The sequence below is a fragment of the Rhinichthys klamathensis genome, unplaced genomic scaffold (assembly GCF_029890125.1).
Source record: "Rhinichthys klamathensis goyatoka isolate OS25496 unplaced genomic scaffold, OSU_Roscu_1.1 h1tg000036l_1, whole genome shotgun sequence".
Taxonomy (NCBI): Eukaryota; Metazoa; Chordata; class Actinopteri; order Cypriniformes; family Leuciscidae; genus Rhinichthys; species Rhinichthys klamathensis.
Genome location: NW_026606584.1, coordinates 5,641,831 through 5,762,991, shown reverse-complemented (window position 1 = coordinate 5,762,991; position 121,161 = coordinate 5,641,831). Strand labels below are relative to the sequence as shown.

General features: G+C 40.5%; 1 protein-coding gene and 1 long non-coding RNA gene across 2 annotated transcripts; both read left to right on the top strand.

Annotated features, from left to right (window-relative positions):
• The first annotated feature begins 44,990 nt into the window (after positions 1-44,990).
• Positions 44,991-111,390, top strand: tnrc6c2 (trinucleotide repeat containing adaptor 6C2). Its single transcript, XM_056246172.1, has 22 exons — positions 44,991-45,665; positions 62,835-62,935; positions 66,785-66,806; positions 79,502-79,822; positions 88,260-90,506; positions 91,679-91,891; positions 93,048-93,205; positions 94,564-94,641; positions 94,752-94,809; positions 94,910-95,055; positions 95,195-95,341; positions 95,668-95,814; positions 103,058-103,177; positions 103,377-103,460; positions 103,631-103,874; positions 104,308-104,472; positions 105,096-105,284; positions 105,460-105,609; positions 107,946-108,182; positions 108,386-108,459; positions 110,099-110,238; positions 110,486-111,390. Exons 2-22 carry the CDS (start codon positions 62,873-62,875, stop codon positions 110,865-110,867), a joined length of 5,385 nt encoding a protein of 1,794 aa, XP_056102147.1. The 5' UTR covers positions 44,991-45,665; positions 62,835-62,872; the 3' UTR covers positions 110,868-111,390.
• Positions 111,391-115,787: 4,397 nt separating this feature from the next.
• Positions 115,788-117,185, top strand: LOC130081212 (uncharacterized). Its single transcript, XR_008806705.1, has 2 exons — positions 115,788-116,859; positions 116,945-117,185. It is a non-coding gene; the product is annotated as an uncharacterized LOC130081212 (long non-coding RNA).
• The last annotated feature ends 3,976 nt before the right edge of the window (positions 117,186-121,161 follow it).

Sequence of the window (121,161 nt, the reverse complement as noted above, 5' to 3'; positions counted from 1 at the left end):
TTTAATTAGAGGTTTAATAATAGCCAGCTTAAAAGTTTTCGGTACATAGCCTAGTGACAAAAATGAATTAATGATATTAAGAAGAGGATCTATGACCTCTGGAAGCATCTCTTTCAATATCTTAGTCGGTATAGGGTCTAATATACGTTGTTGATTTAGATGATTTAACAAGTTCTTCCTCTCCTATAGCAATAAATGAATGAAATTTTTCCTCAGGGAGACAACAATGCACTTTCTGATGCGATACTGTAGTATACGGTTGCATAGTTTTAATTTTCTCTCTAATATTATCAATCTTGTAAGTAAAGAAGTTCATGAAGTCATTTCTGCTGTGCTGTTAGGAAACGTCTGGTGTTAGAGCTTAATTTTTCGTTAATTAGCCACTGTTTCGAATAAATACCTAGGGTTGTGTTTGTTTTCTTCTAAAAGTGTTGAAAAATAAGGTATTTCTGTATGCAATCGTTCTCTCTCTCCACGAAATGCGAAAAACTTCTAATTTTGTTTTCTTCCAGCTACGCTCCATTTTTCTGGATGCTCTCTTAGGGCCTGAGTGTGCTCATTGTACCACGGTGTTGGACTATTTCCTTTAATCTTCTTTAAGCGCAATGGAGCAACTGTGTCTAAAGTGCTGGAAAAGAGAGAGTCAATCATTTCTATTGCAACATCGAGTTCTTCTAAGCTATCTGGGATGCTGACGAGATGAAACTGATCAGGAAGATTATTTATAAAGCAATCTTTAGTGGCATATTAAGTGATAGTTCTACCATATTTATAACATAGAGTCGGCTTTGCAACCTTGGCTAAATTCAGTATACATGAGCTTTAGTGGCATATTAAAGGCCATGGTGCAGGTTAAACACCACTGTCGATTAATGGGTACATAAAGCAGTTAAGATATGTATATAAAGTTAGAAATGTCTCCAAAATGGTGTTAAAGTCCAGTTTTTTAAGTTTTTGGTTAGTAACGGTTATTTTTTTACACGACTCGGCGATGACGTCACATGAGGTAGACGCAGGCCAGGCAGCGGCGCGCTTCAGAATCGGTTCACAGTTCTGATGGTTCACAGCCGAGGAGATCGATGTTCTCGTCAGGGCCGTAAAAGAAAGAGAAGTGACATGGGGATGGGACAAACCCACCCAAATTAGCTTCGGTTAAACATGCATATAATAATTTGGGTAAATGTGTACGCTTTATGCCTATTTTTCCTATCGTCATGAACACAACAATGATTTCACTCGTGTTTAAATAGTTTTCCTTATAATAATGTATCATTTGCAAAAAGTAAAATGCATCTGTGTAGATGAGAGAATCATCTACAGTGTATGCGCGTTGTTTACACTCTGTATTATGGCCAAGCATGCGCGCTTAAAATAGCATCTGAATGTACGCGCAACGCGTCACTGACTTTAGACTAGGTTAGGGTGACCAACAGTCCTGTTTTCACGTCCTGTCCTGGCTGGGGTTTTTTTTAATTATGAAAATGTCCTGGTTTTCAAAACTTCTGGGAAAGATCAGCTCTAAAGCAAAACATAGATGGGCAAACAAGGAGGATGAGGAAGAAAAACAGGATAAAGAGGAAGACTAAAGATACATTTTGTTAGTTTGTTTTTGTAAGTTTGTGAGAGCTATTTTTGTTAAATTTGGAGGTATTTCTTTTAGTTATTTCTTATTTATATATTTATTTTTCTAATACAGAAGAGACATTATTTCATTAATTCAAACCTGTAATAATTATATATTTATTTTTCTAATACAGACGAGACATTTCATTCATTCAAACATGTAATAAAACAGGCTCTGAGAAGGCTATCTGAATTTGTGTCTTGTAATATAACCATTTTCTATCCTTACAGAGGAGGCATAGGCTACTTTAAATATACTGAAATTAATAAGGCATCATTGAGTAAATTGAGTATAATTTGAGTATCTGTTTGCCGGGCCGAGTGTCCTGCTTTTACCTCTTTCTCCGGTGAAAATGTTGTTTGCAAACGTAGCTGACGACGAGTAGGCTGGTCATGTCTTCAGTGTGATTATTGTTGATAGTGCTAACTAGTTTTCCTCGTGACTGTCATAGACACCGTCAGGCTTACCAGGAGAGGGAGTGAGTAGTAAGCGTCTGTGTCGCTGTGTTTGACAGGTGTCTGTGTGGGCGGTGTCGTCCCATGGAAACTGTGGTGGAGAGCTTGTGTTGTAGGGAGGTGAGCGCGTTTTGGTCGCTGGTCGAGGACCTCACCCCGCGGCCAGCAGATGTAACGTGCCTAACGCAGCATCCTGGATATGAGGCATAATGCCTGAATCCGTTTATGGTACACATAGCATACTCACACTTCATGCAGGATAATGGTCCCCTTCAAGCCAGCACGCACGAGTATGTTCATGGTTTATGTTTACTTTACCTTTTTATTTTTTACACGGAGTCCTTTGAACAACAGCTATAGGTGACAGAAGATGTGTTGCATACACAATAAACATGCATCAGAGACGTTTCCAACCTACTTACAGAGTTTAAAACTTAAGAATCTTTCCTACTTATCCCTAGGCAATACCGGTACACTGCGTACAGGCAGGCTATACGCTGGGCTTATGGAGTTTTAGGCAGGAGTATAAGAAGCCTCTCGTGTGGTTTCAACCATCAGACAACAATTCCAAAGTCGTGACCAGACCTATCAGGGCTTTCAATCGCCTCGTTTGGATGAAAATGAATAAAAATAATAATTGCTTACGGTATTCTGTTCTGAATTTGCCCTCAAAATGTTATAAAGTACACAGAACACATACATTTCTATAAGAAAAAAACAGTTTATTGGCATTGCTTGTAATACTAAACATTTACTGAACAAGGACAAAGATTACTGAACAAAGACACAGGTTGCAAGTAAACAAATCTATATAAAAAAAGCCCACTGATGAAGGGCTAGACCTGAAACGTTTGCACATTGTTTCTTTTGCCTGCAATAGTGTGGTCCAGAGCCATAGAGAGAGAGAGTTACGACACTCCCATAGACCGCCATAGGAACTTAAAAATGCGGAAGTAACGCGTGACGTGGAGCAGCCGATAGTTCCAAACACTGATAGTTCCAGCATTGAACCCCATTCATTTTCAGTGCTTCCGAAGTACGCTCGCTGGTAAATTAATGAAATTACTGTATTTTTTTACTTTTACACACATTAGCCGACCTCTCGTGAATCTAGTCAGTATATTTTATGTAGCCAGTTTTAGTTAATGCTTATTGGAAGATAATGGGTTAATTGCAGCTAGCTATAGCTTACATGACCAACTCTTCATTAAAGTTAGCTAACTTATGGTAACCTGAAGTATATATTATTTATAATATATATATATATATATATATATATATATATATATATGCATGCATGTATGCATGTACGCCTATGCATATATACACATAACCCTAACCCATTTAAATAAATGAATTGTGTGTGTGTGTGTGTGTGTGTGTATATATATATATATATATACACACACACACACACAATTAATATATTATGTGTATGGGTTAAGGTTAGTTATGTGTGATTCAAATATACAGGTGTACTGTACATCGTATACATCTATTTGTGTGTGTTTTCTGATATGGTTTAGTCTATGATTAGGGTAGGATGAAGGGGTACATTAGCCATACTGAAATGAATCCCGTTAACAGTTATGGATCATGTTTAGGAACATAGTTAATTCACTCATTAACTATCTATCCGGTTTCATTTCATGTTAATAAAGTTTATATTTACCGAACATTACTGCAAATTTGTACATGCACACTTATATTTTATGTTGGTTGGAATTCTGAACGGACTGCAGACCTCTTTGCGTGATCACGAAGGTAGGCTAATGGCTGAATCGGAATTTATAAGCAAGATCACGGGAATCAATAGCCTAAGAAAAAAAGTAATGATTTTGTGCAAAGTAAAACCAAAGCAACAGCACACAAAGAAAAAAACAAAACATGCAGAATGCAGGAAACCACCACTAAATGAGATGACAGGGACAGAAGGAAAGAAGATATCTTACAACTAAAATAAATAATTACTTACAACTAAATCATTGGACTTGTCTGTGGAAAAAAATAATGTGAAATTAGGTTCTTGTAGCGTGACTGCCGGGCTAGGTAGAGGCTGACGGCCTCCTCAGGAACCTGTTTGAAGGATTTGGCGATGGGGGCGGGTGCATCAGGACAAACTGGCGCTAACCTCTCGAAGAGCTGCAGGTGAATTGGTGTAGCTTTCCAGAACGGCCTTCATTAATGATGTTGCATAACCTGCAGACATAATAATAATACTGTATAAAGATCATTGCCACTAATGGAAACACATGAAATTGTCCTGCATATGAATTATAGCAAACATAAACAGTAAACGTCTCAGGTTACGACTGTAACCTTTGTTTCCTGAGAACAGGGAACGAGACAATACGTCATTCGACGCTATGGGGAACGCCTCAGGCGTGACAGGTGTCTGAAATCACTATCAAATCACGTCAATCACATTGACCGGCGACAGCCCCTGAATCATTAACGTGAATGATTAACGTGCGACCTGGAAGTATATAAGGGCGCCTTGCAAACATGACAAATCACCTTATCGTCTGAAGGGACTGTACGGCAGGCAAGCCCCGAGGCATGGCAGGGAGACGTATTGTCTCGTTCCCTGTTCTCAGGGAACAAAGGTTACAGTCGTAACCTGAGACGTTCCCTTTCGAAGGGAACTCAACAATACGTCATTCGACGCTATGGGGAACGAAATACCCACTCCGCCATGCTGAGGGGAGTGCATGCCCCAAGGCAGTGACAACTGTCAGAACCAGCAATTTCAAATGAAACGCTAGAACCACTCACCGTCAGGTCACACTAGGCTGTCAGTGACAGCATTCCCTACGGTCATAGCCTAAGCTATAAGCCTCACAGGAAAACCTCCATAAACATAGTTAAATGAAAGGCCTACTTGGGCCTGCTCAAAGGCCTAGGACCACAACTTCAATTAGAAGGGGTCCCTTCTAGGGAATGTTGCTAGGGAACCCGAAGGAACACCAGCCAGTCACTATTCAGGGGAACGTACTCACACCGAAGTGCCACCAGGACGGCCTGACCTGGCGTCAGAGCATAGACACTTAGTCTGGCCACTTCCTGTCTGTCCGAAGACAGAGCCTCTGGACACTTGCCTTAAGTAAGGCATCCAACCCGAGGGACTGCGAAGCTGGCAGTGAACCACTCGGCCCGGATCTCAGAGACGGGATATCCCGGAGAGTATGACTCAGCAAGTGCTTTCCAACCCTTACCAGCGAGGGGAGTTTCTCTACTCGATCCATGGATCTACCCAGTGCTTGTGTTTCAAACACTGAGGAGGCCTGTGAAGGCCTAAGGGCTGATCTAACTGGGAGGCCTCACGAGAGGCCTACGACCGTCTGACCAGACTCAGGAGTCCGCGTGCTCATAGTGACCCTCTGTGAGGGGAGCACATGGTCCGCCTGGTAGGCAAACCAGGCTGTAGGCAGGAAAGAGGTTCCGGGAGGGAACGAGTAGCAGGGAATAAACACTTTAGTCGAGCCAGGGCGCAAGCTCGCCTTCAGCAGCTGCCTGATAAGGCCAGCTGAAATGATAGCAAGAGGCCACTAGCCTCCTGAACCCAGCACCGCTAGGAAACCACTCACAGGGAGGCCTGGAGAGGCCTACAACCAGATAACCACAGTATGTGGGGACCCTCAGGGAGGCCTGGAGAGGCCTACAACCTGATAACCACAGTATGTGGGGACCCTCAGAGAGGCCTGGTGAGGCCTACTACCTGACCGTACTCACTCAGGGAGGCCTGGGGGAGCCTACTACCTGATAACCACAACCTGTGGAAACTCACCGTCAGAGAGGCCTGGTGAGGCCTACTACCTGACCGTTCTCATTCAAGGAGGCCTGGAGGAGCCTACTACCTGATAATCACAGCATGTGGGAACTCACCTTCAGGGAGGCCTGGTGAGGCCTACTACCTGACAGCCAAAAACTATTTGGGAGCTCACAATCAGGGAGGCCCAGAGAGACCTACTACCTGATAGCAACAGTATGTGGTCACCTACAGGGAGGCCTAGAGAGGCCTACTACCCGCTAACTATAGTACGTGGGGAACTCACCCTCAGGGAGGCCTGGTGAGGCCTACTACCTGACAGCCATAATATCTGGGAGCATTTTCTGCTACCCGATAGAAAGTCAGGCTAGCTGTTCAGTTGTCTGTCCTTGGGCTTGTCTCCAGGGAGGCCTGGTGAGGCCTACTACCTGATAGCCAATGTAGGTGGGGATTCGCCTTCAGGGAGGCCGGGTGAGGACTACTACCTGATAACCATCTTAAATGGGAAATCACCTTCAGGGAGGCCTGAGTGGCCTACTACCTGATAGCAACTGGTAGCTGAGTTCGGGTGACAGTTCCAAGGCGGCCTGTTAAGGCCAACCAGCTGGGGACTCGCCTATCAGGGAGGCCCGGTTGGGCCTACCAGCTAATAGCAAGTCAATTCCTACAAAGGAACACTGTTGGGAACCATACTACACCAACATAACTATTGGGCCCACCCACAGGAGGCCTAGTACGGCTAGCTACCTGCAGCAGCTATAAAGTATGTCCCACAACGTTGGGACTCACCACCGAGGAGGCCTGTTTAAGGCCTACTACCCACCGGTGAGTCAACTGCCCGAACCACCAAGGCCAAACAATTCTCTCGAGAAGTAGCCTATAGCGCCCTCTTGGGGGCTGCTCATACAAGGAGGCCTGCTGAGGCCTACTACCTAATGGCGCAGCCTTCGTTGGCAGATAAGCTGTTTACACAGCGCCTACAGCATCCTGGTGCCTAATCACATTGCCCATGGCAGTGTACTCAGCAAGAGAGCTTAGCACCCTAAAAAACAAGGGGAGTACAACATACGCCACTCTGCCTCAACGGAGGCCCCAGTTAGTTAGGGGCCTACCATCTATGCATGGGCGTCAGCTCAGGGCAATGCTCTGGCTACAGGGGAGAGTACTTCGACCAAAGAAGAAGTGAAGGCTTACCTCATACTCGACCCGAGCCATAGTGGAGCGAGGTAGGATAAACAGAACTGGGAGTGAAGTACTCAGACCTACCCTGAATCACAGGGGAATACTCACACCTCACCCTGAGGTTACCAGGGGGCGGGCCTGCCAGCGGCTCTAGGGGTGACAGAAATGTATCTGTGCCCAACCTAGGGGAGTGGGGCTTGAATGAAAGCCACCCACCTACAACCCGGCGCTCGAGCAGTAGCTCAGCGAGGTAAGTGAAGCCCATACTGGCGGCCTAAATCCGTAGCCCAGTTCTGCACGGCAGGGTCGGGCAGGAGACTCAGTCTTCTTCGTGAAGCGAAAGACGGCCTAACCCTGCTCAAAAGGACTTATATACCACGGAGGCCTAACTGAGGCCTAACTGAGGCCTACCGTGTCCTTATAAACCATCCTCTGCACCACGCTGCATTACTCTAGTCACCCCGGAATGCAGAGAAGGGGGCGGGCCTTGGCCTAACGACTCCCATGGGAGGAGGCTGATTATACAGGGATGCCAAAAACCTACATTCACAAAGTGAAGGGTCAGAGGAAGAAATGCTAATTTTAGCAGAACGTCTCTAATAACCCTGGCACAGCCTAAGCCAGCTACAGAGGCGGCCCTGGTGAGGGCCAACCTGTAAGCATAGATCTATCTGAGGGCTCAGAGGAGCCACAGCCTAATAAGGAATAAAATCTGTATTATTCGATACAAAAGGCTGCAGAATCGCTCAGCCTAATGAAACCCAAACAGAGCTCAAAGGGCGAAATACTCAGGAAAGTCAAACGGTCCCGTGGGCCGGACTTAAGATCTATCTGAAGCTCTAGCATCAGTGAACACTCTAAATAAAAATTTTAAGAGAGAGACCAACTACTCTACCCTGAGGTGGCTAACAGCCCGAAGGCTAACATAGTTATGGTTCTGGCCACCTACCGGGGAACTTCAGGGCCCTGATAATCCAATAAAGTTCTCTTACCTTATTACCTTGACATGGCCCCATAACTCTATACAGGGAACGAGGTCTGTAAAGAGAAATATGTTATTTTTTAATCACAAAAAATACTCTTTGAGAAGACCAGCAGCTCACCTGCGGCATGCAAGGCGAAGATTCGCCAGACAGTTCTTTACGAACCTGGGAACCGCCACTTTACATGCCTGAAAGGAGCGTTTCCACCAACCAGGCCCAGGTGGGCCATCAGAACATAGTTCTCATCATAGGCCCATCCCCAGGCCTGATGTAATGAACGCCTGGGGGTCAGAAGAGAGAGGGCAGATTTCGTGACCCTCCGGGGAGGTTATCCACTACCGACGCTGTAAGCGTTTGTTCTGGATAACCTCCCTCAAATCTCTTCTGTTGCAGGAGTCACGCCTCCTCTGCGACCTGCTCCTCGAGGGAGGGGGCGCACGAGAGGCGACACTGGCTCGCTGGCCCTGCCTACGGTCCTCAGACCGTGAAGGGCCAGGCTCTCCCGCCTGCCTGGGTGCGGACGCGGATCTCAGCGGTATACATGTCCTAAATGCTGCTGAGCGCGCCTTCGCCTCCCTGAACTTCCCCACCACCTCTTCTACAGAGGTGCCAAAGAGTTCGGAAGGCGAAACTGGCGAATCGAGGAGAAAGGTCTTTTCTTTCTCCCCGATGTCAGCCAGGTTTAACCACAGATGCCTCTCCGTGGCCACCATCGCCGCCATCGACCGACCGATCGCAGCAGCGGTTTGCTTGGTAGCCCAGAGAGCCAGATCTGTGGTGCGGCGCAGCGCAGCCACCGCCTCAGGGGACATCCCTGCCCCCTGGTCGAGATCCCCCAGCAGGTCGGCCTGGTACGCCTGCAACACTGCCATAGTATGAAGTGCAGCACCGGCCTGACCTGCTGCCGTGTATGCTCTGCCATTCAAACGAGCCGATGTTTTCAGCGGCTTGGATGGCAGGGTTGGAGCTTTCAGTGTCGCTGCCCGCCCAGACACGAGATAGTTCGCAAACGTCTCGTCAATGGGCGGCATTGACACGTACCCATGCTCTCTGATCCCCTCAACCCGCTGATGTTGGTGAATACGGGCAGAGTATGGGTTCTTCCATGCCTTCTCGATCTCCATGTGCAGATCAGGAAGGAATGGAAGGCTCACCCGAGCTGGTGGTGTACGGCCGGGGAGAAACCGATCATCGAGCCTTCCGCGAGCGGTCCCTCCTCTAGCCCGCTGCCAAGGCAACCGCAGCCTGCCAGCAGCGCGCTCCATAACCTCCACCAGCTCAGCATACACGGGGCAGGATGGCTGAAGAGGTTCAGGATCTTCCTGATCATAAACCTCCTCAACCATCTCCTGCGCGTCCTGAAGAGCCTCAGCCACAGGCACAGTCGGTGAAAAATCTTCCTCATCAACCTGCAGCTCGCCCTCGTCAGCCGTTGAATCATCTGAGAGGTTTACAGCCCTCTCAAGGCGATCAACGAGCTCCATCTGAGAACCCCATGATGTAAGTCGCCGCTCGGCCTCAGCACGAGCGGGACCTGCACCATGAGGAACAGATGCTGAGCCCCCTTCACTCGAGAAGAGGGCCAGACGAGAGCGGAGCGTTTTAAGAGAAAAACGCTCGCAATTCGCACAGAGGGTTCCCTCGAGAACCTCCCGTGCGTGCTCTTCTCCCAGACAAAAAACGCACAGCTCGTGTGTGTCAGCCGGTGTCAGAAATCTCGGACACGGGTCGGCACACTTACGAAAACAATCTGCTTTTGCTGTGCGCTTCATCTTACCTTTTGCTCGTAACTTGAGTAGCGTTTCATACAAAACAGTCCCTGAAGACGATGAGATGATTTGTCATGTTTGCAAGGCGCCCTTATATACTTCCAGGTCGCACGTTAATCATTCACGTTAATGATTCACGGGCTGTCGCCGGTCAATGTGATTGACGTGATTTGATAGTGATTTCAGACACCTGTCCCCATAGCGTCGAATGACGTATTGTTGAGTTCCCTTCGAAAGGGAACAGAATGTTACGAGATTGCCAGGGAGATTACAGTACAGTGGACCCTGATATGCGCTACTAAATGTTTTAAAAAATACATTAAAGAAATTCAGAACATATTTGATGATTTGAATGTTACTATTAAATGTTTACACCAATACTAGTGGTAATACATGTGGTAAAGTTACATAAACTCTATGAGGTAGTGAATTTACTGAGAGGTAGCTAAACTCTGAATTGAGAAGTGGATAAACTGTTTCTGACATAATTTCAGCGGTGGGTAAACTGCGTTTAGCCTCCACTACAGCCCTGACGACACGGTCACGGTCAAATGTGAAAGAGAACCGTAGCAGTCTACGCAAACACACGATTGCGAAAGCCGCTTGATGATCATCACCACTGATCCAAACACTAGCCATGAAGCTTTCATGACGATATGGACATTTACTTCAGGGCAATTTTGCTTTGGCTCAAATTCGTGAATCACGAAAAATGCTCTTCTAATGTCAGAGTGATCGTGCTTGTAGTGGAGGCTGTGTCAAAGGGAACACGGTAGCTATACAAAATACACACAGAGCTAGCTAACACGCAGCTTGTAAACATTAACGTTAGCATGAACTTACCGTGGCAAATTCTCGCTTGCGGCAGACGGTGTCTCTCGACCTCGGGACAGGGCAAGCAGAGAGGTTTGCATTCACAGACGGCACGGCGGTAGGAAGTAACTTAGCCATCCTCTCACTCTTAAAACTAAGTGAGGCCATCTTGGCATCCCCTGAGTGGTAATCCTCCTCTTTGAAATGCGCGCTGCATATTCTCGAGTAGGCGGCGACAGAGCTAATTTAGCTGAAAAATCTGCTCGCCTAATCTTGACAAATTGCACCCAGCTTCGGAAGATCCCTTTGTCCTTGGGGTAACAATGGACCCTATGTCCAGTTTTGATAAAGTTTTTGCACCCGCCACAAACACAGTAATAAACCATTTTGTCTACTTATTATCTAACTTACTCTTCTCTATCTCTAAGCTGTTATGCTATGCTATCTCTCACTATCTATCTATGTTAGGCTTATGATATCTATCTATCTATCTCGATATATTTACTTATACGTTATATCTGACACTGTCACTCTTTCACTAGCTACCGTTAGCTAACGTTACTACTCGCGGGCTTTCGTCTGTTTTTTTTTTTATTATTATTTTTTTTATTCAACAATTGCACAGTTTACATGAACGTTCATCTCCATTGTAAAAGTAAAACATTGTGCAGTTTCCAACATTGCGGGTGTTTTAACATAAACAAAACATAAAAGACTCATATCATCACATTTTGCCAGGGGAAGTACAGATTTACAAAAATATATCAAATTGTTTACACACATTCACAGTTTTTGTTGCCTTTTGATTAAGAGAAAACTTAATCGTGTTGACATATTGCTTGACCTCATTGTTAAAAGCAATAAAAGATGTTTTGGAATGCATAAACTTACATTTATGTATGTAAAATTTTGCCAAGAGAATAATGAGATTAATAATGAAAGTTTCATTAGGCCTAGTCCTGTTGAGGTCATAAAGGCCAAAAAGAACATCTTTCCAAAACAACTTGAAATCTTTCTCAATTTTTTCTGCAATAAAATTACAAATATCTGACCAGAAACTTTGGACAAAAGGGCATTGCCAAAACAGATGGGTAACTGTTTCAATACTCATAGAGCAGAAAGTGCACATTACATCAATGTCTTTTTTAAATTTTTTAACAATATGATCATTAGACGGGTAAAACTTATGAATTATTTTAAATGATATTTCTCTAATTTTGTTGGTCAGCAAATATCGGTTGGGTAAGAGCCAGACCTTCTTCCAGTCAATGTTTTGCACAAATTTATTCCAATATGGAACCACATATGGGACTGTGATAATATCTGTTTTTAACAGGGATCTAATTAGTTTATTGTTCATTGTTACAAGAAAAACAAATCTTACCAACTGAGGTGTCAGTCAGCGATAACAAAGTTAGTTGTTGTTTGTCCACTCTTAGTTGAGATCTATATAACATGCAAACACCAGAAGAAATTGTTCCAAAGACTTTGGCATAATCTCCAGGAGACACAGGAATTTTGTATTCTTCTAGAAACTCATTATAAGAGTAAAGACAACCATCCCTGTTAAATAATTGGTCAACAAAAATAATGTTATTATTAAACCAGTCATCAATAAATAAAGATTTGTGTTTAAACAATATGTCTTTGTTGTTCCATATGTAATATTTGTTGGGTGAAAAGTTGTGTTTGAAAATAAGAGACCATGAAAGGAAGGCCTGGCGGTGAAAGGCTGACTGACATTTTTATCGGAACTTTATCAATATTATAGTTACAGGTTAAGAAATAGCTCAACCCACCCAGTTTTGACAGCAAATGACCTGGTATGACATTCCAAATAGAATTAGGGTTTTTAAAGAAATGTTTCAACCAATTTACTTTAAAAGTATTATTACAAAAATCGATAAAGTTTAATCCACCCTTTTCATAGTCATTTGTTAGAACAGACTTCTTGATATGATGAGTTCTGTTTTTCCATAGGAAGTTAAAAAGAAGCTTGTCAATCTCAGTAATATGTTTTTTGTCCACATACAGAGATAGAGCTGGATATGTTAACCGTGATAATCCTTCTGCCTTAGACAGTAGGGCTCTGCCTCTAAGGGAGAGATCCCGTGACAGCCACTGGTTCCGCTTTTTTCTGGTTCTTTGAATAATAGGGTTGAAGTTCAATAAAGTCCTTTTTTGTTGGTCCTTGGTAATTGTGATACCTAAGTGAACAAGTTCACTTTTGACTGGGATACTACAAATAGAAGGATTCATGCAGTCCTTAATAGACATGATTTCACACTTATTGATTCAGCCAGAGGCCATGGAAAATTGTTCTATGGTATTTATCGCAACAGAGACTTGATATTCATCTCTAAGAAAGAGAGTGGCATCGTCCGCCAGTTGAGATATAATAAGCTCTCTACCTAATATATTGATGCCGTTTATCTCACTTGATTTAATATGATCAGACAAAAGCTGGGCTACCAATAGGAAAAGGTAAGGCGAAGCCGGGCACCCTTGTCGGATACCTCTAGAGACATTGAACCTGGGAGACATACCACCTGTTAGTCTAATTGAGCTATTACTATTGTTATATAGACTTATAATAGCTGAGGAAAAAAACTCACCAAAACCGAATTTTTTAAGGGACTGTAAAATGAATGGATGTTCAACGGTGTCAAATGCTTTGTAAAAATCTACAAACAGCATGAGCCCACCCTCCTCTACCATTTCTGGGTAATCTAAAATATCTAAAATGAGCCTAATGTTATTTCCTATATGCCTTTTGTTCATGAAGCCTGATTGTGTTTCGTCTATGATGGAGTCCAGAACAGACCGTAATCTTCTAGCCAATAAGAGAGCTAAGATTTTATAATCGTTGTTAAGTAAACAAATTGGGCGCCAATTATCTAAAAATAATTTGTCCTTGTTTGGTTTAGGAATTAGGACTGTTATTCCCTGGGTCAGAGAAGTGGGGAGGCATTCATTTTCAATGGATTCTATAAAAACTTTGAATAAAAAAGGGGACAGTTCAGCGATAAAAGATTTATAAAATTCTGAGGGTAGCCCATCACACCCCGGCGATTTGTTATTTTTTAGTTGGTTTATAGCTTGCTGTACTTCTTCAAGTGATATAGGCATGTCACAGTGCTCTCTATCCGTTTCGCTTATCATCTTCACTGAAAGGGAGTTTAAAAAATTATCAGACGCAGTTGGGCTAAATTGAGAGCTATACAAGTCTTTATAAAATTTTGAACAAAACTCTGATATTTTACGATGATCTTCAGTGATAGCTCCATTAATATTCAACTTACTGATGTTGTTGGTGGAACGATATTTCTCTAGATTAAAGAAATAACGAGAGTTTTGTTCACCTTCTTCTAACCACTTAGAGCGAGACCTGATAAAGGCACCCTTTGCTTTTTGCCGATACATTTCATCAAGTTTGATTTGTGAGTAAGATAACCCTTCTTTTTCCTCCTTTGTTAGGGAGTCAAATTCTCTGCAGGATAATTTTGTTATATTAGAGACAATCTTTAACTCCTCCGCTTTCCTGGCTTTGACTGTTTCAGCACCAAACTTTCTTAAATATTTTCCTATCTCATATTTGAGCAGGTCCCAGTTGAGCCCAAAACAGTTTTCTTTGTTTGCTTTAGACCAATAAAGTGAAATCATATCCTTAATCTTATATTGTACTACCTCATTTTGTAGTGCAGAACTGTTAAGCTTCCAGTAGCTTGAGCGTGTGGCAAGTGTAGAGCCAGCTGAGATATTAAGAGATATGCATATGGCTTTATGATCAGTTAAGGGAGTAGGGCAGATGCTAACATCAACATAATCATTGTTTAAACTGTCAGATATAAGCCAATAGTCCAGTCGTGATTGCCTAGAGCCTGATTTATTGCTCCAGGTATACAATCTGCTATTAGGATTCTTCTCTCTCCATATATCTATCAGTTTAAATCTTCTTATAAAGTCAGTCAAGTATGAGTCTGAACTGTTATGCTGAGAAGGTGGACTTTTATCTATAGACCCGTCTAGAATAATATTAAAATCACCTCCTAACAATATGAACGCATTTGGGAATCTAACCAACCAACCTGTAAAAATGTTTTCAATTGACAACAAAAGGTTCACATTTTCTTTCTTGGTATTGTACCCGTAAATATTAGAAACTAAGTAGGTTGAGTCATTGTGTTCAATAACTTGGCAAATAAAGTGACCGTCTGGGTCACAATGTGTGGTCAAGACATTTCCATTAAACCTGTTATTTAAAGAGGCTACCCCAGCTGACCGCTCTGTTCCATGGGAGAGCCATACAGTATTTCCCCATTGAGACCTCCAAAAGTTAGAATCGTCCTCATTCGAGTGAGATTCTTGAAAATAAGTAAAGTCTGACTTGAATTGTTTTGCGAACAAAAACAAAGCTTTTCTCTTAACACTATTACGAAGACCCCTGGCATTTAGTGAGACAATTGACAACATTAATAAGGACAAAAAATAAGAACTATGAAAGATAAAGAACTTAACCTTAGAAAAACATTGGTTAAATACTACTAGTGTTGATAAGTAACAGTGGGCTGTCGAGATCGGCACCATATTTAGCATTATAACTCAGCACCATAATATAACCTTGACATCACTCACGTAAAAGAAGAATAATGTTCTATATCATATAACCGTAGAAGTAAGAAACGTATCAATATTATACCCTTTTTTTTTTCTTCTTTGAACCAGCAGGAACTTCACCTGCTATCTAAGTAACACAAAACTTTACCCTGAGATAAAACAATTCAGAGTAATCAACCTGGAATGACCTGAACACGAGGCACTTCTTAGGCAAATCTTCTGATCTAAGCTTGACAGATCACAGATTAATTTCCGAACCGTTCACGAATCCTTTTCCTCCCACGAAATAGGCCGTTTTTCGGAGCTTTCTTTATGTGCGGCCACTGTTTTTGTCTGTTCTCTCTGTCCTCTTGGGTTAAGTCCTCTGAGAAGCGAAGACCGTTGTTTTGGAGATAAGAATTGTTTTTTGCTGCTTTCCAGCAGGGAGCCTTTCCTTTTCCTCCGGTAGAATCGCCTGACAAACACTGGTTACTCGAGCCTGCACATCCTCCTCCCTGTCCTCTGTCAGCCCTTGGAGCCGCAGATTCCACCGGCGGCTGTATCGTTCCAGCTCACTAACCCGGTTCATGGTTTTCAAAGCAGAATCCTCGTTCCTTTGCACCCTCTTCTCAATGTAAACCACCTTTGCATTTAAGACTTTAATGTCGCCGCGAACAGATTCCACCATTTTTTCGATGGTGTCGCTCCTGTTGTTAATAAGATCAGCCAAGGAGCGCACTGCATCGTCTGAGCCGAGCCCGGCTTCTCTAGGAAAAGTTGGTTTCTTATGGAGTGGAGGCTTACTTGGCGTTATGGGCAAGGGCGGGAATTCTTCTACGAGGCTTGTTTGCTGGTTGCACTCCATTCCGTCGTTGGTATAGTCGTGGTCGCTAACGTTAGCTGAGCAGCTAGCCCCCTCCTCGTTGGACAAGGAATCGTTAGGACGCTTCTGTCCGGACTTTCTAGGCATTATAGTCGTGTTCGTTTAGTCTTTCGCTGAGAGTTTGTGTTAATCTTTTCTTGTAAATTATTTCAGCTGCATTTGCAGAGGCTGGCGGCCAATATGTGCTTTAAACCCGGTTAGATGCCGAGAGCTCGTAACGTTGCGGCTATTCACTCCGCCATCTTGCGCCCGGGCTTTCGTCTGTTGTCCAACAGCGAGTACCTCATGTGACGTCATGCAATGCATTGTGGGAGAAATTAGAATCCTCGCTAAGCTATTGCTAAATGCTAACATATCACCTACTTTTCCGTATTATATTTCTTTTTTGTAATCCCCTACAACATTAATACAATGGATAACTGTTTAAATGTTCATTACCAACTAGAAAACTGGCAAAAAAAAAAAAAAAACCTGCACCATGGCCTTTAAGTGATAATTCTACCATATTTATAAGTCAAGTCAAGTCATCTTCATATATATAGTGCTTTTAACAATGTAGATTGTTACAAAGCGCCTTCACAGTGATAATAGGAAATTAAAGTAACAGATTGTTTTGGCTTTATGGCAGCTCTAGAATAAAGTTATTTTCCAATTAAAGTTAGTTTTGATTGATTCACTTCCGTCACAACGATCATTAGTTATTAACTTAGGGGACGCTAACACGACACCGTTTTAACAGCAAATTCTTTGATAAAATCTTTATGGTGGCCTGTATACAGTAGCCAGCACAAATATCAAACAGGATTTATCACTCACGCTAGATAACGTTACAGAAAGCACCATCACTTCAAAATAATTGTATTTAAAACTTATGGGGTGGATTTTATATAAAGTAATGTTATTGTCTGGTTTTACCCAAGTTTCTGTCAAACACATCACATCTAGGTTATGGTCTGTAATCATATCATTAACAATAAGTGCTTTTGAAGAAAGCTATAGAATATTCAGCAACCCAAGCTTTATAATTTGTTCATCTGCATTATATTTGTTTTTTTATTTGTTTAACATCAATCAAATTTTTACTCTTAAATGGGTTTGGGAGTTTTTTGTATTTCCTAGTTTGTGGAACAGACACAGTCTCCATGTGATGATATCTAGGTGAAAGAGTCTCTGTGTGATGGGATTTATCTGACCTCAGTGACGTGACCTGAGCCCCAGATTTTCATGTTTGAGCTCTAAGACTATTAGGCCGCTGTACGTGAGCTGTATCGTTCAGTTTCGTTCCGTCGAACGGGGCACTACATTTTCTTTTGCTCAATATGTTCAACGTTAATAAAAGGTATCCAAGGAAAAAGTTCTCCACGCATTATCCTGCAGTTAATGAGAAAAGTGTAATTTATTGGCGCACTATATTGACTGCGTATTGAGACATATAAAACTGTTTAGCTAGATTTTCAACCAATCAGCATCGAAAATGTAGGTAGGTCACAGCCAAAATCAAGTTAATATCACTACGCACATGTAAACATGGAGGAGGACGTGAGGACGTAAGCAGCGCATCTTCATCTGACAACGGGGATTAAGCTCAATTAACACCCGTAAAGTGTATTCTTCATGTCGGAAAAGATGCTGGGAAAAGTCCGCAGCCCTTTACTGAAGTTCGATGGGAACAAATCAAGCAATGTGCGAAGGAATGGCTCAAAACGTCGGACACTACGGAGCTAGCTATTGATCCCATACTGCAGGTAAGTTACTTTCATAACATATCAATATTTGTTCATTATTTTTGGGTGATGCTAATTTACAAACTTCCCGATCAGAATCCCGATAAAAACATCGACATGATGAGAGACGTTGTCCTCCGTTGTTTGATCTGTTATCTGGGTGAAAAAGAGGATGACCTCATCCAAGAGTTTGGTGTTTTGAGAAATGTATTTGTACATTGTTTTTATTTATAAAAATAGAAATGCAACTTAAACAATAATCTTTTTTTCTAATTAAATTATATAAAGCTAATGTGAATTTAACACAAAATAGATTTTTGGCAGCCACTATATGAAAAAAGGTAACACTTTATTTTGATGGTCCACTTTAGACATTCTACTGACTATAAGTAACTTAACTGCAACTACATGTTAACTTACTCTATTAACCCTAACCTAGCAGTCTACTAATACTCTGAGTTAGTTGACATGTAGTTACTATACAGTTAGTAGAATGTCAATAGTGTCACCAAATGTAATTTTAAATTTATTGTATTTTTTCTTCCTTAATACACCCTCTGTCATTGGTGAAACTGTACTTATGTTATTGTGACAGTCTTTGTCTTTGTGGTCCACTGAAACATAATATTTTTATGTTTCAGTGATTACAAAGAAAATAAACTATAATGGTTTACTTGTAGTTGTCTTAGCATTTTAAGCTGTTATAAGAAATTTTTACAACCGTACACAAATCAAGTTTATAATTATGGACAGACTTATAATGAGACAGAAGAGATAAAAATACTTTTTTAATGTTTGTTTTACAGTGTGACAATGGAGATATCCTGCAGCACATAATGAAAATTGCCATCTCCAAGAGGGATTCTCAGGAGTATTTCAGCATCATCTTGGAGGGGATGCAAGTCATGGCTGGCTTGGAAAATCTGGCAAGAGCCTGTGCTGTTCTTCTTGGACTCACGTATGCACTAAACCTCACCTACCCGAAAGATCTGAGGCACACTTTTGAGGCCTTTCAGAAGCTCTTCTTGGAACTGGATGTTTGCAAGTTTTCCCCGAAATTACTAACACTTAAAAACAAACACATGACTTAGATTGAGACAATGCATTATGACCAAGTTCTGGTGAAAAAAAAACTGCATTGATTGATGAACGTTTAATATTGTTCTACATACAAGCTTTCAGCACGTACAAATTATTTGATATGTTTTGCTACAAGTTATTCACAAGTTTTAGTCAAGAATGTGACTTTTCCAACAGAAATTTGTATGCACATGTTTTTGTGTAACAAAATGATCTTTCTCAATGACATGGAAAATGTTAGCATTTTTTTGCTTTTATTTTTCATATCTTAAAACTGCTGTCTTACATTTTATATAGAGGGTATGCGCATGACGTCACCGTCGGCCGGAGTTAATGCGGTCACGCCCACAAGTGGCAAAAAGACTGAGCGGCAGCATTTGTTTTCAGCGTGAATGCCGTGAAAATCACACAAAACACATCTAAAACGGGAAAGAGCTTTGCGATTGACTGTACAACTAGATTTGACCAGAAATCTGAGGTACTGTATATTTTTACAGACTGCAAAAAGCTACAGAACAGACTATATTCTGCATAATTGGATGTTTTTAAATAAACACTGACAAAAAACTATACAAGTTTTAGGGCTGGACGATATGATGATATACAGTATAACATTAATGTAAGTGATCACTCGGATTTAGACCTATCTATATTGTATTTATATAAAACGTTTACAGGCAAATTGTCTTCATTTATTTCCCCGGCGTCGAAATCAGGCACATATAAATGTCAGGAAACACGATTCCTGGCTGCATGTCAATATCCATGGATCACTGGATCTTTGATAAGTTGTAAGGAACACTATATCGAGTCCAACTTTTAGTTTAAACTGATAATAGTTTGTTTTACTCGCGTTAACGCAGTTTCCCCTATTAACTCCAGTCACGCAGCAGCTCTTCTGCCACTCAGTCCCGCTGAGGGGGGCGTGTTCCGGTGGGGAAGTGACGTTAATGCATTCCCTCTATAGATTTGTTTTATTTGTGCAAAAAATACAGAATAAAAGCATGTTTGATAACAAAAAGTGCATTATGTATTCATTATTATCTTAACCTGAAAAAGGCAGTAAATGTTATAATTAAGTAAATTTCATTAATACAAACAAGTAAATTCTGCTTGATTTATTTGTGAGACAACTTAAATTAAAAAAGCACATTCCACTAATAATATTAAATTAATCATGTGCCATAGACTAATTTAGGAAATTTTACTTAATTTATTTGGGTAGATTTCACACACACAAAAAAAAACTTAATCTACTCAAATATAATACGTGTAATATTGTTACCATATTTTTTTTTAAGTAGATAGCATGTAATATTTTTTACAGTGTACATGCAGTGCAGTTACTGCTCGTGTATGTGAATTGACAATTCACCATTAAATGTGTTCTTTTGAAAAGTGTTTTTTTTTATATATTATATTTTGGCTGAATTCTATTTGTTATTCAGATTTTACCTCAAATATTACCTTTGAATTGGAACAACATAATGAGAAGTAATTGGGATGTTAATGCTCAAGTTTTCTTGATAATCTTATCATGTTTACTGTGCCTAGATAGCAACTTCAGGTATATCACACATTTCAAACTGGTTTATTTTGTACCTCAAGTGGTAATTCAGCATTTTTGGGTTTATATGATAAACAGGTTTGAAAGTGCAAAATTCCCTATGTTTTCCCTTTTTTTCAAAATGGGAACCTTTAGCATCATTTTTCTCAAAAACTGCAAGGTTGTGTGCGGAGAACTTTTTCCTAAGGAATCTCTATATATTTCTGATGTTAAATATAAAAAAATTGGGTAGTGCCCCACATGGTGGAACGAAACCCTATTTCTAGGCCTCTTTTAGGCTACCGACAGCGGCCTATATGTGTCATATTACTAGAGAGAAGAGCAGCACCATCCCAGGAGGGATGAATTCAACAGGTCAGGTCTGCCCCAAAAACTTTTCCAATTGTCTATGAACCCTATATTATTCTGCAGACACCACTTAGACAGCCAGCCATTGAGTGAGGACAGTCTACTAAGTATCTCATCACTCCTTCGAACTGGAAGGGGGCCAGAGCAAATTACAGTGCCTGGCATCGTACTTGCAAGTTCACACACCTCTTTAATGTGAGTGATCTCCGACTGGCGAAGTCGAACATCATTAGTGCCAACGTGAATAATAATCTTAGAGAATTTACTATTAACATTAGCCAGCACTTTTGAATTTGCTTTGATGTCAGGCACTCTGGCTCCTGGCAAACATGTGACTATGGTGGCTGGTGTCTCTATTTTCACGTTCCGTGTAATAGAATCGCCAATAACTAGGGCACTTTTAACAGGATTCTCAGTGGGTACTTCATTGAGTGGAGAGAACCTGTTTAACGTTGTTATCACAATGGAAGAGCGTTGTTTTGTCCCGCGACTACAGCATCTCACGGTTACCCATTTGCCCTGCTGCACGGGCTCTACAGCCGGAACCGAACAATGTACAGAGTTCACTAAGCTAGTCGCATCCAAAGCAGTATCTAAATCCCTTGTATTCTTACGATTAAAGTTTGGATGCGTGTGTCTAGTTCTGAAATCTTCTCCGTCAGCCTGACTATCACCCTGCATTTATCACATGTAAAGCCCTCGGCGCTGAAAGAGAAAGCTATACTATACATGTGACATGAAGTGCAAGTGACAATAATAGGAGAAGACATGACTCACTGTGTTTGTTGACTGATCCTACTCACCACAGTTGTTTGATGGACTCAAAAAGGCGCGAGCACGCAAGAGAAAAAAAAAGACGGAAAACACGGATGGCAGATTAACAGGCTAGCGCGTTTTGCAAGCTATAGTGATTTAGATTAATGCTATCAATGTGACAGACAAAATTAGATAATATCAGATATCTGGTTGATGAGTACGATATATTTAGTGATATAAACAACAAGGAATGATAGTAAATAGCGATTCAAAACGGAAAGCTATACGGAGCTTACAGAGGCAAACCACACGGCAGCACGACAGCTAGGCAGACCGGAGCAATCGATCCACAATCGAAAGCCTCGGCGCTGCCCACAAAACCGTGCCAAACTACATCTGATTTAGTGGGCAGAGCATATATGGCAGCGGGTCGGGCTGATGTCGGTCCCCAAAGTGTCGCCATACTATGCAGCATGGCCATCATGCAGGCGTACCAGGCAGACCTTTTAAGAGACCTCGATGATGTCATGGGGGTCGGGCCCGACAATGTTTCAGAGCTTCGTCGGGCCGCGGACCTGTCTCTCCGTGTTACTAAGGAGATGCCCCGTGCCATCGGCGACTCAATGACAGCATTAGTAGTGACAGAGAGACACCTGTGGCTAAACTTATCGGGCATCCGGGAGAAGGATAAAACGTTCCTCTTGAATGCCCCGCTCTCGCCTTCTGGGCTTTTTTAATTCAGTCGTTGAGAGGTTCCAGGAGACGAAGAAGTCAGCCGCTTTCAAACAATATCTGCCTTGCCACTCGCGGTCTAAAGGGGCTGCAGGCACCAGCTGGCCGTAAGGTTCCTCAGTGGAGCATGGAGGATGAGGCCTGAGACTCATGCCAGAGTTCCAACCTGGGATCTGGCGTTGTTTCTCGAAGGGATGTGTCTGGCCCCCTTCGAGCCACTGGAGTCAGCTTCTGAGAAATTTCTCACCTTCAAGGTAGCTTTCCCTTTAGCTATTACATCTCTTAAGAGAGTTGGGGACCTTCTAGCTCTGTCTATTTCTCCTCCCTGCTTAGAATTTGCTCCTGTGAGTGTGAAAGCTATCTTCCGTGCCTAAACTGCCTTCTAATGTGGCGCGGTCTATTATTTTACAGGCCTTCTATCCGCATGTGTTGGCTGAACAAGGAAGACTTCATTTACTCTGAGTAAAGACTGGTTTAAAACTGTTCAAAAGTCGTCTCGTTGGAGGAAGTCAGACCCACTGTTAGTGTGCTTTGGGTCACCCAGGAAGGGCCTCCAAGCAAACAATTAGTAAATGGATTGTTCAGGCAATCTCTCTGGCCTACCAGGTTCTTGATTTGCCTTCACCTCTGGCCATAGGGGCTCATTCCACTTGAAGCATAGCGTCTTCTAAAGCCTTTCTTTCTGGGGTTTCCCTGCAGGAGATATGTGATGCTGCTGGCTGGACTACCCCACATACATTTATGAGATTCTACAGTCTGCATCTTCCTTCTTCTCTGGGTACGCAGGTGCTCTCGTCCTAGTTGTGTCTAGACAGTTCACACTGGGACAGGCATTAGTTGTTGTGGCCTAGTGGGTTTTCGTTCTCCAAAGTGTCGTCATACATTCGAGGGAACGTCTCAGGTTACTTCTGTAACCCTTGTTCCTTGAGAAGGGGATGGAAACACTGGGGCTCCTTGCCACGCCTCCTTCGATCTTTTAGAAACTACTCTATTTGTGTGTTGGCGTCCTTTTACAACTTCCGCATTCCGCCGGCGTGTGCTACGTCACATGCTACGTTATGATGCATGACTACTGTTACACGTTCTTCCAACATGACATCATGACTTTGCGTAAACATACACGCCACTTTCAAGTCAAGTGGCGTGTTATCTATACGCATTTTCAGCTATCCGCGTGTATGTCCACGCCGAAATGAACCGTCATCTTTTGCGTGTATGTCTATGCCATTAAATGTCCGAGTGATTCCGCGTGTATGTGTATGCCGTTAAATGTACGAGCGAAACGAAGAAAAATGTATATTTACATCTGTGGAGCAATATTTTTTTTCCCTAGGATGGTAGGGGAAGACTCATAAATGGTATTAACCCCAGTGACGGGTAGGTTTAGGGACGGGGTTGGGGTAGGTCATATATACAGTAATGTAACGTTAAGTCAAGGCGTTGATAAACACGCTGAAAAGCGATTATGCGTGTTGATAGCACGCCAAAAATGGAAATACGAATTGGCGTGTCATACATACGCCATTTCATGAGATCAGTCTGGTTCTTCATATGCTTACACGCTGAGGGCGTTCCCCAAAGTGTCATCATACGATGCAGCATCTCGTTCCCTTCATTATCCAAACATTATCCAATACCCCACGCATGATGCTAGGGAAAGTCATTTTGGAGCAAAGTTGTACAGTTTGAAAACAATGACAAAATTGTTTTGAAAAGACATTAACTTTATTTTAGTCCTGTTCTACATGTATGTACTATGGACTTACTATACTATCTAGCCTACAGTAGGAACTAACCCTGAACCAAAATATTATTAACCAAAATATAACCAATATATTACTCAGTACTTTCTGGAGTAAGCAAACTGTAAGTACACATTAAGTGTCACAATATGGCTGTATAAATACATCGCACGATGAAGGAGAATAAACAGAATATTCTTTATTCAATCCACTGACAGAAACACAGGAGTTCACTGTATGTTAAATGTATGTACATTTAAGTATTTATACACAAGGAACATGAGGGGACTAAATGGGAACAGCTGGACGAGAATTAACTGATTAGTAACCATAGATACTAACGAGAACTAATACAGAAACGACAGGAATGAATCTACAGTAAAAAAAAGTGCATATACAGTAAAATAAAGTGCAACCAGAAGTTCATTCAGTTAAAGGGTTAGTTCACCCAAAAATGAAAATTCTGTCAGTAATTACTCACCCTCATGTTGTTCCAACCCCGTAAGACTTTCGTTCATCTTCGGAACACAAATTAAGATATTTTTGATTAAATCTGAGAGCTGGATCACTCCTCCTTAGGCTTCTTAAGGGATCGAAACTGACCTGCCCAAAAGTTATGAAAGACATTGTTAAAATAGTCTGAGTGACTACAGTGGCTCAATCTTAAGTTTATCAAGCGACGAGAATACTTTTTGTGTGCAAAAAAACAAACAAAAATAACGACTTTATTCAACTATTCATTTCCTTCTCTGTACGGCCGTGATATTTCACGTAGTGAAACTACGCAAAGCTTCTAGCTTGTACGTCACGCATCACACACATGACCAGCGTCGGCCAATAGTGAGCCTACGTGTGACGTGCAACCTAGGAGCTTTGCGCAATATCACTACGTGAAATATCACGGCCCACAGAGAAGGAAATGAATAGTTGAATAAAGTCGCTATTTTTGTTTGTTTTTTTGCGCACAAAAAGTATTCTCGTCGCTTGATAAACTTAAGATTGAGCCACTGTAGTCACTCGGACTATTTTAACGATGTCTTTCATAACTTTTGGGCCGGCCAGTTTCGATCCCTTAAGAAGCCTGTGGAGGAGTGATTCAGCTCTCAGATTTAATCAAAAATATCGGTAACACTTTATTTTAAGGTGCTTGTAATAAGCAGTAATTAACAGTTAATAAGACACTTATAAGACCTTATAAGATGCATATAAGATGCATATAAGCATCAACTAATTATAATAAATAAATTAAATTAAATAATACATTTCTCAAGTATCAATACATTGCACTTTTAGAACAGCCGAACAAACATAAATGGTAACACAAACTCCCAGTCCCTTAAAAATTTACCTTCCCAAGAGGGAGTAGTTTCCCTGATCTCTTCAGGGCCTGGACCTTTAATTAACCCTTATATGAAGTAGTTAATGCTTATATGCATCTTATATGCATCTTATAAGGTCTTATAAGTGTCTTATTAACTGTTAATTACTGATTATTACAAGCACCTTAAAATAAAGTGTTACCAAAATATCTTAATTTGTGTTCCGAAGATGAACGAAAGTCTTACGGGGTTGGAACAACATGAGGGTGAGTAATTACTGACAGAATTTTCATTTTTGGATGAACTAACCCTTTAATTAAATCACTTTGAGGTTGAAGAGGATAAGATTCTATGGGGTGAGGGAAATAATCATGCATGACATCAGTCGACTTGTAGGCCTGTAAATCAAATTTGTATACTAAATAATTATTCAAAGAGCAGAATAATGATACTATTATCACTTGTGAAATAACTTCCATTTCAGCCTCCAGAACAAAATTAAAACTGCCACAAGAAGTCTGTCCAAGGCTAAGATGCTATTCTTATGACAATTACCTCTACATCAGTCTCCTTTGCATGTGTTTGATTACGCACAGGTGAGCATCCAGTTTAAGTTGATGCGGACCAGGAGGAAGATTTGAGCTCAGGCAGATAGGCGTCGATTGAGCTTGGTTAAGATAATTTTCTACGTTTTGTTCATATTATAATCAGAATTGTATTTTTGAATTGTTCAGGCAAAAAAGCTTGTGTTTAGTGGCCTTTGCTGTCATTGCACAAAAAAACTAACTTTGACGCACAGTCTCTGTTCATCTGTTCTCTTCCTAAATAAACAAATGCATAAATAAATGCACGACTGGGACCCTTGTGCAAGGCACTTAACCAACAATCGTTCCCCAGGCGTGCTCCGGGTGTGTGTCCACGGTTTGCTGTTTGTGTGTGTTCACTACTCACTACTCCTAATGTGTGTGCATTAGCTTGGATGGGTTAAATGCAGAGGACAAATTCCGAGTATGGGTTACCATGCTTGGCCTTCACATGTCACTTTCACTTTCATAATATTTCACTAATCATAATTAAAAATGAAAATGTGAACGAAAACAAACGGCATTAAAAGTCTTATTATCATTAAAATATGAAAATTAAAATGATGGGTAAGAACAGATTATGATATAATATTAATATGAATAACATATTAATGAAGGACAATGAGAAAGTCTAACACGACCTGAATAGGGGTTATCAGTGTAGTTTAAGAGCTGGAGTGTAGGATGGCAGAAGTCCTTCATTTCAACTACAGAGAATAACCAGATCTTCACCCCAGCCATGAATGCCCACCTGGATTTCTTTGTCTCGTCTATTGAGGACCAATCACCCTTCTTTTCTTGACCAAAAAGGTTGTTCCTGAATTCTTCTCCTCAGTAACATAAATTTTGTTATTTTATTAAACTTAATTATTTTGCCATTCTCCCTGACACAGTTCAATCTTGTCCAACTCCTTCTCCATCGGGTATCTTTAGATATCTCCTTCCATCAGCTCTTCCCGAGTATCTCCTTCCACTGGTCCTATCCAGGTCTCGCTTACCAACAACTCCCTCTGGGTTCCTCCGTTCTCTAGCTTCAACTAGTTACCTCCATCCACTAGTTCTGCCCAAAAACAAATTGCAGTATAAGCAAACAGATCAAACAGAAAAGAAAATGGCAAGAGCAGACAAGCGAACCTAAATGGATCCTTCAAACCAAACAGAAGAAGCAGCCAACAGAGGCGAACAAGGCAAGATGTACAAGATCATCAAGATAGCCTGTAGTAGGTATAGTGGAGCTACTGATGTAAGGCAAATAGGGACAACTCTTTTCATCAGAAGCAGAACAGGAAGCTCGATGGGCAGAACATTTTAGTGAAATCTTGAATAGGCCACCACCAACAGCAGAGGCTGACATGCAAGAAGCAGAAATTGACTTAGATGTCAATATTGCACCACCAGAGAAAGAAGAAATCATCTCAGCTATCAGATCCCTCAAGAACAGAAACGCACCCGGACAAGACAACTTCAACGCAGAGTTGTTACAAGTGGACCCTGAACTTACAGCAAAAAGCAGATACTTTTTGGGAGGAGAAGATACCAGATGACTGGACAGATGGGATATTGTGAAGATTCCTAAAAAGGGTACCCTGAGTAATTGCAACAACTGGCATGGCCTCACCCTTTTGTCAATTCCAAGTAATATTTTTGCGAAGATCATCGCTCAGCGAATCTCAGATGCAGTAGAAAAACAACTCAGGAAAGAACAGGCAAGATTTAGGAAAGGAAGAGGATATGCAGACCAGATATTCACCCTGCACAACCATCATTGAACAGTGCACAGAGTGGCAGAGACAACTTTACTTCAACTTTGTGGACTTCGAGAAAGCTTTTGACAGCATCCACAGGGACAGTCTATGATGTATACTCCACGCATACGGGATTCCTCAACAGATCATCCTTCTTATCAAGAGTTTTCACACTAACTTAACATGTAAAGTAGGAAACAGCAATCACAGTTTCGAAGTGAAGACAAGACACAGACAAGGATGCGTAATGTCAGCAATGCTCTTCAACATGACCATCGACTGGGTGATTAGACAGACAAACAAAGACCAACCAAGATGCATCATATGGACTTTCTTCTCAACACTGGAAAATCTTGACTTTGCTGATGACCTGGCGCTGCTTTCACATACCCACCAGCACATGCAGGAGAAAACATCTCGTCTTAGCACAGCATGTAGGCTTGAAGATCAGTAAGAAGAAAACAGAGGTGATTACACTGAACACCTCCAACCCCTGACCAGTCCAAGTAGAAGGAACATATCTACCCACAACTGAGGAGTTTATTTACCTGGGCAGCACCGTTCTACATGATGGAGGAGCAGGCAGCGACATTAAGAACAATGTGTGGAGATCCTCACAATATAGCACCCACACAAAACTGAGACTGTACCAGAGCTGTGTCCTGTCCACCCTGCTTTACGGCTTTGAATGTTGGAGAATGACAGAGAACGACCTTACCAAATTGTCAACCTTCCACACGAAGAACTTCCGGAGAATTCTCCAAATATTTTGGCCCAAAACCATCTCTAACCAACAACTTCTTGCCCGGTGCAAGCAAGAAGGTATTGACACCATCATTATGAGATGGCAATGGAGATGGATTGGACACGTCATCCGGACACATCATCCGGAGGGAACAAGATGACATCGCCTGGATTGCCCTCTTCTGGACACCAGAGGCTAAACGAAAGAGAGGAAGACCCAATAACACATGGCGTCAAACAGTGGAAGCAGAACTGAAGGCCCTGAGCCACACCTGGGGTACCATTCAGAAGCTGGCACAAAACAGACAGGAGTGGTAAACCTTTGTTGCTGCCATACATGCCACTGGGCATAAACGGCCCTGAAGTGAAGACTGGTTCTGCCCTGACTCCTTTTCCCTCATCTGTTGGACTCCCATAATTCCTCTGTTTCTCCTGATTCCCCAGGAAGTCCTTTTTCTCATGAGCTGCCAGAGCTGTCAACTCTTTATGTCACAGTCACAGAGATTGTGCCAGAGTCTGGTCCTCTTCTGCTTTGGTGGTCACCCATTCCCCCAGCTCCCCTGTGGTGGTCTCATGCTCGGCTATGATGGTCCCCTGCTTTGACAGCTTTGCTGTTGTGCTCTTCTGCTCAGTGTAGCGAATGGCCTTAATCAAATGCCCTAGTCCCCAGAAACATTCCATCTCCCCTGTTGTCAGCGGCCCTAAAACCAGTTCACTTCAAAGGCCGTTATCACCTCTGCTCCCCTGAACGATCTCAGCAAGAGATGTGTGTCTGCAACCCTCAAAGACCGCACAGGAGACCAGACGGCACCAGCCTTTTGGTCAGACTATAGAGATTAACTTCCAATACACAAGGACACTTGTCCAATACACTTCATTCAAACACACAAACTTTCCCAAATGTTTATAGTATTTCTCCTGCGTGTTATACATGCACCTATGTTTTATTAGTTATGACTAGTTATGATTCTTTGGTTATGTTAGAGTAATTTCCAATGTTCATATCCAAAGATGATGTATGTATCACTGCTTTAATGTCTTTGAATCCCCTCTTTCTTGGTATCAAAAGAATCCTCTTTTGATTTTATAATCAATATTGTACAATATGTTATGATAAATTGCATCAGGATATTTGTTACCATAATTTTGTGTAAAGACTGCACAAATTCATGCCACCATGAACATGCAAATGGAGATAAGATGAACAAAGACCTTCTCCAGGTCATCTTAGATTGGTCACCTTACCAGATGGGTGTGAACGGATAGGATCCTTAAAAGTATCTGATTAGGTCAGAACTGGGCTCAACCTCTTTGAGACACCATCCTTCTTCTTCCGGCAACTTCCTCTTCAAGTTAACTTCTTTGGATTCAATTTGGACCACCCCAAGAACCAATTTGGACCACCCCAAGAACCCAAACGAACGCTTCAGCGCACTCCTGGAAAAATCATCAAGAATCCACTGCATCTGGCGCAGCGCCTGCGCCTGAAAATAGGCCACCTTCCGTCAACACAACGGAACTATTTTCAGGCGCTGCGTCATATCATTACGCCTGCTGCTCTCATGGTACGGCAGTGACGTTTCTTGATTATTACGCAGGAATGAGAGTATAGTTCCTAGCCATATCAGCCTAGAAAATCGCAACTTTACATTTTCCGTCGGTCTTAGTGCACGATGTAACTACAGAAGAGTCAAATTTTAAATAGGAAAAATATCGAAACTCTTTGGTCATTTTTTTTTTAGAAATGCTAATAGTCTTGTCCACTCCAATGATGTATGCTAAGCTATGCTAAAAGTGGTACCGCCAGAACCGGAGATCGGCTGAATGGATTCAAAAACGGTAAAACTCAACAGTTTAACTCTGGGGGAGTTGTAAAATGAGCCTATTTCCAAAAAAAGTGGAGTATCCCTTTAAGGTGATCCTGATTCTCTGATGTTTTTTACAGGTTGTGGTTAACTGATTGTAATCTTGCCATTCTCTTTTCTTCTCTCTCTTTCTTCACTTTTCTTTTCTTTCTTGATTCTGTATACAATCTTTGCTTAGTTTAGTTGTGTGTGTAGACTACCGTAGATTCGTTTATTAAACCATTATATTCACACATCACTGTCTCTGTGTTTGCCACTCACAAAAATATCAAAGTCACTTAAACATATTGATCTAGCTACCTATGCTATTACCCTGCTAGTACTTGATTTACTTTAGCTGGAAAAGGTTATTCTTTCTTGGCCAGGAAGATACTATATTTCCTAGAATTAATAATTGATTATGCTTTCTGTTCATTGGATGAACTGATTAAATAATTGTACTATTGATTCTGCTACAATCAATTCTAAAACATTAAAATATTTATAATTAATTATAATTCGTTAAAATTAATTATATATATAAACATATATTTTAAACTGTAATTCCTTACATCAGCCTAACTCTTCAAGGTATCCTGCTCCATTGGTTATCCGCAAAGTGTTCCATTCCACCAGGACTGCACATCCTATAAACATGCAAATATACTCACCACATACACACTGTGGTGTGACTCTTGATCAGGTGTGTTTGTATGCATAAATGTGTGGATCTGTGAGTCAGTTTGTACGTTTATATTCATGCATACTGTCTACCATCATCACCCCCATTCACCAATTCTTGGCTTGTCTAAGGCAGTTGTATTGAAGCAAATTTGATTACATTTCAGATTAGAGCAGCAGAGAGGCGTTTACTGCAGGAGTGAATTATGCACTGCTTTACCCCCTCAGTGTCACCCCTCACTCCCTCTGTTCCTCTGACCTTGGGGGTTATACAAAAGAAAGCTGCATTAATCTCAACGACAACTTGTCAAAAGAGAGAGAGATAGATAGATAGATAGATAGATAGATAGATAGATAGATAGATAGATAGATAGATAGATAGATAGATAGATAGATAGATAGATAGATAGAAAGAGAGAGAGAGAGATGAGGGGTTGTATACCACAGACAGTTACACCTCCAATATCTTTATTTTTCTCCTGCACTCTCCCTTTTTTATCTCTTTTTTCTCCATTCTGTGTCAGCCTGTGGCAAAAGACCTCTGTTTCTCTGCTTCCCAAAAACTAAATTAACCCATTTCCAACCCCTATTACAGCTGTGTACTCCTGAATATCACCCCGCGCCTGAGGGGATAAATGCCTCTAACATTCACAACAGCCGTGGAATTTATCTGTGCTCTTTTGGCAAATAGAGTTCATAGTGTGAGCCTATGGCTTTAGCTCCTCGCATATTAAAGGGGTCCTATTATGCCCTTTTATGAAGTCTTGATTTTGTTTTTGGGGTGTACTAGAATATGTTTTCATGCTTGATTGTTCAAAAAATCCATTATTTTTCACATATTTTAAATTATTACAGCTCCCCTCTATCCAGTCTGGTTGAACGTGTTGTTTTCGATGAAGCCCCTCCTTCCAAAATACAAAAGGTGCTGTGATTGGTTAGCTGGCCCAGTGTGTTGGGATTGGCAGCGCTTAGCGCGTCTTCGGGAAATGTCAAAGTGGATTCTGTTAAATAAAATATCTCCCTTTGGAGTGGACTTTGACCTTTGTAACCTTGCAGACCTTTTTTATGCTCAAACAGCAACATTACAGACTAACTAAAGTCAAAAAGTAAAACAAAATAAAAAATAGGACCCTTTTAAAGGACGAGATTCATACTGTTAACGCAAATCAAAACTGATCAAAACTCAAAGGCTGTTAGCCTCAACACTCATTTTGGACTTTGGGGACTGTAATGAACCAGGTGTCTCCCTATGACTAAAATTGTTACGGCTGATCAGGAACGAACCCAAGCGCAGACAGTATGCGATTACACAAAGTTTATTTACAGACAAAACAGGAAAACAAAACCCACGAGGGGGCAAAACAGGACTGGAACAGGGTTGACAAAACTTGGTAATGACTCGACGGTAAAACAAATCAGCAAACGAAGAGACAGAACTTCTCTGAAGACAATACACTTGACAGGGTACTCACGAGGATGACAAAGATTAGCAAAGCACTCAGACATGAATCACAAGGTAACACAAAGTATAACACACACGATGTATAACAAGATACAACAATGAACCGACACAGGACAGCAAACACAAGGGGATTATAAAGGGAACACTAATGACAAAGACAGGTGAAGCTGACAAGACAAGGACAGGTGAAACTGACTAGACAATAATGACGAGACGAGGATAACAAGGGGGCGGGGTAACGTAACGAGACAACACAAGCACATGGCTCAAAACACAAGACCATGTGCTTGCACACAAAACATGATTCTGTCATGATCCTGCCTCAAGACTAGAGAAAACCAAGGACACGAGGGCAGAATCATGACAGAAATGAAGTCTAGCCAAGCTTTTACATGTTACAGTTTTTCTCCATTGGTTTGGCTCATTTCTTGAAACAGAAATTACATTCTCAAAACAACATGGACAAACCTCCAAACCACTTGGCAATTGTTCACAACAGAATTGAATTTCTCATTCATTTCATCAAATTGCAAATGTCTAAGTACATGTCTCAATGTCTCAGTACATCTTTGCAAATGATTAAGTACAGGTAGCCTACATTTAGCACAATTTCCAAGTGAATAGATCTTGTTGATCTAAACTGATTGTTGATTCTCAGTCTAATGGTTGTTCACTCCAAAACGTGTCAGCGTCATTTCATTGTATAAGTCATCACATGCACAATAGTCTGTTCAATTGTCAAAATTAGTCAAGAATAATGCCATGAATACCATATATGAATCCCTTGGAACATTTGATAAATTTATTGCAGCAATTGACAGTCAGGTGAAACTAACTTGACTAACTGTCACGGTTGGGGAATTCATTGACGCCTCCTTGCGCTGTGTGTGTGTGTATTTGTGTATGTATGGATGTGTGTGTGTGGGCGTGGTCGCTGATTATTCGCCGGGGTTATCAGCAACAGGTGTTGTGCATTACCGCTGTCTACTTATACTCACCTCGTGCGTCTTGTGTTTGTCAGATTGTTGTTTTGTGGATGTTTCTGTTGTGTTCCTGTCTCTTCGGCTCCCTGTGTTTCTTGCCTTGGTCCTCGTCTGGAAGTTCGCCGTTGCAGTTCTGTGTCTTCACTCTTCACCAACACTGGGTTCGTCACTTCACGTCTTGACCATCGGATCGAGTTGTCCACGCAAGCCTGCGCTGCCATTGTCATCATTGCTTTCATCGGACACCACCACCGCACGGAGAAGGATCTTGTGATCTACCTACCTCACTTATGAACTGCATCTGATTTCTCCTATTCCTCTGAGAACGTGGTCTGCTTCACTTCACTCTGAGACTGTTGCTATTCTTTCCAATAAAGAGCTGTTTTACTTGCTATTGTCCCCGTTATCCTTACGTTACACTAACAAAGGAGTTTCACACATCTCAGATGACCAATCAAACAGTATGTTTAGTTACCTGACAGGTGCTGTCCATGACTGTGAATGCTGCCAAACATGTATGTAAAGAGCTTGACCACGCAGGACCAGTACAGTTTATGAACATGGAGGCACCTGGCCAAGTAAATGAACAAGGGCAACTGTCTGCTCGAGGAAGAGGAGGAGGAGGAGTAAGGGTGCGTGGTGGTGGAATAGGGGGAAGAGGCCGAGGAGCACGAAGACACCATGGACGATAGAGTACGGTGGCCAGGAGAGGGAGGGTGAGGACAGCGACCAGTGAAGAACTGTTAGTTGTGAAACCCCAGCTTTATTTACAGCACTGTAGGCTACATATCATTTTCATTGTTTTTTGTTTGTGTGTCTATATTACAGTATATTATGCTGTATACATTTTCTTTTTACTCTGATGTATGGAAGTTACTTTATGTGTGTGAATGATAATGGTTACAATTTCCTTGGCAGTATGAGTGTGTGATGTCAAACCTTGGATGTCAAACTCTTACCCTAAAATCCTATTTTTTTTTTTTTTTCAGTTTTATACACAATTGTATTCTGTTAGCTAGACTAAAAACAGTATAGTAACCATTGTCAATAAAGGACTAGGCTAAGGCTGAAAGGTGGACATGGGGGATATTTCAATGGTCCTCTGCATAGTGACAAAACATCTAAACATTTTGACTTGCAGGGCTTACACAATGCCAAAGGGACGAAGCATTTTGGGGGCACTGACTGTTTAAATGAGAAAGAAATTTAGTTTTGACACATGAGTGAACTGTTTTGGGAGAGGTATGAGCTTTTGCAGGTGAACCATGGTGTTGTGCTGAACTGTAAGACTGTTTTGCCAAATGATCTTAGAGTTTTGAGAATGTAATTTCTGTTTCAAGAAATGAGCCAAACCAATGGAGAAAAACTGTAAGAGGTATCAACGGTTCTTGTATAAGGCCATTTTATAGATTAGTACTGCATGGAAATTGCTTGGTGCAAACTTGCAGAATGGTTTGAGAATGGGCAACAATAGTCAAGTCACCTTTATTTATATAGCGCTTTTTACAATACAGATTGTATCAAAGCAGCTTCACAGTGATAACATGAAAATAATACAACAAAGTTTGTTTCTAGAAGAAAATTGCATCAACGTCCACCTCAGTAAGGCAGATCAATAATATTGTTGAATATTAAATGTCCCCAACTAAGCAAGCCAAAAGCCAAGGCAACAGTGGCAAGGAAACAAAACTCCATCAGGTGACAGAATGGAGAAAAAAACCTTGGGAGAACCCAGACTCAGTCGGGGGCCAGTTCTCCTCTGGCCAACAGAGACAGTAAACAGAGAGACAAATATTAGCGAAGACGCCATCCTTCTTATGATGTACCAAGTACATCAGGATTTACGGGAAGTGTTCCCGATTCCGGCTGATCTAAACTATGTAGCCTAATTTTGAATTAAGGAAGTCTATAGTGTGTTATGTGTATGCTAGGCCAAAGAGATGTGTTTTTAGTCTAGATTTGAACTGACAGAGTGTGTCTGCTTCCCGGACAATGTTAGGAAGATTTTTCCAGAGTTTTGGTGCTAAATAGGAAAAGGATCTACCGCCAGCAGTCGATTTTGATATTCTAGGTATTATCAACTGGCCGGAATTTCGAGAACGCAATAGGCGTGAAGGACTATAATGCGCTAAGAACTCGCTCAAGTACTGCAGAGCTAAACCATTTAGTGCTTTGTAAGTAATCATCAATATTTTTAAATTTATACGATGTTTAATAGGCAGCCAATGCAGTGTTGACAGAACCGGGCTAATATGGTCATATTTCCTGGTTCTGGTAAGAACTCGAACCTAGGAACCAGAACCAGACTGAGATGGTGCTCATGCTCATGCAGCCTGTGCCCAAATGTTGAATCATTAAAGTGTCATGAAGTGAATAGACTGAGAATCAACAATCAGTAGATCAAGTTCTATTCACTTGGAAATTGTGCTAAATGTAGGCTACCTGTACTTAATCATTTGCAAAGATGTACTGAGACATTGAGACATGTACTTAGACATTTGCAATTTGATGAAATGAATGAGAAATTCAATTCTGTTGTGAACAATTGCCAAGGGGTTTGGAGGTTTGTCCATGTTGTTTTGAGAATGTAATTTCTGTTTCAAGAATTGAGCCAAAGCAATTGAGAAAAAACTGTAATATGTTCATACATTTACAAGCACTACAGTCTCTGAAAAAAAAAACACGTCAGTTTAACACGGAAAGAATAAAGGCATAGTAACTTTTTTTTATTCTTCTTTGAATTCTCTGTATAAATAATTGTCTTCTGAGTATCAGAATAATTCATCATATTATCCCGTTCTTGATCAGATGTACGGCTGTATCATTGTCAAATATATATACTTGTACAATATATATTTCATTTGAAGAAGATGTGTGAAGAAATATGTCCGTAAAAAATTTAAACAGGCTCGCTGCAGTCAGTAGATCTATGATCCGCATTGCGAGTGTTGTTATCCTCATCATGGCATTCTGTGCAGAAACCGCTCTCATGCATGCTCCACATGTTGTTGTTAGTCATATTTCCCATGTATTTGCAGTCAAACTTCAGCTCTAAACGCATTGCGGGAAAAATGCAAACAACACTCTTGTGTTACTAAGGAAATATACACTTACGACACATGTGGCTGAAGGACAACAACACAGCAGAACAGACAGAGAGTAAAATGAGCAGCGGTCTTTTGTGACATTTGAATTCTCAGTTCAATGCAATCTCATTCTCATGCATACTACGGCACATGGATTGGATTGAACAAGCTCTTTCTCAGGAATAAATGCAGAAAGCACACAGAACCGGCTGATGTCAGCTCGTTCGTCCAGCCCCTACTGGAGCCCCGGCAGCCAATCACCACTCCAGATCTTGCCGGTATTACGGTATTATTGCTCCGACTTTGCTTTTCAAACCCGAAGACAGAAATTGCTCTAAAAAAAGAAAAAATAACTAATTTCCACTTATGAATAAACTTAATGAGTACCTTTGGTGTTTTCAATGATGTGTAGTCTGTACATATCTGTTCACATCTCAAAAGATGTGTTTTGGGGCTTTTATGACCCTTTAAAATATTTTTAAACACCTTCTGGTTCCCTTTCGAGAGGTTCCTCTTATTGCGTAAGAAGCTTACGCTATGGGAAAACTCCTTTTCTCGAGAAATATTGAAGTCTTTATGTAAAACGCATTGCAGCTGCACAGCATACAGCAATGAGCGAGGGAGCTCGGTCATTGGCTGTGCTGCGGCAACTGCACGAACCAATGACGGGGCGACTCTGAACCCGCTTCCAATGAGCGTGCTTCGCGCCCGCGCGCGTCAGAGCCCGCCAAGATGGGCGTGGCCAAGGGCTATATATTGAGCGCCCCGTCGTCTGAGTTCTTTAGATTTAATCTCCTTCAGCAAAGAACCTTCTCTTCGCTGGATCTTCCGGATTTCTTGGAGTCTTTTCGCCGCCGCCGTCGACAAGCCTACAGCAGGACTGCTTCGAGGACGCCGGCGCCTTCAGCTGCCTTCGATCGCCTTCTGCTAAGCCATCCGGCGCGCATCATCCTATATCCTTTTCAAAGCTTTCAGTGTTCGCCCCCGCGACAATTTTCTAAAAGAGCAAATTGTCAAGGCGTTGTTTCAAATGCCCTCCTGCGCCTTGTGTCGAGGCCCTCTTCAGGACGGGGATCGTCACATCATTTGTGCCCGCTGCCTGGGACCGGACCACGCAGAGGCTGCCCTTACTCGAGGCGGATGTCCCGAGTGTGACGCCCTGGGCCTCACCGAGCTGCGCGCTCGCTTCGCCGTTTTCACCGCGAAAGAGCCCACCTCTTCCGTGCTGCCATCTCCTCTGGTCGAGCCGCGAAAGAAAAAGCGCCGCTCACAGAGGCCGCCAGAGCACGCGGTTTGCAGTGATGTCACGCCGGGCCAATCCCCGCGTGCTTCACCACCACCCGAAGACTCCCCGCCGCCAGTCCAGTTCACACAGGCGGACCAGCACCCCTCCAGCGGAGCGATGGGGCTCGTCTCGTTTGGCGCGTCAGGGGATGACGATGACAAGGATGACAGCTTTTCCTGTGATGCTGCATCAGACGACTGGCCGGGTTCGTCCTTCGACCCCGCGCCATCGACATTAGCGGGCACGAGCGCGGGCTCCAGCATGGACTCGGAGATCGTCCGCATCCTTTCTAAGGCCGTGGAAGACCTCGGGCTCGATTGGTCTTCCCCGGAAGAACCCGCCCGCAGCCGACTGGACGAGTGGTTCCTGCAGGGGCGCCGGCAGGCCCCTCGACAAAGGGGCCTCCTTCTTCCCGGAAGTTCACGACGAACTCACGAAGTCGTGGAAAGCCCCGCACTCCGCTCGCCTAAAGCCTTCTTTTTCTTTGTCGCTCTCCTCTGTGGACGGCGCGAAAGAAAGAGGCTATGAGGGGCCTCTGCCCCTCGAGGAGGCTGTGGCCAATCATCTGTGTCCACCCTCCAACGCTGGATGGAAAGCTAAAGCTTCTCATCCCTTGAAGCCTTGCCGGTCTACTTCAGCTCTCGCCGGTCGCGCATACGCCGCCGCCGGCCAAGCTGCATCATCGCTTCACTCTATGGCTGTCCTCCAGGTGTTCCAAGCTAAACTTCTCCGCAGTATGGACGAGTCTGGACCCGATCCTAAAGCATTCAAGGACCTGCGCAGCGCCACTGACATAGCACTGCGAGCTACAAAAGCCACCGCCCAATCCATCGGCCGTGCTATGGCTAACCTGACTGTCCTTGAGCGCCATCTGTGGCTAACGCTAACAGAGATGAAGGATGCAGATAAGGCGTCATTTCTCGACGCGCCTATCTCCCAAAGCGGCCTGTTTGGACCAGCGGTGAAGGAGTTCGCCGAGCGCTTCACCGAAGCCCGTAAGGATTCACAGGCTATGCGTCACTTCCTGCCCAAGCGGTCTAGCTCATCGCAGAGCCGCCAAAGACCGCCTCAGCAGCAGCGAGCTAAGACGGCGCCTCCCGTCTCTCAGCCCAGACCTGAAACGGATTTTCGACGCCGCTCGCGCTCTGCCAACAGGAAGCAACCGCCCGAGCGACGGGGACCTCGGCCCAAGATTGTGCTGAACCCAGAGCCTTGTAAGTCCTCCTAGCTACAGGGAGAAAAAGGGAGAGCGCGTGTCTCGCAAGAGCCGGACCGTTCTCTCCAAAACGTTTAAAACATTACCCAGTCCCCTTACAGGCGGCTGGAAATGTCTATACAGCAGCCAATGTGCCAGCCACACAGCTCGCCCACCTGCAAACAAACGCCGTTTTTACGGCGACACACAGAAATCACATAAAGAGCCATTTTCTGCCTGTGTCATTAAAGGGTCACGTGTCCACACCAAAGTGCGCATTCCCACATATCAAAACTGTCAACGCAGTGCCAAATGTTTTCCCAGCTCAAGCTGGACGCCCCATAAATGTAGATTGTGTGCCAACTGTCACGTATGCACCACTACACACAAGCACTGTTCCCACAGTTATAAACACTTCCCCAGTAAAAGCGGGAAGCTGTATAAGAGTAGCGCGTGTGCCCGCTGTTATGCACGCACCCCAACTCACAAACACTGTTTATATGACCAAAAACCTCCCACCATGAGCGGGAAGTTTTATGAAAGTGGCACGCGTGCCTACCACAGTCTATGCACCCCCACCCATAAGCACTGCCCATACAGTGTTAAACATTTCCCCATCTCACTCTGTGAGCATTACGGCGAGCGTGCCTGTAATCTCACACGCACCCCTGCACTCGGCATTCAACAAAGCTGCTCAGCGCGCGCCCGCGCCGCTGAGAGCTGTAAGCTCGGTATTAGCACAGAGAGATTCGCTGGCGGGAGCCATACGTCACTGCGACACGCCCCCAGCCAGCATTCAGCCCATATCTGTGCGAGCGAAAGCTTGGGAAAATATCCCCGACATGCCGAAATGGGTTTTGAACATAATAAAACACGGTTACTCGCTTCAATTCGCTCGCAGACCGCCCCGCTTCACAGCAGTGGTCGAGACGAAAGTGAGATTCGCTTTCGAGGGACAGTCATACCAGTACACAGTACTACCATTCGGCCTGTCACTGGCACCCCGTACATTTACGAAATGTATGGATGCAGCACTTTCCCCCCTGAGGCAGCGGGGAGTGCGAATACTGAATTATCTCGACGATTGGCTAATCCTAGCACAATCAGAGAGCCAGTTAGTGACAAACAGATCTTGGATTATCAGTCATCTAGATTGCCTGGGTCTAAGAATCAATTTTGCAAAGAGCATGGTATCTCCCAGCCAGAATATTTCTTTTCTGGGAATAGTGCTAGACTCAGTGCAGATGACGGCGCGCCTCTCGTCAGAGCGCGCGCTCACTATCCGGCGCCTTGCAACATCGTTCAGAGCGGGTGCGCGCGCCCCCGTCAAACGATTTCAAAGGATGCTCGGTCTCATGGCCTCAGCATCAGCTGTACTCCAGCTAGGATTGTTGCACATGCGTCCTCTCCAACGCTGGCTCAAAAGCCGTGTCCCCACTCACGCGTGGCGCTCGGGCCACTTTTTAATCAGAGCGAATTACGGCTGCATAAAAGCCCTGACGCCCTGGAAGGCTGTCGACTGGTATCAGTCCGGCGTGAGTTTGGGCGTGAACACAAGGAGAAAAATGATCACGACAGATGCCTCCAAAATAGGCTGGGGGGCCCTTTACGAGGGCAGGCCTGTCTCCGGCTTGTGGTCAAACCCGGAGAAGTGCCTACATATAAACTGTCTGGAATTGAAAGCGGTCGCTTTGGCTCTCAGAGCCCTGCTCCCGTACCTGAAGGACGAGCACGTCCTAGTCCGAACGGACAACATGACGGTAGTCTCGCATATAAATCGTCAGGGTGGACTCAGATCGAGCTCCCTGCACTCGATGGCCAGGGAGCTCCTCCTATGGTCCCAGCGCAACCTGCGCTCGCTGAGAGCAGCGCATGTGCCAGGTGTTCTGAACCAGGGAGCGGACATGCTGTCCAGAGACAAAGTTCTCCCAGGAGAATGGTCTCTCCACCCCCTGACGATTCAGTGGTTATGGCAACCCTTTGGCAGAGCAGAGGTCGACCTCTTTGCCTCCAAGGAAAATGCGCACTGCCCTCTCTTCTTTTCAAAGAGCACAGACGCGCTCGCCCAAGTCTGGCCGAGCCGCCCGCTGTATGCCTTCCCTCCGGTCGCGATGCTACCTCAGGTCATCAGTCGGATCAGGGAGGAGAAATGTGCAGTGCTCCTGGTAGCCCCACTCTGGAAGAACCAGACGTGGTTTCCAGAACTGATGCAGATGATGCAATCTGCCCCATGGCCGATTCCACTGAGGCTAGATCTCCTCAGGCAGGCCAACGGGATGATCCTCCATCCCCGCCCCGATCTGTGGGCCCTCCATGCGTGGCCCCTCAACGGATTCCCGGGCACCTCCCCAGTGGAGTGTTGAGAACCATCACTGAGGCGCGAGCGCCCTCTACGAGGCGCTTATATGCCCAGAAATGGAAGGTGTTCAGTGACTGGTGTAAATCCAGGAACCTGAATCCTGAGATATGCGAAGTACCGAGTGTGCTCGTTTTCTTACAAGAGCTGTTGGAGGCAGGCCGCACCCCCTCCACGCTCAAAGTATATGTGGCTGCCATAGCGGCATCACATGACCCTGTGGAAGGCCGCACACTAGGGAAAAACTACCTAGTTGTTCGTTTCCTGAGGGGCGCCAGGAGGATAAATCCCCCACGCCCCCCCTCGGTGCCGATTTGGGACCTGGCCACGGTCCTGGACGCACTTAAACGTGCCCCGTTCGAACCCCTCCGAACTGTGCACCTTAAACAGCTCTCGCTCAAAACTGCTCTCTTGCTGGCTCTCGCCTCGGTCAAGAGAGTGGGCGACCTGCACGCGCTGTCATCAAGCGCTACCTGCCTGGAGTTTGGACCTAACGACAGCAGGGTTGTCCTCAGGCCAAAACACGGGTATATTCCTAAGGTGCTCTCTACTCCTTTCAGAGCACAGGTGATATCTTTGGCCGCGCTATCGTCTCCAGCAGACGAAAGCGACGCTAATTTACTCTGCCCGGTCAGGGCACTCAAAGTATATTTGGAACGATCTGCCCTGTTCAGACAGACAGAGCAGTTGTTCGTATGCTTTGGCGGCCGCACTAAAGGTCTGGCTGTCTCAAAGCAAAGAATATCGCGCTGGATAGTTGATGCTATAGCGCTGGCTTATGAAGCCAAGGGCCTTCAGTGCCCCTTGGGCATCAGAGCTCACTCTACGAGAGGCATGGCCTCCTCGTGGGCGTGGTCGAGTGGGATACCCATTCAAGATATTTGTGCAGCGGCAGGCTGGGCCTCGCCGTCAACATTTATCAGGTTTTATAACCTACAGGTCCCCTCATTGCACTCCAACATACTGTCGGTCTAGCTGCGCATAGGCTGGAGTGTGTACATGCTGAACATTATCTCCTCCCTTATAGGGTCCGTCTCTGACTGACTTAGAGGATTTTTCATGCATATCAGTACATGAGAATGTGCTTATGTGTGTTTCTCTGGGCGCCCATTGGGCCGTTCCACATTGTCCCTTATAAAACCCGCCTTCGGCCGGCTCGTGGATAATTACTTTGCTTAAAGGCTCAGGCATCTGCCTCCGGCTTAATAGAGCGAAGTCAGCACGCACAGCGTTTTACATGGCGTTCCCATAGCGTAAGCTTCTTACGCAATAAGAGGAACCTCTCGAAAGGGAACGACTCGGTTACTAACGTAACCTCGGTTCCCTGAGAAGAGGGAACGAGTATTGCGTAAGCTGCCGTGCTTGTGCTTGGTCAGTTCGCTTCAGTCGATTGAACCTAAAGAACTCAGACGACGGGGCGCTCAATATATAGCCCTTGGCCACGCCCATCTTGGCGGGCTCTGACGCGCGCGGGCGCGAAGCACGCTCATTGGAAGCGGGTTCAGAGTCGCCCCGTCATTGGTTCGTGCAGTTGCCGCAGCACAGCCAATGACCGAGCTCCCTCGCTCATTGCTGTATGCTGTGCAGCTGCAATGCGTTTTACATAAAGACTTCAATATTTCTCGAGAAAAGGAGTTTTCCCATAGCGTAAGCTTCTTACGCAATACTCGTTCCCTCTTCTCAGGGAAACGAGGTTACGTTAGTAACCGAGTCGTTTTTAACAATATCCAATGGCAAACTGATCTTAGAGCCAGAACCAGTGATCTCTAGAATATTGCTCTGACTAATTTTTGTAAAATCCAGTCAAGATGAGTATATCCCCTGTATAGGCCTATGTTGGTTAGCTGCTTGACAGTAGGCTGAACCCGAGGAAACCAACCAAATATAATTATTGATCTGACGAGGATAGGTGCTAAGTTATATACTGTAATGACCGATATATTTACAGTGATTTATAAGCAGGGTTTTTGTTGTTAAAATTATTCTTTGTGTCTTGTATCAGAAATGTAACGTGTTTATATATAAGGAAGAACTATAGTATGTAAAATTCCACAATGAAATGTTGATGAATTGTTGTGTTTCTTTGATTTCTTCTTTACATTTCTGGTTACACTTTATTTTAAGGTGACGTAGTTACATTGTACTTACTCAAATAAGTACTGAGTAATATTAATTAACCGGTACTAGGCTAGAGTTACGGTTAGGGTTTGGTTTACTTGTAATTATGCATAATTTACTATTATTATAAAGTGGACATGTAGTAACGTGTAACTACGTCACCTTAAAATACAGTGTTACCAAATTTCTTATATTTGGTATATCCACTTGTGCTCAAGCTGACTGTTGACACTGCATGTTTTTTTGTGCTAAACCTGATGATCCAAAGAGCATCCTGTAAGGAAGGAAATCTGACATGGCCAATAACACAATTTTGCATACATTTGATTAGTGACCTAGAAATAGTGCAGATACAGAATAGTCTAATATATACATCCTTTAAACTTTATTTATAGATTTTCATTGTGATCTCAGAATTTAGGATTCAATTGCATATAATTTTTTTTATTTAAACTGAATTATGACCATTAAAAAAAAAAAACCTTACATGCGTCTGGTGATAGATTAAACACAGGTAACACAAACAGGTATAATGACACCTTCATAAGTGATAGACCAACCCCCCCCCCCCTCTCTCCCTCTCCCTCTCCTCTCTCTCCCTCTCTCCCTCTCTCTCTCTCTCTCTCTCTCTCTCTCTCTCACTCTCTCTGTCCAATGGTCATTATCCTCTTTTCCCTGTTCACTTCCAGGTTCTTGAAACAAAGACAGTCCTTATTAGCTCCTCATTATTCATTTAAATCCATGAAAGCAATCAATTAAACTTAAGTGTGCAATAAATCAGATTAACCAGTCGAGTCCCAAAACACCATAAAACCAGCACTGGACTGATTTTCCATAATTAGTTTGATGAGAGAGGCTGAGCCACGACAGTGGCCATTTTGTTATTAAAAGTAATGATTTTTTTTTTTTTTATGTAATTCAATATGTTGTGCTGATTTATTTTAATTTCAAATCAAAATCTAAATAGCTACATAAACAAAATGAGACACTGTCTTGTTTTCTTTCACTAGCCCTTTTTGTCCCATTGGAAATTACAACAACACGAGCTAACCTGGATCCTGCTGCATGAATCTTCTCTCTTTCTCTTTTGTAGCCTATTTCAAAATCCCACAGTAGGAACCACACTAAACAGTGGCCAGGGTCCATACAACATGGGATCAACCCTGGATGTAGGCTACGTTATATCCTTTTTAATGCAGATTAAATTGCAAACCAACTTCTTAGACAGACAGACAGACAGATAGATAGATAGATAGATAGATAGATAGATAGATAGATAGATAGATAGATAGATAGATAGATAGATAGATAGATAGATAGACAGACAGACAGACAGACAGACAGACAGACAGACAGACAGACAGACTGTGTTTGTTTGTGTACAGAACGTGCAGTGGTCTCAGCTGAACGCCCATTCCAGCCCTTGTGAATTCAACTGGACGCTTTGAAACCTTTTATGGGCGGTGCTCCGCACTAAAACCAGTGCGCTTGCTTATTGGTTGGTCAAACGTCATATGGAAATGACTTCAGTGGCGAAACTCCTCCCACCGTAGTTGAGCTGCACGTCTGCTGTGTTGATACCGAACAAAATGGCTGCAGAGGCTTGATCCTAACCCGACACTCTCAGCGCTTTCTCCGGACACTCCGCACTTATCCTTGGATATTTCCGCTGTCATTTGAAAAACGTCGCTGGATTTCTTCACACGACTGCAGGCAGACTGCTTGCCTCATCGCTCGCTGTCTTTATTTTTGCACTTTACTGAAGCAGCTCCCTCGCATCGTATCTGTCAGTCTACCAGACAGTAGCAGCTTCAAACTGCCCTCTTCATTTTGCACCATAGATCAGATGCTATTACTGATGACCAATTTATGCCACTGTACTTAACAAACTGCCTCGCCGTTTTAATGTATTTTTTCTCTTTTCGAAGGGATTTAGTAGCGTCATGTAAATGTCGTCTGATGTTTTTTCAGCATGCATGCATCTATAATCTCCATCAGAGCCCAAAGCTCTAAGTCTGCATAGAGATTTTCATTTGCATATTCAATTTTGTGTTTATTTTTATTCTGCTGCCTTTTTGGGACACGTTCGGAAGTTCAGCTGCTCATTCAGTACAGTGTTAGTTGGGTCTGTCTGTTTTTACGGGTATTTCTTTTTCGGAAAAAAGGCCTTTTCGTACCGCTGTACGACATGCAACACTTTTTTACTGAAAGCTGCCAAAGGTCGACTTGTGAATAAAAAGGTAAGTTGAAATATTGTCTCTGTCTCAACCTATTAGGCTGCTGACTCCTAACATCTATCTATGGCGACAAACATCTAGGTAGGCAGCTCACTATTATTTAATATTTGATTTAATATTTAATCACACTGTATCTAAAACGGACTGTGAGTCTAACCCTTTAGATACATTTGTGTGTTGTAACGGTAGCCGTTAAATATCTGGGCTGGTAAATTACTTAAAAGGTTCCAACTCAGCGCTAGAGTGACCATAAAGAAGCTTAACCAAGTTACTGCAGCAGACATACTGAGCCTGTAATGTGTTTACTGTTATTTACTTACTTAACGCGTCTGGTAAATGGCTAGTTTAGATTTTTCCAACTGCTGCTTAGTCGTGTAATCTTCTATTCCTTATTTAGACTGAAAGAATCCTAGGGTTTATTTTTAATTATTTTTGCAAATCGTTCTGTTTGTTTGCTTTTTTATTTATTTATTTATCTAGACACTGTGCTAATATACGTTAATTAGCCTACCAAGCTACCACAATTGCATAGTAATGAATTGATTCCTGTATTTTGTTGCAAAGTTTATTATGATAATTTCTCTTTAAGGGGAGTCATACACTGTCAACATCGAAAAAATACTGTAAAATGCAACAGCAATTGTGGGTGTTTTCCTGTGTTGAAGTGTTAGAAAATGAAGGTCTTGATGGACGCCTGTTACTTAAAATAATAGAATCTGTGAACAGCTAATATCACATGCATCTGGTCCTATTAAACAGTACAGTTAACAGGAAACAACAAAACCCTCCAATTAACAGGTTCATCACTGCTGCCATATTCCTTCCTTCATACTAAGGAGATGTATGAATTCACCAGGATGTTACATTTCTGTTGATTATAGTTTCCAGCAGAATGACACAAAGAGGACAACCTTTAAGTTCAGTGGCATATGTTTTACAGTAAAGAGAAATCAATAATAGACTGTAAAGTCTTGGCTTTGTTGACTCAAAAAGTCCTAGCTCAGTTCAGCTGTTTATACCCAGGGTCATTTGGATCACCTTGTGAAAATAAATAAATGTCACTATTATTTGCCAATTAGTTAAGAGAAGTTGGATATTTTTGCTTTTCAAAAAATTAAACTGAAATCATTTTTGGAAATCTTTGCTCTATGTATTTAGATTTATCATCCTTTATCATCCTACTCTCCTGATATTCTAGTACTTTTTTTGTCCATATAGTCTTCATATTCTTTTGTAGCTTGTGTGCATAATTGAGAACCATAATTTAATTTTTTGATCTATTTTTCTCTCTTGAAAATCATGTCACACTTGGCTGATGCTAGTGATAAAATGAATTGGGCAATTCACTTGTAATTCATAACCTATCTACCCTTTGAGTGTTTGTTACTCAGCCTTAATTATATATCACACCAAAGCTCCTTTGCTCCAATACACCGAGATTCAGCTCCCCCATCGTCTGGGTCTAAGGAACCACTGCCCCTCCTGCCGCTGCAGAGGATTGGGGTCAAAGTTTGGAGGCGTGAGACACCAGTGTTCAGCTTGTGTTCGAAAGGCAAAAAGGGCAAGCCATATGGATGAACGGTCTCACTCTGGACTGCAAGGGTACACACAACCCCCTGAACTGCAGAGCTTGTAAAAGCAGATGAGTGGTTAATGTTTGGAGACAGGGAATTCCTTGTCTTTCATGGGATTCTCTGTGTACATTGTGGCTTTCTATTTGGTGTCTAGCCCCACTTTATAGCTGGACATAATTTAATCTTGGTCTCTGTGGCTGAGCGCTGCCTCTGTCTTGCTCCGATAAAATTAGAGCACATTGTTCTTGTCTGCTCAGATTTCAAAGGCTGGCTGTGGTGAACTCTTCTTTGCTGGAGTTCAGTTTGCATTTCTGTAACAATAGCATCATTGCTTGATTTTCATTCTTGCCTGTGCTCAGATTTTTTTTTTTTTTTTTAAAGGATGTATTTTTCCTCATCCAGTTGTGTACTACAAACCACATATTACATTTAAATTAAATATCTCAAGAGGTAAAATAGAGCTGCTCTGGCATAAAAACCCCTGGTTATTAGTGATTTAGCATTTAACGGAAATATATTTTCTTTAAGTAGATAGTTAGTAGGAAATTCCTCCCTGATGTAAAATTTATAGGTGATCATTACAAGGTCTTTCCACCCATATTTCTCTCATTACTTCATCACACAGTACAATTCAGTTGAACATTGAACCCTCTGATGTAAGAGGCTGAAATCCTCTTGTCCGTGTGAGAATGGTGTGCCACGCAGCAGGACAGGATGGGGTACGGGTAAGGGAAAGAGTTGGAGAAGAAAGGATTTGTGAGTGTTGGCTAGTGTCCCAGAAAATGTCCCTTCTGTGATGCAGGTTCCAGGGTATTTTGCTGTAAAGCTTCATGTCTCTGATATTTTGTTTTTGTGTATGGTGCTTGTTTGTGGATGATTTGCATTTCAGATTCCTAACTAATTTTGTTTTAATCCTTGTGTTCTGTTTGGAATCTGAGACCCCAGGGCCCTGTTAATAGGTCAGAAAACATACATGATTTTAGATGATCAGGTTGAGGTTTAATGACTTATATTTTGAGAAATGATTATTAAGAAAATTTCAGTTTCACAACATACTTTAAATGACCATTTAGAAAAACATTTGTATGTGTATAACATGAATAAATGTACAGTGCACTGCAAATGTGTCAAATTCTTCAAGAGGAACACAAAGATTGATGTTTTACATTTTTTTGTGGTTTGTAAGTATAGTGAAGGGATAGTTTTTATACATGGCTCAACCTATAAGAATTTTTCTATATCAATATTTTCAATATTTTCTATTCAGTTTGGCCAGTAGAACAGATTTTCACTTGCCTTGCTAACATTTTGAAGTTTTTTTTTTTAAATATAGTTTTAATTACAATAAGCTTATTTATAATAATTATTATATATTTTTCACAATTATAATGTAACCCCTGATATTATGTTATTTAAAAAAAAAAACAGTTGTTGTAAAATAATGGTATACGATGCAAGACATGATTGGTTTGTTTTCAACCTATTCAAACTGAATTAGGGCATGTGACAGTTTTGTCAACTGCCATCAAGCCATTCCTATTATTGAGCCCTAATGTGTTGTAAATAATGGAAATGTGCTGTTGTGAGGAACAGAAATGAGAGTGTTCCTCTGAAAGCACCATCATACATTTTAAAATTCTGGGCCGAAAAAGAAAATTCAGGATGCACTCGGCCAAAAACCGAAACCGAAAATAAATAATCAATTAATAATCAATTAATTTTTGAAACTTATTTAATAATCAACAGTCAAATAGCAAAAACTGATTGCACATTTAAACATTTAACATTTAAATTGCACTTAAAGGCACACTGCGGAACTTTTGGCCACTAGTGGCGCTCGACCTGTAACTTTCACGTCTAGCGTCCCTAGAGGCCACAAGCTCCGCAGCACTGTCGCAAAAGTCAACAAACAGTCAACCGGTCCGCCCATAGACAGTGAGTCAGCTTCCCGTGTCTTTAGATTGTGTGTGCTTGCAGTGTTTGAGGCGGGCAGCCTGGCCGCGCTCGATTCCCTTATAGCAGTCTGCTGAGAGAGAGCGAGCGGCTTAGTGCTAACATGTCTGTGAGTGAATGTGGGCGCGGGACGGCGGGCCGGGCACATTTACTGCACTAAAAACACCGTCGGCCTGAGCTGACTGTAACTTATGTGTGTTGGTTTCGTTTTACAGAAACCGTGGGACATGTTGTGTGTAGTGTTTGTGGGCACTGAGTCGTGGGAACGTTCACTACATTTAATGTACATTTGACATGAGTCGATTTTATTTGTTCGAGCCCTGCACTGTGGCGGGCTGTGTTTGTGTGTAGAAATGAACAATGGGCTGTGGGCATTTTATTACACTCATAACACCATCGGCTGTGGCCGGAATACCAGAAAATACTACACTGCTTATATGATTTATCTGTGTCACCTTGGAAACGGCATTTGTGTGCAGGCAAGCGTTAGCATCGGTCGGGCACCCCTCCTCCTCCTGTAGCTCACGCCAGCGAGCGAACGCTAGACCAATGGTGATCCTCGTCCTGGCTTTTCATTTGTCACTATGCCTTTTACTTTTTTTTAGTGTCCTCTGACAAAACCTTTGCCTTCTTCCTTGTAGCTGTTGGTTCGGCCATGACGAAAACATACAGACGGCAATCAAACGCGAGTTGAGCACTCACGTCAGAATTAGGGGTGTAACGATATTTGAACCGAACCGAAAAACCGCGATACACCACCCACGATTCGTATCGCGATACTCTCACGCCGAACCGAACACGCCCCGCCCCCTGCTGCCCCGCTCCAGCCCCGGCTTATTGCACCTCATGTGTTATGTGTACACAACGAATACAGGGCTGTTGCCTAACCACCATTAACCACATATAATCGCAATAAGCTCAGTGTTTTGTTACTTTTGATAATAAGCAAGGTGTAATCTTTCAAATTATGTCTATTTGATCACGAAATGCAAACAAAAAAATGCCGTTTTGGCGCTCTTAGATGTGGCGTGACAGATATCACTGTATGCATGCGGCAACGCGGAGCGCGATCATCTCTTCCTCAGTTACAGAATAAACATGAATGGACACCCGAAGGTATGTTGAAAGATACAGTATACTGAAAGGCATCATAACTCGTGTAAACACTCAATCAGTGTTTCAACAGCGGAAATACGTCAATAAAACGCTTAGTTTTTCACATAGCTTTATATTTACCTCAGGCAAGTCATTCAGTGTCCACAGCTTGCTGGTTTGCTAACTCTTTCACTAAATAAATGCTATATATTAGCCTATATATTATATTTTACTTAACCTGTTTATGATATCTTGATTATTTAATGTATGTTTAAAATAGTTGTCATGAAAATAACAGCAACTGTGTAAATTATTATATAACATTAACAAATTAGAGTAAAACATGTTAATGCAAAAATTGCCTTATGTGCAGTTTACATGTTTTCATACAATTTGTTATTTGAGTGTTGATTATTATTATATCATTTAGGCTAAAAGTCTAGGCTCTGTTGTTAAGCTTTAATGTTATAGTAATGTGCAAGTAGGCCTAAGGGCTGTAGTTTACAGCATTAGCAGATAATTTTGTTATCCTTGAGAAACGTTTACTTGTAATGGAATTAATTTAAAGACAAGGACACAATTTGTTCATTAAAGCACTGTTTAATAAAATATAAAAGCAATTTTAGCTTTCTAAACCCCCCCACCCCACCGAAATGAACCGAACCGAACCGAACCGAGACCTCAAAACCGTGGGATGAACCGAACCGTCAGGTTTGTGTATCGTTACACCCCTAGTCAGAATCTGAGGAAGTTGTGGGTGGTGGGGGAAGTGACGTATGCCGTAAAGCGGTCGAATTTTGTAGTTATTTTTGTGCTCGGGTTCCTACCCGAACCCCGAAGTTACATAGTGCTAGGAAAAGCGATACAGACACCTTCAGGCTTTGGCAGACGTGTCATTCAACCTATTGTAAGTCGATGTACCATCTCAATGGGTTTTGGTAATATATTATAAAGGTTGAAAAGTTCCACAGTGTGCCTTTAAAGCAGTTTTTATATCAACTTTTTAATAACAGAATTGTTTACTCCAGTTTGTTGACAATAGTTTAAATTTAAATGACAATAAGCTGTAATAGCTTGTTTTCATTACAGATTTATTCAAACATATAATAAAGACATCACTAGCAGGTTAAGTAAAAAATATAATGAATATGTAATACAGCGCATAGCCTATATTTAACAAAATAACAAAATCTCTTTTTTTCCAGCTGTCTGATGAGTTTATGGACATTGAATAGCTTTCTTGAGGTAAATGTAACGTATGACCTACAAGCTGGTTTATTTATGTCTTTCTCTGGTTGAAACACTAATTGAGCGATTACATGAGATGGGATTTATTTTGATAAGTTGTAATGCATCTTTCAAAATACCTTCTGGTGTTCACTGTTCACCCATGTGTATTTCGTGCTGTAACTAGTAGTAAAGAGGAGGTGAGATGATCGGTTCACATGCGTTTGATCTGTGCTTCCGCTAGAACGGAGGCGGCTAGTGATCTGTCACGCCGCATTAAATGGCACCAAAACGACATTACTGACAGCACCATATTTTTAGATACGGGTGAAATTTCACAATTCTTTCTTGATTCCAATTTCAATATCACAGCAAAACTACTAGCCTCACTAATATAAAGATCAAACATTATTGAAAACAAGTGAATCTTCACTAATAAAATAACAGAGTCTGCGTCATATTCACTGTATAAATTAAATATAGATTAATCCTTGTTAAAGCTACAAAAGTTGATCAGTCATGAGCAGTGAATGATTTTCTCTTTGTCTTATGTTGTTTGTTTAACTTGAATGGCACAGATGGCAGAAGGCTGCTGTCACTTTAAGACCTAATGCAATATACCAAGGGTCTTCAATATTTTTCAGGGCATGGACTAGGTGATAGAGACATCATGTAGAGCACATATTAAGCATATAGCCTTAAGTAGACACTAACTATTATAATTAAGGATAAGTTATATTATAAGACAGTAGATCAGAACTATGCACATTATTGTTGTTGCAAATGCATCACTGTATATTACTTTTCATTGTTAAAATGAAGGTTTATTGCATCATAATAAACAACATGTTGCGATGTAAAAAAAATCAATTCAATAGTTGTTTGCAGTTGTTGTAAATTTTAATGGATTTGCAGAATCAGATGGACAGTTTAATAAAGTAGCACGGTAATATTACATTTATTTGAATTAATTCGAATAAAGTAACCTGAGAGAGAGAGAGAGTTACCTGTCTGTTAAGCGTCTCTATGTAATAGTGAAGCTGCGAGTTTATTACAAAAACAGCTAAATCATCACCTCATTGTTGCAAATATGCTTACAATGTTGCTTTACTGTATGTAGCGAAGCGGTTTTATTTTTACAACTCATGGGGCAGATGTTGAAAATAAGTTTCTATGCTCCTGAATGTTTCTCTGTGCGCAATCTCTTACTCTCTTACAATTAATTTTTCCACCTCAATAGTGCAAGCACATACAAGCATGTTTGCTTTATAATACAACATTAAAAAGCTATCTTTGTTGGTGGAATTGCCAGGAGAATTGGCATGTTTAGACGTAGGTCAGACGTCCAGATATCGGATATGTATCTGATTAAAAAACACATTTGGAAGTGGCTCAGAACGGAGGTGAAAAAAAAACGGATCTGATGCGAATTTTTGTTTACACCAGTCCCTCCAGAAAAACGCGATTATGCGATCGCATGATTTAGTGCATAATCATCCACAGTCCGCATATTTATGTGGGGGCCGCATTTTTTCAAATACGCCTCACTTTCGCAGCATAAATTGCGATTTCCGTGCAAAATATGCGGGGCTTGCATGATTTCATAATCCTCGCATTTTTGTTGCAAAAAAGTCACACATATCTTAGCAGAAAGTTGAAAAATGTTGCTTCACAAAAGAGCAGCCATTTCCCCCTGTTGCCATGGGAACGTTATGAAGTGACGTAATTACGCGACGTGAACATCATCGAAAAGGAGCACACTTTATTTTTTTTATATTTTATTTATTAATTTTTACAGAAGTTGTAGCATATTCTTTTTGTAAAGCTACAGAACTTGTTTGACTCATCAATGTTTTGTAAGTTTGATGTGTTTATTAAGGTCTGAAATAAAACAAGAACTTAAATATTCCCAGCACTTTCTGTGATGTAGTATGCTTGCTTATCATAGGAAGTAATAAGAAATGACTCTTTACATTAAGGTAGTAGCCTAGTGAGAACAGGGTGTTGGGGGGGAGTTTTTGCAAGTTCCCGCAATTTCATCGCATAAAATTGCAAAAAATATCCCGCATATTCCATCGCATTTAAGAAAACGGGCCACATAATCAAGGATTTTTGCCCGCAACAATCACAAAAAACTCAGCGTTTTTCTGGAAGGACTGTTACACATGTGCAACAATTTCCGATCTGTGTTTAAAAAAATCTGATTTTTTTTGTAACAGTGTAAACGCAGACTGAATGGTAAAAAAAACACTTGAATGTTTAAATCGACAAGACTTGGTGCTGAATTGTTTGATATCGATGGCTCGAGAATCGATAATTCACTCTTTGCAGGGGCTGCTTCACTCCGTTATGTAAGAAAGCGGTGTTCTTTATAAAAGAAGCACTTCAGAAATACTTGAAAGTGCATTTATCAGGACTTATGGGATCCTATAGAAATAATCCAAATTGCAAACTAAATCCAACTGAAGTATGCCGCCTTCACTCGCCTTTGAAAGGGTCATTTATATTATCAGAATTTATATTTGCTAGTGTCTTCATTTACTCCACAACCAGATTGCCCAGCAGCCGCATCACATTATTGGTGTGAATCACTAATTTCTGTTATTGGATGACCTACTCAATAAAAGCTTAATAAGCTAAACATATAATCAACAGCTTCTATGGCGGAGAAAAAAGGCGGAGAACCAGCTCCGTCGAGTTTGTCTGCTGAATTTGCTGCCGTGGCAGGCAAATATAATTTTTTTTTGTATTGCAGCTTCTGACATGGTAACCAGGGGACTAAAGTTTTCCCGGATTAAATAATGCAGATACAGTTAATGGGTCTGCGGACGGCGCCGTCTTTTAGCACAACTATTCGTTGTATCGCTGCCATAGTTTGACCAAACTCCCCACCATAATCATTCCCTTTAAATAGACTCCTAAGCCTTACTGCCTGGTTTGCCAGCTGATGTACCTTTGGATAATATAATTAAAAAGCTAACAACCGTTAGTGTAATGATAATTTTATTTTTTGCATGAAAAAACTTATATTAGCCTAATTGAACACTGGGTGTATTAAAACTTCATAATTATATCTGTATAGACTGTCAACAGTGATAAGGTATAGCTAAGAATGGTCCAGACCAACCTTACGAACGTAGGACTTACAGAAGGTATACTTTACTAAGAAATTTTCAGGAAACGCGTATTAACGTTAAGGTACAGCTTAAGGTATAATTTAAGAATGACGTTGCGTTAAGAAGGTTTCAGGAAATCCACGCCTGAGCATCTTTCACATTTGCCACAGACCATCGGGCCTTTGTCCTATCCTTTGTCGAGCCCTGTTCAGTGCATCTTTAAATGTGAAATTGAGAGGAAAAGAAACTTCAAGAAAGCTGTAGTTTAAGATGGAGCAGAAATCTTATGCTGTCTGTTTTTAGTTCTTTTCTGTTTTCCTAGATTTTGGTTTCAAGAATTTAACCTGATTTCTGGATACGTTAGTTGTATTGTCCTGTGAATTGATTCAGTAGTGCTTAAGCTCTCAGACATACTATTAAAAATTAGCGTTTGGTTTTCCTTTCTCTGTTTATAAAAACTTGTTTGCCTTTGTGCTTTGTACCCCTGACAGGATGTCAGAGGCAATTGTCTGTTCTTCTGTGTGTGGCCTCTGCGGTAGCTGTCAGTATAACCTTCAGCATGAAAGGGAGAATCATTTGGGAATGATACTGACTCCATCTCCTGGACCTGTGTGATAGTGTCTTACCCGATTTCACTTTGACAAATTTAATCAGAAAAGAGCTGACATTGATGATTTGACAGCTTAGACAGAGCTTTTGTTCCTCTTTACGATAATACTGGCTTATTTAACCTCAATTCTGCTATCTGCCCAACTTCTTAAACATCACATGGTAAGGCCTGAACACAACATAGGGCTCTTTACCAACTTTAAAGGTACAGTATTCAGTGATTTGGGTTTGGTATCCATTTGGTTGCAGTAAGAGAATTGTTTACCCAAAGTAGTATCTTCTGTCATAATTTATTCACCATCATGTTATTCTAAACAATTTTGTTCATTTGTGAAACACAGCACGAGAAGTTTAGCAGAATGTTGATACTGCCCTTTACCACAATTAAAGTGAATTGCAAGCACAATAAACCTGACAAGAATCGGAAAATAGGCTACTTTCCCTTAGACTGGAGTGAGACCATAGACGTCTCTCGAACTGTCACAATCTTCTTTGGTGCTCAGATCAAGTGGAGTGCATGTGAACTGATCATCTCTTCCACTTTACTAGTTACAACACGAAATTAACACGAATGAACATGAGAAGGTATGTTGAAAGATACAGAACATCTTACTGAAATCTGTATTGTCACATGTAATTGCTCAATCTGTGTTTCAACTGCAGAAAAGTGTCAATAAAACTGCTTGTAAAAAATCTCACATTTACCTCAAAAAGCCATTCAATGTCTGAAAACTCATTAGTCGGCTAGAAAAAAATAACAAATAAATAACATAATTTAGTCAAATATGCACTATATTGCATGTTTAATGTAATTTTACTTAACCTGTTCTTCAATGTGGACAGCCACCATTTAAATGTTAACATAAAAACGAGTAGAAACATAATTATGTCAAAAACAGTGCTTGTCAGTTTTTTTCAAATAGCAATATTTTTCAGGTACAGAAACTGAAGGGGTCATATGATGCGTTTTCATGTTTTCCTTTTTCTTGTGTGTTATGTAGCTGTTTGTGCATGTATAAGATCTGCAAAGTTACAAAGCTCAAAAAGGTTTATTCTAAGGTCTATTCTATCTAAAAGAGAAGGTAGATCCTGGCCTAGCTAAAATCCCTCGAACGAATTCTCCCTCACGACCTACGTCACTAGGTGGAAATATTTGCATAATGACGCCCAAATCCACACATAAAGAAAGAAGGCGTGGCTTCAGTTGTTGTCGTAGTAGTGTTGTTGTCGTCATCTCTCTGTCGAGACGCTGTGTGTTTCTATGCGAAAAGCTAAAGCATTTTATTTGGCCTTCCGAAAGTGGACGCAATTAGAATCAGTGGTTAAGATTTATTTACAACACTGTTCCAGAAGAGTACAACCCAAATGTTTGTGTGTGCCGTGCATTTTACACAGGACAGTTTCCTGAACCTGGTAGAGTACAAGACTAGTTGTGCACAAAGGCTATTTCTAAAATATGGGGCAATTCCAACTTTGCTAGGGCAATCTGGAGCTTCTGAATCAGAGCCTGTAAGTATGTTTTATTATTTTAATAAGTATTTGCTATAGACTGTTCAAATGCAGAGTTTTGTGCAGTGTAGAGTGATGCATATTGTTTGTCGTTCTTGCGATCAAAGATCGAATGAAGTGCAGAGATGAATTTATGTTTACAAACATAGTATCCTCTGTTCTCCGCTTATAACGTGTGGTGGAAAAATGAAAACATAGATGCACTACGTATTCTGTTTCACACTGGCCGCTCAAGCAGAGCTGAAGCAGCACATGCGCATTATGCTTTCAAACTGGCAGCGTTTGTCTGCTGAATCGCAGATTGTGTACGGCAAATACAGACAAGTATCAGGATCGGGCTTGGTCATCTGCATTTTCAGAATGCAGGCTTGAACTATGTTAAAGTCCCACTCCGATCATATTTTGAGCTATTTCAGAGACTATTTATATAGAGACATGCCACTTCCTCAATCCTCAATACAACTATATAGGGAAAACCCGTAACGTCAAAGATGGCGGTTGTATGCATATGTCCCGCCCCTCCCGCTGGAAAGCCAATCGTCTGCTTTTAACAGTCAAGCCGGGAAACATTTAAGCCTATCGTCTGGTTCCACTGACGCATGCGCACAGTTGAGGTTTGCGACAGCGGAGACGATTTGGCGACAGCGAGTTGTTTTGTGCCATAGTGTTGTGTGCAAGATCAGATGGAATCCACATGGAAGAGGGTGATAATAACAACGCGAAAAACACCGGACTACCAAGGTAGTTGTGGCGAGCAGGCCGAGGACGAGGGACGTGAGAGAGCTGCGTGAGGCCGGTGGCGTGATTACTGATGAGCGGCACCTGCGCGACGCATCGTCTCGTATCTCTCACGGAGGAGCGGAGGCATAAAAGGTGGAGCGACGACATGGAGATCGAGAGAGGAACAGGCCTGATTTTATGTTGTGTTTTGTTTCTGTTTTGTGTGGCCAGCAGCTCGTCCGGGGCTGCAGGCATACTTCCATTTTTGGATTTGTTTATTTATTAAAATGGTTGAATGTTCGCCGGTTCCTGCCTCCTTCTTCCCATAACATCTGAACCTTGTTACAGTAGTTAAAGCATTTTATATCGACCACTAATATGTTACCTTACATTCTAAGTATGTGCTGTAGTAGAGCACGACACCGGCATTCTGGATAGAGACGTAAATGAAGTTGGTGTCGTGAACCCTTGCGCATGCGTAGTAAAAGTATAACCTGTGGGGGAAAAGGTGTTTTAAACCTTCTTTTGGGGCAAAGTCATCAAACTTTTTCAGCGATTTTTATCATATTTTACTGCTGTTTCTATACATGCAGTTTTTATGTCCCGATGACCAGTGAAAGTGCAGTTCTGAGTCTCTGCCCATTCATTTAGATAGGAGCCTGGTCTTGTTAGTCGGAAATAGCTGCCCGGAGGCGTTACCAAGATGGCGGCCGAGTGGCATGACTTGCCTAAAAGGACTTTGGCTATTTTTAAACATTCCCAGTGGTCTTTAAATTATGATTATGCCATTTTTAGCCAAAATCACAAAACCTGTGCCGTTTTCTGGGACTTCGCTTCAGCAGAGCGGCAGTAGCTCATTAGCAATTCGCCTCTGCGTTGTGGGCGGAGCCGTTGGCACGGAGACGACCCTCCCCCTGCCCGTTGCTGAGAGCTCTGTCTCTCCCGCTAGCTTACACCCCCAATACTGGTGGGGCAACGGTATTATATACACGTTAATTATTATTATCCGAAGTTAATCAAAGTTATCACCGATCATTATTTCACTCCAAGACGTCGCGTGTGGAGACGCCCAGTGGAGTTACTACATCACAACTCCAGTCTATTTTAGCCGGCATTTTAGCGTCTGCTACTGATTCACAGCCATTTGAATGTAGAAATACTCAGAAATACAACTTTGAGCTTATTTTTCTCAAGATATGTCCTCTAACATCTGAAAAATGCCACAAGAACATGTTAACACCTAGAAAAACATTATTTTCATCGGAGTGGGTCTTTAAAACTGACGACATTTTATAACCGTCTTTATAATTGCTTTGGAAGCTGAAGCTCACCATTATGGTAAGGGGAATTACATTTCAGAAACACGCTTGAGGTGTTTGGCCAATCATTGCTAAATGCACTGGGTCAGCTGGCCAATCAGAGTACACTACGCTTTTTGGAAGGAGGGGCTTTGTAGAAATTAATGAGTTTTAGAGAGACTGGGCGTAGAGGAGCTACATTAATGTACAGTATGTAAAAATAAAAATGTATTTTTTTGAACATTAAAGTATGTTGACATTCTATTACACCCAATACACAAAATAATGATCTTTGAAAATAGCATCATATGACCCCTTTAAAGTAGGCCTAATCAAATGTAAAATAACACTGCATAGGCCTGTTCTTCATAAATTAAATATGGATTAACCCTTATTCAAGTTACAAATGTTTTTCAGTCAAGAACAGTGAGTTTTTTCTGTGTCATTTGTTGTTTGATTAACATTAAAAACACAGACAGCAGCCTATTAGGCTGCTGTCACTTCAAAACCGAATGCGTAGATCCAGTATACTGTTACAAATGCATTTTATTTCTCTCAAGACTGGTGTTTTGACAGTTTTGTGTGAATTTGTTTGTTAAAGTGCAAGAAGACGTGAAAGAGAACTCAATTCAGTATTTGCATGCTTCTTGAGGCGCAGCTATCTGGGCGTGCGCTTTGGATGTGCGCACACAAAACTTCTCACAGTGCGCGAGTACCAAATTGAGTTCTCTTTTACGTCTTCTTGCACTTGAATATTTACAGTGGCAAGGTTTAAAAACACGTGCAAATGACAAACTTTCGTGGTGATGCAGCACTGGCCCGACATATCCTTCAACTGTTCAGAGCGTCCTTATTTTCAAGCCCTGATTTCTTATGCAGAACTATTGTGTGGCTTTAGACAACTTATACTGTAAAGTTGTATGGACTACTTTTAGGTCACTTTAATTGTGCTTTTTTCTATATGGAGCTTGACCAATCTAGTCCTAATGCACTTTTTGGAATATTCTTTAAAAATGTATCTTATGTTTTCCGTAGATGAAGAAAAAACTTGTAGATGTTTGGAATGACATAAGGGTGCAATACTCAATGATTTTTTTTGAGAAATATTCCTTTTTATAGCCTATAGATCGGCCACTTAGGGAGTCATGTTGTACGTGACAGTCCAGCTTTCTAAATTTAGCAGATAGTGCACACCCCCCCAGTCGCGCATATCCTTAGCAGTGCTAAGCTGCTCTTTAGTTGTAGTTTGAGAAGGCCTCTTGATGACCTGACCTGGTCAGTGCAGTGCACTGGCAAGGGGAGCTGCAGGTTGCAGGAAGGTCAAAGGTTAAGTTTTTCCCCTCCCCTCCTCTGTGGCCTGCCAGAAGCCCTTGTAAGCACAAGTGTAATGCTCACAGCCTCCATGGGTCTGGATATGAGCCAGGACAGCACACTCTGAAACACACCACCTTTCAGTGTGTTTTTCTGTATACCTCCCCTGTTCTGCCCGGCGTGTTGTATGGTAACCACATCCCTCGCAACTCTTCATCTTAAGTGTTGCTTGACCTAAGCTTGGTCATGCAACTTTGGACTTTTCAGGCAGCTTTATGTATGTGCACTCACCTACAGGAATGAGTAAAATAATGTGCAATACCCACAATCCTGTGCTGAAATGCAGGCCCTGTAACACCAACACAATTCAACCTGAGTGAATGAAACAAGTGACAAGTATAACCCAGTGTGCCTATTTGAAGTACAATGTGTCATTTTTTGTGTAGTGAGTTTGTAAATTGAAGTTCTAAACAGACGGGAATAAGTGGGAATAAATTCTACTTGATTTTGTTTAGAAAAAATAAGAAAACTCATGAATAAATCGATCTTACACTTCAATCTTGAAAAATGTACTTTAATACATACAAGTCATTTTTTTTTGTGACACTTGGTTGCACAGTTTTCACTCAGGAGCCTTTTTTTAAAATCCAGTCACTCGAATGTGCTCTCTGAAGCAGTTCCTATCTAATTGCAAGCATAGGCCCACATCACACTCCTGCCACCTCCATGGGATGCTTATTTTGCACCATATAGGCCTACAACGACGCCAACCCATACTTGCCCTCTACAATATGTCCTGAATGTCATAAAGGAACAGGCAGATGATCGCATCTTCTCTTTGGGGCTGCCATCCAGGGGAACGCCTGTGAGCTGAGCAGCCAGCAGCTCCTGAAAGTTGTGTCTTGTCCATGGGCTTGTCATGGTGGATGGCACATAGCAGCCCTTTGTGTAAAATGAAGCTGTTGGTCACTGTAGTGCTGGAAAATGGTCGTGTACCACTTCTGTTTTGTTTGGTGGAGGGAGCACCAGCTCTTCCTTCTCGATAAGTCCCATTTGGTGCAGGTGTTGAAAGTGGAGAGGGCTTGTGTAGAAATTGTCACAGTAAATCACATAGCCTGACCACAGGTAGTCTAGGTTCACCAGTGATGTCTGATTGTATTTGTCTGTAATTGTGGGTTAAATTAAGATTAAGTAATCAAAGCAGAAATCCAGATATTTTCAAAGCGTTTACAAATATATAGGCTACTTGCCGCTATTATGGGCATATAATCATGATTTGTCTTTGTATCCATTTAGTGAAAAACTTGTAATGATGGTTTCTCTGTTTGGGTAAAAAAAAAAAAAAATCAAAACCATTTATGAGCAAACGTTTAAAATTACAAATATCTAATGTTATTGAATATACAGTACATCGTTTAGCCCTACTTCAAATTTGTCCAACCACATTACAGACAATACATTTTTACATTTATTGTAAGGTTGAGTAAATAAAACCTGAAATAAATTATCTGTGCCAAAGAATAGAATATTAATTGTTCTTGCCATTAATAATAAATTGATCAGAAATAAAGATCACTGTATCTTTGCATAATTCCTAGCTGGGACTGTATTAGCACACATTTCTGGAGCAGATGGTTATGTTTTATGAACAGCTGGATGAATCGGCTTTGGAAAATTCCGGCACACAAAGGGTGTGGGATATTTATAAAGCCGTACAGTGTCCCCCTCCACAAAATGCACCGGGGTAATTTCAACATGGGCCACTGCGATTTCCTATCTTCTAACTCTGGACCTCTGCCAAGAGGTAATGTGAATGGCAATCCCTCAAACTCCTGTGTTCTGATTGGCCAGCAAATGTAGGGAAGAGATTACCAGCCAATGGGAGGTGTTTGGGCCTGAGGGTAAATCAGGACAGCTGACTAGCAACTAAGCATTAGTCCGGCCATACCATCAAGGCTCTCTGCCAGTGCGTTGTTCTCGTATAATGCACTGTTGTCACTTGCAGTCTTCCTGTCTCACTGATTGACAGATTTTCCATTACAAACTGGCAACACAACAGGACACGCTTTCCATTATTTTGGTATATTATTTTGCTGTTCATGGATTAATACCTCACTTGGGACCTTTATGTTTGCATTGTCAATGGGATGAGATCTTGTGTGTTGTTGGGTGGAAAATGTGTTTAGATTTGGGGTGTGATAGATTGTGCAATCTTACATTTGGAAAGATAAGAATCATCTGTCCATTAGTCATGAATGATACAGTGCAGTAGTTAGGTCAAAATACTGGAACTGACAAAATGTAGATGGTCCCCTTTAGCACAATCAATTTGCCAAATCAATGCACAGTCAGAGTTTGAGGTTATTTTGTATTGGATTTGTATCTGTAGTATGGCACTGAACTAGACTCACCGTAGAGACTGGTGTCCTCAGGTTGGGCTTGGATGTTATCATTGCTTTGATTGGTCTCAGTCTCAGAAACCATTACCAGCTTTCAGATACAGTAAATTAAGGCTTGATTAATAATAAGTCCTACCTCCACTTCCTACTTTAGATGATTTTTCTCTGGGTGAATGAGTAATAAAGCTGGATTTGGGAATCATAGTTCTTTCACTGTCCTTTTATTGCAGGTGCTATACTCCATAAGTCTTTGCTTTCATTTTGATTTCATTTTAAACTCTTGCATGGTCTTCCTGGCTTGGGTGGTAGTTTGATTCTTCCATCCTGTCAATTAGTAACCATTCATCTGTGTTTCTTCTAGCCGAGAGAAGCTGAACATCACAAGGAGAGAACCATTTGATGGAAGAAAAGAAAAAGAAAAGGCAAGAAGTAGAGACAAAGAAGAACACTGCAGGAAAAACGGTCAGTTTTATTTTAATTCTGTTACAAGAAAAGAAAGAAAAAAAATTGAGGAAAAACAACCTTCTCACTGTCTAGCCAAAAATGCAGATTATTCTTTTTATAAGGACAATATCTGATGGATGTCTGACATAAACATTGTCTATTATTTTGCTTAAATTAAACATAAATCACCAGTCATTTTTAAATGCTACAAGTGAATTTAGCAATGATATTATATTAAACAATGTACAAAATGAAATATGACTGTCACGTGTGGTTGCAGAGAACGCACGACGCAGGGGAATATCAGAGAGATCTTGTTTTAACACTTAAACTAAGACTACTCAGGAGATCGCAGAGAAACATTGGAGAAAACAACCACTACACATAAACGAGATCGAACAAAGAACCGAGGGTACTAAGGGCTTAAATACACGGGGAGAGATAATTAACTACAACAGAAACGGGTGCCGGATTAATTAACAACCAAGGAGATTTAACGAGAGAACAGAACTCAGGCAAAGCAGAACAGGGAAGAGATTGAAAACTTAGGGTTTGTTTACTCGACAACGATATATTAAAAACAGACAACAACGTTGTCAAAACGATCCCCGTTAACACTGATCTGCGAAAATGACTAAAAAGGCTGTATTATGCATGCCAGGCCAGTAGATGTCACTTTGTCAAGAAACACCCCGCAAAAACGTAATACGCATGCGTAAACATGTAACACGCATGTGCATGATGTCACTAATTTTCACAAATTCATGTTTTTGTAGTTTACACAGAAACGGTAAAGGCATCATTTTCAAAACCTTGCACTTTAAAACCCATTTATAAAACCTTTCACTTTAAAACCTGTTTTCAAAAGCTTGCATTTTCAGGCCCCCAGAACTGCGTTGTTGTGTAAATGAACGGCCAAAATGCATAAAAAGTTTTGGTAACACTTTCGTTTAGGGTCCAATTCTTACTATTGACTAGTTGCATATTAGCATCATAGCATGCATATTTCTTGTATATTGGCTGTTTATTAGTACTTCTAAAGCACATATTAATGTCTTATGCTGCATGACCATATTCTAGGGGTGTAACGGTACATGTATTCGTATTGAACCGTTTCGGTTCGAGGCTTCCGGTTCGGTGCGCATACAAACCGAACGATTCCTTGGACCATTTTTCCTGCCGACAAAATCCGCGCTGGCGCGATCACCACAACGTTGCGCAACATCAAATGGCAAGCATAATGATAGCGGAACGAAACTGCGCTACTCATTATTGTGCTTCACGGACCGTTTATAAGTTCTGACCAGCAACATCTGTGCAGCGCGAGCCGATCTCGATCAAGCGACACTGTAACTACACAGCGCTAAGAGATCCAGTGAAGAAAACATTTGAATTCGCCACTGAAGTAATAACATCGCTGCGAGATCTAGTGAGAAGCATTCACATTTCTCCGTTATTAACCATAGATCTCTATTAGATCAAACAGCGCTGACGTGGACACCAGGAGAAACATTGTGCCGTGAATGAACTAGTAATACTTTACGTCCACAGACCAGCAACATTCACCATGGATTTAATATAGTAACACTAACTGTAACCAGTTTGGCTGGAATAGTGAAGTACTTCACACATCTTTTTCCAGCACTTCAAAACTCAAATATTATATAAATAAATATATGAAGAGTTCAGATGCAAAAGCCTCTAAATGCCATTTGAAATTTTCTTCTAGAATGATCATTTTTATGAAGCTTGTATATTTAAGTTCAGTAATTTCACTCAAATGACAATTAATAGGTAATCTTCATTGCCATTTAAGTGAAATTACTGAACTTAAATATACAAGCTTGATAAAAATGATCATTCTAGAAGAAAATTTCAAATGGCTTTTGCATCTGAACTATTCATTTATTTAAATGTTATTTTTAATGTGAGGATGACCAAAACATTATTTGTTCATCCTTCAAAGATGACACCCATTTATAGACCTGAAAGTTTCAAGATGTAGGAAAACTCACACTTATTTAAAAAATATTTTTTCTTTTAACAAATAGGAAATTCTCTGGCATTTCTTACTTTTTGCTGTATCGAAAACGTACCGAACCGTGACTTTAAAACCGAGGTACGTACCGAACCGTGATTTTTGTGTACCGTTACACCCCTACAGCATATTCTACATCCCTTAATCCAACCCAATAACTAAACAACGACCTTACAAACTATTAATAAGCAGTAATTAGGAGTTTATTGTTAATAGTTAGTTAATCGTAATTGGACCCTAATCTAAAGTGTAACCAAAGTTTTCAGTTGGAAACGGTGTTGTGTAAACATACCCTAAACCAAAACACAACATGCGCGTTACAATTGCATTTAACATACAACAGTTAATTATTTGCAATGAGATTAATGTTAGATGGCGGCATGAATGAGTACACAATTATCAAATACCGACTTCTGATTCAAAAACCTGACAATCTGTTAACCGATATACTACAGATATTTTGTGCATTCCTACAGATTTTAATATCAGTTACAGCAGATTACATTTTTGGTTTAAGGGTTTTTCATCTCTCAATGTTTTTTTTTTTTCAGTTAGATGCTCTGGGATTCAGCAAATGCACATTAAATACTTCAGCATCTTCATTCAGAACCTTTCAGATGAGTGTTCTGGAGTTGGTGTTCTGTACTTAAAAGGGCAGAAAGAAAAGAACAGTCTTTATAACAGTTCTGGAATGGCACCAGGGAATGTAAACTAGCACTCTGGCCTTGGTTCCTTCTCTTACTCCTCTTCCCCTCGGCCTCCTCTCTGACAGAGGGCTGTTTGTAGTCTGTTTCCACTCGATTAGCAGGCCACTGTTTGTGCCAATATGATTCGCTCCAGGCGCCTTCTGGGCCTCTTGTCAAGATTATGAGGCAGTATGAGGTGGGTTTTAAGACTGGAAGTTTAGTTTTGTTTTTGGTTTGTGCTTGTTAAGTCATTCTGTTATTCTGGGCTAGGCATAATTTTGAACCTCCCTCAAGACTGAATTAGAGATCACTCTACTCAAAGAGATGAAGTCTCAAAACATTTGATTACTTATGTATTTTAGCAAGGTATGAGGTGTTATATCTCTACCAATTTTGATACCACAAATATGCTGTTGAATGGGTTATTTAAAAAGCTACATAAAAATATACATATTCAATTTAAATGTTGCATGTAGCCTTCAAGTATTTTTTCTATTATTTTTGACTAGGTTTGGGAATCGAAAGCCAGTTCTTATTCAGAACTGATTCCAATTTTTAACATGACCTGTCAGCTAGACAGCATAGAAAGCAAATCGAGTCTGGATACAGTACTACGGATACACCAGAATGTCTGGTAGTGCTAATTTTGTTTTAATTTAGTGTCATTTGTACATTTGATGTCCCATACACACTTTATAGTACCGTACTAAGTGTGTTAAGTAAAGGATGTTTGTAGTATGGTAATAACAAACACTCAAACAACAAAACAGGAAAACACTCCAGATTTGCATAGTGATCATGTCCATATTTTTGAGCTTGACAATAATGAGGTGCTTTAAAATAATGCATCCATTTTAGTCCATCCTTTTAATCATTATAACTGTAGTGATACTTTGCTGATATTTATGTATGCTTTCATGCATAAACACATTTTTTGACGGCAAAGAAAATATGTACAAGACTTAAATTAATTGCACTATTGGAATATATAATGTATTACTACTGCAAATGTCAGGTCAGCATGCTACAATATTATGGTATGAATATTCATTATACTATGTACTTGTTCAGTGTAGTAGTTGTATTTGCAGAGAAATATATCATGGCTTTTGCTGAAAATGCTTCTCTTGCTTTCATTTACAGGTTACTGAACAGAAAACCAAAGGTAAGAACATATTTTAAGTCATTTTAGTCTTTGAAAACAAAATGTAATAATTCAACAGAATAGTAATGTAATTCAGCTAATATTTAATGCGGCTCGTGTGTAGTAAGGTCAGCAAATATGGAGATCTTCCTCATTAGTCTGAAGATAGCTTTTGTCGCTCTGATTTCATGCCTGTGCGGGCTAATGCTTGGTGACACATGCATTATTTCATTAGCATATGTTCACTGGGGTGTGAGGAAACTCAGACGGGTAATACCGGGATGGGAGATATTCCTCAGCATCAATGGCGTGCAGAATTAAATTTTTGGACTGGTTATTAGTTTGTTTTTCTGTGCAGTCTTTCTTGCTTTATTAATTGTTTCTTGCTTTTGTAATTGTTTCTTGCTTAGTGCCAACTTCAGGTGTGTTTGCATTAGTAATATTTTTGCAGGCAAAATGGTCCATTGTCTCCACTTGACCGCATCTTTACTTTGATAGTCCCAAAGTTCTATTGGATGGTAATATTGGATGATAATCTATGGCATTGGATGGTAATGCTGTCTTGACAACATTAGAAGTATATTAACCACATAAAACTGTTTTGTGACTATTGCTGTTGTAAATATAGGTGCACTCCAGATGTAACCGATGATGGGCATTCATGAAGTGTTACTCATTGTGTCTAGGGATGGATAAACATCATCCCTTTGTAGTGTTTGAATGTTTCGTGTGTTCGCATTTACAGATTTTGGATATTTGGTGTGCCTTTCACAGTGCTGGTATGAAAATTCAGCCTTGTCTGCATTGTTCTCCTCTATCTTGAAACATTGATCTGTTTGTTGAGGATGTTGAGGATGTTGAGGATGCTTGATTAACTCTGTTAGAGATGGGTTAACAGACTAACAATAAATTGTCATCAGGGGTTGCTATTGTTTTACATGTTGAGGAGGTAAAGGAAGATTCGCCTGAGATCAGGATATTGAGATGAGAAACAGAAGCCACCTTTAACTCACCTCAATGACATCTGTTGGCACCAGTTGTCATGTTTGAGCTATGCCTGTGCTTTTAAACATTCAGACCGATTTAAAAAGTCGCATCTCATCATAACATGGAAATTAATTTACTGTGTAATTAAAAGTGGCTTTTTGCAAAGGTCACCAATTTCTTAGTGCAGCACAGCAAGGCCAAAATAATACAGAGTTCAGACTGAGGCATTTTCTGCCCCAATTATGCCCAGCTGGGGTGGAAATTTCCTGCAGCCAGTTGACTTTTTAATGGGTAATGGCAAAATTAAATGCATGACCGTCTTTTTCCCCCCCCTGAAGTTCATAGTGATTTCTCTTAGTAGCAAAACAGTGAATATCACAGTGTCACAAATGATAGCAGCATCAATTCTGTGCCTGATAAACTGTAATTCTTGTTGCAATTAATTAACAATTTCACATCCAATTAATTGCATCAACACTCAACCATAAGGCTGATTTTTATGAATTGTGATCTACAGTAATTAGCGGCTAATTTGCCTAAGCAGAAAGGAAGGACGGTCTTCAAATGTGACATTCATAAATACTCATTAATCATGAAAGTTTAGACTATAATGTTGATTTATTCTGCTGCACATTAATCAGTTTAGAGGACTTTATTTATCAAATTTAATTGTACTGTCATGCATATCAACATTGCAACTGGTAATGAATGAATTCAAACTCCTGATCCAGAAATGACTATATGATTATGCAAATTAACAAAGGCCATGCTCATTTGCAATCTCCCTCAAGAGTCCATGTCAGCTTAATTATTATATATTTAGAAGATTAAAATGTATAGTAATATATAATAAATATGTAATATAAATATGTGAAAAATGTACATTTAAAAGGAAAGTGTCAGAAATGCTCTTTTAGATTTAGAGCAGTGGCATTCAAATGGCGGACCACGGTTTGGTTCCATCCGGACTGCGGGACATAATTGCACCATTTTACTGTTTCTACAGTATAAAGTGAGTAGCAAGTCAAAACAATGGAGCGGTTCATACCAAAGGTGCTCAGGGCCATCATGGTAATGATATTTCACGCTACATTCTCTACTATTTTTATCTAGAGCCAAAAGTGCTTCATTCAAGCTCTTTTCGCTCCATGCACGATGCTTCTCTTTCCTGCTAAATACATAAAGCGCCACATTAAGATCTGCAGATGACGCAGTTATTTTAATAACAGTAGCAGCCTAGCAGGAACACGGTAAGCAGAAAAACAGATACTTTTGCTAAACACTGCAGAAAATGACAGTGCAGCCAATAGGCCTTCAATTATTCTTATCTGTCATACAGATGACTCCGATCTATCCGTTTATCTAAACCAGGTTTGTGACAAGTTAACGCATTGCCCCTTTAGACGTTTTTTTTTTCATACATTTAGCATTATTAATCAGCATATTAAGAGCATTTCATAATAAACAATGTTATTATATGATAATTTGGAAAATTATTTAGAGATGTCAAGTGAAGAAAAAAAACTTTGAAATTACTAGTTAACTTTGTTTTGTGCTCATGATGAGAGTTTTGATTATTAGATTATGTAATTTTTTTGTTTTTAGTAGTTTATTACTTTGTGCAAAATATAAGTATGGTCCATACTTTTAAGAGGTAAACCCTGTCTCGAGGTATATATAAAAACGCATTGTAAATCGATACATTTGACATTCTCCAGAGTGCAATCACAAATATGCACTGGAGCATTTGCCAAATCTGTTTTGACAATATATTATTACAGTATAAATGGAGAGTGCTCTTGAGGGTGCACTCTCGCTTTTGAGGGTGCTTCCCCAGTAGAACAGGGCCTGCCCAACCCCCCACATACCCTTTTACGGGTGGGCTAGTGGCAGTCCCACAACACTACCACTCAACATCTTTTTCAACCCCAGTAAAATAGGGAAATATCTCTAGAGGAGAACGAGGCTTCTTCATATTACCCGCCTTCATATCTTTTAATGCTCTGAGGTGTTGGGTTTCACTGTGCAGTGTGGTGAAAGGATTTTGGAAGTTTTTTTTTTTTTTTAACTGTAAACCTTCCCCTGGTTCTCTTAATATTGCAAATTAGTAATATATAGCAATAAGAGCCCAATTCCAAAAAACGCAAACTACCAATTAGCCAATTATCTGGTTTAAGACGTTTTTTTGGACGGTAAATAATGGCGCAAATATCATAGACTGTAAAAAAAAAAAATGGACGTAGTGTCCGTGAGTCACCCCTAGGTTTGTGAAGAGCCTTTTTGAAGCCCAAAGTGAACGGAGCTGGCCATCGCCATCTTGACAGCCCGTCACTCCCGGATAACCGAAATGGGCAAAGAGGCGGGATTAGCTGAGGTGACGTGACGGCTAACAGACAGCAGACAAGCGACTACAGTGTTGACAGCAGCGGCAATCCACATGTCACTCAAGTGGCCATGCCCTTAATTATGCAGAACTTTTAGGCTTAATATAATTCAAACGGATGAGTTATAAAAAAATTCACCCCCCTCACAGTTGTCATGAAGGGCAAAATTAGCTATATAGACCAAATCCACTTTCTGTACCAGGCTGTAAACATATTTTTTTCCTGCTGTATGGGATTGACTCTCTTTTGGAGCCTGTCTCTAGCGGCCAGTCGATGAATTGCAGTTTAAGTCACTACCGTGTTGGATTCAATAGAGAGACTGGAAGGTTGCCGCTTGGCAAATATCAGTAAATCGACTAGCGCAAACCTTAGTAAATCTCCTTGTATGATTCATTTAAATACTCTCCTCCCATAAGTTTTGCATCTGAAGGGAAACTCCTACAAATGCATATCCAATAAAGTCAGCCGCAAAAAATGTCCACGCCTTCTCAGCTCTAACTTTTTAACTGCGTGTCTTTAGTAAATCCTGACAGTAGGTTTTTTTTGTTGTTTTTTTGATAAGAGGGTTTGCACTGACGCAAGCTGTTAGTAATCTGGCCCTAAAAGGCAGAAATGTCTAATACATTCCTTTCTTCTACTTAACGGGGCAGAGGTTCAACAGACCTGATTGACTTGCCATAGAACAGTTAGGGATGCACCGAAATTTCGGCTGCCGAATATAAAGACAAAAAAGGCTGAAAATATAAGCCGAAAATATGCTGCCCTGCCCCTCCGTGTGCAGCGATCAGGTTTCACTCTGGCTCAGCATGTTTTGTGACTGCGAGTTGCTCTGCTTCTGAAGATGCACAACTTCGAAGCGACTGCTCAGTGTTCCTCTGTGTGTGCGCGCTGTGCCTTCCGCTCCGTGTGTGCGCAGCGCGTTCTGCTCAATGTTCCTCTCCGTGTGTGTTGCGTGCTCTGCTCAGTCGCTCACGGCCCAAACGCATTTACAGTTCACGCTCATCGGAAAGGCAAAGTCCGCTAAAAAACGAGCCGATATGAAAAATTACGTAACCCTCTCGTTCACTGATCCACTCCCTGCTATCTGCTCACAGATGCTCTGAAAATAATAGTTTTGTAGGACTACTTTATTTTGATAATAGGTCAAAAAATAAATCTGTTAAATCTGATTCTGTTGCATAGAACTGAATGAAGCATAATATATTGATATTTAATATTATTTTAATATAGGCCTATTTTCTATCCAATTTTTGTGTTACTTTAAAGAAAAGTGTGGTTATTTTATTTCATTGGCTTGATTTTTTTATTTTTATTTTTATTCAGATTCATTAAATTATTGAATTTAATTAAAAAGTGTAATAATAAAAAATAAAGAAGTAATTTTCGGTTTTGGTTTGCGGCCAAATGCATCCAGAATTTCAGCCCAGAATTTATTTTGGTGCATCCCTACTTTCAGAAAATAGTAAAAGAAAGGAACTTCCTCCATTGTCTTATTGTTGAAGCCTTTGCAAGTGGAATTGACCATATAAATTGTGATCATGGTTCAAAGAATATAAATGGTAGCTATCTTGCCCTGGATGAGTGAAATTAAAGCTTTTGCGATATTTAAGATGTGATACGGTAGATCTTGTCAGTGGTCTCAAGTAGTGACGCACTGAAATTTCAACCAAAAATAATTGGAAGAAACAGAAAAAAAAGATTTTCGTTTCGGATGAAATTATTTTGAAGAGCCGAAACCATTTACAGAAACAGTAATGTTAAATTAACGCTTAATTAGATGACACGTTTCAACTGTGTGAACTGCTTTATTCATCTGAAATGTCAAGAGGCAGCTTGGTACTGAAGAACTTAACTACGACTGGTTTAATTTATCACCTGCATACCAAGTTCAATTACCCAAATTTAATTGCACAAACTTTATTTTTGATTTCAGTGACTGGCAAAATTAAAACTTTTGATTTCAGTGTTTCTGTACAAAGACTCTGAAATACTGAATTGTGGAGTTAAACCGTTTTTTTCCCTTTTTTTTCAGTTTTGCGTTCAGGATGTTTTGGGCGGGCCTGAAATCATGGCTCGATGACGCACTGAAGCTATTGAGCATGGCCCCTCCCCTAACACTATAATAACTAGAGCGCATTAGCATCAGTGGTTTGCCTGCTCCGTTAGTTACTACAGCCTACAGTTTGTTAGCTAGCTAAGCCTTCGTCACATAAGTGCATATTACCTGGTTGCGAGTGGGCGTGGTTTCAGCGCCCAGTGTTTGGGAGAAGAATACTGTTTTTTTTGTTTTTTTTTCAAAGATTTTGATAGCTTATTTTATTTACTTGCCAGTTTTTTATTTATCATTCAAATTTGGCTGGGTGGTTGGTTAACACATTTTTCTGTGGTGTGACAAACTCAGAACACATATTTAATATCGCTTTACACAGACTTTAAGTCCTGAGTTTGGTTCTGTTCTTCATCCGATCTTATCTTAGTTTATACAAGATGATTTGGCCCAGAACTAGAAACCACTAGATAATATGAAAAAAAAAGAAAGGTAGTTTTAATTGTTATCGACAAATCTTTCTGCACTGCACTGGGAACGTCCAATATTGCATACAGCACAATTTCGGTGGAAAAGTAAGTTGTATCCGTGTTTGAATCCTGGTCTTCAGGTACAAATTAATTTTTTGACATTATCTTGCTTTTCAAAACTTGCAGTTTACAGATCTTCTAATTTCAGGCTTGACTAAGCTTAACTAAGCAGAACAACTCAAATGTTGCCCAAAGTGTATTTTTGATAAATGTTTCATTATACAGAACCTCTTATCCTCTGCACAGACAGACTATAATGTGCTTTGTCAGCAGTTCATGCCTGTGCGTCTTCGAGAATTTCTCATTTTCTCTTTGCATCAATAAACGAGTATCATCCCAAGACAAATGCAAATTAAATTTGTATTTAGATGGGGGGTATATAACGTACATATAGGGGAAGAGTTATTGGGGGTGGCAGTGGATCAGTGGTTCATGTAGGTTGTCTACAAACCAGAAGGTTGGTGGTTCAATCCCCGGTTCCACCTGACCAAGTGTCGAGGTGTCCATGAGCAAGACACCTAACCCCAGCTGCTCCCGACGAGCTGGATGGCGGCTTGCATGGCTGTTCTGGGATTAAGAACCGTAGTAGTACATGTGTGCATACGTATGTACATTTTTAAGTGAGAGAGATGGTGTTGTACAAGTAGATATAGAATCACGAAGAACCGAAGATTGACACAGGCACGAAGAGATGGAATGAAAGAGGACCCATAGCAAATTGCCTGTCTGAGATTGCCAGTGTGAAAAGCTTGTGGTCCCAGTGTCCATCTGCTTCCTGTAATGAATTCACAAGCACTTCGAACAATAGGGACAATAAACGAGCCGAACGGGCTGTGGGGGATGGAGGAGAGAATGGAGAGAGGAAAAGGGTAGAGGAGGAGGGGAAATGTGCGAAGGAGAAGGGCACAGGAGAGAAAGAGGCAGGCAGAGACTGCATCCTGATTGGCTGGAAGCGTGGTCGATGGATAGGCACGCTGACCAGAATGTAATCATAGATGTGCGTCACCAGCTTCAGGCAGCAGGCAGCAGCCAGCAGCTCTGTTTTCAAATTACTCCAGGGGATCTCTGTATTCAATTTACAACAGGAAAACATTGAGTTCTTTGCTCAATTAGTGCGCCTCTCTTGTACCCACACGATAACTGCGAATTATGCTCGAGGATTTTGTTTTATAAATGTGCAGAGATCTGCACAAGGCAATTTGATCAGGTTTCATTTTTGCCATTGTGTGAAATTCCAGTCCATTTAATTTCTTAAGGAAAATCTGCCGTTCAGGCTGTTATAAATGGCTCATCTCAGCATGAAGCTTTTCTTCGAACTGTGTCTATCTTTAACCCAAATCCTTGGGTGAGTTACAGTAACTCTGCCTAGAGCTGCTCAGTGTTTGAGCCTGATGTTAATCCTGTTCTTTTCTCCTGAGCATTGTGTGTGAACTTCTCAAAGAGCCTGCCCCAGATGGCCCTCCTGTGAAGAGTTTACCCAGGAAATCGTTCTGAGGCTTAGGCTGACTAAAAGGACTTGATATTGTTGATAGTCTTTAGTCACTGCAGCATATAGCTTTTCCAAATGTTTTTGTGCAGTGATATGATGCACAGCACCACAGAGCTACTCTGGATGTCTTTTACAGTCTTAGACATTCCTTTTTTTGCATTTTGCCCAAGCAGCAACCTTCCTCTCTCTCTCTTGAAATCAACACGGAAATGACTTACTGCAATTCATTTACTGGCCACTAGAGACTGGATGTAAAAGAGAGTCAGTCCCATATACTATGTTAAATTGCCCAACTTTACAGCAAAAAAATGTTTTTTACAGCCTGGTGCAAACCGTGGATTTAGTCTATATAGCTAATTTTGCCCTTCATGACAACTGTGAGGGGGTCGAATTTTTTTATGACTCAACCGTTTAAATTATATTGGGCCTTAAAGTTCTGCATAATTAAGGGTGTGGCCACTCGAGTGGTGAATTGCTGCTGCTGTCAACACTAGCCATTTGTCTGCTGTCTGTTAGCCGTCACGTCACCTCAGCTAATCCCCTCTTTGCCCATTTTCGTTTATCTGGGAGTGACGGGCTACCAAGATGGCGACGGCCGGCTCCGCCCACTTTGGGCTTCAAAAATGCTCTTCAGAAACCTACCATTTTTTTTTACAGTCTATAATTTTGCCACATCTTTAAGGTTCAATGGCCTTTAGTGATTTGTGGTCAAGAATTACACTTCCCTGCTTCCTCGTCAGCATTCATTGCAAACAGTATTGAGGAGATTATCTGTCTGAATGTGTGCAATCCGGTGGCAGATGTTTGTTTATTTATTTATTTAGTGTTTTTTATGTGTATATTTTATAGATTGTGTAGATTTTTGTTATTTAGTCTTAAAAATATATATTCAACATCTTCATGGATTTGGTCTCACCCCACTGATCTACATAAATGACTGGATTGCTCATTGCGTTCTAAACTGCCAGTAGGCGGTGAAGCCACCGGAAGTGTTCAAGTTCTTACAGTTTCCTACCAACAGAGGACATCATTGACTTACAGCCAAAACATTGACCTCAAATCACCCGATTTGCAGCGTATCAGTCGCACATGGATAGTTTTTATGTATGTATGTAGATTAATTGATATTTGTAACGTTATCTGTAATGTTTATGATATTTTCATAGATTTCATAGAATCTTTTTAAATAGATTTCTTCTTGTACATAAATATGCAGGAAATATTAAGAATGAACATATATCTAGGATTATTAGCAGAAGTTGATTTGAATATACATTAAATATAACATAGTGCAATTTAGTTATTGGGAATTATTTGTAATATTATATTAAAAAGGTTAACCATTCATCATCTTGCTAAGAGCGAAAAAATGCTTGGAAATAAAGCTCCATGTCTTTAAATCCATACACAGTCAGCGTAATTTTTATGAATAAGTTGTGAAGCGTGTATATTTCCTGATGTCTTTTTGTTGAATAAAATCCACTTCAGACTGCATGAACCGAGTGATATTTGTATATATTGTTGAACTAAGTATTCATTTGACCAACATTTAAGTCCTTATTTTTACTGCTTCGAAATGCATGCAGTTAACGAAAACACTGTTAAATCATTCACACTGACTGTACGAATAAAGCAGTATTATACTGTTTACATAATTTACATAACCAGTGAATAACTGTACATGGCGTATTAAGTTATGCACATGCCTTACAAAGCATAAATCAGTAAAATTTCATAAGAATCATTGTGACATTTGTAATGCTGAGGTGTCTCTCGTCCATCAGCTGATCTGATATTTGATATTGTAATAAAGATGAACGTAACTTTTAATAAGCAGGGGAAATTTCCGTCTTTAAACAAATAACCAGTCAATGTTTAGGACGTTTGTGTTTTAAGAATGTACAGAGAGACTTGTTAGGTAATGTTGTCTCGTTAAAATCAGATGATCTCCTATTAATTCAATAGAATGTGAGGGAATTATAGGGAATACCAATATAGTGGCACAATGGCTTCACTTTTTTTGATGTCATGAGAAACCCAGTCATTTATATAGATCAGTGTCTCATCCTAAAATAAAACGTACCATAATTCACTCTCCCTCATGGCACTACAAACCTGTATGACTTTCTTTCTTCTGTGGAGCAGTAAAAGAAAAAGTACTCATGTACTAAGTTTTCAAGCTTCAAAAGGAAACAAAAGTGCAATAAATGTTCATGTGATTTCAGCAGTAGATCTCAAGACTTCAGAAGCCATTGATAGATCTGTGTGACAAACAAACAGAAATTTAAGCAATTATTCACCCTTCCAGTACATTAATATTTCACCCAAAATTTTTAATTATCTCACAAAACCACATTGATTTACTATATTGTCAAAATCAACTAAAAAAACATGCACGCACGCACACACACACACACACACACACACGTATATGATTTTATAGCAATTTTAAAGTCCGAATTATTTTGTAAAATATTTTTTTTGTATAAAATAAAGATGTTAAAGGCACAATATGTAAGATTTTTCCGCCACAAGAGGGCGCAGTTTCCAACAATAACAAAGTGCGTAGGTTGATGACGCAGTGATGAGCTGAATGATGGGACTTGCTGTCAAGCTGATGGATCTAATAATGTTTATGGATGAGTGCAAACATTCATGTTTTTTAACATTACAGTGGTATGAAGCAGGTCGCGATTGCTAAAGAGACAGATATCACACGCGAGTCCCGCGGATATAAAGGAATAAGGACATTTAATTCTACCGAACTACCCGCAAGTGCTGGATTACTCACACAGGTCAGTTTATTAGACGAATTAAACCTGTGAGGTAACGCAGCGCTGCTTCACTTGGTCTAACGTTACACTATCACACTAAACGGCATTTAAATGTGTGTTGAAAGTTATAATGTTATACTACGTGGTAGTTTGTTTGCTATACGAAACTACCAGTAAGCTAGATCAACATTAGAATAACATACTGACCATATTCTATCATTTCATCATGTTGAGCTAACGTTATATAACATTGATTTGTTTTATGTACATTTGCTCACCTGTCTAATAAAGCTGTCAAGTCGTGACTCGTGAAGCTCTGTCAAGTCCAAGTTAGTCGCGGACGTGGAGCTCTCGGCATCTCAAAAACGCCACGCTGATATTGATCCTCATTTTAGTTCTCCTTGTTTGTCCCAAAGTCTGCTTGCCATGGTCTATGTTTGAAAGAAACAAGAACTGCAGGCCGCTAAATAGGGCTGGACGATTTTGGCTAAAATCATAATCGCGATTAATCGAACAAGCTCGATTACGATTATTGAACGATTATTTAAAAAAAATTCTTTCTCATATGTCACTGGCAAGGCTTTTACTGTAAATATGTTCATGTTCATGCATAATCCTATCTTTGTGATTCTAAAATAAGGAAACACACAGATAGCTTTTAATGCTTATTTATTAAATATTTCAAACAATTGAATCAAACAAAGCATACAATGCTTGAAATAAAAACGTCTTATAAAAAAGTCATTAAGTTTTAATGTAAAAAGAAAGTTTCCTAAAAATGTAGAAAATAGTTCTTTTTGTAAACAAAATAAATTATTGTAAATATTGCCATCTTAAAAGTAAAATATAACTTGTATAAAACTAAAAAACTAATCCTTTTCATATTGTGTAGCATTTGTAAATGCTTGTGTTATCGAAACCTGCTTTGTGGAGTGGAGGCACTTGTTGCTGGGCGTTTGTCAGTCTCTCTCTGTTTTCTAGTGTTTCTTTGGTACAAGCGGCTCCTGTTGCTGAGTTGACTCAGTGTTTGAGTTCCCTTTCACACAGAGATTCCGGAAAATACACGGATAAAGTGACCCGGGATTTTACCCGGGTTCGTTTGACTTTGGTTCATTCACACTGCCAGTGATTTTCCGTAATCAGAGAGTGCGTTCACACACAACCCGCAAAGACCACGCTTGTGCATTTTTTTTCTCTGATTCGATCATAAACTAGCGCATTACCGTTTCACGCTGGCGAACGATCCCGGCTTAAGCGCCATCATTACGACACGGCATTGATTACTGCTTTTGTTCACACAGCGCGCGTTCCGGGACTGAACACGGCAATGTTACTATGTCTCCAACCTGGCATCAATCCCGGGTCGTGTTTGCGTTCACACAGAAGGTGTTTGTTCTGGCACTTTCCCGGGATCAACGCGCTGTGTGAAAGGGGCTCATGTTGCTTCAATGTCGCAGACTGGACGGGGCGGGGTTACGTGACTACACATGCAGTAATATATTTTAAGGGGAAAGTACATTAACACACAGTGGGCGGAAATATTAATAGGAAAAACCGAAATAACCGACATGGTAAAATTACGTCGGTTATAAGCTCTGAATTTCGGTTTCGATTATTTTTTTTATTAATCATCCAGCCCTACCGCTAAACGTTATGCACTACGCAGTTGTCCACGTCTGTCGCCATGGTTATGTCATGCTATGGCAATATTAACGGAAACCGAGGATAGCGCGGATATTGCGTCATTGACAGGCGAAATTGTTTTCCGGGACGGCCACTTATTTAAAATTGGAATTTCTCAGAAATAAAAAATCTTTGGAGACTTTTGGGATATTGTAAGTACACAACTGCAGGAAATACGTCACACTGTGCAAGTGATTTTTGGATATTTTATTACAAAATTCTTACATATTGTACCTTTAAGTTCTTTACAATTGCTTTACAGTCAGCAGTAGATCTCAAGACTTCAGAAGCCATTGATAGATCTGTGTGACAAACAAACAGAAATTTAAGCAATTATTCACCCTTCCAGTACATTCATATTTCACCCAAAAATTTAAATTATCTCACAAAACCACATTGATTTACTATATGGTCAAAATCAACTAAAAAAAAAACATGCACGCACACACACACACACACACACACACGTATATGATTTTATAGCAATTTTAGAGTCTGAATTATTTTGTAAAATATTTTTTTTGTATAAAACAAAAATGTTAAGTTCTTTACAATTGCTTTACAGTAAACTTAAACTTTAACTTTTGTTTTGTTTCATTTTTGAAGTGCTTTTTCTGCAATAATCTCCTGAGTGTCTTCTTTAAAAAAGACCAACCTCAGGCCTATATTCCAAAGCGTTCATGAATTACAACCATTTAATTACAACCATTGATCTATGCTCAAAAAGGGGGAGACCGTTAACAGGTTAATACATTACTACTTATTTTATCACTTCATTTATCTCAATTAAACTTCGTCTTTATATTTCCCCATCTCTTGCAGTGCCAGACTCCGTTAAACCCAATCCCAGCATCCCTTCAAGTCCCATTCTGACCCTGAACCTGCCTGTACCCTCTGCCTCCACCACCAGCAATGGCAAGCGTAACCCTAGTAATGCCCTACAACAGCAGTTACCTCCATTGCAGCAGTCCAGTCCCCGATATGTGCACAAAGAGGTTCCTCCACGCTTCCGACAGCAGGAGCAGAGGCAGCTATTGAAGAGGGGTCAACCTTTACCTACAGCCGCTCTGAACCCGACCTCTGCTTGCACTCAGACCGGGGTCATCTCCCCTCCTGGGACGCCTACCAGCAAACGGCACACGGGTGAGAATCATGTTTTGTTTTTGATGGAGAGACTAAGATATTTATTTTGACAGGCTTTTCACTTGACCAATATCAGGTATGATTAGATATACATTGTGGTGTTTTTTTGTCCTTGGTTGTCTTACTAGATAGAAATTTTCTTCCTCCTCATGGCCCAGCTGGAACGTAGAAGTCCACAGGGACAATGATTTAAATGGCAGAGGATTGTGTCTCCCACCCTGCTATGCCTTAACAAAGCCTGGCATTGACCTCTTAAGTGTCATTCTAAGCCTGAGGTCATGGGAGCGGCAAGGTTGTGGGACTCTGTCTCTAGTGTTTTTTTCCAATTATTGTTTACTGACCCCCTCCTCTACTCCCCTCTGGTTGATGCCTGAGAGTGTTTGCGATTCACTCCAATCTGGTTTAACGGCAGGTGGAAGAGCAGTGCTTGAGCAGAAGGGACATCCCTGGGAACATGGGCTCACCAGCTGTTTCATGGCTCCTAATGGCTTTGTCAATTCGTGGATCTTTATTGTCTTCACTGTTTCATATACATTAGATTTTTTGCTTATAAATATTTTAAATATGTGTTTCTGGGATTCAAATGCCATTAAAAATCTAGTTTAAGCTGAGAACAAGGTTTATTTGTTTGAGCAGAAAAAAACTGATTTAATATTGGGTTGTGCAAAACTGCTTATTTTCATAATTTACGTCTTGAATGGTTTTACTTGAACAACTAGAAATTGCCCTGTATGGTTTTGGCTTTACCTTACTCTGATCGGACACATTGCTTTGGAGCATTTACAAGAAAATATCTTGCAACAGGTTCTTAGAAGTTATTTTTTTATTTTTCACGTCATCTTAATTGAGCAATGCCACCTTCCTGTAGCTTAAACAGTGGAGCATAGTGCTAGCAATGCAAAGATTTTGGGTTAGATTCCTTGGGAAAGCAAGAACTGATAAAATGTGTATCTTGAATGCAATGTAAGTTGCTTTGGATAAAAGCATCTGACAAATTCAGAAATGTAAATGTCATAACTGGACACTTAAGGATGTCAACTGTCAAAGATGTCCCGCTGAATGTCATTAGTTATAATAGTGTTTTAAAAGGGATGGATTTAAAATCTTACAGAGAGGTTTTTACTGTGCAAACATACTAACAACTGAAACAGCACCTTAATTAAAGCACCACCACCATCACAAAAAAAAAAAAAAAAATGAAAAAAAATCTAGATTAACTTCTTGAGCTAGCTTAAGTTTCAGAATAAAATACAATATTGTATACTTGGAAATACTGACACACTATTACAAATAAAGAGAACCCAAAAGATATATATATATATATATATATATATATATATATATATATATATATATATATATGCATCAGGCCTAGCGAGGCAGGTATAAAGGCAAGGACATGCTGAAATTGATGCTTAAGTTATGTTACAGATATGATCTCATCCATGTCAAAACTAGAGGTGGTCTCGTCTCACATGCCAGCCCCCTCTTTTGCTTCATTAGCACAGTGTCTTCCCAGCTGATACCCGTCTGGGTCTCTCTCTCTCTCTCTCTCTCGCTCTCGCTCTCGCTCTCGCTCTCGCTCTCTCTCTCTCTCTCTCTCTCTCTCTCTCTCTCTCTCTCTCTCTCTCTCTCTCTCTCTCTCTCTCTCTCTCTCTCTCTCTCTCTCTCTCTCTCTCTCTCTCTCTCTCTCTCTCTCTCTCTCTCTCTATTTTTTTTCTTTCACTGTCTATTTCTTTCTCCTTTCTCTCAGCACTCTTCTAAGAGAACACTTTGATCTGATCAAGTGGAAAACATGACTGATGAGCATTTTAAACATGTTTGCCATTTTACTCTTGGGAAGAAGTGAGGCCTTTGATCCGGAGAACAGAATTAGTATGAAAGTTATTTTCAGACAAAAGCACAGTCTTATACGTCACTGAGACTTTGCCTAGAGAAAGTCTGACACTGGAAAGCTGTAATTGTTGACTGTATTAAAGCAAATGTAAGAAAATCCAAGTTTGTAGGTAAACGTTTTTTTTCCTTGGACTGGTGTAATTTTCCAAAGACTTGAAATTCTCCTTTCTGGGTATTCACCAGAATGAAAGACTCTTAGACACAGCAGTTGCAGACATTTGTTGCCATCAGAGCCAAATAATACTGAAAAACGAATGGTCACAGCTGCAGCATTTATCTCGCTGGCTTTTTGAGACTAGTTATGTGGAGCCACTCTTTAGGTGTACAAACTCCCATTTCCTGCCTTTTCTGTTTTGTTTTGTTTAGTCCAGGATGTTTGAGTAACAAGGTAAAGGGAAAAAGCCACCGCCTTATGTGTTATGAATTTATCATGCAGTCTTTTTTCTCTCTCTCTCTTTTCTCTCCGTGGGGAGAGTGAATGTGATTAATAGTGAGAGCAAGCAGAGGAGGGTGTGTGAGAAGAAAGTGAAAAAGGGAATAAAAGCAAGAGAGACAGAATTGTAGACAGCAGCCTTGTTCTCTTGGCTGCATTTCAGCTCTGATAAAATGGCGTCCCTGAGAGTGCCTGTCTGCAGGCGAATGGGTTGCTGGATTGCCTGAACTTCTTTTTTAGCATGTCTTTTTTTTTTCTTTGACACGGTTTTTCTTTTTTCTCTATTTTTTACATTTTGTGCAGCAAACATTAGCAGTTGTGCAGTAGTAACAGGAGGAACTTACTGGTATCATTACAGAATTTGTGTTATAATTTCTTATTAAATCTGTTATGGTCTAACGTTTGTTTATTTATATGTGAGTTAAAAGTCCCTTGTAAATCTGTATTTGACAACTATCTAAGATATCAGGTTATTCATACATTTCATAAATTTCTTCTTTGATAATACTAAATCAAGCAATCTTTTAAACTCAGTGATGGTATGCCTTGTTAATTTATGATACAGATAACAGCACATTTGTTTGCATGTAATGTAACAAGCACATCTTAATTTTATTATATTATATTTTAGAGTAGTCAATGTGCTGCTTGTATAGCAGTATATATTTACTGTCCTCTGAAAATAACTCAACATACAGCCATTATTGTCAAAATAGCTGGCAACAAAAGTGAGTACACCCTAAGTGATAATAGCTGTACGTTGTTTAACCATGCAAAGCCACATGTCCTATTCATCATTTTCATGTTTTTATCTGCTTGACAGGACAATACAAATGTGTGTATCTTGTATTAGAGCAGTTAAAATTTGTGCTTTGAGTACACTGGATGTTCAACATGGCACCTCATGGCAAATAACTCTTTAAGGATTTGAGAATTAGAATTGTTGCTCTCCACAAAGATGACCTAGACTATAAGAAGATTGGTAACACCCTGAAACTGAGTTACAGTACAGGCCAGGGTCATACAGAGGTTTTCAAAGACGGGTTCCACTTGGAACAGGCCTCGCAAGGGTCAATCAAGTCGAGTCCTCGTGCTGTGTGTCAGGTGCAGAAGCTGGCTTCAAAAAACAGACGCATGAGTGCTGCCAGCATTTCTTTAGAGGTTGCATAAGCGGAGGGTCAGCTTGTCAGTGCTCAGACCATACGCCACACACTGCAACAAGTCGGTTTGCATGGCCGTCGTCCCAGAAGGAAGCCTCTTCTGAAGCTGACTCACAAGAAAGCCTGCAAACAGTTTGCTGAAAGCAACCTGTTCAAGAGCATGAATTACTGGAACCATGTCCTCTGGTCTGATGAGACTAAGATAAACTTGTGTGGCTCAGATGGTGTCCAGCATGTTTGGCGAAGCCCTGGTAAGGAGTACCAAGAAAATTGTGTCTTGCCTACAGTCGAGCAAGTTGGTGGTAGCATCATGGTCTGGGACTGCATGAGTGCTGCTGGTACTGGGGAGCTGCGCTTCATTGAGGGAAACATGGATTCCAACATGTACTGTGAAATTCTGAAGCAGAACATGATGCCCTCCCTTCAGAAACTGCGCCGTACGGCATGATAACGACCCCAAACACACCGCCAAGATGACAACTGCCTTGCTGAGGAAGCTGAAGGTGAAGGTGATGGAGTGGCCAAGTATGTCTCCAGACCTGAACCCTATTGAGCACCTGTGGGGCATCCTCAAGCGGAAGGTGGAGAAGCGCCATGTGTCTAACATCCAGCAGCTCCGTGATGTCGTTATGGAGGAGTGGAAGAGGAACCCAGCAACAACCTGTGCAGCTCTGGTGAACTCCATGGCCAGGAGGATTAAGGCAGTGCTAGATAACACTGGTGCTCACACAAAATATTGACACTTTGGACACAGTTTTGACATGTTCATTTAGGGTGTACTCACTTTTGTTGCCAGCTATTTTGACAATAATGGCTGTATGTTGAGTTATTTTCAGAGGACAGTAAATATATACACATTGACTACTCTAATCTATCCAAGTTTCATTTCTATAGTATTGTCCCTTGAGAAGATAAATGTTTGCTGAAATGTAAGGGGTGTACTCACTTTTGTGAGATAATGTATATGTACCATGACTGTGCACTCATATTAATATGAATTGGAGCAACAAGTAATATGGCGGAATAAGTCACGCCTTCTAAATAAAAGAGCCAATCGCCAATTGGTAAAGTCATCGTGTCACTGCAGCTGCTGTTAGAAACTCCAGTTGCCATAGAAACATTCAATGTCCTGAGACACAAGAACTGCACATGCACATTAGCTGGTCCAGCCTGAAATATAAGCTTTTTAAGGCTTTAAGAAGTTTTTGAGATTTTAGGATTTCCCCATTATAGTAAATAAGACTTAGTCTTGAATGTCCAATATAGCCTCAGATTGAACAGACTTTCCTTGAAAGGGACTTTGATGCATGGTGCAGAAATTCACTGTAGTCTGATAGCCCTGTGTGATAAGGCTGCCTGGAAAGAGGAGATAAGTGTATAGATGGAAGAACCGTGTTCTGAGGGACTGGGCACTTTTGTGGCCAGGCGGTATCATAAGCCGCACATTAATTTGAGCTGACACAAATTGATTCCTTCTGTTTGACTGACAATCTTCTTCACATTGAATCAGCAACTGATTAGTTCATTGTCTAAATTAAGTGACCCAGTGCAGTCAAACACTAAAGGAAAGTGAAAAGACTTGTACAATGATGCTAAATTTGCAAAAGAATACACTAGATGCTTTTTTATTATTTTAATATTTTCCTTGAGGTTCACTTATAATATTATAAGTCCCCCTGTGGTGAAAATCAAGCTTTTAATGGTGTTTATGTGGTGTTTTTAATATGCTTTAAGTCAAATTATAAGTCAAGTATTTTCTCCTGAAAACTGCAGTGAACCAAATACAGTCTCAAAAACGCGGTTTGAAATCGCTGGTGTTTCTGACGTCACAAACTACCTTGTAACCAATCAGTTCAATATGTGATCATCAACGAGTGGATCTCTGAGCTGGCGTGAGTGAGCGGAGGCATGTCTAATTTGCATATTCATAGAACCGCATACTAAATGAGGCACGGTTGTAGAGTTACATTTAAGCTATTTTTAGGCATGAAGAATTTTTTTTCTTGTAAAAAACCTTTAAATGTAATTTTGGTGAGTAGTCTTAGTCATGAGTCAGGGATACAGAGATACTGCTTTTGAAGAAATATCGTAGTATCGCGCTACAATCCATTCTATCAGTTGCAGTTCTGGCGCCTCCGTCTCAGCAACCCGACGTACATTCACATCACATGTTATGTTAACGTAGAGTAGAGTTACACTCATGGGACAATTCACAAAAGTTCATTATTTGCATGTGATTTAAAAAGCCTTGTCGTTTTAACATTTCATTCAGGTACTGATGTGCTGTTCTAACATGCACTTTTCTGAGCCCATACACCCTAAGCGCACAGGCACTAAAAGCCTGTCAAACAGCTCCTGGTTACTAAGTTATCTTTCGAGTCTTATTGCGCTAATACTGTCAAATACACACAAGGTTTACATAAACACAGTTGGTTTTGTCTAAAGTGAAAGCAACATTTGAGAGAAAATCGAGTGTGTGTCATATGTGTGTTGTTTATTAGATGCATGCCGGTCTTAAAGTGACAGTAACCTGTAATAAACATACTGCCGCTTGTCCTTAAAGGGATAGCTCACCCAAAAATAAAAAATCTGTCATTATTTACTCGCTCTCATGTTGTTTCAAACCTGTATTCATTTCTTTCTTGTGCTGAGCACAAAATAATATATTTTGAAGGATGTGGGTAACCAATCAGCTGGTCCCCATTGACTTACATAGTAGGAAAAAATATACTATGGAAGTCACTGGGGACCAGCAACTGTTCGTTCGGTTAGCCACATTCTTCAAAATAATTTTTATTTTCAACAGAAGAAAGAAACTTATTCAGGTTTAAAACAACTTGAGAGAGTAAATGGTAAACTATCCGTTTAATGTTAATAAAACAAAAAAAAAACAAAGAGAAAATCGCTCCCTGTTCTGAGAACTTTAATAGTAGCTTTAATAAGAATCAATCTATAATATACAGTGAAGTCTATGTAGTGTTTCATTTTTATATTTGTTCATTTAATTTCTTTCTTGAATACTACTATTAAATACACCTACTGTAGCTCAAAAGCACTGTTTATTATATTTGTATATTATGTTATGTATATGTAATATGTATCTTTGTTCTTATTTTTTAATAACAAGGAAATTAATGACAAAGGTTTGGCCACTTTGGCCTAAATGTATGCCATTCTTTTGTATTTTATATTTTGTTTCCTTGTAAGGCTTTGTTTTTAAAATAGGGACATTAGTTTGGCTGTAATGCTCAGTCACTTGCAAAATAGTAAAACCAACTCGAAAAAGAATTGTGATTCGTGATTTTCCTGAAAAAAATTGTGATATGATATTTTTGCCATATCGCCCACCCCTAGCTAACGTCATTCCATAGGAAAAATATTAACGCCCCTTCTCTATTTACATAAAACAGTCATTTACAGACAAAGTGTTATGAAATTGTTTACTTGTGGTTTGCGATGTAGCTGTCGTCAGATACAATATAGTTGGTTGCTTTATTTTTCAACCACATTTATTTTTGCAAAATCTCCATTACACTGTGCTTTGTTTACAAAACAATCTGCAGTCAAATGCTCCAAAACAAACATAATCCTCCGACGCGATCAGGGGCACCATTAAAAATAAACTTAATAAACCTTATACTTCAGGGTTCCTCAAATCTGGTCCTGGAGGGCCACTGCTCTGCAGAGTTTAGTTCCAACTCTAATCAAACACACCTGAACAAGCTAGTCAGTCAATGTCTTCAAAGTTACTAGAAAATTGCAGGTAAGGGAGTTCAATCATGGTGTAGTGGCTTTCCTATAAGCCCTGGACAGGTGGTAAGGTGTTCTTCACACATGAAACACTGCACACAGCGATATCCATTTGAACAGTTGTTTTTGTCCATTTAATGAGATCTTAGAGATTTTACATTGCACTGGTTCTATGGTAAGAACCATATATTCCCGCCACCTGTTCCCTTCTGATTCAACCCAACTCAGTTTAAATACCATGTGATAGAACAGGTGTGGATTTCACCTGCACCACTGATGCACACCGCCATCTGGTGGTGGAAAAATTACATTTGGCTCCTACACATGGTTTGAGCTAAACTCTGCAGGAGAGTGGCCTCCAGGGCTGGATTTGAGAAACCCTGATCTACTAGTTCCTGACACTGTATGGGGTCCTTCTGAAGTCTGTACAGAGACGCAAGTGAGGTGTTTAAACGGGACGCGTCACGGGTATATGTGCACTGTATCCATGGTAGACAATGATTATAATGGGTTCTATTTGCTTTTGATGTGGTACTCACATCAACTATTGAGCAACTGAACGCCAGTGGGCGGGGTCCGTGATGCGATGATGTATAACTTTTTGTCAGTGTATAACTTTTTTTGTCTATGTTTTGCTCTTGAGGCAGTCATATCTAAATGTATTTACCTGTGTTGCGTCACAGATCCCACAATATTAAAACAAGACGTTTTTAGAGCATGGTTGATTTAATACTTTTTTTATAATGAGGACGGCGTTTCAAACTTTGAAACTTACAGTATGTTTTAGTGGTACAAAGACCTCTTATATGTCAAAAGATCAAGGAAAATTGTATTTCTCATGTCATGACCCCTTTAACTAAACCTTAGGTTAGTCATGGGTACTATGTTTGATTTATTCAGTGAATCATATAGTTGCCACATGACCCTTTAAGGGTATGGATAATACATGTGGGTGCGTGCGTGTGTGATAGAGAGAGAGAATACATCTAGGTTTAGTATGTATCTTCTGAGTATCTGTGGAGCATGTTGATGAAGCTTGATTTTTGTGGGGACCTTGCAGACCACACTAAAATGAAAATAAAATCTAAAATAAATATCCCTTGGTAATAGTTTTATTTTAAGATTCATGATGTCTTGCACTTTTTTTTTTATCAATTTTTGCTATAAAAAAAATCTGCCCTGTGTATTTGTTTTACAGGACTTCCCCATCAAAGTGTCCTGGGACCCCAGCATGAGAATTGTCATTGGAATATCCCAGTTACCAAAAGCAGCAGCGGCAACCAGGATAAAGTGATTATTAACGACACAGACACTTGGCCTTCAATTACATACGGCAAGAGCCAGCAGACACCAGAATGCACCTTGGACGCTGAACGCACATCAGAGGTCATCAGCAACAGTAGTAGCACTATTATGGCTACAGGAGCTAGCCAGCAGGGTCATTACCCAATCAGCAAAGCCAGCGTTAATCTCACTTCTAGTATGGTCTCTAGTCAAGGTGGCCCTAACAGGGGGTGGGTCTCAGAAGGAAAGGTTGACTTGCCCATGGGCAGTAGAGGGCAGTCCAGCTGGGGTGCTTCTAATCTGAACCTCAACCCCAGTGCCAACCCTGCTGCTTGGCCAGCTCTTGGACATGAGGGGCCTGGGGTAGGGTCAGGCCCTAGTAGCATAGTTTACTCAAATTCACTTTCACTTAGTAGGTGTGGCCAAGGAGGAGTGGCACACCCTCACAGCACCATTGGAAATGGTAGCATTGGTTGTGTCAATGGAAACCTTGTAGGGGACTGTGCATGGGGCAACCCGGATATCCCAGAACAACACCAGTCACCCACAAATGTATCTTTCAACATGAAACCTCCTAACCTTAAAACTGATGGACCAAATAATACTAAACCAGAGCCAATGAGTCCAGTGAACAGCTGGAGAGGAAACCTCGGTCAGTCACCTACTGAGCCTGCCAGCGAAGATGGAACTGCTTTCTGGGGCAACAGAGATGCCAAAAATGGAGAATCAAAGGACTCAGGCTGTGATTCTGCAAGCGTCTCCTCTTGGGGGCATGGAGGAGCTAGCAGTGGTGGCGGCTGGGGCAAACAGCCAAGCACTGACGGTACAGGATGGGGCAAACAGCCAAGCACTGACGGTACAGGATGGGATGCTAATGATGGTCCATCCCAAGAACATATGAGTTCCTGGGGCCCTGATACTCCAGCAAGTGAGGGCAGCAGGGATAGTAGTGAGGGCCACCCAGGAAGAAGAGAGAGGTCCTCAAGTGATGATTTGGCCCCTTTGCTGCCAAGGCAGGACTTGGACCCACGTGTCCTATGTAACTCAGGCTGGGGACAGACTCCAGTTCGTCAACACACTGTTTGGCAAATGGAGCAAAGTCCAGACAAAAAGAATGATGCAGGCGGCGAGGTCTGGGGGTCTTCGTCCAACACACCTTTAACTGGACCTGCACCATCTCCTCCTGGATGTGCCAATCCCAACCACAATGGACCTCCTAGAATGGACACAAGCAAGAGCGAGGAACCTCGCAGAGCCACGCCAAACACAGGCTGGGGAGGATCAGCCCCAGCCTCTACTCAACCTAATGGTGGATGGGGCGAACCTCCTGCAAATAAAAAGGTTCCCAATGGATCCGTATGTGGCTGGCGCGATCCCATTGCCGAGGGTCTCAACACCAATGGCTGTAATGGCCAATCTTGGGCTTCTGAAGAAAAGTCTCCTAGCTGGGATGATGGTACTTCTCAGAAGAAAACACAAGGTTGGGGTGATGGACCCAAAACATCCTCAGGCTGGGGAAGTAGTGGCAGTGGTAATAGTGGAGAGTGGGCTGACTCTTCAGAAATACGGAAAAGTGGCTCTGGAAGTTCCTCTAGGGACTCTGAAAACAGAAACTGGAAGGAAACCCAGAGAGGCTGGGGTAAATCAGCACCAACACAGGGTGGTGGTTGGGGTGATTCTCAACATTCCAATGATTCAGCCCAAGGTTGGGGTGGAAAACTTCAGGAATCCACATGTGGCAACAGTGGAGCTGGAGGCATAGGATCATGGTGTGGCCCAAATTCTGTGAAACAGAGCAACTCTGGCTGGGCATCAGGAGGCCACCAGGATCCAGGAGATGAGGCCACAGGCTGGGATGAACCATCTCCATCTTCTATTCGTCGCAAAATGGAAATTGATGATGGGACCTCCTCCTGGGGTGACCCCAGTGCTTACTGCAAGAGTGTGAACATGTGGGACAGAAATAACTCCCAAAATCATACAGGAACCAACAAGAATGGCAGCAGTCATAGCATCACTGGGCCAAACAACAACAATAACAGCAACCATCACCAACACCACAGCCAAGGTCCCACTCAGAACCATGTCAATGGCAACATCAACAATGGCTCACCCAGTCAAGGTGAATCTCCTATTAACAGGATGCCCATGGGAAATCCAGGTGAGAGAATGCATATATTTCTCCCTTTCTAATGCCTATTCTAGTCCTCTGTACATCTGACAAACATTAATATAATTGCTTAAATTATTAAAGTCGTGGTTGGCTCCATCTGTTGACTACTGTCGAAAAAAATAACATACTCCAGTTAAGATTCCTCAGTGTGCATTCTGCTGCCCCAAATGGTTTAGATTTGAACCAGGAATGACATGCCCATGACTGTTGCGTACTTGGCTTAGATGTGCTGTTATCCTCACAAATGTTTTTTGTTTTTTTCAGTGTTAGTGCTGAGGGATAATTTAGGATATATATATATATATATATATGTATATATATATATATGTATATATATATATATATATATATATATATATATATATATATATATATATATATATATATATATATATATATATGTAATCTGCCTTTTCCATATTTCTGAGAGCTTTTTCTGTATTTTCTCTATATATTGGTTCAGACTTAGCCTGGTTAAAACCAGACCATTCTCAGTTGTAACTGAGTTATGGTCTGGCAAAGCGTCATAGACAAATCATTTCCAGAGGGGCGTCACCAACGGACGTCGCGGATAGACCTAAAACCAATCAGAGCGATGAAGGAGATGACGTATGCAGAGCGGCAGAAACATCTCCGAGTGTTGTTCTTTGCTCGGTTTTTAACAAAAAGGAAACGTTCAAATCGCTTAAAACAGACGCGATAGCTGATTCGAACGAGTGATGTTCGACGGCGGCATCCATCTTTGTAATCTAGGCTACAAAATCTGCTTCAAAATCCCAGCGCTGTCGTCATCGTGTAAAGCCCGCCCCAACATTTCTGATTGGTGCCTCGATTTCGGCGGATTGGAAATGAGCTTGAATGAGCTCTTTGCCAGACTAACTTTCAGAGCAAATCTAAATTTGCCTGAAGTTGTCTGGGTTTTCCCAGGCCAGTTTAGACTGTCTGTTTTTATTAAATTTCATTTTTTAGTCAATAATTTGACTTTATCTGATGCAGTGCACTTATTTTTTTGTATTATATGTACAAGTTAATAAGACAACAGCTAACAGTTATTTTCATAATCGATCTATTGATTATTTAGTTGATTAATCAATTGGAAAATATTATTTTCTGTATTTTAAATACTTCATCTTAAGTTATACTGATAATGTTTGATTCAGGTTGGGGAGAGCTCCCTAATGTCCAGTCAAATACAGAACCCTCTACATGGGGCGAGCCAGCCAATTCCAACCCTTCTGTGGACAATGGCACTTCAGCTTGGGGTCAAGGCCAACCCACTAAGAGCTGTGGAGGATGGGGTGAAAGTGCTTATGACTCCAGTGGACCTTATGGCAGAGGAAATGCACCTGCTGGATCAGGCCCCTGTCAGGAAGGTAATTAAACAAAATAAAACTCTTTACATTAAAGCACTTGCTATAACAAAAGTGGGAAATCTCAAGTCATTGCTGATTCTTAAATGTTGTTGTTGTTTTTTTTTTGTTTTTTTTTATAAATATGATGATAAAGTTAAACTACACTGACCTCTGGTGGTTGAATAAAACTCCTGTACTGATTGCATTACTATACTTGAAGCTTGTTTTTTGATTTTTGTTTTGGTGTTAAATAGTTTATACTATCCCAGCTTAACATGCTGAGACAAGTAAATATACTTTTCAGAGAAGATAAGGCAACGTTTTTTTAGCACAATTCACACCCAGCGGTAATTCAGGGAAAAAATATCCGAATGCTCCACGTGAACTTCGGTCTTCCTATCTTTTACCATCGTGTCAGTTCTCAATTGATTTTGATTAATATGCGCGAGGGAGCGAGAGAGAGCAAGACAGTTTGAAGACGGTGAGAGTGCGCGTGCGCGGCCGGGGCTCTCTCTCTGCTCGTTCTTTCAGTAACATGTCACAAGCGCAGCAATCATCTACATCACTCACCGATCAAATAAGGCTTTGGCTGGACAAAAATTTGCTTTGGCGGCCGAGAGAGACGGAGAGAGAGCAGGGAAAGGAAATGCAGCTGAACAAATACGCTGCGTGTTTTAAATAGCGTTAAAAAAATAAATGAATAACAAAACGCAATATGTGGCGGCCAGTGTTGATCAGTTGTGTCGTTTCACTGCCATTCACAACTCCTCTCCCGTGGCCTCATGGGATATAGTAAAGTGTCCGTTGAATGCGCCCTTCAGAATTTTGGTGGACGTAGTAGGTCATCTGGATGCTTTTCACCTACTGTTTTTCGAATACTATGTATTCGGACATACTACTCTGTTTGCGTACTGTTTTTTCCATGTTATATAGTCGGGATGCAGCAATTATGTTTGCAATTCCGTTTAGTGACCCTGGTGCAGCAGATATTACACACTTCACCTTAAAGGTTTTTCTGTGGATCCTGGTATATGGGCAACATGTAACCATATTTTTAGTATTGGGCAGATGAAATTTAATAATTTAGTCAACCATCCACATATCTAAGAATAGATAAAAATATATAGTGTTATATGGCCCTGATTATGAGCATTCTTGACCAATTGTGTTTTTCCAGGTCCCAAACCTATGCAAGATGGCTGGGGATCTGGAGGGGAAGAGACTGGCATGAACACCAGCCAGTGGGATGCTGATGATGGTGACATGTGGAACAGTCCCACATCCCAAGACTCCTCTTGCAACTCATGGGGTCAATCCAAGAAGGGCCCACAAAGGGTAATTGAGGCCATTCAAAGCCACCAGTACACTGTCCTGTAATGCATACTCAGTGTCACATATTCATTTTGTGGTTAAGAAATGGTTTATGTAAAATTATTAGTCCGAAAAAAAGTTTTTATTAATAATTACTATGGGTCAAAGACGACACTTCACCATTTTGATGTCCACATAAAATTACATTTACTAAAGTGATTTTAAAAAAAACAAAACATTAAATGCAAGTAAAGTGTCTACTTTTCATGTTTCAGATAACTTTTTTGAAAATTAAATGTCAAAATATGGGTGAAATAATGTTCCAAAGTGTAAAATTGTTATTCACCCTAATGGTCCAAGTATTGAAATAACCAGGGGACTTTTTTGTCTCAAATATGCAGTTTGTTAGAGGTCATTTAGTGTAAAAGGAAAAGAAGCCAGTCTGAAATCATATAAAAAACTGATAGTCATTCGACAGTCTGACATTATCAAAAGGCATCCTGAAGACCATGTGGTGCTGCAGCAAAGTGAGTTTATTGCTCTTAAATATTTAATATAATTTAACCTTTTAATGGTGTAGTAACCTAAGTTACAAAAACACACGTCATTGAAATTTGAAAAATAAGTAAATGTTGTGAATAATTGTGATTAACTTTACTGGTCAAGCTTACCGTTAGATATAGGTGTCCAGTTGATAGCCTGCAATAAGCTGAAGTAGAAGTTTCGTCATTCAGAAAGAGTAATGTTTTTGTCATTCAGTGTAATGCAAATTCTCTGTTACACCACGAATGACAGTATCACAGTATAGATAACAATTTTAGCATCTTATTTATATTACAGAATAAATGAGGAATGTTTAGCACTGACAAATGTGTTAAACTTAATAAATATTACTATTTTAATGCATTTTGGTATACTGTAGTTTTATTTGTGTCGTTGATTTATTTTAGATGCCCATGAACAGAGAGAGTTGCTAGGCACTGTAAAAAGTAAATGCAGACCCCGTAGCTTGGGTGACACTCTTAAGGCCTGTTTACACCAAGAATGATAAATATAAACGATGACTAGATTAGCGTCCACACCAGTGAACAATAATGCTCTGTTTATTCTAAGCATGCACTGCAGTTTTGTTGTCTCTGCTGCTTTAAATGCTCTAGCTCTTTGAAGTGGAATGGACTCTGATTGGCTGTCAATGTTTTTATCAGTCATCAGCTGGAAAAAAAACTTTCTGAAAGTTCCTCTGTGCCAGTGTTCCGTTGTGTTCCGTACGGTTTGATGCTTGAAAACACCTTTTTTTTCGTCTTTGACCCATACTGTATGTATATATTATTTGCTTTATGTGGTATGTTTTTGCCTTATGGAGTGCTGTTTGTTCATTATAGGGCAAGGTTTCCAACCAGCATGATGACGTTTGGATCATGACCAGACTTATCAAGCAGCTTACAGACATGGGTTTTCCAGTATGTTAAAACCTATTTATTCTGGAAAGATATGTTGATTCCATAATTAACAAGACATGTCAAATATATTTTTTTTAGCATAACAGTTTGTTTTCTTTTACCTGGTACAGAAGGATCCTGCAGAAGAAGCCCTAAAGAGCAACAATATGAATCTAGATCAGGCCATGAGTATGTAGTTCCTTTTGAAGTTAACCCATAACAGCAGACAGACATGCAGTGAGTCATGATCTTGGTCTGGAACACTAATTTTGTACTTGCCTTTCCCTAGGCGCTTTGTTGGAGAAAAAAACTGAACTGGACAAACGGGGGATGTGCATGTCAGACTACAGTAATGGAATGAATAGGCCCATGGTGTGCCGACCCACAAACCTCTCAAAAGACCCCTCACTGGATCGTGCCCCCTTCCTGGACAAGGTATAGCCTTGTCTTAAACTTTTTTGAGATTTTATTTGATTGAATAAATTGGAGAAAAAATTCCAATACATTTTTCTGGACTGAAGTGGTGAGAAATTTTTGCTGGGTACATTTTTCAACATATTTTCTGGTCTCTCAGGATGGCAGGCTGTCAGATGATGCTTCAACCTCACCATTTATGCCTTCTCCTGGCCTCAAGCACCCATTGGCCAATAGCAGCCTCCCTAGCCACGGATTGGGTGGCGTCTCTTCTGGCCTGTCCATGCAAAACTTGAACAACAGACAGGTGAGTGTTTTGAAATATCTGCATAGGGCATCGCACACAGTAGTTTTAAGTTTAGATGCATGCATTTAACCTAGTCTATACATCTGCATTGTCTGATATCATGCCCTACCGTTTGGTGTGATGTTTGCATGATATTTACTTATTTTTTATTTTTTGAAAATGTATTTATTTATTTATTTATTTGTAATTATTTACTTTGAATCTGAAAGCGGTAGGACAATATGACATTGTGTTCAGGTCTATGTTAAAAGCACATTATTTTTTGTATAAAAATCAAGTCAAAAAAATGTTGAGCTACCCAACCCTCCCTTTACTCTGTTTCCTAGATGCAGAATGGAATGTTCGGCACTAACGGAGCAGCACAAACTCGGGTCATGCAGCAGCAGGCCCCGCCCCCTCAGCCACCAGTGCCACCTCTTAGCTCCGCCCAGCCTACTCTACGTGCTCAAGTGCCTCAGCTTCTCTCCCCTCAGGTGGTACAAATTACACTTGTCATTTCAAAATCCAGTGAACTCCATTTAATATAAATAAAAATATTCAAATATAAAAAAAATATATATATAGAATATACAAATTTGAATTGATTGCTGCTTATTGAGTGAGTCATTGAATCATTAATTCAAGCAATTTGTTCAAAACGGCTAATTCCTTCAGGATCAGTGAGCAGGTCATTATTTCATTCACTCTACAGATTCTTTCGAAATTCCATCTGGCTCTGAGATGTACTACTGTCCTGCTATGACTTTGTTTGGATTTACTTTCATGACAAAATGTTCATAATATTAAGTCTAAAAAGTCACTTAATATTAACTTCATGTTTATTGAACTGTTGTGTAAAATCTAAATCACACTTGCTATTAGGGATGGGACGGTATGAAAATTTCATATCACGATTATAGTGTCCAAAATTATCGTGATTATCAATATTATCACGGTTTTGTTAAAATGAGATGAAAATGTTCAAAAAGAACTGATGCTCACACTGAAAACATTTCAACAAGTTTTATACTTGAAAATCAACAAACAACAAATAAAACAAGCAGCTCTATGCAGTTTTTTAAGCAAGATTCTAGTCTGTGGCATTTTCTTCTTTATAATGACCGTCGTCAATAGCAACGCATTCTTACACAGCGCGCACATCCATGTATCACAACGGACGCGCGCTCTCTTGTTTCATTCAAATACAACTTGCCGTCTTGCGTCTAAGTTACCGTTTTTGATTGTATTGAAAATGAAATCAGAGTTGATTTATTGTTTACAGAGTTTGATAATATTGTTGTGATCATCTTGTCTGGATGATTGTTTTGTACGCTGTACAAAATAGATTTATAAACAGGTAAGATTTAAAACATTAATCTCAATTCAATATGTCCCCGTAATTATGTGGTAAAAATAAAATCGGTGTAACAAGTGTACAATGAAACTATACATTATACTATCCCTTAAAATGTCACTCTTAATAATAGTATTGTTTGAAGTTGTTCGTTCGTCTTTGGCTCAAAGCCACTTGCTGCGAACCTTTCTTCGCGTAAGCTTCACGTTTATTTCAAGTGGGTGACATAAAATATTTCAACTCAAAACAATATTTCGTGCCCAATTATTTCCCAGACGTAGTTTTGGTATTGAGGTCCAAGTTAACTTGCCTTGCGTTCGCTATAAGTTACAACACTGGGTGATGGCCACACAAGACGACTCGGCAGATTTGAAGTGTTTCTATTGCAGCGACTTTTTGTGCAGACAGGGTGACCATCCTCGATCAAGTTTCCCTCAGGACTTTTGTAAAAGCCAAAATATGACCACACCTCAGATTTGTTCCTCTTAAAAGGCTAGAAAAATCTCCCGAGCACGGTCACTGCCTTCCGCCATTCCTTCTCGAAAAAAAAAACAAAAAAAACATTGCGCGCTGCGCCTGCGTCAGACTGTTGCTGGCTGGACTGGATTTACAGTGAGTTACTAAAATTGCGATAATCAAACACGGTTTTAATGATAATTAAATTTTAAACGATAATACTAACCGTCAGTACATTTTATCGTGGTTTATCGTGAAACCGGTAATCGTCCCATCCCTACTTGCTATCTTACTGATGTTCTAGGAAAACGTCTCTGGCTACCTGTGTAACTCTGAATAGGGAACGAGACGCTGTGTAGCGATGGCGCAATGGGAAGTGCCCTAGGGCAGTGCTGATTGTCTGAACCCATATAGAATCACGCCAATTCATTGGCTGATGGCGCGGGCACCTCCTCAGCGGAGCTACGTCTTTCACTCTTAATACAGTGAACACGCCAAACTCAACCAGGACAAAAGCGACCAGTTCATTCGGAAAGAACCAGGGGCCGCATCCAAATCTAGGTTTTAAAACTTGATAAAAGTGTACGGAGAGGACCAACCTGCCGCCACACAAATATCCTCCAAAGGAACTCCAAAAAGAGCCTGGGAAGACACGATACTCCTAGTAGAGTGAGCCCTAACACCCAGAGGTGAAGGGAGCTTCCGCACCTCATAAGCCAAAGAAATTGTGCCTCTCACCCAATGAGAGATTCTGTGCTTAGATGCGGCGAGCCCTCTGCGGCTGGCCCCAAAGCATGCAAACAACTGAGACGACTTGCGCCACTGGCCAGAGTGGTCCACATACACTTTTAAAGCCTGGAGAGGACAGAAAGAATGAAACGCAACCATTTGAGAGCGAAAGGACGTGGACAAAACTTCGGGGACACAAACAGGCCTGGGTCACAGAAACTCGGAGCAAACTCCATGCAAGGCTGGAGCAAACTCCATGCAAGGCTCCAGAAAGAGCCTGCAGATCCCACACACACTTGAGAGAGGCTAATGCTAACAAGAGTGCCACCTTGAGCATCAGAATCCGGTCAGGAGCTGACTCTAAAGGTTCGAAAGGGTGTTCCAATAACCCCTCCAAAACAACCGATAAATCCCAGGTGGGGACACTAACAGGATGTGCAGGCCTCAAGTGTCTAACTCCACACAAAAACGAAGACACCAGATGGTGTCAACCTAAGGGGGATCTTGTCTGACTCGACGGGCGGTGATAGCCACGACGTAAACCCTCAAAGTAGTTGTAGCTTCTCCGGCCACAAACTTATCCTGTAATTAACTAATCCTTAATTACAGCACTGAACCAACCAGGCAGCTGACTAGATTCACTGCACGAGTCGACTCAAAGACCTTCCAAATACAGCTGTCTAGTAGAAGGAGCACAAGCTTTATCAATGGTCTCCTGAACATTAGCAGGAAGACCAGAAGCCATTAGCGACCACCCCTTATTGGCCACACCCACAGCCTCCATATCTCGGGTCGAGGATGCCAAATCCTGCTCTGTACCTGAGACAACATCTTTCCTGTTTGGAATTTCCCACAGGGACCCCTCCACCAGGGAGCTCAGCTCCGAAAACCTCGTCTGAGATGGCCAGAATGGGGCTACCAATAGGAGACAAATTCTGCACTCCCTCACCCTGCAAAGGACTGCAGGGATCAACTTGACCGGAGGGGATGCATATAGTCTCAAATCCGGCCATGGATGAGCAAAGCCATCTATCCCCAGAGGTATCGGATAAGACAGGGAGAACCACAGAGGACAGGAGCGCTGGGGCGAGAGAGGGAGAAACCGACTTGCTCACTCTTCATAGCCTCAAGCTCAACATCCGATCCCCAGGCCACGGATTCATGACGAGCCATAGCCGCTTCATTGGTCACAGAGCGACGGGGGAGAGCAGATGAATCCTTTTCAAAGCAAGCAAGCCTCCTGCGCAGAGTTTTAAGCTTAAAATTCTCTCAAAACTTGAAGCACCATAAATAGCCTTGCGTGCATTTGACAGGCCGAGGCATTTCACACACTTACCGTGCGGGTCGTCACTTGCAATGAAGCGAGAGCACGGTGGCTTGCAACGATGCAGATCCATTGTGCTGCACAGAGAGGAGAACGAAGCAAGTTCCACTATATGCTGTCACTGAAGCACATAAAGAGAATATCCAATCAAACAATGCCTAACTAGCAATGGCCAGATAAACCGCTTCTTCTGAAGAAGAAAATCTGAGGACCAGATGGCGCGTTCACTGTATTAAGAGTGAATGACGTACTGTAGCGCCGCTGAGGACGCAACCGCGCCATCAGCCAATAAATTGGCATGATTCTATATGGGTTCAAACAATCAGCACCGCCCAAGGGCATTTTCCATTGCGTCATCGCTATGCAGCGTTGAGTGAACCTATGAAGGAGAACAGCACTCTTTAGTAGGGGTGGGGGAAAAAATCTATACAGCATAGTATCGCGATATTTTCTGTGGCAATACTGTATCGATGCACGGGCGGGTAATTTATTATTTAAATTACACATGAGAATTTAACTTTGGTAGTAGAATGCTAAAAATCAATTGCTCATTCAGTCCACTAGATGGTGCTGTTTGTTTTCTTGTGAGGTCAGCGGGGTGACTGTCGGGTTGCAGGAGGACGTAGATAAAATAAACATGGTAGCATCAGAGAAAGAAATCAGAAATGCACCGTCTGCGTTTAAATCAAGTGTATAGACTTTCTTCTGATTTTTTAACAAAGAGGGGACAACTGAGATGGATATGAAACATGGGATTTGCAAGGAGTGTCGAATGAAAATAAAATACTCTGGGCTCATCTCAGGGCTCATCTCACACGCCACCATCCAGAGTTAGCGTTAGCCGAGGACGCTAATGCTAAACCAGCTCAGCCGAAAAATCAACCAACACTGGACACACTTAGCTTGACAAAGCTACCTCCCAATTCAGAGTGAGCAAAGAAAATAACTCAAGCCATCGCCTACTTCATGTTCAAAGACCTGTGCCCATACAACGTTGTGGAAAATGAAGGCTTTTGTCACTTGCTTAAGACACTGGTACAGACACGGATACAGCAGTACCCAAGCTCTACAAAGAAGGAAAACTTCAAGTTCAGGAAAGTTTAAAAACGGCAGAACGTGTTGCAATGACTTGTGATGCATGGACCTCACGGGCAGTGGATTCCGATGTGACCATTATCTCACAGAAGACTGGCAACTGCGGTCTTACGTTCTCCAAACTAGAGCAGGGGCTAACATGGTTCACCTCCTGCAAAATGCAGGACGGGAATGGGGGATTTCAGACAAAAACCTGGTGGTTGTCACCAACAATGCTTCTAATATGACCGTCGCCGTTCAGTTAGCGGGACACCTCCACGTGAAGTGTTTCGCGCACACACTAAATCTGGCGTCGCATGGGGCGTTAAATCTGCCAACAGTGGCCAGGCTCATGGGGGAGAGTACGGCGAATAACCGGCTTTTTCAACAGAAGCACAGTGGCAAACCACGCTTTGGAGAAAAAACAGAAAATGTTACAGCTCCCAACCCATAAACTGAAGACTAATGTCAGCACGAGATGGAACAGTGCTTATGAAATGCTACTGCGGTTTCTTGAACAGCAACCTGCTATTTGTGCCGCGCTGTTGTCTCCTGAAGTAAGAAAGAGTAGCACAGATGTCTTCACATTGAATGAGGCTGAAATTGGGAATGCTGAAGAAATTGTGCGTGCATTGAAGTCGATGCAAGTGGCGACCACTTTGATGTCTGAGGAAAAGAATCCTACTCTCTCACTCGTAGCACCGCTGCTCGCACAGTTGTTGCATGACACACAGGACACCATTGGTGACACAGCGCTGATCAGAGACGTCAAACAAAGCATCAGTCAAGATCTTAAAAAGAGATATGCCAGTGCAGCAGAGAAGAACACCCTCTACACAGCATCATCCCTGGACCCCCGGTTTAAAACCCTGCCATTCCTGTCCTTGGAGGAGAGACAGGAAACCTTTGCCAGAGTGGTTCCAGAGGCTGTAACACTTCAGGTAATCAAACATTTAAATAATAGAAGCATTACATACATTTTAACCCACGTGTCATTGCTCTGCTTATATTGTAGTCATATTAGTAAAGATAAAAAATAAAGACAAATTAACTCTAAATTACTAAAGAGAAATAACATTTACTGCATATTTATCTAAACATGCAATACATATTTATTCACACTCATTGTGTGTGTGTGTGTGTATTCTACAGGAAGAAATTAGGCAGCAGACTATCTCTGAGCCAGAAGTCCAGGAGCATCAGGAGGAACCTGGCTACACTAAAGAGGATACCGGACCCCCTGTCATTCCAGCCAAGATGAGGAAGTCATGTGGGCTAACAGACTTACTTGGTCAGACTTATGGTGATGTTGGAGCCCCACAAAAATCATTATCTGCCATAGCCGAGGAGGAAGTGAAAAGATACCAGGAGGTCACACCACTGGCCCTCACAGAAGATCCACTAAGCTGGTGGAAATCACATGAGCGAGTCTATCCTTTCCTGGCCAAGCTGGCAAAAAGATACCTTTGTATCCCAGGGACTAGCGTCTCAGCTGAAAGAGTCTTCTCGACGGCCGGAGACATCGTCACAGCACAAAGGAGCACTCTAAGCTCAGAGCATGTGGATCAGCTCCTCTTTCTGAGCAAAAATGCTGACATTTCTTCACTGTCCAAATGTTTTTGAACTCTTTTTAGGACCAAGGTTGGCAGCAAACTGTAGCACATTTTGTTTACTTAAAGAGTACATGTTTTATTTATTTAATTTAAATGTAACATTTTATTTTAATGTAAGACTACATGTTTTTTTTTTTATTTAAATTCAACAGTTATTGCTTTACTAATTCCCTAGTGGCTGAAGGGTCTGCACACCTTTTTCTTGTACAAGTTGCATTGTTAAAAATACCTGTAGTAACACAGCAGTGCATACCTGTTTGTATTACAGTCTAGTCCACCTTAAATGCAAACAGTTCAGTTTGCCAGGTGTATGCAACATTTATCACAGTTTCATGTGTTTGTTAGTTAGTTGGCTTGATAATCACATTTTGTGGCAATAAAATTGATGTGACATGAACAAACAGATGTTGACAAAGTTTTCCTTTGCGGACATAATTTGAAGTTGGAAAAAGGTAATAAATTGCAATATATTGCAGAATATCGCAATATGTTTAAAATCGCAATAATATCGTATCGTGACCTAAGTATCGGGATAATATCGTATCGTGGTGCCTCTGGTGATTCCCACCCCTACTCTTTAGCATGTTTGATATCACGGTTTCTTAAGTTATAAATGTTATAAATATAACAAGAGCTCATACAGGGGAATTTTTGGTCTCCATGTCTTGAATTTTGGGGGCATTTTTATTAATTTTGGATTTTAGGGTTAGAGTTGGGATTAGCATTTTTGCCCAAACCCCGTTAATTTCCGACCCTGGCCTACATGTCTATTTATTATTATTAATATTATTATTATGCAAAATACAAAAAAAGATATTTAAAATGTATATTATGCATTATGAATGTTCATGGTACAAGGCAATTTTTAAATTGAATGTCACTCTATTGGTTACTCTTGGAGGTATATCATTGATGTAAAGTGAATTAGCAATATTTAAGATTTTGGAGGTCTCTAATAAAAGCAAATTTTGTGACATTGACCAAAAGGTCAGATTTCCTTCCATTGAAACATACAAGATTGTACTGTTACATTCTCAAAACATGCTGGATAACATAGATCGTCAGGTTGTGCACACACCTGTGTTTCTTCCATTATTATTATTGTTATGTTATTATTATTATTATTATTATATATTTTAGTTTAATTTCAAATGTGGGTTTTGTTTATTTTTTATTTTTTTCAATAGGTTCAAGCACAGCTCTTACAGTTTGCGGCAAAAAACATTGGACTGAATCCTGCACTTTTAACCTCACCAATAAATCCTCAACAAATGACCCTGCTGTACCAACTACAACAACTGCAGGTGGTGAGTCACACAATTCACTCTCTTGCTCTGCTGTTTCTACCCACTGGCCTGTCTGCAGGGAGTGAGATTATACTGCTTTCTGAGTAAATAATAACCACATCTGCCTTCTGTACACTATTTCTCTTTCTTTTTCTTTCTTTTTCTCTATTTCTCTGTATGTTCCTCTTTCTCACCTTTTGTCTTTTTCTCTCTCTGTCAGGCATATCAGCGTTTGCAGATTCAGCAGCAAATGATGCAGGCTCAGCGTAATGTCTCTGGTCCCATCAAACAACAAGAGCAGCAAGTATGACACAATCACACAAATAAAAAAATAAAAAAATGGGGGATATTTTTTAGTTACCATGATTATAGTCCTGAAATATTAGTAAGTGCTTATCTTTTGATGACTATGACAAGTAATTATTAATTTCCATATACAGTGGAAATGATTATCTCTGTCGTTCTCTCACGCAGGTTGCACGTACAATCACAAACATGCAGCAGCAGATCCAGCAGCACCAGCGTCAGCTGGCCCAGACTCTGCTTATGAAACAGCAGCAGCCTCCTCCTTCCTCTCACATCGGCCTGCACCCAAACCTTGGCAAGGCAAGCCTGGACACCTTCATGGGTCACCCTCAGAATTCAGGCCTCTCCGTGTCTGACCTGCAGACCAAAGATCAGCAGTCTTCTCCAAACTCCTTCAGCCCTTATACACTCTGTAAGAGAACAAGCCACATATGGACAAATGCCTGCATGGTTATGCTTGCTGTGTGTTTTTAACACTATTTTACAGTGTCCATGTTATACATGTTACATATACTTAGTAAAGTAATAACAATAAATTATGCATAATTACAAACAACTAACACTGAACCAAACCACTTCCCTATAGTAAGGATATGTTGTTAATTAATATTTCTTAGTAAATTATTGTATAATTACACTGTAACAAGGACTCCTAAAATTTAAATTGTAAACTCTTTTTGAATAGTAGATTCTGATAGTTGATAGTTCTTTGTCGTAATAACAGCATTGTTTGTAATTGTTTTTATTCTTTTTTTTCTTTGTGTGTGTTTGTGTGTGAATGTGCGTGTGTGCTTGTGTGTGAAAAAAAGTGCATTAATCTGTTGTCTCTCTGTCACCCCCTGTAGCTGGTTTGACCCCGAACATGAATGTAAACTGTATGGAGGGGGGAGGTCTATCTCTGAAAGACCCTCCTCAGCCTCAATCCCGACTCTCACAATGGACTCATTCAAACTCCATAGATTCCATGACGGTTAGCGCTCAGCACATGGAGGCAAACCTCAATAAACATGGTATTAGTTGTTTCACTACTCCAAACATATTATGGGCTTGATTTTGTTAGTTTTTTAATCTAATCTAAAATGTCAAGACAATCATTTGCTAACCTCTAGGTCTAACATCCTTTTAAAGACATTTACTTCCACAAACAACATTCCACCCAATGAAAGCACAGCAATATCTTTAATCAAACATCAAACTCCAGACACTGAGTCACACTTCTGTCCCTGAGATTTGTGCATTTCAAAAGGACAGACCAAACTGCCTGTCAAGTTAAGTGCTTGCAGACATTCCAGAGTTATTTTTGCTCTGAGTCAGCAGGGCCTTTTTAAAATATTATCCTTCCTTGGCATTGATTCTCAGTAAAACTTGCCTGAACTGTAAGTCCAGCCAAACCGCAGGAGTTTACTGGAGTGAGTTCAGCCGAGGACAAAAGCTCAAGCCTGTAATCTTGAATCTTATTATTCAGATCGTGTCTTTTGAAAATGGAAAATGTTTAGAGAGGCAAAATAGCAGTTCAAATATTGGGCATCAAAGTATATTTCTGAGTATGGGTTGCTTAGTCTCTGAATATTTTATTACTTGAGGTTTTTGGTTAGAACTTTTTGTGATTAAAGAGACTGTTCTTTTATTTCAGGTCCAATCTCTGCTGCTCAGTCCCATATGCCTGTCGGAAAGAGCGCCATGGAAGATTCTTTCAGCCCATACAATCTGATGTCAAGATCTGAATCCCCCACCAGCACCTTGGTGTCTCCTGATAGCTGGACACAGGGCAAAAGTCCCAATGAGAAAATCTCTAGTGGCTCCAATATCAACTGGCCTCCAGGTGAGCTTCAGTGGCATATTATAATTTAAAAACAATGTTATTGTTATTGATCACAGAGATTATAGGCACTGAGTCTTGAGTAAATTGTTATAGAATATTGTAATTATCATCAATATGCAGCCGGACTGTATTTACCAGATTCAGTGAAACCCAATTTGTCCTTGCTTTCTCTCAGAATTCTGCCCTGGAGTGCCATGGAAAGGTCTGCAGAACATTGACCCTGAGAATGACCCCAACATGACCCCAGGAAGTGTTCCAAATGGCCCCACCATCAACACCAACATACAAGATGTGAATCGCTACCTGTTACGTGACAGGACTGGAGGTGAGGGATGATTGATAGCATATGACATAAGATATGACAGAGAATGTTAAATGGTAAATCAATGTTGAACTCTTTTGCTTTTTAATTAAAGTTATAACAAAATTCAGTATATTAAGGAGCATTACATAGTAAATGAATTTCACTGTTTCTGCCCCCTTTTGCTGTCCACTTGGGACAAACGCCCATAATAGCCTTGTCCCCATCTCAGAGTGGGACTCTGTCATCCTCGAGTGAGTGGTCGGTCAGCCCCTATAATTCATTTGGTCCGTCCTCTCAGAACGAGAGGGATGCTGACAACTCAGGTACAGCCCTAAACCCTAAACGGCACACCCCTCAAATCCTAGACCTGCTTACATTTTTTTGAACCCCGTCTTACACCTGGAGAGGTCCCTCACAAAGTGTTCTCCTAAAACCCACATTCTCCCTTGTTCTATTATACTTTTACTGTTTTAAATGTTGTTAATGGCCAGAGACACTAAAGAAGTGTCTTCTGCTCACCAGGACTGCATTTTTATGTAATCAAAAATATAGCAAACTGTACTATTGTAAAATAGTAGTGCAAATAAAAATTAAAATATTTAAAATGTTATTTATTCCTGTGATGGCAAAGCTGAATTTTCAGCAACCATTACTCAGTATTCAGTGTCACATGATCCTTTGAATATCTTTCTAATATGTGATGATATTTGGTGTTCAAGAAACAACTCTCAATTATCAATGTTGAAAACAGTTGTGCTGACTTCTGAAGGATCAAAGAATCATGACTGCTAAAAATTTAGCTTTGTGATCAAAGTAATAAATTACATGTTAAAATATATTTAATTGTTATATCCTCCCCTATTCTAGGGGTAAATAGAGAACGACGAACAACATGGATACACTTTGAAGCTAGAATAACTTTTTTTTTTAAGCAGAGGCTCTGTTCTTTCTTTTGATATATTGCATACAGTATACACTCACCTAAAGGATTATTAGGAACACCTGTTCAATTTCTCATTAATGCAATTATCTAATCAACCAATCACATGGCAGATGCTTCAATGCATTTAGGGGTGTGGTCCTGGTCAAGACAATCTCCTGAACTCCAAACTGAATGTCAGAATGGGAAAGAAAGGTGATTTAAGCAATTTTGAGCGTGGTATGGTTGTTGGTGCCAGACGGGCCGGTCTGAGTATTTCACAATCTGCTCAGTTACTGGGATTTTCACACACAACCATTTCTAGGGTTTACAAAGAATGGTGTGAAAAGGGAAAAACATCCAGTATGCGGCAGTCCTGTGGGCGAAAATGCCTTGTTGATGCTAGACGTCAGAGGAGAATGGGCCGACTGATTCAAGCTGATAGAAGAGCAACTTTGACTGAAATAACCACTCATTACAACCGAGGTATGCAACAAAGCATTTGTGAAGCCACAACACGCACAACCTTGAGGCGGATGGGCTACAACAGCAGAAGACCCCACCGGGTACCACTCATCTCCACTACAAATAGGAAAAAGAGGCTACAATTTGCAAGAGCTCACCAAAATTGGACAGTTGAAGACTGGAAAAATGTTGCCTGGTCTGATGAGTCTCGATTTCTGTTGAGACTTTCAGATGGTAGAGTCAGAATTTGGCGTAAACAGAATGAGAACATGGATCCATCATGCCTTGTTACCACTGTGCAGGCTGGTGGTGGTGGTGTAATGGTGTGGGGGATGTTTTCTTGGCACACTTTAGGCCCCTTAGTGCCAATTGGGCATCGTTTAAATGCCACGGCCTACCTGAGCATTATTTTTGACCATGTCCATCCCTTTATGGCCACCATGTACCCATCCTCTGATGGCTACTTCCAGCAGGATAATGCACCATATCACAAAGCTCGAATCATTTCAAATTGGTTCCTTGAACATGACAATGAGTTCACTGTACTAAACTGGCCCCCACAGTCACCAGATCTCAAACCAATAGAGCATCTTTGGGATGTGGTGGAACGGGAGCTTCGTGCCCTGGATGTGCATCCCACAAATCTCCATCAACTGCAAGATGCTATCCTATCAATATGGGCCAACATTTCTAAAGAATGCTTTCAGCACCTTGTTGAATCAATGTTACGTAGAATTAAGGCAGTTCTGAAGGCGAAAGGGGGTCAAACACAGTATTAGTATGGTGTTCCTAATAATCCTTCAGGTGAGTGTATATTGTTCAGATATTCATACAACAAAATATTCTGGGGGCCATGAAGGTTTTGCAAAAACAAAACGCTGGTGGGGAGAGGTAAAGGCAGTGATGGATGGTGACTATAGCTGCTGCTTTTATTAATTTGTCTCTCTCTTTCTTCCTCTTCTCCGTTTTCCAGGTAAACTCTTGGAAATGAAGTCTACCTGGTCCCCTGGACCCATCTCCCACACACAGGCGTCTTTATCTCATGAGTTATGGAAGGTTTCCCCAGGGACACGTAACACCAGTGCTCCCTCTCGCCCCCCTCCAGGCCTTACGAACACCAGGCCTGAATCCCAGAACACCAGAAACTCCTCCACCTGGGGAGGAAACTCCCTTGGCCTCAGCCAGGGTTGGACCAGCTCTTACTCCTCAGGTAAATCCTCAGTCCACCAGTGTGGGACAAAATAGAAAAATCAGTTACTTATGAGGTGCCTCTGTAGTGTGGTCTGAACAGTCACCCCCCAACTGTATGAAGTAGTGTGTTTAGAGTTGCAAATAGGCAGAAATCAAGAATTTAGTGGAAAATATGATCAGCTGCAATGTGTTTTCCAGACTAATCTTTTCTTTTTTTTATAGAAGGGGGAACTTGGAGCACTGACAGTCCCAACAGAGGAAGCAGCTGGTTGGTGCTCAGAAACCTCACTCCTCAGGTGCATAAACCACACACTTTTTAATACTGTAAAAACTAGTAGATTCATTCAGATATCATACTAGTTTTTACAGTACATCATACTCGTTTTTTATCATATTACATGAAATTTCAGAACTGCAACTTTTTATGTAACACATTTTCTGATTTATTTTCTGGGTTTTTTTTTTTTTTTTTTTTTGCATCTTTGAAATACAGTCTTTACCAGTCGATCTACGAACGCCGATCCAAGCCTGCTGTTCGCGCTCACCTTATCACAACTTATAGCTTGTTCACATTCTCACCAGCGCACTTGGATCGGCGTTCGTAGATCGACTGGTAAAGACTGTATTTCAAAGATGGCTCCTGTCTGTATACGCGAAGTTGACTGTATGTTTAAAATATCTTCTTATTAAACTGTCTGGACACTGACAAAGTTCTCAATGCTTCGGTTTGAAGGTAGGGACCCTCATTATGCTACCGTGTTAGTGTGGGGCTATTTTGAGCCTTGTTAGTGGTATTAACAAGCTATTTTTATTTGTCATTACACTATGCCCAATATACTAGCGTTATACTAGCTTTATAGGCTAAACTGTTTTTAGAGATAAAACTATTTACATTCGATAATCATGAAAACAAATCTCAGATAACGGTTGACTAGGTAACAATGTGTAATTAGACCAAAGGTTCATTTTGCGCCGGAGTTCTCCTTTAACATTTAAAAACCACTCCCATTATACATATCTAAATGTATTATTTATACTATTTTATGTTTATTTTAAGCTTCATGTTGCACTGCACTAGTTTATAATACTTCTATGTAAAGGTGCACTAGACAGATATTTTTGACTACCGCAATATGTCTTGCTGGACTTTTTATCATCTCTCACATATGTACCACATTTTAAGATAATGTTTTAAGTTAACAGAAGCTTTGACTTGCAGTGCACCTCATCAATGCGAGTATCGAAACATTGAGCCAATTAGAAGTAGCTGTGGGCAGGCATATCATGAGCTTGTGTTTACAGTTCTCATTTGTCTGCAATATGTAAAAAAAGAGTTGCTTAGCTCTAGTCAGGACACTTTTCCAAATCTGCTCTTTGGCTATTTCTGTTATTAAAGGCTGTAATACACTACATGAGTTTTGTCAGGATTTTTGGCCCGATTTGCAGTCTGGAGGTCAGAACCAGTCTGCTGATATTGGGAAGTCAGAGTTGAGAAATTTCAACTCTGTAAAATCGCATTATGTATGATGGACAGAGACTATGAAAACAGCTTCGACTATGAATCCATCCAGCCTGAGAATATCAAACATATTTTGAGCTGATTTTAGAACACATATTGTTTTTATTTGTCATTCACCTCCTTGCAACAAGGCTCATGGTTTCTCCGCGAGTTTGTTGTGTTCGGTTTGTTGTGGTAGTGTGTAATCCTCAATTGCTTAGTGTATGACCTGATCATATTTTAAAAGTTGTGTTGCGTATTCCAGGCGTTTGCAAAGAAATTCTTTATAAAAGCACATTTAAAAAAAATGCATTCTGTGCTGCACATTTCATTTATGTTTTTAAATGCAAGAACACATTCTGTCTGACAGGCCATTTAAATTGCACTTGCATATGAATAACACCAAATGTAATAACATATCTATGTGTGTGCATCAGATTGACGGCTCCACCCTACGGACTCTGTGCATGCAGCACGGCCCTCTCATTACCTTCCATCTGAACCTGACGCAGGGCAATGCTGTCGTTCGTTACAACTCCAAGGAGGAGACCGCCAAAGCCCAGAAATCCCTGCACATGTAAGACTTAAGGCTCTACTACTTCATACTCCATAGAATGCTCCAGAACAGCTTTCATTTAGGATTAACAGTGTTAGCCGTACATTTCTTCATTTTTTTCCTAAATTCAAATACAACAGTTTTCCTACATCTACCCTCTAGATAAGTGTGTATAACTACGTCTTTCTCTCTTCAAACTGATTTTATGTTTTATCCATCAAGAAATCTATTTAATACTTGAATCCATTCCAACTATTTTTCTGCCAAGGTGTGTGCTGGGTAACACTACCATCCTGGCAGAGTTTGCCGGTGAGGACGATGTGAACCGCTTCTTTGCACAGGGCCAGTCCCTTACCCCCACCACTAGCTGGCAGGCCAGCAAAGCACCAGGCTCCAATCAATCCCGGCTGGGCAACACTGCAGCCAGCCACCCCACAGGCCTCTGGAGCGGGGGTGGAGGAGGTACCAAGACAGTCTGCAGTACCGGGAACAGTAGCAGCAGAAACGGTGGCGACATGCTTTGGGGCGGTGTGCCGCAGTACTCCAGTTTATGGGCTCCCCCAAACGGAGACGATGCCAGGGTAATCGGCAGCCCCATCCCAATTAACACCTTGCTCCCGGGAGACCTGCTGAGTGGAGAGAGCATGTAGGATGTATCGGACATCATAAACCGACAGTCAAAAGAAGTACTGGATCAAAACCCAAGCAAATCAATGTGGCGATAATCACTTTTTGTGGAGCTGTAATGGAGGTTTAGTGTGAGACGAAGCTGCAAACCTCCAACTGCTGTTTATTTGTCCTCTGATTTTTACGTCATACTGTTTGTTGTATTCGTGCATCTTGTTCTTGGTGTGCAAAGACCTTGAGAAGCCAGAATCAATAGAAGCAAGAAGCCTTTTGATGCTTTTTTTATTTCCAAAGGTTGTTTTTGCTCAAAAGTGTTGTTCAGGAGAAGCCATCAACGAGGCAGCCATCTGAAAGTGACCCAGGCACAGTGAGACCTCATGATACCTTTCCCTATAACAGCACTGTTCTGATGATTGGAATGATCCTGGTACTTTTTTGGTTTTAAACTTTGCATCTTTTCTTCAGATCTTCTTATATTAGCCGTAAGTGCTCTCTCTCCAGGTCCTCCTTAAAAACTTTTATTTTGTAAAACCAACAAAAAATAAATACTTTGTAACTTGCACAGTTCTGTTTCTGAGCCAGCGAATAGGCCAGAGCAAATGAGAAGAACACTCTTAGCAGTGGCCTGTCATCATGACTAATCGCCAATGATATTTTTTCTTTAATTCTTTTAGTTTTACAAAAGGGAGCTGCACTGCTCTATGATTTCTATTTACTCATGCCAGTTTTTTTTGTATGGTTAAAAAAAAAATTTGCGGAATTTTAAGCTTTGATTTAGATCAATGAATGTCAGAGTGTCTGCTGGAACTTGACCAAGCATCTGTGTGCGAGTACATAACCACTGTTAAAAACACTCTCAGTGGAGGCTTTTTAATTATACCTAATGGACATCAGTGCTGAATCAATCAAAAGGTATTCAGTTACTGTGTGGTCATCATTTTTATTGAGATACAACAGAGAGAAGAAACTCAATTCTGATGCATTGTGCAATAGAAGCCAGAGACCCTTTCTTCCGTCCACACTGAAGCTTACTGAAACTTAAGACTGCTTTTTTTTTTTCTTCTTGAAGACTTCTGAAGAATTTAACCTTTGGACTAATTTTCCCACAGCCTCTGTCTGTTTGTCTGGCTTGCTGGCTGTTTGGTATTTGTGTGGAAAGGAGAAACTGTTAATTGTGTTTGACGTCACTCCATGCGGTTTAAAACTGCATGTGTGGGATCTTACAGTCTCCCGGCCACTTCTTCACCAAACAGAAACGGAATCCAGAGCGGAGACACATGGCACAGGAGTCAGGCACAATACCAAATACAATGTGTTTCTCTTAATGCAGTACAGAATAAGAGATCCTTGCATTTGGTACAAACATAAAAAGACATCTACGTTTTCTAAGTCTCTTCTCAAAGGGGTATTATCATAGCACTTATTACAAGAGTGATGCTCCTTCTGTGAAGCCAATAAATCAGATAATGGAGCATATAGTAAAAAACATTTTTTTTTAAAAAAACTTCTTATGGCAACTTTTGGCTTTTTTTTTTCTTTCTTTCTTTTTTTTGGTACCAATGGTATTCAAAAAAGCTTGTTTGTCATCCATCTCTGGCCTAGAAGCTTGAGTCCAGAAAAAAACATTTCAGAATGAAGGGAAGAACAAACTACAATCAAACGAAACTTGCAATGTATGTTTTTTTGTCTTTACTTTTTTTTCCTCCTCTCTATCAAAGTGAATGTCATTGTTACTCTGAAATAGTCAAAAGTCTTTACCCTGTCTGGAGAAGGTACCTCGATTGGATTTGAAAAGGAGGTGGTGTGCTAGTGCCTCGACGTGGAAACTGATCAGAGGACGTTCAATTCTCCTTAGCAACTCTCTTTGTGCACTCCGTACAATGGAATGCAGGATAGTAATGATGTCATGATATGGATGTTGGCGGCATCATTCATCATTGGCGTACTTGTAGTAGTACTTAGGTACGGATCTTCAAATGTCCTCCCGTTCCCACTCTGGATGACATCACACCTCTCATGCATTCTTCCCCACACCGTCCCTCACGTAGTCTTGCATGATCTTTTTTTTTTTTCGCTGGAATTTGAGACTGAATGGAATTGCCAGTGCTGTGTAATATGTTTTTTCACTTTCATGCAGTGATCTTTAACTGCCTGCAGTGCTCATATGCAGATACCTGTCCTGTGTAATGAATGCAAAAAAAAGATCGATGATGTGGGCCATATTTGTTTATTTCATGTCAAAAGTCATTTGGTTTTGTTGTTAACAGTGTTCTTAGGTCATTTAGAATTGTGTATGTGTGTGTGCTTGACCTCACCCTGGGTGTCCCACCTCTAACTCAGCTGCTAACATCCTCTCTCTCCTGTGTGGCCTCGGTTAAGCCAACCATGTTATCGAGACAAGCCGCCCGTACTTGAAAAGCCCTGTCCGAGCAGTGTTTCTATGGACAGACTCTTTCTGCCACTGGCTCTATAACTACAGCACATGGGATGCTGTCACTATGCAAAGTTAGAGAAGATGGGCACGTAATGTCCGCCCTGTGCCAATCTGTGGCTTTGAAAGGAAGTTGAAAATATCTTGCAGTCCTCCCGTAATACTTTCTTACACACTCGAGGCCATTGTAATCCTAGTAAATTTAGGATGTTGTCTGACACTAAGCCTAATTCTGCTGAATTTGATCAATCTCATTTAAGTACAATCTCAGGGCATGACAAGAAGAACTAAATTTATGTTTAGTGAAAGTTGATAGTTTTGAAGATTTATCGTCTGTAAGGGGTTTTACACACTAAATGATGTGTAAAAGCTTACGAAGTGTACATTAAAAGAAACGCAAGAGGATATTTATCAGTGGGGCAATAAAATTAGGAGGCTGGCTAGTTTGGGTCTTCTCAATCCTTCTGAACAGGGACTGCTGCAGAGCCATCAGTTCGTTTATACAGTAAATGGGACCTGTGTATCTTACCTCTCTGCTGCTCGTTGTTGAATTCCCCTCATGGTCTCATGTGCCAATGTATACATAAATATGTACAGTACACTGTGGCATCTCTGACTTCACATTTGAAATTCCAATGTTGTTTTGTTGTAAAGCACTTCTGTTTGGAGGCACTTTGACGATTCTTGTGTGTTTGAGGTGGGATTGGGTTTAAAAGGGGTTGAGGGTATGCGTCATATATATTTGTCACCTCATGCTGATTATTGGTGATAATCTTGTTGCTGTCATTGGAAGAATCCTTTATAACAAGCAAGAACTTTAACAGCATTGGGGATTATGGTGTGCCAATGGCGTACAGATAATGAGTAATCCCTGGTACTTTTTTTGAATACCAAAAATGAAATAGCATTTTAGTATCTAAAAAAAAAAAAAAAAAAAAAAAGTTTGACAGAAACACGTAAACAATGATGAAAAAAAAAGATCTATAACATTTAAAAATGCACTTCTTGCTGATATTATCTCCTGTTTGCTGGTCAGGTTCTGAAGGTTGGCGGCAAGCTGGAGTGCCTTTTGTGTATGCTGTATTAACTGTTTGTTTGTAAAATTGTGCCCTGCCTGGACTGTACATTTCCATCTCAGTCTCAGTTCATTTCGGGCCTTTATGCTGTATAAACCTTTTATCTTCTTTTTTTTTGGGGGGGGGGGGGGGGGGGACATTTCAACAGATGTCTTAAGATGCTAAAGTTGATCATTGACTTTTTTTTCTATTTCTGGGAGCTGGGAGATGGAGGGTGGGGGGGATCACTGTTGCCTGTGTGTAACTGCCTTGTTCCAAACTCAGTCGCAGCTGACTGACAGTGAACCACAATGTGGCTGTAATTCCAAACAGTCAAAAATCACAGGAAGTCTCTGGTGACACCAGCATAGGTAGACTATGACTACAGTTAAACATTATCATGTTCATTATGAAGAAAAAATGCTATCAGATCTCTGAATCCTTCTCTTTTAAAACTACTGGGTAAAATACAATTTGAAATAAGCAATAGACCTTGATCCTTACGGTGAGTCATCTGAGAGAAAGAAAAAAAAGGGTGATCAATGATCTGAACCAAACAGTCTTATTGAAGTTGCATGTTGGTTTAAATGAAATGACACAGGACGTACATGCAGTATTTGTGTATACCTTCAATCGTTGTGTTGAAACCCATGATTCTAAACAATGTTTATGTCTCTAGGCAAAGAATGAAAAATCATAAACATATCAAAAGAAATATCTTCACTAATACTTGAATTAAAGCGCGCCAATTGCAAAATGTGAATTTATTTTTTCTTAAATCTTTGTTTGGGACTGACACTTTTAAGGTATTTGATAACATGCTCAAAAGGTTGAACATTCTTCATGAGAGAAAAAAAGCTGTTGAAAAATGTTGATTTTAGTATGAAGGAGTGTGTTTGAATGGTTCTGTATGTGAAATCTCTAATCACTGCTTCTCGTCACGTAGCGACTGCCTGCAATTATGATCCATTTAGTGTTGTACCGTCTCCGTTATTTGTGTGTGCGTGTTTAAAAAAAATGTTCCAACATGGTTACTATCTAGCGTTGCACTGATTGTCTTTTTTTTCCTTGCTCAACTATACAAAAAAAAGAAAAGAAAACACCACAGGGGAGATGACGACAATTCATGTGTTAATGTTTACTCAAGGACTTAATGGATTTATTTTCATCTTAAAATATTAAAAACCTGTAAAATTGTATCCTCATAGTGGCTTTTATTGTGGAATATTTCCCACAAGAGTTATGATTTTGGAGTTAAGAGGTTTGCATCATTTCAGTTGCGTTATTTGAAAAGAATACTATAATAATGAAAAAAAGAAGATAATAAAACTAAACTTTGGCCATAATGAGAAAGTTAGTAGAGAAGCAGTAACATTCATGAACAGTAAAGATAAACAGATGCGAGTTAGTGACATTCTGACTCATTTCAAAAGGTGCCTATATCTCTTCCATTCTTTTCAAATCTACCTGCCGTTTACAAATGATAGAATTTTCAGAAATTTCAAAAACAAACAAAAAAAAAAAGTAAAGGAATTTACTACAAGAATGCAAGAAAACAGACTACGATTACAATCACATCTTTCATCAAATAAATAAAATAGAAAAATAAGAAAAAAAAACTTTTTAAATGAAGACGTATGCTACTTGCTGAACTCTGGGATTGTTTCAGTGTTGCGTTGAATTTTTTATGAATTACATTATTGTTCTTGTTGGTTGAACTTACGCCAAAATGTCTTTACATTTTCGTTTCTGTAAAAGCAACATAATTATGTCATTGTCTTGCACACTGACAATGGACTTGGATATTTTCTCAGGAAGATTAGAGGTCCAGAGTTCCAGTTTCACTGTTATGATGTTGATTATCATGAGAAATTAACAAATCATTTTATGAAAAGAGGACAAAAGATGTTGATAGAAATCCAGCTCGAAGCACTGAAGGTTATGGATTTAAAAAAATGTCTTTTTGAATTTTAATTCGTAGCAGACACACATTTACCAAATATTAGATTTGTAATGAACCTATGCGTTATATTTCTTGAAGTGGAGTGCTTTCCATTTAAAATGTTTGTATCTATCGCTTTACGTAATACGTACCAATACAGTTTTGTTTATTGGTTAGGTTGTGGAAAGACCTAGCACTGTTTGATTTGACCTTGCTTGATGTTTCTCAACGAGGTCCAGTAAAAGATATTGATATTCCATCCTCTTGTCTTTTCTTGTTTTAGAAATTAAGTAGAGGCCTGTATCCAAAGGCCTGATAATTGTAGATCAACACATAGAACTTGAACTCCTACCATTTTCTTACTAGTTTTTAGAGTGTGGGTTGAAAATACTCCATCTAGGTTTAAGGCTAAATGATGAGGAATTAAAATGTTGTGAAAGGATTAAGAATCTATGCACAGAGGTTTGAGGGGATAGTATGTCCGGTCATGCTATTCTCACAAGGATCTTTTTGGTGGGGTGGGGGGTTCATACGCTTGTTACAAGTTTTCTTTGTACGAGTTCTGATTTGAATGAGCAGATTTTATTGTGTCATCACCATGCTCTGTGTCTCTCAACCAAGGAGCATCATCAACCAAGCACTGTGGGTTTATGCCAATCTTGGACATTCTAGTGTTTAAAAGGAATGATGGGTTGTGCAGGGTTTTGTGAGAGGGAATTTAATTGTTTCTCTTTATTGTTCAGATATTAAGAACATGACTGTACTGAGATTTAACAATGTTGCTGGCTTTTAAATGTGTTTTCCTTACCCTTAATAGAATGTGATCGTTGAGGACTTGCACCGAAAAAGTCTTTCCATGTGGTATGGAGATTATTTCAGCCTATATTAATAAACAGCATTTTTTTCTCTTAAACTGTGTTCATGTTTTATTTATGCTGTGGGCTACTATTTCATGTACACTCCATTTAGTTAACATTTGAGTAGAATTTTCGACCAGCATATAAACCTGTAAGAGGTTTATATGCTGGTCGATATGGCAGTTATGCTGACTCAAACTCAGTCAAACTTATACTGACATCTAGCGGTATATGTCCAATTTTATTGCTGGTTTGAAATGTGAGATTGGCAAGCAGGTTTTTATATATTTTATTATTTAAATTAGATGCTGTACTTGAATGACCAAAAAATAGATGCCTTTTTGACTTGCCTTGACTGGGACTTTGTTAGCAGTCAGATATGATTAATCTATTCTGTGGGAAAAGGGTACTGAGATAAAGCATGCCGTTTTTAAGATGTTTTTGTGTAAAAAAAATGTAATGGGCAAAATATTACTAAGGGTAAATACTGAGGATAAATTATGTAGCTGAAAGGCACATGCAAAAGCTAACATGTGCTTCAGCCTTTGATTATTGTGGTTCGGTTTTGCATTGCCTTAGGCGTAGAACTTTTGCAAAATTAGTATCATGTTAACTCTACCTGAACCTACTGCTAAGGGACAGGAATACAGACTACATAATGAAACTCTAGTATTGTCTTTCTACAATCTCTTAATAACAATTGAAAATATATTGGTGTAAATTGCTTTAAAGCTGCAGTCCATAACTTTTTTGGGTTAAAAATTATCCAAAATAATTTTTTGAGCAAGTACATAACCAGCCAGTGTTAAAAACTATCTGCTTGCCTTAGCTCGATTCAAAAAGGTAAGCACATGTAATATGCAAAAACATGTAATAATGTTTTTCATTCCAATGGTACTGGTGGATTTCTGTGGGAAATTTGAGCATGGCTTTGCGTCATTACGTCACATCTGAACACATAAAGAAGGTGTCTCGGTTAGTAGGCTATATTGCGTGTGAGGATGTTGGAGGTGGAGATTTATATCCTTTTCTCACAGCACTTGATATAATTAAACTTATCAATTTGATGGCGGATCCAGAAAGGTTCAAATGACAATCACCAGTGACAACTGGAGATTCACCCGTTGTAAAATGCAAAAGTCTTCAGAGTAGCTAGAGAAAAAAAGAGACTGCAACCGGGCCCATGCGAAAACAAGGATAAATATCGGAAGGGCTTTTGAAAGGTGGCGTGAACTCCGTGTTTTGAAGGGGTTCAAAACGGAGACGGCTTTTTTTTCTGCTGGACAGGTAAGACATTTCAATGGTTCAATTATGTAACAGTAGCACACTTGTTTGCTTAATTCATGGGTGATTCTTCAATTGGGGGCTATTTTGCCATCTTACATTTTGATGAATGAAATCTGGTTGAATTTTGTTGGAATTATGTCAAGGCAATGTTTACATGCTTTGATGTAAAGATATAATAATGGCCACGACTGAGCTTAAATATAATTTGAGTATTTTATATCTATTTGCCAACTGGCACTGAAAAACGTCATTCCCATCACAACATCAAAAAGTCTCATAATGCAAAGAATGTATCAAGGAGATCATTTAAACTCATTCATCTTGCAAACATTGTTAACCTTCAACAATACATATAAAAAACAAAATGTTTCCATTCTGCGAATTCCATATATTTTCTTGTTCTTACCATCAAAATGTGTTTTCCTGTATTCATCAAAGCACACTTTTGTTTAATTTCTGTAAAATTAATTTTAGATGTTTTTTCTTTGAATAGGTGGATGAGTATTTCATTAGGCTTTTCATGTAGCACCTCAAGATTGAACATAAAACAGATTTAAAGGTATGTTTGCTGTAAATTAAGCAACGTGGTGGTAATGACATACTGTTCTGGTAATGACATAGTGTTTTGGTAATGACAAATGAAAAGTGTACTGATACATAAATCAAATTTAAAGGCTTAAATAATGACTTCTGGTGAGTGTTGTTGAAAGAAATGGACAGATGTAAGGAGATTGACAGGGTTGTGCAACCACAGAAACCGAAAATTCTCGGGACAGCAGCATGTGTCCAAATTGTAATCTTGTTCTATTTCATTAGAAATGATCTTGAAACGGGGCTTGTGTAAAATACCGAACTTGTCCTTTAACTTTCTTACGACCTCTTCTGCAAGGAGTTTCACGATTTTCATTTTCACTGTTCTGACCCTGTTGCACTGGAGATGTTGGGGGGTGTTTGAAGCTACATAGTGTTGTACTTCCTGTCGAATTTTGTCATTGGCTCTTTGATTGTTTTGGTTAACTCTCCATTGTTTGCGTTTCTGTTAGAGATGCACCGATTGATCGGCTGGTGACTGGAATTGGCCGATTTTCGATTGGCCATGATCGGCGATGACATTTTATGCCGGTCAAATACACTCGGGCGCCGCATGATTAATATCGAGCAACATCAGCATCACACGTGCACACGGAACGCACATGTTGGAAACCTCGTGAATTACGGCCGTTTCACACCGCAAACGTGAGCAGCGCGTATTATTTCAAGCGTGCATGTTAATCAATGAGTGCATTCACACCGGGAGTGGGAGCCGCGCGTGAGCAGCGGTGAAGCACGGGTTTCGGTGCAGAGTCTATTTTTGCTGCACTGCTCACGCTCAATTAAAGTGAAAGCACACTTTTGATGGACAAAATAAATATGATTTCACACAAAAGTGCCCAAAATGCACAGAATTTGCACGTCTGGTGTGTTTTAACAAGAACTGGAGTATTTGTCAGAAAAGAAAATGAATTTTCTTTTTGAAATTAACACTTTTTTTGTTGGAAATTGGATGTGAAAAGAAGGAAATGGTTCTTCCATAACACTGCACTTTAGATTCACTGCACATTTTTAGAGGAGTAATTTATATAGTCCTATTTTATAGTGATTACTGTTCAAAAATATTCTATGCAAAATGTAAAATGTTCTACTAAAGAAAAGAGAGAAAATAAATATTTGTGTGTGCTGTAAAGTGATTAGAAAAAATGAAATCGTAATCGGCTAAAAATTGGTATCGGCAGGTCAAACTCTGAAAAATCGGAATCGGCCTAGAAAATTGTAATCGGCCCATCTCTAGTTTCTGCCTTTGCTCCCGTTTTGAAAGTTGTGAGATTAGCTTTCCTGTTTCTTTTCTTCTTTTGTATCTTTCCTTTTCTCTGTCAATGTACTGCTGATATTTTACAGGATCTTCCTTCAATTTTTTTCTATAATCTCTAGACCTTTCAGTTGATTTCTTGGGAGCCATTCTGGTTAAAAAATAAGACAAAAAATAGTTTTAGGAAGTAAGGCATCTCACTTAAGTTTCATTGTAAAATCACACTATTATGCTTCTTTAACTTAATTTATAAACACATAATATGATATAGATAGTGACACAGAACATGTCATTACCACCATCACTTGTCATTACCATCACAACAAGTTGTGTGTTGGTAATGACGTGTTGCGGTAATGACATTTTTCATTTTTTTCAGGAAAAAAGATGCTAGGTCATGGTTTTGCTAACATTACTCAACAGCTAGTACAAAAAGACCTTTAAATACACATAAATCATTGTGAATATATATATATATTTATCAAAATATTGCTGCTACAGCATTTATGGTAATGACGCTGAATAAGTCTACTCCATGATCAGAAGGAATTCATGATTAAATTACTTACTTTTTCAGACATCAAATTTCACTGTTCTTTCATGGCTGACATGTGCTCCCCTGCTAGTCTTTATTTCCATGGTTATGGCATAAACAAGTCTTACCCTCAAAAATATCCTTGTTGTAATCATAGACTGTCGCGGTAATGACAGTATTGTTGTGGACAATACTAAATTGTTAAAAATATTCACAAATTGCACAGATATGAACCCAAATTATGCATCAAGTGCCTTTTTAAGTTACTGTTTAAACATATATTGTGATTTTTTAATTAACTGATAACATTTGATCACATTTTCAGAGCAGATAAGTTTTAAAGTCTGGGTTGGGGACAAGGCCT

Excerpts from the sequence above, each read along its gene's own strand:
- tnrc6c2 (XM_056246172.1), top strand. The coding sequence starts at position 62,873 with ATGGAAGAAAAGAAAAAGAAAAGGCAAGAAGTAGAGACAAAGAAGAAC. Across the intron at positions 95,056-95,194 it reads GTGCCCCCTTCCTGGACAAG|GATGGCAGGCTGTCAGATGA; the intron begins GTATAGCCTTGT and ends CTGGTCTCTCAG. Across the intron at positions 105,610-107,945 it reads GTTACGTGACAGGACTGGAG|GTAAACTCTTGGAAATGAAG; the intron begins GTGAGGGATGAT and ends TCCGTTTTCCAG.